The sequence below is a fragment of the Primulina tabacum genome, chromosome 8 (genome assembly GCF_025594145.1).
Source record: "Primulina tabacum isolate GXHZ01 chromosome 8, ASM2559414v2, whole genome shotgun sequence".
Lineage (NCBI taxonomy): Eukaryota > Viridiplantae > Streptophyta > Magnoliopsida > Lamiales > Gesneriaceae > Primulina > Primulina tabacum.
This window is the reverse complement of record NC_134557.1, coordinates 1,830,775-1,940,083: the sequence shown is the minus strand read 5'-3', so window position 1 is coordinate 1,940,083 and position 109,309 is coordinate 1,830,775. Positions and strand designations below refer to the sequence as shown.

The 109,309-nt window shown below is 33.6% G+C and overlaps 13 protein-coding genes and 1 pseudogene across 23 annotated transcripts; 8 read left to right on the top strand and 6 right to left on the bottom strand.

Moving 5' to 3' along the window:
- Positions 1–6,500: 6,500 nt before the first annotated feature.
- On the top strand, positions 6,501–9,613 carry LOC142552814 (laccase-14-like). Its single transcript, XM_075662656.1, has 6 exons — positions 6,501–6,639; positions 6,796–6,947; positions 7,381–7,625; positions 7,711–7,839; positions 8,028–8,957; positions 9,279–9,613. The coding sequence occupies exons 1-6, from the start codon at positions 6,550–6,552 to the stop codon at positions 9,410–9,412; spliced, it is 1,680 nt and encodes a 559-aa protein (XP_075518771.1). The 5' UTR covers positions 6,501–6,549; the 3' UTR covers positions 9,413–9,613.
- Positions 9,614–10,518: 905 nt separating this feature from the next.
- Positions 10,519–13,047, bottom strand: LOC142552812 (laccase-14-like). Its single transcript, XM_075662653.1, has 6 exons — positions 12,846–13,047; positions 12,589–12,740; positions 12,224–12,468; positions 12,001–12,129; positions 10,976–11,914; positions 10,519–10,879 (listed from the first exon to the last, which is right to left on the bottom strand). The coding sequence occupies exons 1-6, from the start codon at positions 12,936–12,938 to the stop codon at positions 10,749–10,751; spliced, it is 1,689 nt and encodes a 562-aa protein (XP_075518768.1). The 5' UTR covers positions 12,939–13,047; the 3' UTR covers positions 10,519–10,748.
- Positions 13,048–17,263: 4,216 nt separating this feature from the next.
- LOC142552813 (laccase-14-like) lies at positions 17,264–20,833 on the top strand. The gene is made up of 6 exons (XM_075662654.1): positions 17,264–17,457; positions 18,555–18,706; positions 18,798–19,042; positions 19,148–19,276; positions 19,404–20,345; positions 20,458–20,833. Exons 1-6 carry the CDS (start codon positions 17,368–17,370, stop codon positions 20,586–20,588), a joined length of 1,689 nt encoding a protein of 562 aa, XP_075518769.1. The 5' UTR covers positions 17,264–17,367; the 3' UTR covers positions 20,589–20,833.
- A 1,061-nt stretch (positions 20,834–21,894) lies between these two features.
- Positions 21,895–24,821, bottom strand: LOC142552811 (NAC domain-containing protein 17-like; annotated as a pseudogene).
- Positions 24,822–27,433: 2,612 nt separating this feature from the next.
- Positions 27,434–31,261, top strand: LOC142552809 (ras-related protein Rab7-like). Of its 4 annotated transcripts, none has more exons than XM_075662649.1 (7): positions 27,444–27,633; positions 27,753–27,854; positions 27,971–28,070; positions 28,182–28,328; positions 28,488–28,568; positions 28,789–28,934; positions 30,570–31,178. In XM_075662649.1, the coding sequence occupies exons 1-7, from the start codon at positions 27,581–27,583 to the stop codon at positions 30,631–30,633; spliced, it is 693 nt and encodes a 230-aa protein (XP_075518764.1). In that variant the 5' UTR covers positions 27,444–27,580; the 3' UTR covers positions 30,634–31,178. The 4 variants fall into 4 exon arrangements, with proteins under 4 accessions (XP_075518766.1, XP_075518764.1, XP_075518767.1 ...); XM_075662650.1 differs by having other exon boundaries at positions 27,448–27,633; positions 27,753–27,779; positions 30,570–31,174; XM_075662651.1 differs by lacking the exon at positions 28,488–28,568 and having other exon boundaries at positions 27,434–27,633; positions 30,570–31,261.
- Positions 31,262–31,926: 665 nt separating this feature from the next.
- Positions 31,927–35,933, top strand: LOC142552808 (putative ATP synthase 24 kDa subunit, mitochondrial). Its single transcript, XM_075662648.1, is given in 8 exon segments — positions 31,927–32,109; positions 32,249–32,351; positions 33,579–33,723; positions 34,173–34,224; positions 34,226–34,284; positions 35,092–35,238; positions 35,444–35,566; positions 35,705–35,933. Coding segments are annotated over 8 exon segments (735 nt in total). The 5' UTR covers positions 31,927–32,067; the 3' UTR covers positions 35,769–35,933.
- Positions 35,934–41,862: 5,929 nt separating this feature from the next.
- On the top strand, positions 41,863–48,890 carry LOC142552807 (type IV inositol polyphosphate 5-phosphatase 3-like). Its single transcript, XM_075662647.1, is given in 12 exon segments — positions 41,863–42,138; positions 42,259–42,358; positions 42,435–42,506; positions 43,619–43,691; positions 43,825–43,929; positions 44,126–44,963; positions 44,965–44,985; positions 45,678–45,807; positions 45,810–45,861; positions 47,099–47,207; positions 47,871–48,013; positions 48,374–48,890. Coding segments are annotated over 12 exon segments (1,929 nt in total). The 5' UTR covers positions 41,863–42,096; the 3' UTR covers positions 48,618–48,890.
- A 1,316-nt stretch (positions 48,891–50,206) lies between these two features.
- LOC142552806 (uncharacterized) lies at positions 50,207–53,330 on the top strand. Its single transcript, XM_075662646.1, has 10 exons — positions 50,207–50,251; positions 50,343–50,404; positions 50,866–50,985; positions 51,078–51,177; positions 51,266–51,346; positions 51,677–51,726; positions 51,816–51,966; positions 52,043–52,099; positions 52,639–52,760; positions 52,885–53,330. Exons 1-10 carry the CDS (start codon positions 50,237–50,239, stop codon positions 53,096–53,098), a joined length of 972 nt encoding a protein of 323 aa, XP_075518761.1. The 5' UTR covers positions 50,207–50,236; the 3' UTR covers positions 53,099–53,330.
- Positions 53,331–54,067: 737 nt separating this feature from the next.
- On the bottom strand, positions 54,068–64,360 carry LOC142552803 (carboxypeptidase SOL1). Of its 4 annotated transcripts, none has more exons than XM_075662635.1 (15): positions 64,159–64,360; positions 63,443–63,536; positions 63,234–63,329; positions 62,902–62,932; positions 62,730–62,786; positions 62,352–62,447; positions 61,710–61,832; positions 60,939–61,043; positions 59,578–59,624; positions 58,421–58,546; positions 58,181–58,283; positions 57,419–57,481; positions 56,929–57,012; positions 55,886–55,949; positions 54,068–54,897 (listed from the first exon to the last, which is right to left on the bottom strand). In XM_075662635.1, exons 1-15 carry the CDS (start codon positions 64,253–64,255, stop codon positions 54,596–54,598), a joined length of 1,488 nt encoding a protein of 495 aa, XP_075518750.1. In that variant the 5' UTR covers positions 64,256–64,360; the 3' UTR covers positions 54,068–54,595. The 4 variants fall into 4 exon arrangements, with proteins under 4 accessions (XP_075518750.1, XP_075518752.1, XP_075518751.1 ...); XM_075662637.1 differs by having other exon boundaries at positions 54,068–54,879; XM_075662636.1 differs by having other exon boundaries at positions 63,443–63,533.
- Positions 64,361–67,546: 3,186 nt separating this feature from the next.
- On the bottom strand, positions 67,547–71,298 carry LOC142552805 (UDP-rhamnose/UDP-galactose transporter 6-like). Its single transcript, XM_075662645.1, is given in 7 exon segments — positions 67,547–68,109; positions 68,336–68,478; positions 68,481–68,496; positions 68,772–68,972; positions 69,099–69,283; positions 70,281–70,527; positions 71,132–71,298. Coding segments are annotated over 6 exon segments (1,005 nt in total). The 5' UTR covers positions 70,411–70,527; positions 71,132–71,298; the 3' UTR covers positions 67,547–67,779.
- Positions 71,299–72,999: 1,701 nt separating this feature from the next.
- LOC142552804 (putative serine/threonine-protein kinase PBL21) lies at positions 73,000–75,712 on the bottom strand. Of its 4 annotated transcripts, none has more exons than XM_075662640.1 (6): positions 75,595–75,712; positions 74,944–75,099; positions 74,373–74,560; positions 74,034–74,223; positions 73,382–73,773; positions 73,000–73,265 (listed from the first exon to the last, which is right to left on the bottom strand). In XM_075662640.1, the coding sequence occupies exons 2-6, from the start codon at positions 75,029–75,031 to the stop codon at positions 73,008–73,010; spliced, it is 1,116 nt and encodes a 371-aa protein (XP_075518755.1). In that variant the 5' UTR covers positions 75,032–75,099; positions 75,595–75,712; the 3' UTR covers positions 73,000–73,007. The 4 variants fall into 4 exon arrangements, with proteins under 4 accessions (XP_075518755.1, XP_075518754.1, XP_075518757.1 ...); XM_075662639.1 differs by lacking the exon at positions 75,595–75,712 and adding an exon at positions 75,393–75,588; XM_075662642.1 differs by lacking the exon at positions 74,373–74,560.
- Positions 75,713–78,079: 2,367 nt separating this feature from the next.
- LOC142552802 (uncharacterized) lies at positions 78,080–83,223 on the bottom strand. The gene is made up of 9 exons (XM_075662634.1): positions 82,750–83,223; positions 81,871–81,907; positions 81,663–81,741; positions 81,489–81,534; positions 81,315–81,413; positions 80,360–80,428; positions 79,937–80,282; positions 79,690–79,844; positions 78,080–79,066 (listed from the first exon to the last, which is right to left on the bottom strand). The coding sequence occupies exons 1-9, from the start codon at positions 83,131–83,133 to the stop codon at positions 78,326–78,328; spliced, it is 1,956 nt and encodes a 651-aa protein (XP_075518749.1). The 5' UTR covers positions 83,134–83,223; the 3' UTR covers positions 78,080–78,325.
- A 3,536-nt stretch (positions 83,224–86,759) lies between these two features.
- LOC142554388 (uncharacterized) lies at positions 86,760–88,652 on the top strand. Of its 2 annotated transcripts, none has more exons than XM_075665059.1 (5): positions 86,760–86,894; positions 86,971–87,154; positions 87,441–87,647; positions 87,772–87,963; positions 88,405–88,652. In XM_075665059.1, the coding sequence occupies exons 1-5, from the start codon at positions 86,812–86,814 to the stop codon at positions 88,540–88,542; spliced, it is 804 nt and encodes a 267-aa protein (XP_075521174.1). In that variant the 5' UTR covers positions 86,760–86,811; the 3' UTR covers positions 88,543–88,652. The 2 variants fall into 2 exon arrangements, with proteins under 2 accessions (XP_075521174.1, XP_075521175.1); XM_075665060.1 differs by having other exon boundaries at positions 88,385–88,574.
- Positions 88,653–90,302: 1,650 nt separating this feature from the next.
- Positions 90,303–103,830, top strand: LOC142552798 (uncharacterized). The gene is made up of 13 exons (XM_075662627.1): positions 90,303–90,615; positions 91,465–92,782; positions 93,855–94,070; positions 94,145–94,368; positions 99,714–99,788; positions 99,970–100,041; positions 100,145–100,243; positions 101,342–101,413; positions 101,497–101,611; positions 102,231–102,299; positions 102,440–102,731; positions 102,858–102,930; positions 103,059–103,830. The coding sequence occupies exons 1-13, from the start codon at positions 90,466–90,468 to the stop codon at positions 103,485–103,487; spliced, it is 3,204 nt and encodes a 1,067-aa protein (XP_075518742.1). The 5' UTR covers positions 90,303–90,465; the 3' UTR covers positions 103,488–103,830.
- Positions 103,831–109,309: the final 5,479 nt, after the last annotated feature.

Here is a 109,309-nt window from a genome sequence, read left to right as displayed (position 1 = left end):
AAATTTTTTGGCTCCAACCGGAACCCTGAAACCTCGCCCATAATGCCACCGTCAAAAAATAAAAAAATAAATAAAATTTTGTTGCATGGTTTATGTGAGGCCCGAGATTTTATTACTGTAATCTGAGATTAATCTGAAATGATTTATTTATTAATTGAGATGATTATAAACGGAACGGATCAGACCGGGAGAGCCGAAAGAAGATTTGACATGAGGTGCAAGAAGAGTCCCCGCGCACATGCGCGACATGTATGGGCGCACATGCGCGAGGAAGACAGAACCATGCGCGCATATGCGCGGCTTGAATGCGCGCACATGCGCGGAACGTCCAGAACCTTGGGCGCATATGCGCGGCTGGAGGCGCGCATATACGCGAGTGAAGGGATGTGCGAGACAGAACATCTCACGCATATGCGCGTGATATGTCGCGAATATGCGCGAGAAGATAAATGCGGAAGGTGCCGGGCAGAACCTCCGGCGCATATGCGCGGCTTTGTGCGCGCGGCATGCAGAGTGGAAAAATGCCACTTGGTCTCTTGAATGCAACGTGTATATATATGTATATATAAGGAACAAACTCAGTCTCCTCTGAAGGAAAAAGAAAGAAGGAAAACGAGGGAAGAAGCTCCAAGTTCCTTACGTGTGAAATTTGAGTGTTACGCAAAATCCGTACGTCTGATTCGTAATCTTAGTACGGCACCGAGTTCCTATCAACGCAGGCTACAACTGGACGTAAGTTTTGTTACGTTTAGACATGATTTGAAATTATGATATTGTCAGAATTGAATATGAATCAGATATAGTGTTTCTGCTACAATAGACGTTGTATAATTGAAGTTAGATTAAAGAATAGACTGTTTATACAATTGTTATGATTTTCGAAAGATATTGATTGGGATTTGATATCAGAGTTGTGTTATTACTGATCTTAAGTGTACAAATATTGAGATTATGAATTGTACTGATACTGATTATGAATTCTGATATTATATCTATGATGTTGAGATTGACGGGGATATCGAAACTGTATTGTTATGCCGTCGAAACATCAGTTGATTTAGAGTGATCAGATTCAGTGATGATTTCGATGATATCGTTCATATGAATTAGATTGTACCTTGTTCAGATATGGATCAGATTATATACTGATTTGAGTATTGATCAGAACAGGTTTTGAATCGAATTATATACTGATATTGTATTTATGTGATTGTCATTGCCATACTGGGTATGGACAGATTGGAATACAAGACTTCGTCTTCGTCAGACCGGGAAGACAAAGGTATAATTCATGTTTTGTTTGGGGAAGACACAACTCAAATGAGATTCAATTTGAGTTTCCCAACAAAATCACATACTAGAATTGTTGTTTATCTTTTTATACGATTATGCTTTGTTTATAGATTTATATTCAAGCATTTGAGATAGGAAAGTCATTTGGTAAATTCGCCAAATTACTAGATGTTCGGTGGTATCGACGCTTCGGATCAGAGTCACTCCGATTGTAGATATTCGATACAGACAGGGCCGAAGTCTAGGAATAAGACGTACAGTCACCCCGATTGGGAGGGTAGGTGACAGACAGTGACGTCTTATTCACACCGGGATCCCTAGAGTTAGAGTTGAGTTGAGTCAAGATATGAATTGAATTGAGTTGCATGCTTATGTTATTTTGGTTTCAGAGATTATGGAACCCATTGTTACTGCATGCTTATTTTGATTTAATTTCATAGACTATGAAACCTATTGCTATTGATTTTATGCATGATAGTATGCTTTATGATTTATATTGTGTACATGCATGTCTACCATGTTTTATACTGGGATTTATTCTCACCGGAGTATCCGGCTGTTGTCTTGTTTTGTATGTGTGCATGACAACAGGTGGGACAGGATCGGGGTCAAGAAGATGATGAGAGAAGACGAGTTTAGAGTGGTGATTCCGGACTTATTGTAGACTTGGTTTAATACTTGAAATTTAGTAGTTGAACCTTAGACTAGTTTGAATAATTGTTGTACATTATTGTACTTGTATACTGAGATGTATATTAGTTACATTCCATTACGCTCCGCACTTGTGATTAAAAGAAAAATTTTTAGACCCTATTTAGTTTAATTGATAATTAAATCCCAAAGATGATTAAGAAGATGATTAGCGTCCGGGTCCCCACAGTTTAGGTACCGTGGCGTCACCATTTAGTGACAGTAAAAAATACACACGTATTGTATATGTTATTATTATTTTTAATTTGATTAAATAATACTAAAAAATTAATACAAAATTATTTTCAATTTAAAAGAGTTTTTCGATTTAAAAAGTAAGTTTTGTTTAGATTTTTTTCTATGTAAATATGAAGTGACTTAAAAAGGTTTTTAGTAGTAGTAAGAAAGAAAATTATGAAATTAAATATTTTGGTGTCCTTTAAAATAGTTACTCTAAGGGTCTCACACTTCATTATATACTATAGATTATCTAAAAAATTTAAAAAAATATTTTTACTAAATTATAAAGGTCGAACCATAATCATAAACGTAAATGAAACCGTTATCAAATGTTACAGTTAGAGATTGGGATATTTTGAACCGAAAAATCGGCAATTCCAAACCATCTAGCTGGCGATGTCTAAACTTCTTACTTAATTATTATATGAAATAAGTTGATTTTTTCCTTTCAAAAAATTATAACAAGATGATTTCAACTTTGGTCCCTCCAATATATTTTTATTTATTTTTCATTTTGTATTTGATACAAACTTTTTCACGTGGAATTAAGAAACATTGAATAATTTATGATGAGATAGCAGTGATTGTGAGATGTCTTGACGATGATACAAATATTAGTTCTACGATTTGATATGTATAATCGTTAAAGCATGCGCATCTATATGCCATTAAAAAAAAATACAAGTGTAATCAAGAACTTGTAATTTCTTTAACATTTAATTTTTTTGAGTATAGTAATCGTAATGTACTTCGTTATCACTTACTATAACTTTTGGTAAAGTGACAAACGCTCGGTTCTACAAGGTATCAGAGTCAAGATCACGAGTTCGATTATCATTTATTGTAAGAATTGCAATTATTGAGATGGAGATTGTTCAGTACAATAATTATCTCTGATGAGTAGAACAATTGAAACATGTTACTTAAGCTGATGTATAGTTTAAAAGATTTGATTCGCACTGTTACAATCAACTATAATTTTTGGTGAAACGACAAATACTCATTACAACACACATATATATATATATATGATTTTGATATGTTGTCTAGCTATCGGTAGAAATCTCATGGGCTTCACAATAGAATCACAAAAACATCTTGTGGAACATCACATCGATTGTCCTTTTATACACCGTTGCATTTAATGTTTCGACTATCCACGAGAACATCTTGCGGTGGCCACCACCAAGAAGTGATCAGAAGTAAATCAAGATTATTGAAATTAACGAAATTAACAGGAAATTAAATGTGCATGAGCTCTATGCCATGACGTTGAAAGTTGAAACGATAAACTTGCATAATTATCCGAGGGAATAAATATTAAATATTTTTATAGTAGCGTGATTATATTTTCTGCACCAAAGATTAGAGGGACAAATAAATACTTCTGTTTCTTTGATTTACTAAAATGAAACGTTTTAAATTGTACTTAGATTGATGGCAAAAACTTGTGTGAGACGATCTTACGAATCGTATTTTGTGAGACAGATATTTTATTTGGGTCATCCATGAAAAATATTATTTTTTATGCTAAGAATATTATTTTTATGCTAAGAATATTATTTTTATTGTGAATATCGGTAGGGTTGACCCCTTTCACAGATAAAGATTCGTGAGATCGTCTCACCTACTCTAGATTGATCTATCTGATCTGGATGAATTTTTTTTATTTGAATTACACTTGCGTTAAGTATATTTGAAATCCATGACAATTATTATTTACATAACTTCACATGCATCATAATTTTATTAATTCAAACAAATCAAGAAATTGAAAATCAATGGATTTGAAATTCATCCATTCAAACACAACCGTGAGTTCAATATGTATATGCACTTTGGGATTATTAACGCAAATAACCTTGTGAAATTAATTAAGAAAAAAGTTTTGGAGCCAAAAAATCAATTTTTCGATTTTACTAGGATAGAGGAAAGATTGGCAGAATCACCAAAAAATAATGTAGGCGTGTCAAGTGATCATGACAAAATATTATATGAAGTATAAATTTTTCTTCTAAATATTAATTAATATAGAATGCGTCATTGTGGTTTGATTATTATTAATGATTCCAAGTTGGCCGTATTTTTATATATTATTAATATTAATTTTATTTTTTCTTTAACCTAAGCTCGTGAGGCATGTGTTGTGAAACTTTTCTCTCATTCTTAATTACTTTGTAGTTTAGTATGTTTTTATCAATTAAATAATCTTCACGGCCTTTCAGAATATCGACCGTCACGCAAATACAAATATATAGTACGTTGATTTCGTTTCTAATTTATTTTTATAATTTCATGAAAAGCATTTTATTCGTAATTAAAGATCATGTCATTTTATTTCTTCTATTTTGTATGAATAATTATCGTTTTCACATTACAGCTCATCAAAATAATTTTATATATATATATATATATATATTTTAATTTCATTACAAGGACAGAGTGATTCTTCCATGATTAATTGCGTATGAGTTATAGGACAAACCATAAATTATTTTAAACTGCCATATGTTTAGATATTGTTTGACCCGTGAGATGAAATAAGTAAAATGATTTATATTAAATATATAATAAATTGAAATATGTAGATAACAAAATTATTTTTAACTTCGATTATATTAAAACTCGAGTGAAACAATTATTTTTCACTTATGTTCAGTCCTGTACATTAAATTTTATTGTAATTAATTTAGAGGAAGAGGGACTCCAATGGTGGCTTTCGTTTCAGATATCTCCAATACTAGACGACTTTATTTAATTTAGTGTAAATTTTACACGCTAAATTTAAAATTCAACTTAAATGCGTCTAGTTTTAAATTTACTTTGAAAGGAATGTCCATATAATAAACTAATATTTTATATATCAAATTTACATTTTGAAGATTTATCCCATTAATATCGTTTTAATTAATTTGCTGGTACATATATATATATATATATATATATATACTCCTCTATAAATATTGACTTTTCATTTGTTGTTTGACTAAAAGATATTCACGATAAAATACGTTATTATCGTGGGGTATTAAAGGAAAAAATAGCAGCACTGATTATGAGAGAAGAAGATGATCCGACGATCATAATATATGATATTATTTTTTTTATCCATTTAATCGTTATAAAATAATATAATATATGAGCAAAATGGAATTAATATATATATATATACACATTTTAGTTTTCTCAAGATGTTAATATTTCAGTAGTGATATATACGAAATCATAAGAATATGATAAAGGGGAGTACAATTTTACTGGGGCAAAACCTTTCAGTTATTTTTCGAGATATATACGGAAGAAAAAAATATTTTTCATCTTAAAATTTTGCCTAAATCAGATTTAGCCTTCTAATTAGTCAAATATATATAATAATATAATAACTTCACTTTTACAGGTTTAATCATTTTTTCTTATATTTTAATTTTTGAGAAAAAAACAATCGATTCAGTTAATCATTATTCACAATTGGTGAAAAATAAATTTACTCTATTAGGAAAGAAAATTAGGCTTAAAAGCTGCTACAAATATAAATATAGGAAAATTACAATTTATATAATGTATATTTGTTTCTTATGATTTATGTCCTTTTTTTTACCAAATTTTAATCTGCTATAATCTTTTTTTGGGAAACTTTGGTCGTTTTTACGATGAGACACTAACTTGACACTAATAAGATGCGTAACTAGTGTGACATCAACGCTCTCAAAAAAAAAAAATGAAAAAAATATCAAAAATTCGAAAGACATGTGATTAAGACCTAATTTTGATAGTATAAAAGACCAAAATTTTAAAAAGACAAACTAAACATTCAGAGCAAAAATTTCAATTTTCAAAATACTGAAAATTATTCTGCCTTCAATTACTTACTAGCATGCATGTTTTTTTCTAAATATCTTGACAAGTTTTCAGATATGTGAAGTACTTTTTAGGCTCAAATTAAGCATGCAAAGCCTATTCCGAAATAAAAATCCACCAATATTTCTTGTAAATAATTATCGTTTTCATTTTTACAGGTCGGCAACTCCATTTTTTTATATTATCAAATTGTATTTTCTGAAGATAATATATTATATAGAGCGATTCTTCCATGTTTGTTTGTGTATACATCGTAGGACAAATTAAACTACGAATTATTAATTTGAAAATAAAAGAAACGTGAAAAACACAGCTAAATTTTTTAATTAAATTAAAATTAAAGTGCTGAAGGATAACCTCCGTCTACCTATTATAAATACTGGAATGTTTACTCTGAGCTGAACACCAAAATACTGAGCTAAAAAAAAAAGTCTACCAAAGTATTCGATTATTAAAAAATAAAAAAATATGAAAGTTTTTGTTTGGCCTCTCGCAAGTGTTGTTCTTCTTTGTAGTGTAATTGCGAGCGATGCTGCAATTCGAAACTACACTTTTGTGGTATGTTATAATTTTGTTAGAATATAAAATTATTATTAAACTATTTTTCATCTGATGAATATAAATTTAAACAAGTATTTTGCAAAAAAAAAATTATTATAATATATTAATTACGTGAAATTTATTATATTTTCATGCATGCTATTTGATTTGCAGCTTCAAGATACGGTGTACACCAAGCTTTGCGAGAGCATAACAATTTTGACTATAAATGGACAATCTCCAGGACCAACCATTTATGCAAGAAAAGGAGATTTAGTCATTGTTGATCTTATAAATCGTGCTAACCATAATATAACCATCCACTGGTATTAACTTTTTTTCACTTATTATATTAAGATCGATCTTTGTTAACTATAAAATAGTGAAAAACCCTAACTCGTCCAGTTGATCCGTTCGACGATCGATACGTGCGGTAGACGAAGGTTTATAAGTACTTACTAAAACATTTAAAAACTTATGAGATTCAAACAAAATCAAATGTTATTTTTTTCCATTTTAATTATCATAAGAAAGCTCATATTTTCAAAATATCGTGCTCTTTTTAGCTTAAATTCTAGCAATTCTTTCATTCGATTTGTGAAGATCATGCGTTCTCACTTCGAGCGGGAAATTTGACCCATCTCTCTACTTGTTTTGATTTGTACAAAAAAAAATTTTAAACCTGTCCACCATTCAAACCAATTCTTTTTTATATATCTCCTATCCGATATAAAAAGTAATGTGTTGATTTTTTTGAAGGCATGGAGTGAAAATGCCAAGATATCCTTGGTGGGATGGCCCCGAATACGTTGCCCAATGCCCCATTAAACCCGGCGAAAGATTTAAGTATAATATCGTGCTCTCCGACGAGGAAGGAACCTTGTGGTGGCACGCACACAACGACTGGTCGCGCGCAACCGTCTACGGCGCACTCATAATCTTACCGGAGGAGGGAGACAGCTATCCCTTCCCTAAACCTGCTGCGGAATTCCCTGTTATAATCGGTACATACTAATTTTTCGAAACAACTTCGAAATCAAGCCTATACGTCCCTGTAATCGCTAAAAACGTAAGTTTTTACGTTTGCAGGAGAGTGGTGGAAAGCTGATGTGCAGGAAGTTATGGAGGAATTTCTAGCAAATGGAGGTGACCCAAATAATTCTGATGCGTTCCTTCTAAATGGTCAACCCGGCGATAAATATCCGTGCTCAAAACAAGGTTTGTGAGTCACCCAAAAATAACTTACGAACATGATGGATCCATGAAAGCAAATCTACTGTAGAAATGATTGACTCCATCATTCTGATAGTGATCTTAAAATTAGACAAATAAGTGGGTTTGTAAACATTATCGTACATACACAGAATTACTCGATCACTTATAATGTTCCACGTAAATATACGCAGATACATTCAGGGTGACGGTGGAATTCGGCAAAACTTACTTGTTCCGTCTGGTGAATTCAATAATGAACAACATCATGTTCTTCAAAATTGCAAACCATAATATCACAGTCGTCGGATCAGACGCAAGCTACACAAAACACTTAAACAGTGATTACATCGCCATCTCTCCTGGCCAAACCATAGATTTCTTGCTACATGCCAATCAAAAACCTAGTCACTATTACATGGCTGCCCGAGTCTACGCCAGCTCTGGAATATTTGACAATAGCACCACCACAGGAATCATAGAGTATGCCGGAAACTACCCCCCGCCAACGAATATGGTCGTTCCAAAGTTTTTCGACTTCAACGACACTGGTGCATCGGTGAGATTCACAAACCAGCTCAAAAGCTTGGCCGATAAGAAACACCCCGTTGATGTTCCTTTAAAGGTCGATAAAACTTTATTCTTTACCCTTTCGGTGAACAAACGTAATTGCAGCAACTGCGTCGGGCCGGATGGAGACAGACTTTTGGCGAGTGTGAATAATATAACGTTGTTGCTGCCGAGCATATCGATTCTTGACGCTTATTACTACAATATACCAAGAGTTTACACACCAAACTTCCCTGATTCCCCGTTGTATAAGTTCAATTATACCGGACCTATTACCCCTAATCTGGAGGATCCTCAAAATGGAACTCGTGTGCTTGTTCTTGAATATAATACTGATGTGGAACTTGTGTTCCAAGGGACTAATATTGTCGGTGGGGTTGATCATCCGATGCACTTACATGGGCATAGTTTCTATGTTGTCGGGTCCGATCTAGGAAACTTTAACCCAACCGAAGATCCTCAGAATTACAACCTCAAAGACCCTCCTTTAATGGAGACAATTGCGGTTCCAAGGAACGGTTGGACCGCCATACGATTCAAGGCAAATAATCCAGGTACTATTGAGAGAGTATTTAATTTACATGAAAAATAATTTTTTGCTCCATTAACTTATCCAATTTTTGCCCATGATTCATTAAATATTCAAAGTTTGGTTTTGGTATACTAAATTTTAGCAATTGGACCAAATAGCCTAAAATTAAAAGTTATTGTACTAAAACTTGAAACTTAATGAACCAAAATCCAAAATTGGACAATTGAATTAGCTAAAAAAATCGTTTTGCCTCGTAATTTATATTACAACATTAGATTGTTTATTCATTTTTGAGGTGTGTGTGTGTGTGTGTATATATATATATATATATATATAATTGCAGGAGTTTGGTTCATGCACTGCCATTTTGAGAGGCATGTAAGCTGGGGAATGGGAATGACATTCATAACTAAAAACGGGAAAGGCAGAAATGCTCGTTTGGCTCCACCACCTGATGATATGCCTAAGTGCACATAAGGGAAACTTTTGAAATCATTCAAACTCGAATGTTTCTGGTTTGTTTTCATTTTGTTCATGTTTTGTCTGAAAATCAATTGTAATATAAAATGTTGTGATGAATAAAAGATTATCGTTTCGTGAATTTCTCTTCAATAAGTGATAACTTGTAAGTCACCACCTTTGTTTTTGCACCAATTAGAAACACTTGCTTACAAGAGATTTTGTACTTATATTTTAGGAGAATCAATCTCTTTCCAACCTTGAGTCTGTTTTTAACTATATTTTTTTATCCACATGCATATATATATATAAAGAAAACTTGAGGGGACCAAAAAATTCTAGTAAAATATATTTCATCAATTATTGGTGTTGACTTAGGATAAACCAAGTAAAATTGCGAGCTAGTAGATTCAAAATCATGAACTATATATTAGTAAGCTCAATGGTTAATGGATAAGTAAATTAATTTCCATATAATATATATGTAAGAATTAATAGATGTAAAGTTTTCTTGATAATAAACTATAAAAACACCAAACTAAGCAGGAATTAAAAACAAAAAGAAAAGAAAAGGCTTGTTATGTGTGGGGGCATTTCAGACCTTGTATATCATATACAGCTAAAAGTGGCGGTTTCTTGGAAATAATTGATAAAATCTTGTACAGTCAAACACTGTATTTGTTGTGTTCCTCCTATATGGCCCAGCCATAGAAATTGGATTTCGATCGTGGCGGCGACCGAGTGTATCCAGGAATTTTGTTTAGGACAAAATTCATATAAAATCACAAAAATATAATTTATATGAAGAATATAATTAAATTCTTGTTATGTTCTTTTCAAGAGCTAACGGAACATGAGAAGATGGTGAAAAGGATTTAAGGGAAAAGGATTTTGTGGCTCTCTAATGTTTGTTTGGTGGACATGTTTAAAATATTATTTAGTTTTTATTAATTAAATTAATAAGGAGATATTATTAATTTCACAGAAAAAAGAGAGGGCCATAACCCGTTCTTATATGAGCTAGTCCGGCACTGACTGCAACTTCAATTTCTGGGGAATTCGATCGATTCATATTCAAGATATCTTGGAAAATTACTTGTACTAAAATATTTAGGAGCATAGAATAGAATAGAAGCAAAACCTCTTTTATTATTTCTTTGCATTTATATCACATTTAATTGACGGGTGAAATCTTGAAAAACTCCCAAAAAAAAAACGACACAAACTCGAATACCAAAACTAAAAATATATATCAAAATACAATATTCTCAAATAACTTGAATACAAGCTGGAATCTATAATATATCATTCCGCTGCTGCAGAATTTCTCAGTTTCATCCATGTAGATCGATGATCAACACTTGGGCATATCGGGAGGCGGTGGCAGCATTTTCTCATTTGGGCCTTTCCCATCTTTAACAATGAATGTCATCCCCATTCCCCAGCTGACATGCCGTTCGAAATGGCAGTGCATGAACCAAACTCCTGCAATGATTTTGTTTTAGTCAAGCATATTTTAGGACAAATAAATAGTATGTATGTATATACAATACCATGTATGCATATGTTAAATATGTGTACCTGGATTGTTTGCCCTGAATCGTATCGCCGTCCACCCGTTTATCGGAACCGCGATGGTTTCCATCAATGGAGGGTCCACGAGATTATAATTCAAAGGATCGGTGCTTTTGTTAAAGTTCCCCAATCCCGAGCCAACCACGTAAAAACTGTATCCATGTAAGTGCATCGGGTGATCGACACCCGAAACTGTGTTTGTTCCTTGAAAAACAAGCTCCACAACGGAATCGTATTCAAGAACATTCACGTCTGTTCCATTTTCAGGCGTCCACAAGAGTTGAGGCACAAACTGTTGCGTGTAATTGTACGGGAAAGGTGGATTATCAGGAAAGTCGGTCTCGTAGATGCCACTGATACGATTGTAATAAGCTTGAAGGATGTCCGTTTTCGGCAAAACCAAGGTTACGTTATTCACACTTGCCAAGAACCGATCCCCGTTCGGCCCGGCACACGAATCATTCGGGCAAGATCTTGTATTGATCGAAAGAGTAAAGAACAATATATTCGTGACATTTAAAGGGACATCGACAGGGTATTTTTTATTAGCTAAACTTCTCAGCTGCCTCGTAAAATTAACGGATGCAGATGTGTCGTTGAACTGGAAAAACGTCGGAAGCAACGGTGTCGGTGGTGTGTTATAATTTCCGACGTATTCTATGATTCCAGTGGTGGTGGTGTTGTCGTAAAATCCGGCGCTAGCGTAAACTCGAGAGGCCATGTAATAGTGACTAGGTTTTTGATTGGCATGTAGCAAGAAATCAATGGTTTGGCCCGGGGAGATTGTGATGTAATCGCTGTTTATCGGCTTTGTATAGCTTGCATCCGATCCGACAACCGTGATATTATGGTTTGCGATTTTGAAGAACATGATGTTGTTCATTACAGCGTTTATCAGACGTACTAAATATGTTTTGCCGTATTCCACTTTCAACTTGAAGGTATCTACATTTACATAAATTGAACATTATAGTTAATAGTTATATACATTCAATTTGTAAGACAATGTTTGCGGTTATTGAAGCACAAACCTTGTCTTGAGCACGGGTATAGGTCGCCCGGCTGTCCGTTTATAAGGAATGCATCGGATACATTTGGGTCGCCTCCGGTTAGTAGGAATTCCTCCATAACTTCTTGCACATCACTCTTCCACCAGTCTCCTGTACGTATCCACAATCTTAAGACGTTCAGTGATCACTCGCAACCGATAAAAACACCGAAAAATTAACATTTAAGAGATTATTCCGAACGTGCCTAGTAAAATGGGGACCTCAGCATGAGGCTTTGGGAACGGATATTGGTCTGTCTTCTTTGGTAATATCACGAGTGCACCGTATACTGTCGCACGTGACCACTCACTGTGTGCGTGCCACCATAGAGTACCTTCCTCGTCGGAAAGCACGACGTTTTGCCTGAACCCTGTGCCTGGAGTAATAGGACACTGAGTCACATACTCTGGACCATCCGCCCAGGGATATCTTGGCATTTTCACCCCATGCCTGAGACAATTAAAATAATATGTAATCATTTTAATTTATTATCTGTACCACGATCGAGCAATTAGTGTAGTGGACATACACAGACATAAGTATAAATCAGCGGAATTAGTTATTTCGTACCAGTGAATGGTTATATTATGATTAGCTCGATTATATACGTCAACAATGACTAAATCTCCTTTCCTTGCGTAAATGGTTGGCCCTGGAAATTGTCCATTTATTGTCAAAATGGTCTTGTTGCTGCAAAGCCGGGAGTACGATGCGTCTTGAAGCTGCAAAATCACGTACATTTTCAAGAATTCGCACTTAATTAGCTTCAAAAACATTTTCTTGATCATGAAGATTAATCTCGTCGAATTTTATCAACTTCTAATTACCTTGAACTTGTAACGTCGAACCAGTGCATCGCCCTGTCGTATGCTACAAAGAAGAAGAATGACGACATTGAAATACAAGAAAAAGATCCTCATTTCCAAAAAAAAATTCTTTTCCGGAGTAAATGTATGTTTATTTTTCAATCAAGTAATTACTTTGTTCTTCAAGTTGGTGTTACTGATTTAGTTTTTATAAGGATATATATATATATATATATGGTACTTGATAATATATTGATCAACCATGGCTGCCGTTTGTTCATTTTTTATTTCAAAACATCTTAAACGTGACCAACCTTGAATGACAAATATAAAAATAAAAATATAATGTTCAAAACAAAAGCCATCGTACCTAAAAAAAAAACGAAACTTACATGTGATATAAGGGAGACAAGTGGGGTGGTCCGGAAACTTTATCATATAACAATAATAATTAATCGAAGGCTATATAGCTAGGTTATCGATTGGACATGATTACCCAATATACAATTGTTTATATATTCACTAGACCGACAGATAGACGTGTTTGTAAAACTTTTTGTATAAATATTTTAATTTATATTTAAATATGGGTAAAATTATAATTATAAAAATTAATTAGGGTTATACTGCAAATTTTAATGATAAAATAAAAATATATATAGTTAAGTTATATTCGCATATTTTTCTATTGATTTAAAGACAAAGGAAAAAGAAGCTTTATTCTCATAAATATTGTCTTAATTAATTAATGTGCTCGCCATATTTTATTCTAGCTTTACTTTTCGTAGAAAACTGTAATTTGTTTTATAAAAAGTTGCATCGAGGTTAGGTGAAGGCAATCAAGTGTTGGCTAAGATTTCAATCGTTAAAACTTGCAATTATTCCGAAATTATATATGATTCCAGCTCTTAGCAGCCTCAATATAATATACATTTAATCTTTTGGCCGTAGGTTACCTTAATCTGGCCATGTTCTTTGATGTATTAATAATAATTCAGTTAATTATAATTAATCCATTCATCATTTGTATGTTACACTTATGGGTCGTGTCTGATACGTGTTGAGTTATAAATCATGATCACACATCCATATATCACGGTTGAATGAGTGAAAATGATTTATCCACTCAGTACACGCAAAACTCCGTAAAATATATTGATCGGAATACCCGCTTTCAATTATGATCGTTCGTGCATTATGAGGTAATATTCCAACACTGATAAAGAAACGTCGTACTTAATTATTAATTCGGTAAAATGCATATAAAGCCAACAACATAAATTCGGAAAGCAACACGGAATCCTCCAAGGCTGCTAAAGACTTTTCTTACACTGCAATGTTTCAAGTCAAAGTCCTCGGTCTCACAATTAATTCATGCGCATATTATATTCATCCATATTTCAAAAAAAAAAATTCTTACTCGTCAACTTTATCCATTACATTATATCATGCATTTTGCATATGATTTAAATAAATTATATATGTTGAATTTTTATTACGAAAAATAACTTTCAGCTGGAAAACGTAAGAACATATGAGAAAAAGTGGAGTTTATAATATGAAGATTAAATGGTTAGGTACACATCCACCTTCATATTATAACTTTTATATATTAAAAGAAATCTAATCAACACAAGTTACTACATTATTATATTGTTAGAATAGGTGCCGGCAAGCTAACTTGTGGCTTGGGCTTTATTGACTTTAATGTAAAATAATCTTTATTTTAATAATATTTTACGATTTATTCGATTATGGCATTATACTTTATCTGTATACTCATGCACTGAACAATCCTCACTCGGACTATCCAAGTGGTTCTCACTTATCGAATGGAATAGTCTGCAGTTATGGTCGTACATCATTAGTCCTTTGACCCAGGACAATGTAAAGGCTATACGTATCAGCATGCACTTTGATTTGTTTACCGACTCCATTGAGGATAATCAGGTGACGAGGTTAGGTGTAGTTTCGAAATATGTAGGAGCAAATGCATTGTAGTCGGGGATTCACCTTTCGCCTAGGGGTGAAGATGTCCTATGTGATCTGATGAGTTAATAGTGCAATGAGTCTTTGGACAGAACAAGAAATGTGCTCTAGGGAAATGTGTTTTCCTAGTTACACATATCATGCCACTATTAGTACTCAAAGATAAATCACATCGTTATCGAATTCATATACGACTCTCGATATACCAATGGTTGCAGATTCAATCGGGTTATATGTGTTGAAGGGACCGTACTGTATGCTAACCATGAATAATGTTCTTGCAGTCATTATCAGTGATACCTGGGGGATCATGGGATGATGCTACTAGACGCTTTTATCATGATCTGATGGGTGCAATCAGAAATGAGATCTGACATTCTTGATCAAGTTGTTGATGAAAAGAATTGGGTTAACTAGGGTAAGCCCGAATAAAAATAAATGTTATTTTGAATAACATGGAGATGTGAACCCACGGCTAGCTGTATCCCTGAAACATTGAGGATCATACAACTATCGAATTATGTGTTTCCGTTGAGATAATCAAATTTCAAGGGTTTGGAATTTGGCGAATATAGTTTGATGGAGATCAAACAGAATAAAGAAGTTTATGAGTTGATTCCATAAGATACAATATATGTTAAAGTTCTAAATTTGATAAGTGAAAAGTTTGATCTTCGAAATTTTCAATTTTCATTATATGAACAAGATTTGTATCATTGGTACATCGACGCTCTCGGATCGTCGATTGATGTTATAATGAGTTCGAAATCATTTTTTAGTGAATTTGGAACTTACTAATTAAATGATTGTGCTAGTAGTAGGTGACTAATAACATGCACAAATTCCCATAAATATTCTACATGAGTCTAGAATTAAATTAACCAAGTAGTTAGTTTATAAATTAAATAACAATTATTTAATTCAATATACATATACATGTATATATTTTATATGGTGATATAAAATATGTGTATATGATATTATTATATCATGTATTATTAAAGGTTAATAAAAATATTATATATTAATTATATGTGAGTTTAAATATAATGAAATTATTAGAGTACTTGTGGGAGATATACTCCTAATTAGATTAGGAGTCTCACTCTAAATATACACCATTAGGGCTCATTATTTGATGATGAAGAATTGCACACAAAACACATCAAAGCTTCCTCTTTCCCTTTAATCAAGGGCTCGGCCACCTTGAGAATTTTGAGAAAAAAATTTGTCCACCGTGTTCTTCCGCCGCCACCGTCCGTCGCCGCACCATCTCCGGATTTTAGAAATTCGGATGCTACAGTCTCAACGCATAAATTGTTTGGATTTTCTAGTGCAAACCAAACGAGGAAAACAGTCTTCGATCGTGGACCTTATTAGATGATCAAAGAGGAGAGCCATTCGTAGGGATTTACAAGAAGAACTATCTCCACGTAAAAACCGGAATAGTTAGGAGTCCAAGCGTTAAGAATGCAAGGATACTAATTTTAAACGCCCTATGAATGTTTCTAAATACACGACGTCCAAGAACAAAAATTTTAAACTTCCGCTGCGTCTTGAGTGCGAGAATACGATGTCCCAACATATATATAATGTTATTATTTTACTTGATTACTAAAATAATTATTCGGTAGTTCTATTCATACCTAATGCATGTTCTAATTATTTTAATGACTCTATCAGTGCGTTAATGTGCATTTAAAAATTTTCAAACAATTTTCTAAACTTTTATAAAGATTTTTTTCCCATTGTTTGTTGAGCTCTCAACCTTACTTAACAGTATTAAATCTTACAAAAATTAAAAATGATATATATATGATTATATATATGGAATTTTAAAAGAGCTTAAAATTAGAGTAATTTTATGCGTTTTTACTTCGATTTCGATTTCAATCTTACAAAAATTAAAAATGATTTGTAACTACCGCAGCCAAATTAACATAAAACTTATTCAAATTTCGTTTTAGGAAAAAAAATCTTTAAAAAATTAATTATTATTTTCCTATCCAAAATCATCATATATGTATATGATCAGTCTTCAAAAATAATAAACATTAGTCAGTCGTCCTTGTCCGTAGGAATTAATAACACACTAATTAATGAGGTTTCGACATATATCGATTGTCTTCGAGGTTTTTTTTTAAAAGAAATAATTGCCTTTAAATAGAAATGGTGGTCATTTTCACACCGTAACCAAATGAATGAACATTAGGGGGAAAAAAATCTTGAAAACAGGAAAAGTTTTCCAGTGTGTACCAGTGATGGTCCAAACCAACAAAATTGATACGAATGGAAAGCCATTGGTTTTGATTTTTCAAGAAATATAAAAGAGAGACAATATTATAGCCGCCGTCTATCTACTGTTAGTGCAGATTATTCAAACCAGGCCAGGACTTGTTTATAAATACTAGCCAAAGTATGTAATTAAATCATAACAATAGCTTAATACAAATAATTTAGCTTAAGTAGCAGAATTGATTTAAGAAACATAGCCAAAACAAGTATTCTTTTTTCCCCTTTTTTGGAAGCAAAAAATTGGAAGTTGGTAGCTAAGATGAAAGCTTTGATATTTCCTTTTATATGTGTGATTCTTCTTTGTGGCGTATTGCCTAGCCATGCCGAAGTCCGTCGCTATAAGTTCGAGGTAATTTTTTTTTTTCATTTTAAAAATATTTCGTATGGTGAAAACAAATAATATTTATAATATATGGTTTACATTTTTAGTATATCATTTCATATGATGCAAAAAAATAGAATATGTAGATGGTTTATATTTTTGTATTAATTCAAGCTCAAAGTTCGAATTTTATGATATCTGCCTGAAACATTGAAGATAGTTTTATGGTTGAGTTATGATTTAAACTTAAGCTCCATCAATAATTAGTTCTTAATAATTATCAAATTCTTTTAATAAATACTTCAATGATAGGGAAAACTACATTGTTGGTCCGATATATAAAGTGCACTTTTTTCGTTTTTTTGTCTCTTTATCACTCAATTCACAGTTTTGTACATAACTTACATTTTTTTTCAAATTTTGATCTTTTTCATCGGAATGCTAATGTGGTATCAGAAAATAGTCAAGTGGCATCAGAAAATATTGACGTGACACCGAACATTGCTGACATGACAGATGTAACGTCAGCACTCTAGTGAAAAATGAATAAAGTTGAAAAAAAAATTAATAGACTAAAATCATGAGTTGATAACATGACCAAAAATAGAAAATGTGTGAGTTATGTTACCAAAATTTAATTTCCCTTCGAAAATGGGTTCAACTTGAAAAATCATGAGTAAGTCTCTTATGAAATGGTCTCACGAATCTTTATCTGTGAGACGGGTCAATCTTACCGATATTCACAATAAAAAGTAATATTCTTAACATAAAAAGTAATAATTTTTCATGGATGATCCAAATAAGAGATCTGTCTCACAAAATACGACCCGTGTGAGACCGTTTCAGACAAGTTTTTGTCAAAAATTATTTACTTTCACAATATTTTCCATAAATATACTTTCTGGTTTATTCCGAAATTGTTTGGCCTTAATTTTGCTGGTATTAAGTCCGTTGGAGTTCGATAATTTTAAATCTAAATCGACCAATTAAAGAACCTTTCTGACTGTAATTTTCTAGTTTTCCTCAAATATTCTTAATTTCGTTCAACTTCACGTGAAAGTTTTACGAATACGGAGATTAATACTGATATACAATTTTGTTTTCCATTTTTAACTCTTTTACAGCTGAGGAATACTTCATACTCCAGGCTTTGCAGCAACAAGACCATCCTCACGATAAATGGACAATTTCCGGGGCCAACTATCTATGCGAGAAAAGGAGATTTGGTCATTGTCGATGTTTATAATCTAGCAGATCACAATATAACCATTCACTGGTATACATGAATTTTCTCTGCCAAACATGTTATATGGTTGCAGTAATCTAATCCAATGGAATATCTAAAACTGTGTTTATGTTCGTTTCAGGCATGGAGTGAAGCTGCCAAGGTATCCATGGTCAGACGGGCCCGAATACGTAACACAGTGCCCCATCAGGCCCGGTACTAAATTTACGCAACGGGTCGTTCTCTCTGACGAGGAAGGAACCCTGTGGTGGCATGCACACAGCGAATGGTCGAGGGCCACCGTGCTAGGTGCTCTCGTTGTTTTACCACAGAAGAGAGACGACTATCCATTCCCCAAACCTCATGCTGAAGTTCCCATCATATTAGGTACGTAACGTACATACCAAAGAAATATAACCTCGTTATATAAATTCCAAAAAGGAGACAAAGAAATGGGTAATTAGTAATGGTTTTTAATGTTGGGGAATATAGGAGAGTGGTGGAAAAGTGATGTGCAGCAAGTTATGGAGGAATTCCTACGAACCGGAGGCGACCCAAATGTTTCCGATGCTTTCCTTATAAACGGCCAGCCGGGTGACCTATACCCGTGCTCTAGACAAGGTTTGTCATCTCGCACAAAATGATTTTTTAGTGAGAAGCTTAGAAAGGTTAATTATGAGGGTTATATATATATATATATAGTAATGCATGTTGATTACTAGATAATCACAATATATGTTAAATGCAGATACATTCAAGGTGACAGTGGAATATGGCAAAACATATTTGTTTCGAATGGTTAATGCAGTGATGAACAACATTATGTTCTTCGAGATCGCAAACCATAACCTCACAGTGGTTGGATCCGACGGAAGCTACACAAAGCCGATAAACAGCAATTACATCACCATCTCCCCGGGGCAAACCATCGATTTCTTGCTGGAAGCTAATCAAAACCCGAGTCAGTATTACATAGCTGCTAAGGTTTATGCCCGTGCCGGGTTTGTTGACAACACAACCACCACAGGAATCATAGAATACGCCGGGAATTACACTCCACCTTCCTCGTTGATTCTTCCAACTTTCCCCAGAGTCAACGACACGCTGGCATCCGTCACATTCACCAACCAGCTCAGAAGTTTAGCCAACAAAAGATACCCTGTTGATGTCCCTTTAAATATCACAGATAAATTGCTGTTTGCTATTTCAATCAACACACGGCCATGTCCAACTGAAAGCCCGTGTGCTGGACCGAGTGACAACCGGTTACTTGCAAGTGTCAATAACATAACCTTGGTACTGCCGAAAGAAGCCATTCTTCAAGCGTACTACAAGCATATCGGCGGAGTTTATGAGGCTGATTTTCCTGATAATCCGCCTTTTCGGTATAATTATACAGAAGATACAGTCCCTGGTCTCCTGTGGACGCCTGAAAATGGAACCGACGTAAATGTTCTGGAGTATAATTCTACTGTGGAGCTTGTTTTCCAGGGAACAAACATAGCCGGAGGCGTGGATCATCCAATGCACTTACATGGATACAGTTTCTACGTCGTTGGATCGGGCTTTGGGAACTTTAACAGAAGCAGGGATCCTTTGAACTATAATCTCGTAGATCCTCCATTGATGGAAACTATTGCGGTTCCAAGAAACGGATGGACGGCTATACGATTCCGGGCAGATAATCCAGGTACATTTTCGGCACAAAAACCACACACAAACTTGTGCATATATATGCATATACACGACGACATTATGCATATATCATTCATCATCAAATTTGCATGATATTTTCATCACAGGAGTTTGGTTCATGCATTGCCATTTCGAACGACATGTAAGCTGGGGAATGGGGATGACATTTATTGTTAAAAATGGAAAAGGCCCAAACGCGAAAATGCTGCCGCCGCCTCCGGATATGCCCAAGTGTTGATGATATATAGTGCTGATGATCCACGAGAAGCTAGCTGCGAAATTACATAGCCATGGAATCTTTATATAATTATGTTCTGAATTAGATTTAAGTTTATTTAACTCAAAAACTTGCTGAAGAATCCATTTATATATATTGTTTACTGAATGCATTTATATTTTCAATAGTGTCGTATATTTGGTGGATTTATGAAATATTGTTCAACAGCTGATATGAACAAGTAAATAAAATTAAAGTTTTAAATATTTTTACTATTAAACTTAATAGTAGTTATTCTTCAATGTTTTACTTCATATAATTTTTTTTGAATATTAAAGAATCTCTTAAATATTTGTAACAAGTTTTAATGTAAAACATGAGCAGATGATCCTTTAAAAAATGAAAGAGGCAGTATTAGTGAAAACTGATGGTTTCATGATATTCTAGTTTCATAGCACAAGCATGATTAATATAACATTCAAGTCAGACCAATAAGATCATAGAGTACAACATTGTTTCAAAATTATATATATTGATTTATATAATTTAATAAAATATAAGTTTTTCAAGTTATTTTTTAAAACGAATAAATATATACTGTATCATATTTGAAATTGGCACGCACTTAACTTTTTTAAGCATAAAAAAGATTAAAATAATTTAATCCATCGTGTTGTTATCCGACTTATACTTATTTTGAGTAGGTCTCTTATGATGTTATCCGACTTATACTTATTTTGAGTAGATCTCTTGTGAGAGATCTCACGAATCTTTATCTGTAAAACGAATCAACCTTACCGATATTCACAATAAAAAATAATATTGTTAGCATAAAAAATAATAATTTTTCATGATAACACAAATAAGAAATCTGTCTCACAAAATACAACATCGTGAGATCATTTCACATAAATTTTTGCCACTATATTACATAGAAATTTCGATGATTAATAAATTTTCGAACTTTCATCAAATATAATAAAATGATTAGTTGCGTAACAAACCAACGGATGGCTTTTTATGACTTGGTCCAATTTGTCAGACAGCGGATGGGAAATTTTTAGGCTGCCAACTAACATTTCCACGTACTGTGCAATAATTAGAAGCGAAACTATTTTTAAAATTTTAAAATACAGAATACTTGCGAAATTCGTGGGTGAAAGGCAAACGAATTCGGACCCAGAGTTTCATATTTATTTTATTTGGTGACGAGCTCGGATTCCTTATTCAAAATAATATTTTAATTTTTATCTTGCACATTAAAATACATTACCATAACCTCAAAAAATACATGTAATTTTGTTAACATCCAGGGAGTCGCTGGAGCAAATATTTCTATTCAGACGTTATTTATTTAATCAGTAATGTCTCAACCCGACACTCTTACAGAGGTTCCAAACATCATCCACAAGATGGCACACAATACTCCAACTAAAGAAAAACATATAAAACCATTTATAGATTTGCCAGAAATCCTTGAGCTTGCTGAGGTGTTACCTGTCGCAACGTTCATGTTCCTGGTGTTTAGACGTATCCTACTGAAGCTAGACATTCGTTCGAAAAGCTCTATTTACCAAAGCATTCTCAGAAGCCGAAGCAGGAGTAGTTGGTATGGACTCCACAAAAGCCCACAGAGCTGACGAGAACCGAGAGTCTGTACCATCATTCTGTTTGTTGTTTTGGTTTTGATATGCTCCAGTGGTAAAGTTTATAATATCGCCATGGTTATGGTTACGAATCAGATTTTGATGGATCGAACCTAAAAGTTTAAAACTAACAAAATTAGCATACAGTTTGATACTAGTACATTGGAAGAAGAGCTCTTCAAGGTGGGCTCAAACTCCCCCGTTTCCACTTGGGCACGAGAGTTTTTGCCGTTTGGAAGATGACATGGTCTTCCCATACCATCCATCTGAGCAAGTGCTCAATGAGATTAGTAAATATATATGACAAACGTAGTGTATCTTGTAAAGTTGGAGTAAATCACATATACACATGCAGCTTCTCGAACTTTGCAATAGTTTTGGTACCTGATGTTGAGGAACTAACGAACATTTGATTTTCTTCTGTTGTAGTGAAATTATCGCATCTTTGCTCATCTGTCCACTGGTAATTCACTGTTCCATTCTCGAGGTTGTTGGAAAACGAGCTTGAGACCGGGTCCATCGCAACATTTCCATAATAATTCCCTTGTAGTTGTGAATTCTGACCAGACTCAACATGCCCCATTTCATCAAAGAACAATGCCGCATCTTGGTACTGGTCAATCTCGCCCCAACAATCAAACTCGTCAAACGGCAGATTCTCCAGATTATCAACTGGTCCAACAAGATTTCGCAAAGTTGGTTCCGAACCAATCAGATCATTCATCTCAAGAAAGTCCTCTTCAGTCAAACAACGCTCTTGCCCACTAAGACTTTGAGAAGTGACCTCAGGCGCCTCATTTAGTAATTGAGTAATGTCAGACTGTGCAAAGTCAAAGCTAGCTTTTGCGTTAGGTTGCTGGGTACATGGTTGGAGAAATGGAGAAGCCATATCTTTTGAAGGATGCTCCACTGAGGAACTCTGATTTTCCAACTCACCAAGAAACTGATCAAGAGAAAATCCAAAATCAGCTGAATGAGGTGGAACTAGCACAGAATCATTTGCCACTTGATTCAAGATTTCCTCAAGCTCATCTAGTGGTGAACAGGGTTGACGATTAACAGTTTTTGGATCATCAACTAGCACGGTGTCACTAGGTCGCTTCATCGAGTTGTCCCCGTCAATTTGGTAATGAACATCAAGATCATCTTCAACCCAGTCCTCTTCCCTGAAAGGTGCACCATATTGCTCACCATTTTTGGGACCAGGTCCACTTTTCTTGTACAACTTATATAGTGCATAGTAATCCTGCACATTCTCGCATCTTCCCAGCTCCTTTTCGTCCATGGTATATTCATGCATCACCCAATCAGTCCGTTTTCCACTAGGTGCACGACCTCCATAGAAGACCAGAGTCTTCTTTATCCCCACGGAACGAGATTTATACATGATAACACGGTCTTTCCCTGTGGCTTTCCAATAACCATGCCTCGTCGCTCGGTTCGACCTCGCTCCATTTGGATATTTCCTATCTCTAGGACTAAAGAAAAACCACAGCCTGTCACCAGTTTTCAGCTTTGATAACCCTGTATATCAGATACATGAAATGTCAGTAAATCAAGCTACAAAAATTAATGACTAAATCAAAATTCCTAACATAATTAAAGGGCGTAGAATTAAAATTCAACCCTCAAAAACATCTACTCCCACACATAAAAGTGTGGAAAAATTACTGAAACTGAGATTTCGGACTGAATTAAGCACTTGGTGCCACATATCATACTTCTGCGTATTTCTAAAAAGGGAGGTATAATCAAAGCGACTTCTCAGTGTAACAAAATATGCAGGATCAAGAACTTGTGACTAAATCATTCAAAATGTGTTAAGTAACATCACCAATTAGTTTTTTTTAAAAAAAAAACTCAACCCATTAAATTAACCCTACTGCCATCGAAATTTCATCCGAATTTCATATTTTTATTGGCTATATTAAAATGTCGGATCACATTCAAGAGAAACGTATTGTTAGAACAGAAACACAGTTACAGCTATCTCCCAACAAAACAGAAATTTCAAACTAAATATTCTCGACTTCAACAAAAATCAGCACCACAAAAATCGCATTTTGATCTGTCAACAAACAAAACCGCAAAACCCCAATCGGTTAGGATTATCATCAAGTAATCTGCCCAATAATCATAAAATCGAAAGACCCGGAAGACAAATCAAGTCAACGATTTTCAGCAATCAAGAAAAAGAATCGTACCCGGCAACTCCTCGGGGTCCCACTTGTAAACATCGGTTTCTCCGATTACATCATCACGGTATCGTTTCCGGCAGATCTTCCCTTTGAGATAGAAAACCACCAACTCTTCATCTGTGGGGTGGAATCTGAATCCCGGAGGAAACATACTCCCTTTCCCAAAACAATCCATATTCACTTTAATCTTTGTATCAAAATTATACGAATAAATAAAAATCGAAAGGGTTTTTGATCGGTGTGAACAGGGAAAACCTAGCGGTCGATGTTGGGGGAGAAGGGCGAGAAATGGGGGTGGATTTGGGAAAACAGAATTCTTAAAAATACATATCGTAGTTGAAATTTCTTGGAAATTTGGCTTTATCATAGAGAGTCGGGATATAATTTTGGTGTGAGTGAAGTCCACTGAGCCTGCAGTGGGCTTTTTTGCTTGGGATGTTCTATCTATATTAGGTGGCACGAACGAATTGAATCGAACTGAATATTAATAAAAATTCAAAATTTGAATTCGATTTGAATTAAATATATTCAAGTTTGAGCTCGATTCGAATCTCAAAAATTTTAAATTTTTTTCTCGAGTTCGTCTCGAAATGAAGTTCGAGTTCATAATCGACTCGAAATGTTTGACCTATTTGTGAGTTATTCGAACTACTACTCAAATATTAAGATTCGAGAATAGAGGCTCAAAAGACCTGGAAAATGTATATATATTTCATATATAATAATTTTATATTTAAAAAATATTAAGTCTTGCGAGCTGCTCGTAAACTATCGAACAAAATACTTTAACTCGAATTCGACTCGAAAAATGTTCGAGTTCGACAAGTTCAAATACGAATCAAATATTTATCAAAACAACTCAAAAATCTCGTGAATCAGGTTCGATTCTTTTACAATCCCGTACTATATCGTTTACAACCAAACTAGCATTATTCACCATTCAAATATGTGTACACATGTGTGTGTGTATATGTGTGTATATATTATATCTATATATTTATATGAATATATGTGTAGGGTTTTTATCATGTGCCAAAAAAATTTGAGCCATTTGTAATCATATAAAAAAATTAATAAATCGACGTTATAAATATATTATTAACTGAACTCATACAGTGACATTTATAATAATAAAAACATTATATTCTACATTATTAATTATTAATAACATTACACAATAGAAAAAGAAAAGATCTTCTATTAACCATGAAAAACCTATATTCTCGCATTTTTATTTACAAAGTCATTGATCAATATTTCAGCATTAAGCTTTTTTATAAACTTACTCTCAATCCAAATCATAACTAATGCATTAGATCTTGTTTGGACCATGACTGATCTCAAACAAGATACAACAACTTCAAACATTTTTATGCAAATAAAATAGTCGTCAGAATAGTTAATAATATATTATATATATGTAATAAATGGATTCGAGAAACAATTCATTCTTTGCAAGAAAAGACATTATTTCACTTGTTTTTACTTATCTTGATAGAATACACGGTATGATTTACAGCTTAGGAATACTCATATTTACCCCAACTAAAACATACCCTCACTTAAAAGAAAAGAGCCATGTGCGGCGGCACCACTTTGACCAGTACCCGAGGGTCGCCCCTAACATTTAAAAAAAATAAATACATGCAACCAAGAGTCGCGGTTTGCAAATGAGCTTATAAATAAAGAACAAAAATATTTGTAGTACTTACTTAGTTTGTCTCCTATAATATTTGACCTGGAAACTCGAAGACTGCATACAGAAGTAAAACGTACACGATATGAATGCTTCCGCGACAATTTTTGACGATCGAAATTCCTTCATGGTCAGTTATTTCTCCGTCACATGTGCGGTGATAACATTTTCAATGCTTGTCGCCCGAGCCATTAAGATCATTCGCTGATGATTACGGACAACCACACTCACCCCAAATCATTAGACCTGAAGCATCGATTGGTTTATAGAAGAGATGATTAATCATACGTAGTATAAAGATAATAAATCAATATATTTAGAAAAAATAATGATGTATGTCGCTCATCATTTGTAGAATTTGAGTCAAACATTGAATGAAGTAATGACGAGTAATTAATCAATATCTTGTTCTCTGCACCAAGTCGTGTCTAAAAATATGGTGTTTGCTTCAAAACAGTTGGTCGAAGAACCTATTGGTCTCGTTAAATATAACATATACCCCAATTTTTTTGGGGGTTAAATCTAGTACTGTATTTTCATACGTACTATTTATTCAATCATATCTGTCATACTCTATGTGAATCAAAGACATTTCTCTTTGGCCCCAATCTTCTCCGGATGAAAGAGTTTCAATTTTGTTTGATTGAGAAAAAAACTCAGTTTCAATTAAAGCCTCGTGTTATTAAATTGGATATTAGAAATGTAAAATCCTTGAATTGAAGTTGTTTATTCTGCATGCTAAATTTAAGTTAAAGACAGACCTTTATACTTTTACGATATGATTTTTCAAACAGAGTATATATATATATTAATATTTGTTATTGAGGTTTCCTAAGATCATCTCTAGAACTGCACCAAAATGGTGTAAGATTTGTAATATAAATAAATTAATTCTTTTAATTAAGAATAGAAGGGTATTTTTGATCGTAGTAAGCTGTTTTTCTTTTATTACATAATATAACACAGTTACCATAACTATCTAATTTGTGTTATTTTCATATTAATGGTTTGCATATTTTTTTTAAAAAAAATTAGAAATTGTATAAAAAATTAAGTAACTATTTTATAGATTTTTAAAAAATTAAAGGGTGGATAAAAATAACAATTAAAATTGCACAAACACTGAAACCGTCTTACGAGTGAATTTTGTGAGACAAATCTATGATAGTTCATAAAAAATATTATTTTTACGGTGGACGTGTTAACCTGATATCATAAATTCAGTTCCGTGAAATCGTACGAGAATTGTTATAAAATTGATAATAAATAACCATTGACGAATGTTAGATAAAAAAATTTATGAATTTTATCCGACTGTCGTTGGAATATTAAAATGAAAAATTCCGAGAGAGATCTAAATTGGCGCCCCTTTCTCCATGCTCTTTCCCTTCTTCACAATTCTCACTTCTTTTTTCTTTCAAAAATCCATTTTAGGGAAAACATAAATTAGGAAAACTCGCCTTAATCAAGAAAATGTCCATGCGTAGGCGCACGTTGCTCAAAGTCATCGTCCTCGGGGACAGCGGGTATTTTTTCCTTATTTTTTGATGCCATTTTGCGCACACGCACACATATTTTTTTGATATTATGGTTTTTAGGTTTTTGTTCTTTTATTATTTTTCCTAATTTTGTTTATCTTGTCCAGGGTAGGCAAAACCTCGTTGATGAACCAGTATCTTAGTGTGTTTTGTTTCGTTTACTCTTTGATCTGGATAGTTTCGTCTTCGTATGTTTATTTGCAGTTTTTGTACGTAACTTATGTGTACAAGATTGGAAGTTGGATGATTTCGGTTTCTACAGTGTTTATACCTATTGTTTGTGCGTGTTGTTGTATCATGATAATTCTTTGACTGATTAAAATAGATACGTGCACAAGAAATTCAGTCAGCAGTACAAAGCGACAATTGGGGCTGATTTTGTCACCAAGGAACTTCAGATAGACGATCGACCCGTCACTCTGCAAGTGGGTTTCATATTAGTGTCTGGGTATTGTGTTCGAAGGTTTTTGTTGAAAATTTTAAATGTCGAAATTCGTGTTTGCTTTCAAGGAATGTAAGTGGATTTGGGTTGGCAGATTTGGGACACTGCTGGCCAGGAGAGATTTCAAAGTCTCGGAGTTGCGTTTTATAGAGGGGCCGATTGTTGTGTTCTTGTGTATGATGTGAACGTGATGAGGTCCTTTGATACGCTGGACAATTGGTATGAAGAATTTCTTAAGCAGGTTGGTGGCTTCTTTGTCTTACCTCTATATAACTCCCAATTTCAATACGTTTTCAGTATTACTCGTGTACCTATGTATTCTCGTTGATTGTGATGTCGCAAAGTGAGAAAAATGGACATTAGTTTGTAGTGAATTAATAAATTTGGGTTTATGGTGCAGGCTAATCCGGCTAACCCAAGGACATTTCCATTTATATTACTCGGAAACAAGATTGATATAGATGGTGGTAATAGCAGAGTGGTAAGTTGGGGAAAATTTGGAGATCGGCTCTCCCTCGAAGTGTGTTCTATTTTTTGAAAAAAACAACCTTTCTTATATATATATTTTTAGTTTTAAGAAGGTCATAAATATAAAAGAAATATGTTTAAAGGTTAGATTTCAGTCTATTCCATGGTAAGTTCAGTTGTGCTTCTAAAATTCCATTATTATTGTTTATTGGCTCTAATTTGGTTAAATACAGGTTTCAGAGAAGAAAGTCAAGGAATGGTGTGCATCAAAAGGTAACATACCTTACTTTGAGACATCAGCTAAGGAGGATTACGATGTCGATACCGCATTCTCGAGTATTGCAAAAACTGCGCTAGCGATTGAGAAGGATCAGGACAAGTAAGTGAAACTTAAATACTCTATTTGTCATCACATTTGAACGCTGAATCACCTCACTCTATTTTCTATATATACATGTGTAGAGCACTGGCAATCAATTTTCGGGTTTAATTTTATCCTTATCAAACCGATGTATAATTGATTAGCATTGACCAAAATGTCTGACAAAAATTTAATTCATTTTTGGAATGTGTTCCATTCGTCTAAAATTACTCATATTTAACATTCTTTGCTGCCCAAATAAAAATGAGACCCTTGTTCACCAGGAAAAAAAATCCAAGTGCTTATGAAATCCATGGTAGTGCACGGTATGTGTTGGGGTGTTGTTTTTGGTGGCAATATATTGGTTTTATCTATGTATTTTTATTTTTGTATGCTGTCAAATTTTTAAATGGTAGTCAGATGTATAATTTTAATGGGATCTTAGTAAATCCATTTCGGATCTAGATCCAAACCATTTAAAGTGGGATTCTGCTTCCAACACCAAATTCGATCCAACCGTGAATCAGATTATCTCCACCAATTTTTTGTAGACATTGTTTTCCTCCTGCTACTTTTAGCTCATGTAGATGTATTAACTCGTCAATATAAACTGAGGGAGAAGAAAAACTTAGTTTCCTTACGTTTGTTTGGTTGGTTTCAACCAGTGCATCATTTATTTCGTAGCAATAGAAGGTATTCATAAATGGCAGAAACTACCACAACTATCAGTGAGAGAAAAATCAAGATATCATTATTTTGTGTTATTAATTTTTCCAGTAGTTAATTGTAACTATTAATGTCTACTTTTTACCAAGGCAAAAAACTTACGTACAATATTGTAGAACAACAAACTACTAACATGCTTGATAGCTATTTATTATGAGCCGTAGGAGTGCGAGCGACTTTTCTCCGTGGTTGATGTCGTGATAATAACATGGTATCATTAAAATGAGTGTCAAATCCAAGTAACATATTTATGGTATGTTTGTTCCCTATGGTGATTATTTCCTGTGGTGAAAAATGGCAAGTGACAATACATTGAAAGATCCATCTAAGGCTGACAAAAAAAAGTTCCAAAGCTTTGTTCATACCCTGTTTCGATTGAGCTTTGGGCTAGCCTGATTCTGTTGAGCCATTGTTTAAGAATTTTACTATCTCCATTGAAGCTTTGCAGAATTTCAATGTGAGAGGATGTTGTAGGGTTTTAAGATGTGGAAATTGTGTATTTGATTAATGCATGTGGGGTTCCGAGATTTGTGGAATTTGTTTAGATATAGATCTGTGTCCTTCCATCTACGTATGAGTGGGGTTTTAGATTGCTCGTTGCTCCAAGGATTTTGTATGAACATTTCTTCCTCTCCAAACTTCAGGTAACCCAAACAAGTTATTCGGGTGGAATATTTCTGCACGAGACCTGACCCTAAGTAATGCAAAGATATCGGGTTTTAAGTAACCCGATATGACATTGGCTAATTTTGAACAAGAACTACCAGATGTTTTCCTATATTTTCAATTTACCTGAGATTTGTTTAATTATCCCATCCCTGTCTCTCTAAATAATTTGTTGTTCTCTTACATTTAATTTACCTAACTTCTACAAGTTCATCTAAGCAACGTTGCTCCCTTTTTGCCTTTTAAATTTTCTACACACAGATACTTTCATGGCATAACAGAAGCTGTTTCTGAGACAGAGCAACGTGGTGGTTGTGCCTGCTGATGCAGATATACCACTTGATGAACTCATCGTTAATTTTGTCCTTATGTAAGTCTTTTCCCTGAGGCTGACACTTCATAGCTATTATTTCTATTAGACATGTACATTTCTTTGAAGTTTGTGACGTCCCTTTTCATTAGAACCACTAATCATGCTCATTTTAATCCGATTCAAACTGATTGTAATCTTGTTTTCACACTCTTCTTTCAAGGTTTGAACATCTTATGTTTCCTTGTCCCTAAATGTTGTGGAGTTGAGCTTTCACTTGCGAAGTTGATATCTTAGCTGAGTTCCTTGTTTGTATGCCACGATCTTATCATCTTTTAAATCTACATTGATTGCTGGGAAATTTTAAATGCATTGGACATTCTTCTATGGGGATGTGGATTGCAAGCATAGGAATACGAACAATTTGTGTCTTCTCAATAGCTTCTGATTTGGTTGGAGATATATTTGAAATTATCTAACCCAATTTAAACTCGAATATAATTTTTTTATTATCCAAATACTATCTTATTATAGTCGTCATAGCTTGTCGTTAAGTTGGAACTCAAAATTTATCCAAATGTGCTTGTTGGATATATACATAAATTCGGGGGTTAATGTCCTCTTTTGTGTCAAATTTATCAATATTATATGATATAGAAACGATTTTACGCTGTCAAAAATTTATTGCTTTTACAATGCAATTTTATATTATATATTTGAAGTTTTCCAGTGTTATTCAACGAAAATGGTACCGGTTTCACAGGGCCCAACAAGTGTTTCTGCCCATTAAATAATTCAACTTCTATTTATAAAGGTTCCACATTTACTCGATAATTCCAGAAAATCAAGTTTGCTTTTTCTTCTGACCTCTTATTTCTATGTATTCTTCTCATTCCTACTAATTTATATAATTCGTTGAAGAATACATGACTTTTACAACAAAATAATACTAAGTGTGACAAGCACTGTGGCAATAGGCAGTATACGTCGAGAGTTTAGATACTTTTCAAATGATTTTCAACATTTAATATCATTATTATGTCGAAATCAGGACTTAGAATTATTTCCAATATTGTTAAAATATTATAAAATGAATTAAATTAATGATTCGTGATTAAATCTTAAAAAAATATAAGCAACGAACTGTTTGAATTTGATCGTAACGATATTGCCCGGCCCGGACTGGACCGGACCGCTTGCACCATATCTGCTAATCAACAAGAACACACATATATATAAAGCCCGGACATCCGTGGCCCATAAAGAGCAGGCGTTGCACATTGATACGACGACAGTTTTTCAGTTTTTTTTTTTTTTTTTTAAAAAAACAATTCTGTATTTTTATTTTCGTTCCTCCCTTTCCATGAAATCATAGGACGAAGAAATTTAACTAGGTCAGTGGAAAACCCCAAAGACTGAAACTCGGGCATTTGCTCTTTCCAACCCGAAATGGCTTTCTCCACTCGCCTCCTCTTCAGATCTATTCGCCAGGTTTCGTTTTTATTGTTTTTTTCTGAATTCATAGATCTATTTATATAATGAGCAAAAATTTCATTAAATTATTGCGTTTGCTTTTGATTATTGCTGTATTACAGATATGTGTGAATTGGATTTTTAATTTTTTTCCCAGGTGTATAGTGGACAAAGTTTTCTTGTACGATCGGAGTATGCTATTCCTGCTCGTGGCCTTGCGAAAGGAGCTGGCTCGAATCCCCCCGCATTAAAGGGTGATGGTGAGTTCTAAATCTATTTTTTCCACTGTTATTACTGTTGATGTTAGGTTTTTCCTTGTGGAATCGTTGATTTTTCTTGTCAGTAATTGTGTTTAAAATTTAGTCTGTGACATTGAATAAATGTGTATCAAAATTTTCATAATTTTTGTAGGAAAGAGGCTGAGGAAATCGAATAAGTTGCATTTTGAAGTTCTCTGCTAAAAAAATAGCTCAGCAATTTTAACTCCATCGTTCTTCTCTTTTGAGTTTCTCATATTAACCGTGATCTGTATTGTCTGATGTCATTCAAAACTAGTAGGGGACTGAATTTGGGCTTCTAGTGGTGATTGGATGAGGGATGTTCAAAAATCTTGTGCAGCTTTTGGATTCCCCTTGTCTCTTTAATTTTATCATACAGTGTCTAGGTTTCATTTCATACAAATTGTCTAATGTCATGCAAAACAAGTAGGGGACTGAATTTGGGCTTCGAGTGGTGATTGGATAAGGGATGTTCAAATTCTGGTGCAGCGTTTTGATTCCCTTTGTCTCTTTAATTTATTTTACAGTGTCTAGGTTTCATTTCATACAATATTATCCTGCTGAAAACATGTATATTTCAGTTAATTTCACTTTTTGTATTATTTGGTAGAGAATTCAATGTTTGATACGAACCATGTTTGATATTCAATCATACAGAAGATAATTACTTTGGAATTCACACTCCATTTGTTTAATGAAAACTTAAATAAGTAGTTGCATCAATACCGCTGGTGGAAGGGGCTGGTGGAAGGGAAAGAGACAGCAGAGATCAGCATGGAGTGAATTTGGATGTTCTGAACGAAGATTTGTTACGGAAAAATGAGTTAGTTATCAGTGGTGCTGATACGGAGTGTTGTCTGTTCAATCATGAATGCATTTAGCAAAATTTTCTCTTGATTTTGTTTTTAGTATTATCTGAGGGTATATTTTTGTTGCTGGTTTCCGAGCATCATTTCTTAACTTCAGGTGTTACATTAATAGCAGCATAGATGTATGTTTCCTCGTGCTTCTTGAAAACTTTGCTTTGTTGGTTGGTCGTGGTAGGTTTTCAAGTTTTTTTCTTTTAATTGTTGTCTGAGATGAATTGTTTTTCAATAAGTATATTTTAGTGAATGTGATATTTAAGGTTTTCTGACTCAGAATGTTAAAGCTTTTTGATGTTTTTAAATTTAAACTATGAGCTGCTTACTGTCGCACATTTTTATGAAGAAATGTTGAAGGGCATTTTTCTTGAGGTTAAGAAGAAATTCGATACAGCCATAGGGATTCTTCGAAAAGAGAAGATTACTATAGATCCTGATGATCCAGCTGCAGTGGCTGATTATGCCAAGGTTATGAAGACTGTTAGGGAAAAGTAAGATGATGTTACTGTTATTTTATCGAATCTTGACTGTAATGCCATTTTTAAATCTCCTTCCCTCTTGTCTGACTCATACAAATAAACCATACTGTTCAACATAAAAACTTAATTACAATAATTGATTTTTCTTTCCATGGTGACCGAGGGTTGGGTCGTAGTTTACCTTCTATCCTTGGGTATATTCTTATTGTAGACCCGAGTTATTTTCACCATTCTATTGAAATTATTTTTCGCTAATTGTTCGATGAAGTATTACAAGATTAAAACGTTATAGAAACAAATATCTGGTTACCATGTATAAATCTATTCTCTATATATGGCATTTCTCTTGTGTTTGTAAAATACTCCTTGTTCTATCCTCTAGTAAAAATTTGTTGGGCATCCTGATGATGTTTGATTTATTCCTAGTCTTCATTTGTTCTCTGGTGTGATTTATCCTGCAGGGCTGATCTTTTTTCTGAGTCACAGAGGATCAAATACACCATTGAAACACGGGACACAATGTATCCCTGATGCTCGATCCTATTTGCTGGCATTGAAGGACATAAGAGTCAAGTATGTTCTTGCATTAAACCTTTGATTATATTTTCTTCATGGAGTTTATTTTTCTGTTTGACGTTTGTCTTTTTTTTTTTTCTTTTCTGTGGTCCATGTTTATCTCCCGGAAATGAACAAAATACCCAAATTTTAGATTTCCTAGGCTGAAGTCATGTGATTATATTAAGCTTGTTGCCGAAAAATATAGCTATTCGTTGTTGATGTCTGAATTTTCTAAACGAAATTTTGACGTGACAGCTTAATATGATTTTTGCTGTTCTTTAGAACCCTTCGTACGAATTATAACCACACTCTTTCATCTAATCTTGATGACAATCCCAAAACTTACTATTTTTAACCAAACCACTTGAACATGCTTCGGCTCTAATCCTCGAAGATTCTAAATCTGATTTGGCTATATCTGAACCTATTCTACCGAATTTTGTTATTTGAATTTTAGCGGTCGAGAAAAAATAGTGTTGCATCTCCTAAGGTTGCGAAACTAATTAAATTTAATTATTCACTAATTATATTTCAAAAACTAAGAATATTTCATTTTCTATTTTAATTTATAGAAATCAGGTAGTTTAAATAAGATGAATTAAGTTGAGGTATATTCCTCACGTTAAAACTCGAGGACTTTTAGGTTCCACGTGACTCCTGTTTCAGTTTGAGTTTCTATTTCCTGTTACTGGAACTGAGATGTAACATATCAATTTGGGTTCCGGTTTTTTTAATGTGGTTCTGGTTTTATTTTATGTTTGGAAAGGAGCCATAATCAGGTCTACTTTCGTTTGTTGTTCATTTTATAATAATCTTTTGCAGGCGTGGCCTTGTTGATGAACTGGGTGCAGAAGCTATGATGATGGATGCACTGGACAAAGTTGAGAAAGAACTGAAGAAGCCCCTTATGAGAAATGACAAGAAGGGAATGGCCCTCCTTGCGGCAGAATTTGATAAGATCAACCAAAAGTAAGTGTAAGAATTAAAATTCAAAATTCTTCAAATATGTAAATATGAAAGTTACAGAAAATCTGAGGGACGATGGTCTGGAATGTTTGGTTGGCCTTTGTTGTTTAAGATCTGGCACTGTGTTTGGCCGGCAGCAAGTATAGTACAACTTTCTAGTCTTACGTGCATGATATAATGATTTTACTCATGAACGTCGATAACGAAGGCTTGGCATCCGTAAAGAAGAGTTACCCAAATACGAGGAACAGTTGGAACAGAAACTTGCTAAAGCTCAGCTGGAAGAACTGAAGAAGGACGCTATTGAGGCCATGGAAACTCAAAAGAAGCGGTATCCTCTAATTCAAATTCTTTTCTCTTTATGAAGATTTAGAGAGTTATTTATTTGCAAATTGCATGTCAAGCTTCTGGAAATTTAGTTTTTACTTTTGTTCGCCCAAACCTTTTTTTTGACACCAAACTCTTACAGGGAAGAATTCAAGGATGAGGAAGTGCCCGATGCAAAATCGTTGGACATACGAAATTTTCTTTAGAACTGAAATATTTTTCTATCTTGTTTGCTTTTTTGTTATGCATTCTGTTTCTCTGGAAATCTCCTAGGTTTGGGAGGCGATATTATTCTGTTGACGAAGTAAAGAGTAAACTAGAACCTTTTCGAATAATATAATAATAGCATGTCGAAATTTACTCGACTTACAGATCGAAACTTGGTCATCCGTTGAGCACCTTTCCTTTAACGTTTGTTCTCTCTTGAAACAGGCATCAAATATGCTGTGTACTTAGTGTAATATATACTCCATCGTCTCGTACCCTCGTACATAGGTACGAGATATCTTGTTTGCGTGTTCTGTTTGGTGTCTGGACTCCCACGCACCCACCTCTACCCATTGTTGGTCGTTTAATCTCTTTAATGAAGATTGCTATAATAATATATTATTATTATTATTATTATTATTATTATTATTATTCACACTATAAAAACTGTTGTGGTGTTGCGATAGCACAACTCTAATTCTTTCCAAGTTTATCCCAGTATCGTATTTGTTATGTACATTGTGCTTCCTTGACAATGTAATTTGATTATTTATACGTTAAAATTTTTAATTCTTTCCTCATCTATTGCCTTACGGCTTATGTATTTACTTTCTTTCTGTACGTATTCACGTTTCCTTGTCCTTCTATAATTATTTTTTTATTTTTTATGTAAAAATTTTAATAATAAACTAAAACTATTACAAATAATAAGATAATAATGAAAAAATAAAAATGGCATTAATAATAGGTAAAAACTTGTGTGAGGCGGTCTCACGGGTCGTATTTTGTGAAATGGATCTTTTATTTGTGTTATTCATGAAAAAATATTACTTTTTATGCTAAGAGTATTATTTTTTATTGTGAATATCGGTAGAGTTGATCCGTCTCACAGATAAAGATTCGTGAGATCGTCTCAAAAGAGACCTACTCTTAATAATAATATATCAACGACGAGTAAACAAATTTCTATTAAATAGTAATAACAGACTCCACAGATTTAACTTAATATCTATCTTATTTCACTAAATTCATGTTTAATATTAAATAAATTAAAATAAAAATCATGGGAACTCTCGAAATGTAAATCACATACCAAATATATAATTGTAGGATAGGGTGGGCAAAAGCTTTATCCTAATTAGTTCCTTCCACCGATGCACCTTAATAGCATCTCTACTTTTGAATAAGAAATGTTGATATGGAATGTTTATAACTTGTTGGCCTTTTGCGAGTGCTTAAGCACAGTACGTCACAACTAAATTTGTTGAAATGAGTTGGTTATATCGGATTAGTTTGTCCACCATATAAAATAGATATATCGAATTTATAATTTATCAACTCGTCTATTACACATAAAATTTATTAAGTCTGTCATCAGCTTAATATGTGGATTGAGTTAAAAAACCAGATCAGGCCATCCCGATAGCCATTTTTGACATCTCTAGTTTCAGCCTCCACGTGCGTGAAGAAAATCGAATTATATACTTATACATTTGAAATATGAGTTTTATCCATCCAAATTAAATATATTTTCCATATTACAGAAATCGAATAAGTTTCTTAACATATTTTTTTTTTAGTTGGGATAAGATAATGTGATAATTGTATCTCGAACATAAGATTTCGTTAAAAAAAATGATCTTGATGTCAGATGAGCTACAAGTTATCGACTATAATTTTAATATTATGTCAGTCACATGCGACTCAAAACTCGGAATAAGGTGCTCTAAAAAATATGTATATTTTGAAATGGGAAATTGAAAAAAAAATAAAGAAAGAATCTAAATATATGTAGACAATAAACTCGCCCACCCTACATAAATAAATCACATTCTTGAAATGTCAAAACATAGGTAAGGTATATTAAAGATGCAAATTGGTGTCACCTTCTAATTATACACAATTCCAATCTGTATATATTTTTTGAGCTGGCATTGGTCCAATTTTTAGCAATCTACATTTTAAATCGGGATGTGTATTATTGGTAAATGATTAGTCTTAATTATGTATTATTGGTAAATGATTAGTCTTAATTATAATTCCATCTTATGTATGTCATCGTTAAAGCTTAAATTAATATTTATTTTGTGAAATCATGATATTATTAAATTGTAAAAAAAAGTATTTTGTTAGGAGACAATTATGTCATATCAACTTAATCTTCGTTGATGCACAGGACAATAAATATAAAATGTAAATAAGTCTAAGCAAAATATATAAAAAAAAAAAAAAACTTAATCTTCATTGATGCACAGGATAATAAAATATAAATGTAAAATATTTTTTTTATATAATGAAAACGAGAAAATTTATAATCTGATCCATGCAGTAACATTATTTTCACCTTGAATTGATATTTTTTACATCTTAATTTTTGTCAAACAATACTTAATCTTCATCATTGTCTTTATGGAACAGGGACACAAAGCGAGATCTGTTCCAAATTCCAATAATGGATGATCAGTAGGGACGTCAACCTATACACGCGAAAACATTTTAATTTTTTCATTAATTTTTTTTAATTTTTTTATTTTACTTTTTTTTTTTAAATATAAACTCTATCTCGTAGATACAGAATTACACTTTGCAATTTTTTTCTTTAAAATTGTAGTATGTAGTTTTTAAATTTCACAAAAAAAAAAAAAAAAAACATTTTGCATTAAGCACAAGGTCATAACCCCAAATTCGAGGTTCCAATCTTAACACCATTAGTTCCGGGTCAATTGAAAGATGAAATCCGAGAAAATGGATTGGTTTTGGACATGATAAATTTTCATTTCGTGCTTATACTGCTAATTGATTTAACAAAAGGATAGTTGGTGAATTATGTAAATACGAAGACAAATAAACATGAGTTTGATTTCATTTAACAATATTTTCTTGATTGAAACTCCTCACATAATGCTTTTTTAGTGATTTATTTGATTGATATGATTTATATGATATTCGACAGTTTATCTGAATACAGCAAAAAGATAGGGGTGACGATTTTTCTTAAAAAAAAAAAAAACTAAAGCTTGAAATAAAATTATATAAATCAAGTTATTTAAATATTATATATATTTATAAATATAAATCAATTAAGTTTCATAATTAACATCTTTCTATTTTTATTCTTAGAACCAGTATTTTCAAAGCGGCCTGATCGGTCGGTTCAATCGGTTCGACTGATAACAAGTTACGGATTCGATTCACGCAACTTAAAAAAATTGTTATATAATATATTTATATATAGAAAGAGTTGATACTAAAATTACAAAAAGTGAAAATGAAAATATAAGGCTTATTATTTAATTCGAGTACGTACGATATGATATTGTGATACAAAACAAATTTATTAAATTAGTCACGAATCATTGAATTTATCGAGCTAATTTTGTCTTCATGTGCATTCGACCTTTGAGTAATATTCTCTAATTATATATTAGATGGAAACTAAAAAATATTTAATTTCTAGAGTCACTAATTAATAACCTTTACTTATGATATCATTAACAAAATATATTCATAATGTTTTCTGAAAGCAACGTTGCGTACGTACGTAGTCTTCGTAAACATTTAATTAATAAATCTTTTACAATTAACAACTAATTATAATAATTAAAATCCCATTCACATGCAATCTATACGTAAACAATATCGATAAAAATAAAATCATATATATCCCAGAAATCGGACGAGCCATCAACGACCACTTGTCGTAATCGCGTGGGATGAGGTTCACTATAAAATCACAATGGCACACACATAGACAAGAAGGAAAATATCAGTTTAATTAATCAAACTGCATTATATATATACCTGAGAATTAATGAGCTGAGACACAACAAAGGTTGCAGAGATATTCAAGAAAACAAACTTCAAAGGTATGTTTTTCAACTTTTTATTATCTGTAGTAAAATTTTAATTCTTTGAGTTGAAAAAAAAAAAAGACAAAAACTTGTGTGAGATGGTCTCACGGGTTGTATTTGTGAGACGAATCTCTTATTTGGATCATCCATGAAAAAATATTACTTTTTATGCTAAAAGTATTATTTTTTATTGTGAATATCACATGTCTCACAGATAAAAATTCGTGAGACCGTATCACAAAAAACCTAGCTATTCAAAAAAAAAAAAAAAAGCATACATTGGTACGTGTGTGTGTGTGTCATCAGAGTTCTCACAGTGTTTAGATCCACGTACGTATTACGGGTTTGTTTTTATTTGTTTGTTTTTTAAGTAATATGCATGATATGAAATATTTTACAAACTATATCATAAAGAGAGCCTCAAATTCAATGCCATTTTATTAAAATAAAATATATTTCTCCTTAGCTAAGTTTTGATACATAAATTTAAAATCGAAACATTTAGCACGAAATCTTGAGCAACAAGCTTGTCTATTATGACAAGGCCAACTCAATTCGAGTTAATTTTAAACAGAATTCCATGTGGAACAAATATGAAATATCCAACATGTCACGTGGTCAAATAGAAAGTTCCCATAAGCCATAAATATATTTCTTTAATATATAATATGCTCCACATAACTTCTTCCATGCTTGCATTCATTGCATAATAAAGGCTGAAAAAACTTTGTATTAAAAGGGATAAAATTATTTAATTCCAAAGGTATAAAAGTCGGTGGTTCCACCATTGCTGATAAAGAATTCTCGGGATTGATTGGCAAATTTTTTTTATTGTATAAATAAATTCAGTATCTAAGAAAAGTTTCATTTCAAGAGAAAGGCAATAAAAGTGGAAATGATTTATTGGAATCGTTAAATTCTTCGTTTAATATACAAAAAAAAAAAATGGTTCCGAGTTCTTTTATATTTTTTGAAGACTATAAAATATTTCATACTCACATTTTTGTTCTCCGAATTTATTAACTTTATGTCTTTATCCAAATTTAGTTAGTGGGTATAATTTGTTCAATGATGCATCTAAAATAAATGTTTTTTTTTTTTTCAAAAAAATAATATTATTATATTGTAAATAATATTGTATCCCATTTCAAGGGTGGACTTGGATGTCATAATTGAGGGGCCATTAGGGAGTTTTTATATATCGAAAATAGGAAAGTATTTAAGTTGGTGACATCATGAATCGTCCGAGGAAGCAGAAAGGGATGGGGCTTGTTTGGCTTCGGTGCTTTTCTCGAATTTCTTTTAGTGGAAAATAACGTAATTCAGACAAATTTATTATCATTATTCGAACCACACGTTAACAACTTGGACTACTATTGATAGGCCAAGTCAATAAATATTAAATCCACTTACTAATGCACATCGAAATCATACCGAATTAAATAATAAATTCATATGCTAAAATTCACACATATATATTATTTAATTAGACACGAAGGAGTGATAAATATAATAGAAAAATTTAGATAATATGTCATCATATTATTAATTTTTCATGGTATCAACATTAGTTATGTTATAAACAATTTATAATTAATTGTTTAGAAAAATTTTGGTAAATTAAATCAAAAGACATATATGGTATATGACTTGGTCAGTACAGTTTACATGATAGTGTTTTTTTTACAAATTATTATGTTATCATGATAGTTTATCTCGATTCTCGTATATATCGAAAACATATAAAAGTGCGCGTATACACACACACACATATATATACTAGCGGCTGAGGCACACGCGTTGTGTGTAACATAGTATTAGATATTTGAAATATTGTTCAATCAATTTATAGAATGAATATTGGACATTTGTAATTTGATATGAATATTATAATTAGTTGTGTATGACAAAAAATCTATTTTTCTATTAAACTTAATTACAATAAAAAAATATAATAGTATTATGGTAGAAAAACAAAGGTTTTTTGCGTTAAAAATACTAACAGTAAGGTTTTTTAAAATTGAGAAGTTTTCAAATGTGTTGGTACGGTCAGAACTTTCATTTTTGGGGAATATTTCAGACATAGGATTGACGTGATTGGAATTATTATATGTACTGTTGAAGAGGGAGGTAAAAAAGAAAGATATTTTGGTGCCTGCTCAAACAGTTTTTCTAATTCACTCATAGTTAATAATATAGTGTATATATATATATATGTATGTGTGTGTGTATGTGTGTGTAATGTTCGTTCACTAAAACAGATTTAGCTGTGCCGCTAGACGAAGCACCTAACTTGTAAAACTAATTTGATTTTAAAAAGTACAACGACCGTATATGGAGGTGTAGCATGTCGTTGTAACAGCCATCGTGGTTCTCTTCACGCGCCGCCGCCAAAATTCACACTCTCATTTGCTGCAAATTATTCTATTACCAGTTGTAATTGCTTACACTTTGCCTTTAGAAACATTGTTTTATCATGAAGAAACTCAAAACGAGAAACCACCACCAGCAACCCGAGGTAATGTTGCCTCCCTTCTGGAAATGTTTCAATTACTATTTTCTATTTCTTGGGATGACCTACGAGAGATTGCAGAGGAATTGGGCTGAAATATTGTGTTTGGGTTGCACGTGCCTGCAGCTTTCATGGCGGCGCGTGGTCATGCGCAAGTGGTTCAACATCTCTGCTAGCGACTCCGATTACTCGGCTGATGCTGAAACCGAATCTGATTCCGATGAAGGTCCTTTGTCCATCATACGACGTCGACTTACTATTGCGTTATACATATTTTCGTCAACTTCTTACGGGTTTTACAGAATGTTTAGATTGGCCAAAAGAATCGAGATTCAAGAATGATAAATCCGATGGAGTTCAGCTCGATGTTGATGGTACGTGTTTTCTCTTTTTATTTCCTATCGAAGTTTCTCAAAAAGGTTCTCTTTTGCTAGTCAACTAATTTGATCAAAGATTTTTTGGATAAGAACTATTTATGAAGCGTCTTGCATTGTTGAATGGAGTATGGTTGCTTAATCTGATTAAAAAATCTCAACTTTTTCGGCTATGATATGCTGGACTTGCTCACTTAAGAATTTGGTAATAAGTGGAAATTGTTAAATCACCTCTTGGATTTCAATAATTTATATTTCTGCCAATATTTAAAGATTCTGGTTATATATTTTTTCGAATTTACTCTTGAAATATCTGGATTTTCATAATTTATTGCTCTTCGCAACTAATTTTGCTTTTTCGGGATATCGATGAAAGTATCAACTATCAAGAATCTGGCATTTATAGCGATCAAATGTCCTATTTGACGATGTGCTGAATAGAAAGAGCAATTCGAGTTATCGCATTGTAATGAAGAGCAAAGGCTTGGTGGATCAATGTGGTTAAATGAACTGCTTTTTGTTCATCTTATAGAAGAATCTCGAGCTTATTAAATTTGCCCCATTTTCATGCAGAGCTTGAGAATCTGGACATGCGTAGGCTTCGCCCTTAAGAAAATAGTTCTTGACTGATATTTAGTTTCCGAAGTTAAGTGCTGAGGATGTACGCTTTTGACGCAGTATTTGAAAGATGCTTTATGTATTTATTGAGAGCTCAGGGTTATTAGTGCCAAGTTTGAGGCTAGAGTGTATTTTAATATCTTCGTTACATAGTCGGTTTGCTCTCTTTATAAGTAAATATATCTGTACGTTACATTTTAAAAAAAACAACACTCTCAGCTAGCTGTTTTTTCATACCGATATAGCTTTTCTACTAACCTATTACGAATGGATTGTGTCGAAATAAACAACTGCTTAGCATAAGACGATATTTCATCTGTCTTTGCTGATGCAAGCACATACAATTTTGACTCTCACCCACAGTACCCATTTATCTCTCTAAGTTCAGTTTTCTTATCCTGCTACGTAGTGTAGTTTAGTGTTTATTTATCTCTAACTTTCAAAGTTGAACTCTAGTTGTTATTTATGTTGCTTATACAATCACTCAATTTCAGAGGCTCTTCCCATCTTAAGAAGACGAAAATCAGAGACATTTAGAGCTCAATATATTAACACAAAGGAAATCAGGTATTCTTTCTGTGCATCTTTTATATCAGATCACAAACTAGTATTACATTCATATGCAAGCTTCTCAAATGTATAAAGATGGCGACGGTCAAGAAACATTTTAATTTCCACGATCTTGTCTTCAACTAAGTAGGGTATGCGCTGGCACGTGGAATGTTGGGGGAAATGTTCCTTCTGATAATCTGGATCTTGATGGCTGGTTAGATATTGATGAGCCTGCTGATATTTATGTAATTGGGTGAGTTCGTTATTGTTTCATAAATTCCCATGATTTGATATCTACAGTACTTTCAGTCAATCCTATCGATATTGTTCTTGATCTCATTTCTAATGCGCTTCCATTTTTATGTTAGTTTGGTTTTTGCTGTAAAATATTGCCGTTGGTTCTAATACAAGATGTTTTTTCCGTGTCACCACACTTTATAAACCTTCAGTTTTCAGGAGATAATACCATTAAATGCTGGTAATATATTTGGTGCTGAAGATAGTCGTCCAGTTTCAACATGGGAAAACATTATTCGTGAAACTCTGAGAGTTCCACCAGCGACTAAGTTTAAATGCTACAGTGATCCTCCTTCTCCTTCAAAATTTAGGCCACACGATGATGCCCCAATTATTGAAGATGAAATAGCTCTCGAGTCTGACAGTGACATTGAGGAGGAAATTTATCCTGTGGATGAAGAATCAAGCGAATTTGATGAAATGAAGGATAAAATGGTCAGAGAGAAGTTGCTTAACTTTGAGTCCTGTATCTCAAATGACAATGATAGCTTTGGAAATTCAGTTGAAAAGGAGTTGCATCTAAAATCTTCTTTTTCAAAGAGGTTGGACAGATTGAACTGCTTAAACATGGAGAATTCCGAGGAAAAAGTGGAAGCCCCGAGTACCCAGTATACCAAGAAATTAACCCAAACACTTGGTGGGACAGAAAGGATAGGCTTAAGCTGGCCTGAGCGACCTCTACATCTTTTAGCACCACATATTTATGAGAGATCAAGTTCCATGAAATCTCATCTATCTTTCAAAGCCTCCAAATCATTCAGAAAATGCAAGTCTTTTAAATCAAACATGATGCCAGGAAATACAATGCGATCTGATATGGCTTCTCTTGTGGAACTTGACCTTGAACTTTTATTAAATCGAAAGAGACGTCCCCCGTATGTCAGGGTATTAAGCAAGCAAATGGTTGGGGTTTTTATTACTATATGGGTCCGTCAGAGCTTGAGAAGGCATATACAAAATGTGAGTGTGTCAACTGTTGGAGTTGGTGTTCATGGGCTACATTGGTAACAAGGTTTGTTTGTTTTTCCAATACTTGGTTTCACTTTGGTAGATACGTTGTTCTTTAATTGTCTTTATTCTGTCAAAGAACATAATTTGAAATTGTCCCTGTTCTAGCAGCTGATTGTCATTGTTTGCCTTAAAACCCATAAGACGCGTCATCCATTGTCTGTTTATGTTTGAGTGGTCCTCAGATTTGCCCTTTATCGAACACAGAGTAAATAATCTGGCATGAGGATCCCTTCCCCTTGCACTTTTGGGAAAATGAAGTGATAATGTTTGATTTCTTTAGGAATGAGAAATAGATTTGGAGAAATTTAAAATAATAATGGCATATGATTTTGTTTTTGGAAGGAAAATTCACTTAAACATAGCATTTCCTCGAGGATTATAATTCTCGTGTGGAAGTTTTGTAATATTAACAACCAAATCATTTATTTATTTGAAGACCTTTCTATTCAATGTCCATAAACTAACAAGAATGGCAAATCACACAAAATGAATACCTAAATAAATCAGTCTATAATAATGTTTATAGAGTTGGTCTGATGGAATAGTTAATTATGAGATCCCTCAATGTATTCTTTGAAGATCAGGGAAAATTAATGATACTGAAATCGTGACATATTTTGTCTGTGCTACTTTATCCAACGCTAAATCCATTCTCGGTTTTGTAAATATGATGAATGTTCTTGTTTCTTTCAGGGATCCATATCAGTTAGAATGTCTATATATCAGACACTCTTCTGTTTTATCTGCAGTCATTTGACATCAGGCGAGAGAGAGGTTGATGCAGTCAAAAGAAATGCTGATGTTCAGGAGATACATAGACGTACAAGATTAGTTCAATCTCTTCAGTTGGCTTTCATAAAAGCATCTACGACCATGAGTTAGTTCACCAGTTCCTATATCAGTTGCTTTTCTCCCCTTCTTACTGTTTAGTTGGTAATTTATATTCGACAATGAACATCTGCTCATTTTTCTTCGAATGACATATGATGTATATAAGTATTCTTGCTCGTCCCGCTTCTCTTTGGTGCAACAATTATTCTTCAATATAAGTAGACTTGTGTTGATTTTTGATAGGATTCTTTGAATAGATTCCTACAAAATAGTCTTTCATTAGGAATCAAATTCTTTTAAATATTAAAGATCAAATCTAGTTTAAGAAACTCAATATTCTAGAAAGACAAAATTCTTATGCAAAATCTTATAAAAAAGGAATATAATTAGGAGATAAAATTGTGTTTCAAGACACGTTTCCTTTGAGTGGAGACTGGAGAGATAACACAACATAACAGAGGATTTACATGTCTGATGGTTCAATAATGAATGACTATAAACTCCATATGGTTCAAACTCTAATAATGTCTCTTACAATCATCACCCCGTTGTATATGTGAAAATAACTTGGGATAAATATGGTTGGAAATTTTTCTTTTACCTAAACAATAAATGTTCCCTTTAACTAAACCACGATATTTTACTACTTGAGTTCCTGGGCATTCCTTTAATGAGTGAGTTCCCATCTAGTTCATGATCTACTTGAAATCACTGAATTTGTTTCTAACTTGTATCTTTTGCTGTTGATTAATTAAAGGGTGCACTAAGCGTGCATTTTATATTTAATTATCTAATCGAATGGTTTGATGTTGTCCAGGGAGAAATCCTTGGTTGGCTCATCATAAACACATTTGGGCTGTTTGGAGGTGTTAAACTTTGGTCAGGTTATTTAACCTTACCATTGTTATCAAAATCCTCCACCAGTACTTTGGGTTGAACTATCTGCTATTAATATATATGTTATTTAGTGAGAAATCTCCTTCATTTGCTGGTTCCTTCTATAAGGTTATATAGAGATATTCATGTTTTAGGTTCTAACCGGTTCATTTGATCTAACAGTAAAATGATAGCTGTGCAAAATCTTATCTCACTGTTATGAAAGTGGATTTACTTGTACGAATGCCTGCTTAAGATTTTCCTTTTACATATGTATTGTTCCTCTCAAAGTATTCATATCTGAAACAGAAAAAAGTTGGAGAATTTTCGCATTTTCTTCCGTAGTTTTTAGCTGTGTTGTAGCATTTTAAATCTGAATGGTGCTGGCAAATTTCATCTGCTTTCAGGAGAGTAATCTGGCTTGGTGACCTAAACTACCGCATCAATTTGTCTTATGATCAAACAAGAAAGCTAATATCTCAAAAGGACTGGTCTAAATTAACTGAGTCGGATCAGGTGAATGTAGATGTGTTGTTTCTTTGCCACCTGTTCAATTTTGTTTTTTTTAATATACAACATCCGTTGCTTTAAATATTTTCCCTTCTTGTCAATTTGAAAGACTTTGCATATCCTAGTTGGGGTGATACCATGTACCTACATGTATATGCATAAAGGTAATAAAGAATCGCATGCCATGCTCCTGTAGATAAGTTACAAAAACTAATGGGAAAAAATTGGAATCTAGAAAAATTACCATCATACAGAAGTCACCGAATAGCAATTTATGCGGCTACATATCTTATCAGCATCTAGATCAAAATTCCTGATCATTGTGCATAAATGAGCCTCAGTATCTAACGATGGATGAATAAGTTGAACTGGACCCCCTTGATTGAAGCCTCTGAAACTTTTTGACATTCCCAAAGAAATGTTTCAATTGTAAGCACAAGCACTAATTCATTTAAATCACGCCTAATTTAGCACAAGAATTCTGAATAAGAATGAATGTGATAGTGTTGAGAATGTCAGCCGAAACGTGTTGATTAGGGACATACTTTGATCAATATCGACCACTCTGGCATGTTTTAGGTCCATTTTTTGGTTGTCTTCTGACATTGATTTGTTGCATCGACTTTGGGATGTTTCTCCTGATATACCGGCAATCTCTTTCGTTTGCAGCTTTGCAAAGAATTTAGAAAAGGTCGTGCATTTGATGGATGGTCTGAAGGTACTTTGAACTTTGCGCCAACTTACAAATATGTATCGAATTCTGAATCTTACTGCGGAGAGGATCCTAGGTCTGGGAGGCGAACTCCAGCATGGTATGTTTTTATTTTTTCCATTCTAAATAAAACATCCAAGAAATTATTTACGGGTCTCATGGGCTTTAACCTATAGAATTAGCTTGAACCATATGAAAAATTCCCTGTTTCTCCGACTTTTTTTCATTAACCACGTGCATTATTTTTTGTTATCTTTTATCAAGAACTTTCTTGCTATGGAAATGTAATTCTTCCCTGGGTTCTCTCTCTCTCTTTCTTTTCTTTCACTGTCTCTGTATGTGTTCTAGAAATTATTTCTGGTAACTAGAATATCTCAAAGCTTAAACTTTGTTGCTTTCCAAAAAATTGTTTTAAAAAATCTACTTCTTAAATTTTGTCTTGTGTGTCCATTTTGTCCAGGTGTGATCGCATCCTAACTTTTGGAACAGGAATCAAGCAACTAAGCTATAAGAGATCTGAACTAAAACTATCTGACCACCGTCCTGTGAGTGCCACTTTCTTGGTTGAGGTGGAAGTATTCTCCACAAGGAAATTGCAGCGAGCACTCACTTTTACTGATGCGGAAATTAAAGAACGTGATATTGTCACGGACATTGGACCCAGCAGCACAATGAGACGGCCACAATCAGAAGAGGTAGGATAGCTGTAATTCTGAAGAAAACTAGGAAATCCCGATTTTCATCTATTTACACTAGTTAGTAGTTCAAGTCATTGGTGAAAAACTTTACTGATAAAGAAACATGTCGAAGTTTTCATGAATTGTAAGCTAATCATGTTAAGGTTGTCGTTTGAGCTCGGTTATGATCAAACCACAGTTACTCTTGAGACGTTTACTCGGTACTGGGCATACAGCAGCAAGAGAACTCTTGCTTTAAAACTAGAGACTCTAACTCAATATTTGATTCGTCTCTCATTATTTGCTTCTGTTGTTGCAATGATCAATTTGTGTCAAGTTTTTTAGAGAACTTGATGGTTATTGGAGCCCTGTTTGCTGCTACACGCGCACACTTTTTACTCTCTATGCATCTGCAGCCGAGGTTTTATCTTAGTTAGCCTCTCGGCAAATTGCTTTCAAAATTGTCAGCACTCTTTTCTTTTATTTGGCAAGTGTTATTTAAGAATTGGATTTGACACTTAAAATTAACATTATTTGATATTTAAAAAAATTTGTTTTACTCGTTATATTTTAGGTCTCTTTTTTATTAATGATAATAAAAAATTATTGAAAAAACAAATTTCTGGAATAAATTTTGCATTTTATTGATTTGGATAGAGAACTTATAAAAATAGCAAATATTATACTAAATTTAGACACTATATTTAATATTTTAGACGAATAAAAAAATATGATATGATATGGAAAATCAATCAAAACGAAGGATAGAGCACAGCAATAAATATTGGTGGGGGCAACATAGAAATATAGAGTACGTGGAATATTTTGAGCTCCACCCTACGATTGATGTAGGAGAACACGGCGTAGATCGTAACAAACTGCGGATTTTTTTTTTATATTCATACTAATATTTATAAATTTCAAAAATTAATATATATAAAAAATTTATATTATTTGAGATTATGTTTAAATAATAATAACAATATTTTGTCGTTAAATTGATTTATTTGTCTTGAATGAAATTATTACTATTAAAAAAATATCTAAGTATTAAATAATATATTATTTTATCTATCAAAATTTCAAACAATTATATTTTTAAAAATCACAATTTTTTTATTTATTAGATGAATAAATTTTGATTAAAAATTTTTCATTATTTTTTAAAACATACTAAAAATATTTATATTGAAACTATAATTAAGATTAATAATAATAGTGATACCAAAATTCATGAAAATATATTTTTAAAAAGTTGAAAAAAATAATATCATAAAAAAAAACTTTATACTTTATTTAATATAATATAGATTAATAATAATTAAATGTACAAAATTAACATAAAGCTCAAATATATAACCAAAATTAATTGAAATAATATAATTAATATATAAACTTAAATTTAATTTATATTTTAAAAAAATATCAAATTCAGTTTGAATTTTATATAAAAAATTTCATATTTAATTATACATTTATTTTTATAATATTTAATATTATAAAAATGAATTATTATTAATAATTATTTTTTTACAGTAATTTTTTGGCAAACTTAAGTATGGTAAAAACTATTATTTATGTGTGTGTGTGTGTGTATATATATAGATATAAAGATATTTCTCTCCATTTTTCATCATCACTCCGATATGTTTCTTGTCAAGGTAAGAAAATAAGCTAGCATGGCGACCGCCGACTTTTCGAATTTTCCTGTGTTGTTTCTGATATATTGGTGTTCTTGTTGCTTGATTACAGCCGTGGAGAGCTTTAGCCTTTGGGGTTTATGGATACAAGAATTTCACTAAATCTGGTTTTGTGTAAGTCCCCGAATTGGTAACATCTACGCTTGTTGTGCTGTTTTAATTTTGTTTTCTGTTCTTGGTCATATTCCAGAGTAGGTTGCATTTCAGCGTTTTTCTCGTGGCCCCATCTTATGAAATTTTCTGGAAATTGATGGAACAATACTGAGAGTGCGCTTTTTATTCTCCAGTTATTGGCTGTGTCTTTAATAGATACTAGACTGTCCAACACCTTACAATTGTAGTCATTTATTTTCATCTGACTCATCCTCAATACATCGGTTTACAAAAAAAAACGATCAGTTTTATGCAAGCAAAAAAAAAAAGATTTATCTTTTTGTAGGCTGTATGCTTAATGTATGTGATATTCCATACAATTTTCTTGTTCGGAGTCAGACTGTTGAGTATTAGGAGTTCTTTTTGGATCATTCACTCTATGCGCTCAGCGATTAGTAATTTAGAATACTTTTCAATGTTAGGGAGCATTCAAAAAAATTTCGACCAGAAGATATGGAAGTGCGAATAGAAGGGAAAAACTGTATTGTCACTGGAGCTAATTCTGGCATCGGTTATGCAACTGCTGAGGGTCTTGCATCACGGTGCAGATTCTCATTTTGATTTCTTTTTATATTATATTCCCAGCCAAACTTTCATTTATTGAATGGTTTGAATTTGATTTAATTTTATGCAGGGGGGCAACTGTATATATGGTGTGCCGAAACAAGGATCGGGGCGAAGCAGCTCTTTCAAAGATTCAGGCTGCAACAGGCAATAAGAACGTTTTCTTGGAGGTTCTTCGGTTACTTCTTGTCAATCTAATAGGCATGTTTTAATATTTCAATTCGAATAACCGATTTTTCCGTGTACTTCACCTCACAGGTTTGTGATATTTCTTTGACTAGCGATGTGAAGTCGTTTGCCTCTAATTTTTCATCAAAAGATAAACCCGTTCATATCCTGGTAAGTTAGACTTACTATAGTATTCCATCATCAGAAAATTCTTATGACATTAGGCAAATAAATGTATAAGAAATGAGCTAACTAAAATTTTTAAAATCAACCCCTTACTTTGGTTTAAGTTGCTTTGTGGTGGAGAAAAAACTAGTTTTAGAAAATTTAACGTAGAATATTAACAGTGTTTTCATTCAAGGGGTAATTTAATCCCTCACCCCACTACTAGATTCACCCGTCGTTGACTCCCTTACTCCAATCTTAGTGCTTTATAATTAGTTTAAGATGCATCAGTTATAAAACAGCAACTTGATAACATTAAATTTTGATGTGTTTAAGGTTAACAACGCTGGTTTGCTTGAGAATAATCGTCTTGTTACCTCGGAAGGGTAAGCAGCTTTTCTTCGCTTTATAAACCCTGCAGTCTGCCACAGCCAATCCATTGGAAGTTGATTTAGTGATTTTTAAATGACGTCAGGTTTGAGATGAATTTTGCTGTAAATGTTCTGGGCACTTACACCATGACCGAGCTGATGTTGCCATTCCTGGAGAAAGCTGCACCTGATGCTCGAGTAATAAATGTTGCATCTGGCGGAATGTACACTTCTCCCTTGACGGACGATTTACAGGCGAGTTTTGCACATTTTCATTGTTGGCTTCCATTTTATTCATAACTGAGTTTATTTCTGAAATTTACCTTTTCAGTTTAGTGGTGACAAGTTTGATGGAGTGGAACAGTATGCCAGAAACAAGCGGGTGCAGGTAAGTTTATTAACATCTGAAAGCTAAGCATAAAAGAATGAAACACACGTTTTTTTTCTCTAAACTTGCGATTAGAATGATTCTGTTAAATATATTCCACCATGCGCCAGTTAAGGGCAATGCCGGTTTTAGTAGCTTCACGGAGCAACATATACGTTTTCTTACGTAAGATCGAATCTAAGAATTCAGTTGAATGTACATAAGATTAGTACCATGCATGAAGTCTCATTGCTCAGTTCTTGATGTGGGGGACGCGTAAATTTTTCCCGCTACCCACGTAGTATATTTATTATCTCTGAACAGCAGAACAGCACAAGTATTGCTCCGCTCTGTATGTTCCCATCATCTTTTTCTATTCAAACACATGTTTTTCTTTATCGTTGCCTTTTAAATGCTGCAATGTTTGGATGGATGGAAATAAGTTACGATGCTTAATAAAAAGCAGTCACTTAAAAATATTTGTGAGATGGTACAGAAGCAGCAGAAAAGATGGATGATGTTTCAGGACAGAGTGCACAAGCTGACACATTTAATTTTAGGTGTCATTGACTGAAAAATGGGCTGATAAATACGAGGATAAAGGTATCGGCTTCTACTCAATGCACCCTGGCTGGGCAGAGACGCCTGGAGTTGCCACAAGTTTGCCTCGTTTCTCAAAAACGTAATATTTTTCTCATCATTTGCCCGTTTGGAGTGCATTTCTTTGTCACCTGAAACAACGAGTTATTGCATAAAATATGCAGTTGCCCGAGTATAATTAAATGACATGCCAACTTGTTTTCCAGGTTATCAGGAAACCTCAGAACAATTGAGGAAGGTGCAGATACGATAATCTGGTTAGCTTTACAGCCAAAAGAGAAGCTAGTAGCTGGTGGATTTTATTTCGACAGGGCAGAGGCACCAAAACACTTGCCATTTGCAGCTACAAAAGGCTCCCGTGTTTCTATAGACTCCATTGTTGATCGACTTCACTCATTTTCCAATATATCGCCGAGTTAAATGTGGTGGTTGTATTCCAGAAACGAAATTTCATTCGAAATTACAGATATTGTTCAGTTGAAACTGTAGTAAGGTATCTGCTGTGTGTATGCTCTATCTTGGTTAGGCTTTATGTACAAGAGGTGTCAGTGTTCCCAGTCGAATTATACTTCTGTTATGTTTGTAATAATTCAGGTGCTGAGATTTGAGCTTAAAATCTCAAGTAAAGAAATCAGAGAAATTTTTTCATTAATCGTTTCGGTAAAGAAATGACTATTTGGAGGATGTGATCGTATGTCATGTTTGTTTCATTTTCTGACTTAGATATTATTTTCTTGATTCAGATCCTTTGGTACTTATTTGATATTAAGCAACACCCATCATGGATTAATTTCTCTTAATACCCGTCTTACTCATTTACAAGATTCAAATGTGGAATCTTGCACAAAAAAAGGAATCAAAATCTTTATCACCTCAAATATCTCTTGGTTGATAAATTTTTTTATTATAATGATAATATATTGAATAATTTAATTTTTAATCCTAGATATAAAATTTAAAATCATATAATTTTTTGCATTCGATTTCCCCACACTCACCGTCTTTATTAAATGTAAAACTGATAACATCAAAAATATCTTTCTAAATATTCCTCGATATCCGACTATCACAGAACCTGAGAATCAGATCATCTGCTTCCGGGAAAAAATAAAAGAATTTATTGAGAATCTTACATAATATTTTAGTTTTTTTCTAATTGAGTTTTTGTCTCCGTTAGATGATCAGAACTTACGATTGCCAAAAAAAGAAAAAAAACGTCAGTTTATTATTACGACTACTATTATGGTGGTTAGTTGAGGCGCTCGCTTCAGACTGCATGCAGCTGCAAATGATATCTAACCAACTTTTTTATTTATTTTTTATTTTTTTATTTATTTTTTTTTTTTATTTTATTCCATACCAACTTTGAAGCCAAATACCAAGAGCAAGTGCAGTAAAGAGCGATTAAATTCTGATTCTGAAATCCAATTATTATCATCATGGTCAAGAATTGGATATCCAATTACATAAACTTGTCATATTTTCAAGAATCGCCTCCACATATCTAATCTGATGATTCTGATCCATGCATTATCTCAGGAAAATGTACAAGTTCTTTATTCTACTTGTATGCAAAGAGTTGGAAAGAAAAGTATCTAGAGTAAATTATCAAATTTTGTCCCAAAGGAAGCAAAATTTTACCTCAAGATTTATCAATGTCCAACATGGAAAATCAGGAGCGAAGGACTAATCCTTTGCCATGCAACGAAATATTGATTTGTTCAAGATGGGTTTTCTCGATCTTCTGGACATGGGTTGTTAAACCCGACCTATTCCCTCCTATGGCTCGGGAATAGTCAGTTCGTTTGGCTCCTAGCTCATAGCAGCTGGCTCGTTAGCTGCAGAACTACTAGCTTAAATTAGATTGCGATTCAAAAAGAAAAAATAAATACCAGAAAAATTTACACGACTGCACGTTTAGGCCCTAATCATCTGTCTATGGTTTCTGTTATTCAATTTCGATCTAACCCTCCTCTTCATCAAGAAGCAGAGAAATATCAGAATCAAAATCAGTGGCGTTGAAATTTGCAATTGCTGCCATGGCAAAAACTCCATTACTTCAGCAGCGATCTTGTTCACAAAGAAACAGCTAGAATCGAGTTGAAGTAGATCACCATCATGAGTGGTATCAGGATCAAGAACAAAATCTAGCTTCACAGCTGCTTCTCCCAGTACAACACAAGCCATCTTCGATCTGTATCCTGGCATCGATGCAATAACTGCAAGAGTTTTATTTTTTGAATGATAAGGAGATTGACACGAGAAAGAAACAATACAATTAAATTAAGTATAGTTCATCTCGCAGAAAGAAGCCCGATCGAAGTCTGCACTAAAGACATAATTTTCCAGATAATTTATCACCTCCAAAAGGTGATTATTTGCCACATTAAATTACCACCTCCACCCCCAAATAAAATGGAATAAGATACACAAATACCATATTTTCCCAAAAGCTTCTCCTATAAAAAATAAACAGCTGGCGATAAAAAAACTGAGCAGATAACAGAAAAAATAATGAATTAAAGTCAGACAATCAATGGAGATCTCGGAGATGATTCAAGCAAGGGTAAGTGTGTAGGATAAAAAAATATGCACTTACTGCATGGATAAAACATGTTTTTGTTGCCATTAAAGTAACAAGGATTAACACTTTTCTGTTGGAGCTAAAAAATTTGAGACTCGGTATTTTTAGTTTGGTATTTGTAACGTGTAAGATCTGTTTGGAGAAATATATGATAAAAAAGAGGAAAAAGATGAAGGGATCTAGATACTGAATGCTGTAAGTTGTATAAAAAATTTAAATCATCATTTAATTGATCGGAAAAAACAAACATTTGAACAATCCTCACGTACCACAACTTATGCTCACATCATACTTTTTACACTTCAATTATAAATCACATCAGCACAACAAAACGCATTGCAACGAAATGGACAACTCCTTTTCTTTTTAATTTGGCTAGTCCAAGTCATAAAATTCATAAACTTACAAGAAACACAAGCATATAATCTTCCTAATTAAAATTGCGTTATGGGTAAGGTTATAAGCTTCCATTCTACTCCTGATGTATCAAAACCAACAATTACAATCATGCTTTTAGAAGCCAGACTCATCCAACCATTAAGTGAAGCTTTTCCCTTAAAGAAAGAACACAAGGTAAGCAACAGACAAACCAACACTTGGAGAGAAATTTTCAAGTCAGTTACCTTCATACTTCTCTCTGGGAGATAACAAGCGATGGTAATCAGCAAATTTTTTGCCAGCTGTAATCTGTAAAAAATATGAAGTCAGCCAGAAGTAAAAAATTGAAACACGACCAAGCTGAGGCACGCTGTCTTATAAAGCAGAAAGGGGAAAAGAAAAGGCAGAATACGACATACATGCACTTTTTCAAAAAAAATCCTGACAAAAATATAAGAGAGATTTTCCACTAAAACATTAGATAAGTGTAAGGCTTGCAACCTCTCACATGTAATACTTCTCACATGTGGTAACATAAGGGAGAGAGAGAGAGAGGAATGGAAAAAGTAATTTTGGTAAATTAATATCGAACAATGCAAGTTTTAAAAATAATTTAAAACAAACAAACAACAATAAATTTAAAAAATGGAAGTCATGTGTATATACTAATAAGTACTTAGCTAGAGACACACAAAATTATAACTAAAACAAAATAAGTTAGATAATACCCAAAATGCATGCAAAATAGTTTATAAATTACAAATATAAAAATATAGGAAAAAAATCTTTGGAAGTAAAAGTTATTAAAATCATAAAAATATCTCACGTGATTAAATTTAATAAGAAAAGAAAACAGCAGTGAAAAAAATAAAATAACGAGAAATAAGTAAAATATTGGTAAAATATGAGATAGAAAAGACATTTTATTTTGTATAACTATAAACAGAACCAACCCAAAAGTTTTTGGGCTACTTCTATTTATCATTTCTCTAGAAACAGATGCTCCCAAGTAACACAATCTACCTATGTATTATTTCTCGAGAAACAAATAAAAGAAAACCTGTTTCTAAGCCTCTCAAGCATGACGATAGACTAATGTTTTTACACATGCATTTGGAAAACAGAGCCAAATGTCTCCTCTCATAGTGATGCTGCAAATTATGCCCCCAAAGAAACGCCTTCTTAATCACTTATTTGCTAACAGAACAGGTATGTAATTCTAAACCTTTTTTCAGAGAGACATAATATTTTTAATCAATTAAATGACAATGCCGGTGAATGATTGTACCGTTTGGTTCATCCCCTGGATAGCAATTGACGCAGGCAAAAGTCTTCCACTATCTGATGAAATAATTCTTCCATGAATTCCTGTCTACATGATAAAGAAGCACGAATCAATAACATAGAGTAAACCCAACTTATAATGTATGAAGTGGCAAAACTGTGAGAAGCTACTCAATAGATGCAAACACATACACCTCCTAAGATCCTAAGAATCATCTCCATTTCATCTGTTCAATATCCCAATGACTAAAATTCCAATTTTCCAAATCCTTTTAAGTGCTAGTCTAATAGAAGTTCAAATGCTTTGCGAACAATCTCGGTGTGCTTTTATAATGAAATACTCATCAAGATACAACTTACTGAATTTTCTAATCATCTAAAGCATGTTCAATAATAAGTAAAAACCACAAAGAGGAGGAAAACATTCCCCCCCAAAAAAAAGAAAATACCGTCGTTGAAAATTCAGGTGTAAAAATTTTCGTGCTTTAACAGACCTTAACTAAGCTTGCCACCATGTTCAGCATGCTCATTCTATTATATTCCCATAGAAGCGGAAGCTGTGATATTAATAAATGCGTTAGGCAGGATATCAAACAAAATTTTGCTACGCAATAACAGCAGAGAGTCGGAATTCCAGTTATTAAATAAAAAAAAGAAGCATAAACCATTTACATTTAAAATGTTGTAAAATGACGCTTAAGTTTTTTATTCCCCTAATAGAATTTAAACCTATCAGGATTAATGTCAGATAGATGTGATCTCATAAAAATAGAACATCCCCTACGAAATAAATTCTCAAGAGGTATTTACAGCACCCATCAATTGTACCACGAGAAACTATATGTGAAAATGCATTGCTCATGAAGTATGAGCCTTCAGAACTCAACTTCCAATTGGATGAACAAGTAAATTAATGAACCAAGTAACATATGTTTTAAAACCACATAATCTGTTGGCCAGAGGATCACACATCCATCTGCATTGGCCTCTTGACATGAACTTTTAGGTTAGTTGTCACAGTCATTTCTGATATTACAGACGTAGGATCATATTATCTCCTGACAGCATAAGCCGATTTCTTTGAGTTGCCTACAAAAATCAAACTGAGTTTTCTAGAGTCCAAGTCATGCCAATTAAGAATGAGAATTGGAAAAAATGCAGGCGATGACAAATAAATTTGTAGTGAGTTTAGACCTTAAAACAAAAATTCAGATAAGATTAAGCGTCATCGAAGAAAATTCAAACAGAAATTTAACCTCGTTAGCGTTAGGCCATTTGTTGTCGCTAATCTCCAAAGTGAGTTCAAAGCATCCAAAGTGAATGTAATTCCAGTCTTGCATTCCACCATATATAGGATACCTACAAAAATAATGAATTTAAATCGCCAATAGTTGGGCTTTCAAAAAAATGCAGGAAATTAGCAATGCTGAAAGCAAAACATTTGATGCACTTTTCAGTTTTCGAACTTCATGATTATGCACCTATGCTAACAATACCAGAATGCTCCATTCGTAATCCCCCCTGGAAATTCCTCACTCTGAGACATATTATAGTGAGATCTACTGTACAAAGTGGCCAAAAATTTGAAAGTTTTGTCGTCTGGGCAGCCATAGTAATTTTTCCTGCAAACGACCAGCGATAAATTAGAAACCAACAGCATACCCATGATGTGATCCAGCCAAAAACTGCCGAGAACCACCAACCAGGAATGATAGTGGGACAACAGCAATCAATAGTGCAAATCATAGTAGGCAACCATAATAACTTGACAATGATAACACAAAAGCCTGGTTTGTATATATTATGATTATTAAATTATTTTCACTTTGATCCATTAAAAACAGAAATAGCTTGATCACAAAATTTGCTGGGATTGTTTGGCGTGGCTGTTGAAACCAGATTCTTCAGAAATTCTTAATCTGGAACAATTATCCCTTGACCTACCTATTAATATGGTGACCTACCTTTTAAAATGGTCCAAGTAAGAAAAATTGATTTTTACTGCATCCATTCCTGACTCAATTATTAGATGATAATTTGTGTCGTGAGGAGTATGGATATTGCAACTACAAATACTATTATAAGAGGTTGCCAACAAATAAAATTAGTGAAAGGAAAATTTTTTAGACAGAACACTTACACACACACACAAATATACATCAAAATATTGCTTACAAAAGTTCACCGTGAAAATTTATTTTGGCATTTTCTAAGCACAAACAAAACTGTAAAAGCTTCTGAAATAAAATATCACATGGTATTACTTTGGGAACAATAAGCCAGTCAATCCGGACCAATAATAGAGAGTTAACGGTCATATGAAAAGTTTGCAACAATAATTTCGTCAATATTGAAGATCTTTAGTCGTATGATATGGACAAATTTTCAGAAGAAGGGGATCTGAACTTATTTTAAAAGTACAATTGTACAAACCAGTTATTATATAGTTAAGGTCAACAAGTGATTCACAATCTTCCTACTGTTTTTACATTGATGGCAATTGAGTACAGATCTACAGGCAATTCAGAATCAACAAAAAATAAGGGCAGTAACTTAGAATTAGAATCATGAGATGAAGACTCAGTAAAACAGATGCTGCATCAAGGGCCATAGTACTTGAGATTTCCAAAGGGATCGCCTTCTAGAAACTTACTTTTTATCTTCTGTTCCATCCCACGGATAATTTGCAACAAGTGCTCCCTATTAGAAAAAGAAAAAACCAAACAAGTTATCAACCTTCTTGAAGGTAACAATAAATCCATGAACATCTCTATCTCTATGCGTTGTGCAGAAGAATATACAATCACGATCAAAGCAAGCTTACATCAGCAGCTTCACGCAAGAGTTGGTTACCATATTTTTTTGTTCTGTTTTGTAGATGACCATGGTATATCCATTTCCTCATCTTTTTTCAATAAAAGCCATCCCTTTTTTTTTTTTTGCATAAAATACAACGTTCATTGCTGTATCTTATTATTCAGTTTCATCGATAACCATGTGCATCAAAATTCCCTATTTTTTAAAGAAACACCGTCTCTTTTTTCACATAAACCATTATCATCCTTAAAAACAGTTGCTATTCATCTGATTCCACGATCTAACTTGTGCTTGCTACTAATCTACCTTTAGCCTACTCATTTTATTCTCTCTAAGTTTAGATAACTACCTCACTTGTGCTGAAAAGTTTATGGGTAAAAACAGAAATATATGGGCAAAACTGTAATATGTCATACATGGCTGTACAATCCAATGATCTATTCCGGACTTGAAATCCCTGAAACACTTAAGGGGGGCAAAATGTTAGGGGTCATACATCCTGCTGCCTTGGGACAACTGCAAATAATCATAAAAGAACGAACAAATAGAGGCAGCAAGTGGCCAGTTGGCAGCCCAAGAACGTGGCATAGAAGAACAGATTAATGGAGTATGTCATTGTTAATTTTGCAAAATACTCAGCTCCCTCAGCAATTCTTTTATATTAATACTCTATTACAAGTAGGGCAGCTCGGTAAACGAATCGAGCAGGTTCGCGAGCTTTTCGAACCGATTCGATAAATATTTGATTCGTATTTGAACTTATCGAACTCGAGCCAAAATTATTTTGTTTGATAATTCGCGAGCAGCTCGCGAACCTCAGTATTTTATTAATATAATTATATATTAAACATATATAAATTTCGAGTCTTTCGGACTTTTCGAACTCTCGAACCTTCATTCTCAAACCTTAATGTCTGGAAAATAGTTCGAATAGCTCGTGAATATATTCGAACATTTCGAGCCGAACTCGAGCCGAAAAAATTAAAATTTTCGAGTTTCGAATCGAGCTCCAACTCGAATATACTTAATTTGAGCCCAACACGAACCTTAAATTTTTACAAATATTCGGCTAGATTCGGTTCGTTTACACCCTAATTACTGGCCAATATCTTGAAAACAAGAGTAATAGCATATTGGAATACTGAACACATTTATGAACTATCAAGCCTCGGAGCAAGAGAAATGAGAAACTATTACCCCATGCAGACTGGCAGATGCTGTAAACCTTATCTCCTCCGACCATTTCATGATTGCTTTAGTTTCAGGTTGTCGCAGTTCCAAATCATCATTCATAGGAAAGAACTATGTCAATCATGTTAGATAATCCTCTATTTAATGAGAGGCTCCGATTAAGAATAAATGAGGTAAATAAAAAAATCACAGTTATTAATTCAATATATATGTATAACGAAAGTTTGCATAAATCCTCAGAATTAAGGTTTTGGATAGCAGAGTATTCTATTATTGAGATTAGGAGTAAAGAAAGCATAAATATTTTTTTAATCATTAACATCTGAGAAAAAAATTGAATTTTTATTCACCCCAGACATTTCGCTAACAATTTCAGGACCCGGAACTTGTTTGATTTGTCAAAATTTTCCAATGTTAAAAAAGTTTGAATGTCACATAAAAATGTTAACCATGCCTAATACTTCTCAATAAATTGTTTGTGCTTGATAGTTCAAACATCAAGCTTTTTGAAGGACTTAAATTTAGTGAGGTTAGCCCTTGACACCATCATTTGGTGTTGATCTTAACAGACACTGTAGTTTGTATAAACATTTTCCGAACTCCTAGTTTTTCAGTATCATCCTCTTATTCCTACAAATTTATTCTAATAATAGAAATAACTTTTTAATCAAGTTCACAACTCAAGTAATCCAACCATAAGGCAAACTTAACGAGAAGAAAAAAATCCTGAAGAATAAACAGCATGAATGACATGTAAGGTTACAATGCAACAAATACCTGGTCCGGAAAATCACGATTTAAATCAATGTTGTTTGCATTGCCTCGACGCCTTAGCGCAAATCCATCAGGATTCATAGATGGAAGCAAATGAAGGTGGACATTCTCCACAATCAAGGTAGCCTGTGTGCAGAACAAACTACAAATAAATCAAACTCTAAGCAATTCCCAAATCATAAATTACATGAAGCTGATGCATGAAATCTAGATCCCAAAGATACTGCATAATAACAAATAAGTAACTAGGCCAATAGCTACTTGGGAAGTTGAAAGCAAGAAAATCGTTAGAAAAGTACGAAATAGCAAAATGAGGATATCAAACCTTACAATTAAACTAATAAATGTCTATTCATATGCAAAATTTCAGGAAGCAACATGTTTATATACTTGCCGAAAAGGTCCATCTAAAAAAGAAATAAGGTTAAAACTGTCAACTGGAACTACTACTTGAGAGAATCTGCCAAAGCCATCAATAAAAATGCTAGCTTCTAGTTCAGGATCGGAAAGTAAAATGGGATTTGAAAGAAATAGCACAAATTTTGCATCAACCTAATAAGATAATGCTATAGGTCAGTGAAAGAAAGGAGTATTTGTTTGTAATAATAATATCAAAGCAAAGACAGCAAAAGAAAAAAACATTACCAATGGGTCATTCATGTAGTTATCACAGATCCAACTACCTAGTCGTAATAGAAGCTCACGACCTACGGGCTCATTTCCATGAACATTTCCAATGAACTGCGAAAACGAGGAAATGAAGGTAATCATTCACAATACAGTAATGCCATCTGTTGCTGCACATAGAAAATTGTTGATCTAATTTGATCGGATTAGGAACAATTAGAGAACACATGGCACCAGCAATAAGATCGACCCTTTATAAGCAAGAAACAAAGACTTTTAACACTCAACTGATCCTTAAGTCACTATAGCACAATTATAACTCTATCACACATAGAATGGTTGATGATACTGCCAGAACTAAACATCATTAAGTAATATAGGGTACAGCATCACTACCTTGAAAGCAGGTTCAGCTTCTCTTTGTCCAGGTCTGTCAGAAAATTCCAAAACCCACTACAGTCCCAAAAAAGGAGATTAGGCTATCGGTATATGCTTACCCACTAAAAAGTATCTTCAGAGTGAACTGGTGCATTATTTATAAATAAATCAGAACCAGCAGAAGCAGTACCAGTGGAACTCCAAGTACACTCTTTCCAACACTGATAATGAATGAACTCAAAAAATCAATCAACAAGAAAAAATGAAGGATAAAAAACAGATCATCCATGCAGAATTTAGATAGCATAAAGCATCTGAATGTACATCATTACATCCATAAAATGTCCAAAAGTGTATATCTTCATCCGGGTTATGCAATAAGAAACAAAATCTACATCTTAATATATAGCAGTATATAAACTTTTTATTTACATTTGTGATAGCAACATTTCTCAAACAAAATCGCTAATTTCAATCATTTTTTTTCTTGGGGCTTTCTGAAGACAATGAATCATATCTCACCTGTAAATTCTTGAAATGTTGCTGCATCGATGGTTTAATTCTTTCATAGCCTTCTCGAGATCAGAATTACTCATATAGCCTAGAGCTAACTCTTCGCTGGTAAAAATCAAAATTTGAAAATCACAGTAGTCCATTAAACAGCTATATAATCCTTTTAACAAATTTAATGATCCAAAGTAAATAAATAAGAAGAAAGTCTATGAAGATACAGCTTCTGTGTGTACTCTTCCTCAGTTACACTCAAGTTGTTTTCGTCCAGTAAACGCCTCGCTGAAGGGCTATACTCCTCGTCAACATAACCTACGGAAAATAAATTAAGACTTCCTAAGATACATTCAACAAATTGTCACATTAATTTTGCCCATAAAAATTTTATAAGAAAAGGCTAAGAAAAAGGAAACTAGCGCAACCAATAAACACTACACACCGTCATGTATGAAGTTTATATGAGGTGATCATGAATATCAGGGAGGAAAACACAATTTCAATTTCAATTTCATCGTCCAGAAATACTAAACTACCCATCAACAAAAGCTCAAATCAGAATATAAGTACAAAATCCCTCACAAGTTGGATAAATAGATCAACACATTAGAATTTATCGAAAAGAAAAGATCTTTATTCTTCAACTTTCAGCATCCAGAAATACTAAACTGCCCATCAACAAAAGCTCAAATCAGAATATAAGTACAAAATTTCCTCACAAGTTGGATGAATAGATCAACACATTAGAGTTTATCGAAAAGAAAAGATCTTTATTCTTCAACTCACAGTCAACCAACCAACACCACCAATATCACTACAAATCAGAATTCATCGGCAGGCACTTGAGCAATAAAATAAAATTCCAAAACAATATTTAAACTCGAAATCAAAAAAAAAAAAAAAAAAAAAAAACATGAGCAGATCAAGAGTGCAGACATACACGAGCAGTTAGAGTGGTGAAGGTCGCGGCGTCTAGCTATGGCGGAGCAACACAGTGAGGATAGAGTTAGAGAGATAAATAAGAGAGAGGATTTCATCGTGGGTGTCCTCTTCGGCTACATAATTCATCACAACGTGAGAAAGCCACCTTAGTTTTTAGATTCAGGCGGAGTTCTACTGTTAAAATTCTCTTCTATTTTTCATTTTTTCCTAACCATTTAATAATAAATACTAATTAATTTTTAATTGATTTTTAGTGAAATTTTATTTAAAATTATAATTATACGCTATTTATTTATATTTTTAAATATAATCCTATCTTTATCTATGTTTTCAAATATTTAGATACTTTTATCATTCTTAATAAAAAAATTAAAAAAATAATAAATTTGAAAATAACAAAAATTATTATATTTAGATAAATATTTTATTTTAACGGTATAAACACACAATGCCTGCAAAGAATCATTAGCTTCAATTAAATATGTATTGTTCCAACTTAATCGAATTATTCGTAATCGAATAAACTAGAACATAATTAAAATCGATTATTTTTACAGAATTAACCGAGTTTTCGGAGGACAAAAAAAAACCTAAAAAACAACATATGCCTACGTTGTGCATCATTTTCCAAAAACACATTATCTCCATCCAAAACTTAAACTTATATACAAAATTAAAACTAAAATATGCATCGATCCATGTATGTAATCATCTGTAATTGGGTGAGATTAGTTCACGTTCATTTCATATCTTTTGTTCTTCTGGCCGATTGCAAGGCCCAATTCGATCTACGGGCCTGTGGTAAATATGCAGCCTGCCAGTTGAAGGCATGCATCTCCAGCCACCCATCTTAATCATGATTTCTTCGTGAATAACTTCAAAGAGACTTAGAATTCCTTGTTGATTGATTGGATTATTTTCGCAGCGAAACAAAAGACTTACTTTTTTCAAGCGAGATTATAAATTAGGTGCTGTATATGGCTCTCCTATTCCTTGTGAGATAACTTTGTTTTCGCCAATACTCAATACCCATTTTTTTTAATTGATTCATTCACTGATACTGACTCGAATAGCTTGTGTTTGAGGTTGATAAAAGACTCGATTCAATATCCATTATTTGGATTTGGTTACTTAACATCATGTAACTTCAATCAAGCTGGCCCGTGATATATCTGTCGATTTTACTGGAGTCCGACTGCTGGCATGCAGATGAAAATAATGTCCTTGCAATAAAACTTGTGGACATGGGGCTTATAGGTCAGTTTCCTCGAGGAATCGAGTATTGTAATGTTTCAAGAAACAACTTATTTGGGCCAATTCCCTCAGATATATCGCAGAAGTTGAAGTATGTTACATATCTTGATCTATCATTCAATCAGTTTCTGGTACAATCCCACCGGAGATTGCAAGATGCCAGTATTTCAATGTTCTAAAAGCTAGACAACAATCAGCTCTGGGGTTAGATTCCAAGCCAGACTAGCCTCATAAGTCGTGTTTCGGTATTTGATGTCTCTCACACTGGACTGACAGACTGACAGGGTCCAATTCCAAATTTCTCGAATACAGATTTGATTCTTTTGATGACAATCCAGGACTTTGTGGGAATCCATTGAGTCCGTGTAAGGGTAGAGTTATGATGATCCATTTGTCGAGGTATACTTTAAAGGTTTCGGGATTGGTTGGACAATTTCTTTCACTTTGGTTACAGCATTTTGTTCATTCTTTGGCATTCCTAAGATGCCTATGGTGATTAGCATTTGAAGAAGGAGCAAGGGAACAAAGAAGGACGCTATTGGGGATCTAAAGCAATAGAACCGAACATGGTAAGTAAACGTGTAAAGGTACTAGTATTTTGTGATCGGTTCTATATTTCGTGTCGTGTAATTTTGACCTTGCCTAATGTTTTCCTTTTACAGAGCAGATATTAAAGCTAGAGAAGTACGTTACAAGAATTAGCTTTCAAGAACTGGCCAACTTAACTTCAAACTTTTACGATGAAAGTGTTGTTGGTTTTGGCAAGAAAGGAATAACGTACAGAGCAATTACTTCAAATGGATGTTCCCTTGCCATCAAAAAGTTTTATGCTTCAAGAAAGACAACAAATTTGTCTCCGATGTATTGTCTCTTGGCACACAACTGCGTCCCAATTTGTTACCCCTGATAGGCTTCTGCATTGAAAAAGAAGAAAGATTTTTGGTTTACATGTATATGCAAAACAGAACTCTCTACAATTGCCTACATCATAGCAGAAGTAGGCGAAGGATCATTGATTGGCCATTGAGAATGAGGATTTTGATCGGTGTAGCTAATGGCCTAACATGACTTCATCATAGTCGTCGAGTTAGAATCCACCATTGCAACATAAACTCGCATTGAATCTTGCTAGACCATAACTTCGAGCCTAGGATTTCCAATTTCTGGGAAGCAAAGTTCATGAACCAAGCAGGTGTTGGTTCGAGCAGCAGTTTGATATCGAGTTTCGGGTCCTTGTTACTGCTCGACTGTTATAATGCGAAGGATGTGTATTGCTTTGGACTTCTAGTACTAGAGTTCATGACGGGAAGGAATGGCACAATGCAGATTTGGACGAGAAAGAGATTCCTAATGGTTTGCTCGGGCGAGGATTTGATTAAATGATTTTGCAATTTTATGGAGTGGCAAAAGATTGCGTGAACCCAGAAGCAGAGCAAAGGCCAACAATGCTGGAGGTGTACAAAAGGCTGGAAGAAATCAATTTGGGATTTGAAAATGCATGGAACGGTTAGATATCAATTCTAAACGGAGTAAACAAATGTCATGTCTTCGACTTAACCGGAAGTTCGTGGGTGCAGGTTCAGTAGTTTTAAGTGGAGTTTTGAATCTGTCTTTCCTAGATCATGTAATATTCCTAGATCATATTTTGATTTTGCTTGGTTAAACTAATTTTGGCATTCTTCTTCTCCATATCACGTATGATGAGAATCTTCAAAGACATCGTCGGTGACTATGATAATCAAAATTGTTTCCAAGTCTATGAATAACCTTGAATAAGAAATTAATTTATAATATTTTGAGACTGATATCTTACTATGCATGTGATGTGTTGTATTTTATTGGCATCGGTGTTTCACCATTGGATCTGGCACAGAGGAAGCAATCTGGGGCGATAGAAGTATAATCGAGTCCAGTTCGATTAGTAGAATATATAGGAAAATTTATTAATCCTCAGTTCCTGGGGGAATAGAAAATCGAACTCCACAGCTAGGTTGACAACTGCAGACTCGATTCAAATTCGTTAGAATTCCGTCCGGTAAAGTAACAGTAAAATTGGGTATCCATACTCAAATGTCTAGAAGTTTCAGAACTGATCGTGCATCAACACTATTATTCATTAATATTCAACTGCATATAAAACAAGATTGTAATAGAAAAATATATTAAAGATACATAATCCCATACATAATCAAAGAATTTTCACTATAAATTACTATCAAGGAGCTAATGCAAAGCAGTGATCAAATCCTTTCCGAGCACCGATGCTCTGTTAACATATAATCTCATTTCTGAAATCGAAAAGAATCGAAGATGTAGCAACTATCTATGTCCTTTGTGTGTGATGCATCAACTGCAGAAGAAATGCTTATACCTTGTCATCTTGTTCAGATGACTCTAATAGACCTCCCTGTTTTTGCTGACTGCTTCTTGAAATTGAAATGCTGCGTCGTTCTTTACCCCCAGGTTTAGATGAGGCATTGCCATACCAGATCATTCCAACAACCGCAATGATCATGCCAAAAACAACATGTAAATTAAGACCCTCTTTTCCAAAAAATAAGAATCCTAGGATCAAAACAAGAATGGTTTTCATATGGCCAAGGACTTGGAAGGAAACAGCTGTGAATCTGCCAATGCAGATGAATTGACTGAGATTTGTTCCAACCGCAATGGTACACGATGCAATTAGAAATGCCTGCATAATAAAGAACGAGGGGATCACGAGTGGCCCAGTTCCAGAACATTTGACAACTTTTAAGTGAAGCCAAGGACGACCTCTTTTAATGATATGTAAGAAAATTCTACAGCACTGAGCAATTAGCACTAATGAAAATAAATTCTGTTGCTATAAAGCCAAAACTTCACCACGCGATAAAATATAAAGGAAAAAAATTAACGAGAATAACTTCTGGAGAACTTACCGAAGACGGTAAAGTAAAGTTGAAGGCATCAATTCTTTTGTTTGTCAACCAATAATCCAAAAAGGGGCCGAACAGCAGTAGAGTCGCAGCCTGTGCTGGAGCTGTGTGCCCCAGCAGATTGAAAGAACTGAGGGAATACTTCTTTGAAGGAAGTGAACATACTGAAAAAATTTATCGATAATCATGTTGTTGCCATGAAAAACATCAGATGAAAGTACACATGCCACTAAAATAAGAAAAGATACAATCAGAAACAAACGCTTTGGTATAAAAACTGGAGGGTCATAAATAAGTTTTAGAACCCAGAAATTCTACACTGCCACGTGGTATTTGTCATCAATCACACATTTTTAGTTTAACCAATTTCATGCCCATGTCGAGATGATTAACTAATCTCTTCTACAATTGAACGGAAATTTCACACTGGAGAACTTACATATTGTTGCAGTGATGTACTCCAGACTGCAATAAATGCGGCAACAAACCCTTTGGTATTAACACTCACATCTGTGACTGTGCAGACAGCAACACCAAGAAGAACAATCGTGATGCTAAGTTTTGTGTCTCTCGAATATCGTATCTTGTCGAATACAACTTCCAGTAAACATGAAACAGGGATCATACTCAGTTTTGCAATCTGGCATTGACACAAGATAAATTATTACCATTGGCATTACAGAGAAAAAAAGTGAAGACGTGGACAAAATTGTCTCCACTTTCTTTATTCGTTCATTTGAAAAAAGGAAAGTGCATCTAAAATTACCTGGTAGAAACCCACAGAATTCCACATTAAACTAACATTCATCCCGACAATAGAGAAATTTGCAAACAGAATGAATTTCAGGAGCTCTGGATATGGTAGATGAGAAGCTTGGATGTAACCCAGCCATCTAAGAACCAACGTCATGAAAGTTGTTGTAGCAAAATGTAAGCCGGTTAAAGTTGTAGCTGCATTGATGTTAATCAAATGGTTAAACTCATATTACAAGAAATGTTCCAAAGTAAAACAATAGAAAATAAAAAACATTTAACATGACCTCTAATAGACTAGTAGTCTACCAAAACATATAATAAATTTGTCATTACATTTCTTATTTCGAGCACAGATTTTTGACATAACAGAGTATAAGTTGTCTTTTATTTTATCAGGATCAAACTATTCTCACTTCAAATTTAATTTGTTAGTATCATTATATGATTTCCTCGATCCTTCAGCAATTCTCTGGCACCAATAATTATAATCAATTGTTTATGATATTGATTATGTTTTTTATTTGCTCTGAATTTCTCTATAACCAAGTTCAATCTAATCCTAGCACAATCGAGTAGCATTTTTAGCTAGCATTTCATCAAGCCAGATGATCTTTCAAAGAAATGTGTGAGCATAATTCTAGCCGAAGATCAGTCTAAGTATGTGTCTCCATTGAAACATTCAAACCAAGAAGTTGAACCTTCAGCTTAAATTGCTTTAAAATTCTCACCAAGAGATTAGTTCACAAAAGATGTCTTGACAAAATAAACAAATCAAAAAATTCCTAGGAGGTTTTTTCCCAGGCTAGTAGTTCTACTATTTAGAGATCAGGTCATCATCATGGACCATAATTCCAGCATTCAAGTTAGAAAATAATTTAAATTCCACAAAAATGGAAAATATAAGGGGAAACAATGGACACAATTCCATCCATCAAATCCATTATGGAACATTGCCACGAAAAAGAAATCATAAGTATCCAGTATACCATTTAACAATCATTCTTGCTGGGTGAACACGGTAAAATCTAAGTCTAATCTAAAAATCCCACTCAAATTAATAAAAAAAATTATCAAGGGATTTCAAACTATACCATGTAAAAGTGCAACTCTGGTCATATATAAATTAATCAGCTATCCAATTTATCATCAACAGCAAGCAGAGATTCTCTCTGAGTCAAACTAAGAAAATTACCAAAGCTGAAGCCATAAGTAGCCATTAACGCCTTGTTGACCATGATAATACCTACTGAAGTGACTACATTAAACATCCATGCAGCCACATCAACGGAAGCCTTCTTATCAGCTTTGCTTGCGGGTGCCATCTGATAAATTTCCCTTTCGTATATGCAATTATTAATATAAGATTACCCTGCCCAGGGCCATAAAGCTACATATTACAATACATCTGCGTACAATCTAAGATTCTCCTACAAAATTCCAGCACAAAGAAACCATTAGAATCAACAAAAAGCCAGCTATTAGATTCTTCATCAACTTAATCTAAAAGAAAATATTCATAAGAAAAATCCCTCATGAATTAAAACAGTTTATGATGAAATAGACATTAATAAAGAGTAAGGGAAAAGTAAACATCATTTGATAACAACCCAATCTTCGGTTATCAAACAAATCTATAGTTCTTTGTTTTAAAAGAAATCTAATTGGACCTAGTTTTCGACATCAATAAAACAGTAAGAATAACCACATAAATCACATCAATTAATTAATAAACCGACAGAAGAAACACTGATTGATTCCATAATTAACCTAAAATTAAGCGAGACAACTACATGAAGAAAATAACGAGATTCCAAACTCAGTTAAAATGCTGTCAAAATCCAATCTAAAATCCTCAAAACCCCACTTTAATCTTCCCCAGATCGCATTCAATTCAGTAAAAAAATAATTAAGTACTTACCAAATTAGAGATCCAATCACGATTGAACCAAAAATCAGGTTCACACAATTTCGTTTATTATATTTATAAAAAAACATCGTGAAGGTTAAATCTGAACGAATACCCCAAGAGAAGAAAAGCGTACCGTTTATAAGCTTGGGAAAGAAAGCAACTTTTTGAAAACTCACTGATTTGCATACATTGTGTGAATGAAATTTGTATGTTGGCGTTTGATCTGATGTTGAGCAGAATGATAATGGAATGAAAAGTCTTAGTTGGCAAAAAATAATATTTTTCTTTTTCTTTGGAATTGTAAAATAATAACATATTGATGGGGCCATTAGGATTAGCTCATTAACATGGGTGTCATTTAGAAATCTTTAAAAATCGTCTCATAAGTTAGTTGAGTACGTATGTTGTAACATAGTTTTACGAATCTTTATCTGTGTGACATATCAATTTTATCGATATTCACAATAAAAAATAATACTCTTAGCATACGTGGATAACTCAAATAAGATATATATGTCTCACAAAATACGACACGTGTTACACAATTTTTTGTCAAGTTAATTTTATTAGATGGATTTATGATCCGACTTAATTCATAAAAAAAAAATTTTTTTGCCAAAAATATTATTCTTTCTTGTATATTTAGATGAAGTCGACTCGTTTCACATATGAGACCGTATCACAAGTTGTCTACTATTTTTAAAAAGTTTTTTTTAAAAAAAATCATCCTTTATTTTTAAAAAATGTTAAAAAATAAAAAAAATTAGCTACTGCATAAAATATAATATAAAAAAAAAAAGAAAATCAAATTAAATGTGATATTTATTAAAACAAATTTTTTATATATATATAATTTCGCCTTAAAGTGGATTCCCGCTTCCGAGCTTCCTCCATTTATGAGAAATACATATTAAATGTTGTCGTTATTGCTGATTACACACGGAAATTTGGTGGATGGGAGCAATCTCACGTTCCCTTTCCTGTTAAATATTATAATATGATTATACAAAGAATAAATTTATCCATTACAATTATTTTCATTAATTTGTACTCATGTAGATCTCTTGTGAGACGGTCTCACGAATTTTTATATGTGAGACGGGTCAACCTTACCGATATTCATAATAAAAAGTAATACTCTTAGCATAAAAAGTAATATTTTTTCATTGATGACCCAAATTAGAGACTCGTCTCACAAAATATGACCCGTGAGACCGTCTCACACAAATTTTTGCCTTTGTACTCTAATAAATTAAAGAAAAATTTATTTTTGTTAATATAAAAATATTATGTATCAAAATTTCCTCAACTAGAACTTGTTCTGATGTTAAAAAATATTGTAAAAATAATCTTATGCATCAAAACATGTCTAAAAATAACATTTTGCATTATCTTAATATTTGTAATTCTCGTGAAATATCGATTGCTTGTTGACCCGCTAATCGTGTGAAAAGTAAGATACTCTTATGTAATTTATCCTAGACAATCCTTACCCGCCTTGGAAAAGCAAGAGATCTTCACAAGTTAACCTCCTAGTCATTTTTTTCCTGCCAAGGACCGTATATCACAGATTTATGGGGGGCTTATTCTGACATACCACAAATACAAACACATACACAAAACAGCCCCAGTAACCAACAAATACAGCTCAAACAAATTCTTCTGCACCTAGAAGTAGAAGACAAATTTCCACCAAGAAAATGAAAAAATTCAACAAAATCACAAGCTTATATATACTAGAAGCATTTGGAAAAAAAAAATTGATAAAAAGGGAATCAAGAACTGAAGAAGAAGAAGAAAAGCAGCAACTCTGTGATATAACTCCCTCCATATCTGCATTTGGAAACAAGTTCAAATATGTAATCACTCACCAGATTCATACACAGAGCCTACACAACTCCTTTCATCCTATACCCCGTCGTTCAGGAAAATGAAAGATTACCTCATGCTTCTCTATCTATGGAAGGGAGTGGTTGATTCTGTTCTGAATGAGGATACACTATCGTGATTTTATCTTCTTGAATGGGGATTAACATCCAGATGAGTTGGGGATGATGATGTCCTATTGTGAAATCTTCCTGCGCGGGAAGCCAAGTACTCCAGTGCCATGACAATGTCGCTGATAAGGGGGCGGAAACTTGCTTGTTCCTGGAGACACATTGAAGTAATTGCAACAGCATGGTGCAGGCTCCGGACAGAGAATCTTCCTTCGAGTAGAGGGTCCACCATCTCGACAAACTTCCTCCGGTCCTTCAGATATTGTCGTGACTGTACAGATCATAGGAGTGAGTGGTAATATGTCTATAAGAGTTGAGATAGAATTATGCCAGAATAGGCAGAAATTTTGTGCCCATTATATTATACACAGTAAAATGCAAACTCACCCACACAACCAGATTTTGCTCTCCTGGCTTCCTGCTGCAGTCAATAGCCTTGCGTCCAGTTATAAGCTCCAACAGAACAACACCAAAGCTGTAGATATCAGATTTTAGAGTCAATTTGCCACTCATTGCGTACTCGGGGGCACAATATCCATAGGTTCCCATTACTCGAGTTGAAACATGAGTGTTGTCGCCAACAGGACCAAGTTTCGCAAGTCCAAAATCAGACAGTTTAACGTTAAAGTCATTGTCCAAAAGTATGTTCGAAGATTTAAGGTCACGGTAGATTACGGGTGGATTTGCTTTGCAATGAAGATATTCAAGGCCTCGAGCTGCACCAACAGCAATCCTCAAACGTTTGCTCCAACTCAGAGGCTCTTGGCCAGGCTCGAGATCTGATAACGAAATGGAAATATACATTACTAACATATCTATGGATAAGCAAGACAGGACAGGAGGACAGCCCTGAGAATAGTCTAAAGCCATGTTAATTAACTTCAACCGCACATTCATAACCAAGCTATAACTTAAATATTTCTTTGTCTCGATAGACATGAAACAGGTTTATCATCCCAAAAAACAGAGAACCAGAGCCAAGAACCAGAACTTAAATGATTCTGGAGAAAATTTAAATGAAAAGTATATCATAGATTACCAAATAGATGATTTTCCAGGCTACCCATTGGCATGTATTCATAAACCAGGAGCCTCTGATCGCCATCGGCACAATACCCAATCAAATTCACGAGGTTCGAATGGTGCAGCAAACTTAACATAAGAACCTCCACGATGAATTCTTGATTCCCTTGAAGGCCATCGAGGTTAAGTTGCTTCACTGCAACAATCTGACCATAAATTCAAAGATAATGAGTACAGTTTCAGTGTAATTCAAGTGCCGCAAGGTAAAAGGAAAAACTCCTTCCAACAACTCCCGAGGATTGATTTATCATTATATGTCATACACATTCAGGATCAGAAGAAAACAAGAGCTTGCCGTGCTAGATTCTAGGCAGCCTTTATATACGCTTCCAAAACCACCTTCACCAATCAAGTTCGCTTCCCTGAAATTTTGAGTCGCCACCGCAAGTTCCTTAAACGCAAAGCTTCTCGCCACACTGTCTGGTGGCTCATTGCTCTCCTTGCCTTTAGGCGTAATCACAGAGTTTCCCTTCTTCCCTTTCTCTAAAGAAAGAGAAAACCAAAAAACGAAAGAAAAAAGACACGAAGAAGATCATTATAAATGACAGCGTCACCGAAGGCGAATCAGATTTTTGTTCAAAGACGCAGAGAAGGGGGTCTCGGGATTTATCCAATGAATATGTGGGACTACACTTGTATTTTCAAAAAATTACGCAATCTGTATTTCTTTCCTATCAAGATGCCAAATTCAAATTTTAAATGCTGTAACTATCATACATGTATCATACACATTTTCCTTTTCCTTCCCATAAACTGTTTTCCCAAGCGTTCATTAGAGACGAAAAACTCATTGCATGAAAGCAATAGAAGCATTGAATATCAGGAAAAAAAATAGTTTGGGAAAACAAATAAACAAAATTAATTACCAGAATCATCATTGGATCTTGGAGTCATATCTGCATCATAATACCTCACATCCTTTCTTCGAAGGCTCGTGCAAGAAAAGCAGCTCATCTCTTTCCCCACCAATCTCTCCTTCTCCTTAAAATTTATCTCCCCTCGCCAAGTTTGAGTCTTTCAAACTAAATGAAGAATATAAAGTCAACAGATACACGTTTCACCTCCATTATCCCAAATCAAACTCCACAGTCCATATTGATCGACAAAATCAACAAGCCATCATCGCAATGAAAAAATAAAGATAAAACAGGAAAACAAATATAAAATTTTATTCAGGAGAGAGAATCATAAAATGCTCCCCACCCCTTGCATACAATTCAAGAAACGCAAATCCAGATGAACGATTCCTATAACACAGATTACTCCCCTCAAATTTAAAACCAAATGACAGTTAACATTCCAAAACAAAACCCACCTTATACAAGAAAAGTCTTCAAAAGATCGCAAATTTGAGGTAAAAAATACTCCAAACTGCGACATTAACAAAATGTTACGGAAAACCCATGATTTTTCAGTTCATGGGTCTTCTTAAAAAAACCGAAAACAAGACCTTTTTCCTATATTTAGCTCAGAATTCCATTACATCCACCCATCTCACCCCCTCTTTTTGCGCTCACCTTAACGGTAATAATGCCTTCTTTTTTCTTTATTTTCTCGGAGTCAAGAAACGAGATACGGTCCTGAAGGAACAGTCGGCAGGTCATACACATCAGCATCTGCAGGTGGGCTTTCGGCTTTCCTGTGACATGTGAATGCTACGATAATATAATGTATACGTGGCATGTGAATGCTACGATTTTTGAGGAGGTGGTTGTATTATAATGCGGTGCTCTTACCAAACCTCCAGCGCGGCAGATGCCGTCTTATTCAGGTGACACTTGGATTCTACTGATTGGCAGAGACTATTCCCAATCAAAACACAAGCAAAATATTTCGATTCATTAGTGGAAAATTCAAAGTGATTGTTGGGGGTCGCTCTCACGCACAGCTAGCATTTAAACGCTTTGGTGAGGCCTGAGAATGGATTTTTCCTCAACATTATTAGATTTAAACTATTTATATGCACCATTGATGTGACAATCTGTCAGGATTTAATGAAGATGGTGCTCATTTACGATGCCAATAATTTAATCAATGCATAGATTGGAGGTATGCTGGAGGAAAAAAGTTTTGTAAAGAAAATAAGATATTTTATTTGTAATAATTGATAGAAGAGAGTAGTAGATAATAAAATAATCTCTCCATAATACAAAGACCAAGTCATTCATCATAATCCATCCTAACACCGATCGGATCATTTTACAATCTCTCAGCCACATTCACTCTACCCTTAACTTATAAATCACTACTTATTAAATATTTTTAAAATAATTCAAGTTTTTTTTATTGTTCACTGTGCATGCATACAGTTGAAAGAGCAAAATGATACAATACAATGTAATAGAAAGTGCATGAAGTCAGGGACTTGATCTATGAATTCAGGGGATTATGGAATTGATACATGCATTAATTAAATATACATTTTGAATTGATTAAAAGATGGAAATTATTCTTTATGTTTTTTTCCCCAAAAGAAACATTTTATTGACAAACTAACAAGATTTTTCAGCAATGTTGGTCAACTTAGACATTAATGTATGGATAGGGTAGGGTAGTATTCGGTTTTTCCCCCTTTTTTTGAAAGTATATTATGAGATTGAATTGGAAATGTTAACTAAAAATTTACTTTTTAGTTTCGAAGAAAACATTTTTACTGTAAATTTCATATAATATGAGATTGTGTCTGATGAAAATAAGAAAAGGGTGGTCTTTTCAAATCCTACCTTGTGTGTGTTTTTTTAACTTTCCACCTCGTGACTTTTTAACAACAAAACACATAATGAATCGGATCCATCGAATATAATTTCTCTGTAATAAAAAAAATTTAAACTCGGAGATGGGAAAACACCTCCATCAAAGTCTGTTGTTTTCAAGATGAGTGTGAAGTTGTGTGAACTAAGAAACACTTGGGGTCCAAATGCAGTTTAGTTAGATATTTGACAATTTGATTGATGATGATTGAAAATGCAGTCCTAAATTAAAACTAGTATTGACTCTTAAGTAGGAAATTGGGACAATCAATTTTTACATTTTCAAATATACACAGAAACATATCTAATCTAGAATCTGAGAATATGGAGGGCATGGTTTAAAACAATTTATTAAAAAAAAAATAATTCTATATGTACATTGAACTTTTCATGCATGCAACTGAAATTATGATACATCCATTATTATTAACATTTTATGGTATTTCAGATCATCTTCTATCGTGGAAGATTTCTCAAAAATAGTGGACGGATTTGGCTCCAACACATCTCCAAATACGATCTTCATTTTGGAGATTGCTGCAATGATCATCTATATTTGGAGGATCATTATAGCAATGAAGTATGGGTTTGGAGATGATATAAAGTCATAAATTATGAAAATGCCATCCTCCAAAATATCATGATGATTTTTTATTATTATTATTCATGTTTTGATCTTTTTTTATTTTTTTATCTCTTTAATTAATTTAGTGTTATTTTTTCATTTTTAATTTATATCAAATGTTCTTTAAACCATACGTGTTATTTATGATTGTGTTGCTTTTTTATGTATATATATGATTAATGTTGTGTATTTTTTGCAATTTGATGACAAAATAAATGTACTATTTGTAAATGAGTCAATTACAAGTTTAGTTGTGTTCGATTTAATAATAAATTACGTGTTTATTTAATACATTATACATTTTATTATAAATACTTATCGAATTCACTTCAGATTAATGATATTACGTAATTATTATTTAATTATATATACTTATATATATTGTTGAGAATGAAAATTTAGAAAAATGAAGGATTTGGTAACGTTTAAAGGACATGTGTTAAAAAAATATTTTGGAAAATAAATGATTTAAAATAGATGATTTGGATTGCAGAAGGTCTTAGAAACCAAAACATATACAAAAAAATTAATGAAACTGACCATATTATATAATGAAAATTTATAAAAAGTTTGACCGGAAACAAATAATCTGTCATCACAAAAGCATGGTACAGGTAGGTCACAAAACATGGGAAATTTTAACTCTGATAAAGCAGGTGCTTCACTTGGTTTTGTTCGATCAATCGATCTATTATCGGTATCAAAGTTTCCCATGTTTAATAAACTAAATATTTTTTCGTTTTGACTAAGAAAAATTTTATACATGATCTGTACAATGTGTCACCTAAACTATATCAATCTGCAGATCCAAATAGAAAATCTAAATTCAGCTCCAAATGTCAAGATTCCTTCAAAATGGAAAATCAATAGCACTCAAAGCTGTAATGCCAAGTCGTCTGGCTGCTGCTTTGGGGAACCAATTTGTAAGCTAGAACTCGGAGAAACAGCTGGAACTCTTAAATTCAGGTCCGGAGGAACTGAAAGATTATGCCTCTGTTGCATCGGCAGTTCCGGCCAAGATGGTTTACCAGAATTCCATGATTCAGTTTCCGCGTGTGATACGGGGATTATACCTCGTTCTTTGGGATATTCAGCCGGTAGGGTACCCCAACTCTCCGGTAACTTATCCTCCTCGTTTACAGGCACAGTTTCGACCATTTGAGGAGGGAATGAGACCCCTGCAGCAGATAAATGGTATCCAAGCACACCAGTAAAGCCGTTTCTTTGAGGATGATGATCGGGTTTCTGTTGAGCCGGAAATTGCATTCTCCAAGAAGAAACATCGCCGTGAACAGATTGCTCATTCTGACTGTTCATTTTCCGAACAGCTTCGGCGATTCCTTTAGAAGCAAACCCAGAATTTAAGTCGGAAGTCGAGGGTGGTGCTGCAGGTTTTCTTGAGCCACCAGCAGTATTATTTGACGGTCTCCAATTCTCAGATGAAAAAGGCGATGGGTGTGAAGGTGCTTCACCGACCCAACCAGGGCCATATTGTACCCCATCAGGTAACACAGAATCGATTTTTTCCGAGGCAATTTTCCAGGCTACAGGCCCAAGATTTACAGCAAACCTAGCAAGACTTCTTGCATAAGCGAGGGGATCATGAAGACCGACCTGTAAGTTCAAAACGGGTGTTACTGGAAAATATCCTGGCAGTTGGCAAAATATTTAATAACAGAAAAGTTTAACCAGAATACGGGGATGGCAAGCTCATTATCTGATGGAATGAGCGAAATTTACCATGACAACAATAAGTGAAATTCTGAAAATTAATTAGTCCCACTCGTTGCAAATTTCGTGACATTAAATTCAGTAAAAGAATAATTCCAAGAATCAAGAGAGCTTATCTTCCCACTTGTGAGAAACGAAAAAAAAACTCTACGAGGCCAATTTAAATATTTAAAAGACTTCCACCCTTGTAAAAAACTCTATATCTATGATGAGATACCACTAATTAATGAGATATTTAGGAAAATGGACCTGGTCAAGCTTTAGAAAAAAAAAACCTCTCCAAGTGTATTTGAAATACACTGCAGAAGATCAATTTTTCAAAATAATGGCTAACTAAGGTTAGATAAGAAAATACCCCCTAATTTAATACATTATGCAACATAATACAGTATGTATAGTTAAAAATGTCTCATTCAAAAAAACAAAAGCCTAGTAATTTATCATACTTTGCCAAAAACAAAACCAATTTACAGTCGTGGTAATTTCAAGTTTGTCCATATACATACCGGCACCAACCGCTTCGCATCTCCAATAGAAGACGACAAAACATGTGGTTCATTGCCGTATGATAAGGGGTGAAATTGCCCGTAAGTATCTCGCCTATTCTCATCCATGGTGAAATGTTTCTTTCCATATTTCATGTCAGCCCTTAAAATGGATGCTGCAAGTAGGAAAAGCGAAGGGTAAAAAATCAAAAGGAAACACACCAAAAGTGTTGGTACTTGATAATCAATCCCATTTATACAAACCAACCTGGAAATTCACCATTCCAATCAGTGGACAATTCATAGCAGTTTTCACCATTTCTTGACCGAAGGGTTGACACAAAAGGGTCCATGGAACGAAAAGTGTATGATGGAGGTGCTTTTCTTAGGTTGTATGGATTAGATCCAGTTGCTTTACCTTCTCCACTGGCAAGAGTTGCACCTGAAGAAATCTCAGGACCAACACGATCTATTGGAGATGTTTCAACAGGTTTCTTTGGGTTCTTTCCTGGGGGTCTACCTCTTCGCACAACCTTGGGCTGTGGTCGACCATCATCACCCTCATGCCTCAGATTTTCAAAGTCTCTCATAGCAAGATCTTGGATGGATCGCGCCTAGCATGACAAATTACTCAGATACAGAGCTGGATGAGGCGAACAAAGTGAATCAAAGCATGTGAGGATTCACAAACCTGCCGATGATAGATGCTGTCTGGAGGGTTGTACGTCATGGCATTTGAACATATCAAAAGCACATCTTCCTGGAATCACAAAATCATGCTTATCATAGTGTTTGCTCTATTAAAGAAAACATCATTGTTAGCATACTAGGAACATATCTCAAAGGTAAAAAGACATTAACCTAAAGGAAAAATCTTCAACAATTCCCCAAGTTTATCGGCAAGAACAAAAGGAAATGGTCGCAATTCCAGAAAATATATGAAATAAAAAATGCTCATCAGTCAATAATAGCATTGGTCCAGTCATATTGTTTACGTTGTTTTAGTTCTGCGTGATACTTTATAAACAAATAATTTCAGGATATCATCCATGGAGAACCGCAAGTAATTCTCTTTTTGTTATATCTTGTGAGGCAAACAAACATAATACATATTACAAAATAATGGTCGCAAACAGGCAAACGTTTTCTGTCTTTAAGCCCAAAGCAGAACATATAAGTGATCCAGCTTATTCCCCTAAATACCTCATGATAACAGATGTCAATCAACCTAAGAATAGTAGTTAGACTTGAACTACCTTCAGATTTTTTTTTCTTTGAAAAAACTCCGACAAATGAAATAAATCATAATACTTCTCAGAATTACCAAAAAAATCCCAAAGCTCAATGCCAAATACTGCGTTAGGCTATCTCTTCAACCTATTATCAAGCAATATAGGGAAGAGGTTATTGTCTTAAGTAAAAATAGTTCAGGGTCATGTTTAGGTATAATAGTAATACCCTTAGAGGAACAGAAGGAGAAATATGAGATGTAAACTAAGTGCACAGGCATCATTGGAAAATCTCAATACTTTCCCCCTTTTCTCAAAATTGCAAACCAGCAAAACAAAGTAAGAATCATCTTTCAAAAAGAAAACCATTGCAAGCTGAAATAATTCAGCTTGGAGAATTAGATCTCGAAATCCAACCTCCAGTTCCTCCAAGGTTTTATAAGCTCCGCTATCAAGTTTCTTGTTCACAGTCCCAAAATCCATAGGCTGCTTTATTATCTCATGGTAGTCAGGTAGCTGCAACAAAATTAAATCGGCATTAGCTGCACATAATATACGATTATGTCCCACCAGCAAAGAAAATACCATCACCTCATCGGGATCCACAGGCTCAGAGAATGCCCCACGAGTGTCCTTCCTACATTACAATAATCCAATAACGACAACACTGAGGAACGAGGAATGGAATACCCAAAATTGAACAGTAGGATATTGACAAATATAAATAATAATTATCTAAAGAAGAATAATACAAGAAAAACATACTTTTGAAGCCTTTGAAGAATAAAGACCAACAACTTTTTGTCTGGCAAAGGTGTTGCGGAAACACATTCCAACGGCCACCCTGTCCCCAAAAAATTAAATGCAATTATAACAATCAAATCAAAAAACAAAATCCCGATTCTCCGTTCTAATATTTAGAGCTTAAAAAAATTGTTTAAATTCCAAAATCAAGAAGGGCAATATAAGTAACCATTTGGATTGTCAGTCGCTTTCACAAACTTTTTTTCCTGCAAAAATTAACGGAACAATCGTTATTTGATCACAGCAGATATGCACTTAAATTAAGCGAAATTTAAAAAATTCACTGAGAGCGAAAAAGAGGCACAATGAATAAAGTCAGTAAATACGCAGTTAATGTAACAGCAGCATCAGCAAGCAAAAAAGAAAAAACAAATCCTCCACGTACAATCACAGTAAGGACAAATCTGAACTTTTTATCAGGTACGAATAGATAATAATTATTTCAATTGAAGGATGGTCTACATAAAATAAGGTCAACTAGATTAAATACAAAAAATATCTATGATACATAAAGGAAAAAAATGAACAAACCCATGTACAAAAGAATTAATATATGTATATATAGAAACAAGAAAGAGTTGAAATAATTCATGGAAATCCCAGATGTCATAAAAAAAGGTAAATCAAATAAAAAAATTATATTGAGCAAAAGCGAAGATAATTTGACTGGTCAAAATAAATAGTATTTCTATTGCAGATCTTTGGAAGACAGTGTAGCCACCACCCGAAAAAATCCTTAAAAGAAATGTTAATAATTTTTTTCGCGCGAAATCCCAAAAGGCACTTCAAATCTCATCCACTAGTTCAAAAAACTCAACGATTTTATTCTGCGTTCCAAATCCCAAAAATAGAAAATTTATAATTTCCAAAAAAGTATAAAAGGCTGAGGAACTGATGAAGAAAAAATTGAACTTTTGGAGTAGAACAAAAAAATCTAAGCTTTCAAGTACTCACCAAAACAAGAGGAGTTTTTAGAAAATCTCAAAAAACCGAATTCGAAATCAAACTCGACTACCATAATTTTTCCAATAAAGCCAAATTTACTCACATGATCAGAAACTGCAACGGTAGATCCACCATCAACGGCATTGATCCTGCGTTTCTTCCCATTTCCCTCTGGCTCCTCCGATTCCGGGTCCGAATCAGAACCGTGACCCGATCCCGAGCCGGATCCGGAATCGCACTCGGTAGAATCCCGTTGGTTTTTCCGCCCAATATTGTCACCAGATTGAGGCAGACGAACGACAAGCTTCACCTTCTTCTCCTTCCTCTCATCTTCTTCGCCCGATTCATCGAAATTGCTCAAATTAGGGTTATGGCGCGTGGATCGACGGTTGTGCGCGGCGGCGGAATCGTTAATAATGGGTTTTGGAGGGGGAGAGAGATGAGGGGTTTTGGAGGGGCGGCCCTTCTTCCTACGCTTCACCTCCATTGTGGCTGGCTGGATTGCTGTTGCTACCTTACCCGTTGCTTTCGCCTTGGGACTGGGTGCTCTCTTTTTTCCAACTTTTAATTTATTTATTTTTATATTTTTGTGGAGAAATTATAAAACGTGCGAGAGTTTCGTAAGTGAGTAGTATTCACGCGTGAGCTTCGCACGGGCTCCACGCCTTTCGTTAGTCTTGTTTAAAAATTGTCATTTTTATGTTAAGGAACTCAATCCCAATAATTGATTCAAAAGAGAATATTGTTCAAGTTCATATATGTAAATCTCAAAAATTATATTTGTCTAACTAATTTGGGACATATTAACATAAGGCAAAAATTTAGGTGAGACGGTATCATGTGTCATATTTTGTGATATGGATCTCTTATTTGAGTTATCCATGAAAAAATATTAATTTTTATACTAAAAGTATTACTTTTTATTATGAATATCGGTTATTTGGGTTATCCATGAAAATTATTACTTTTTATGCTAAGAGTATTATTTTTTTATGCTAAGAGTATTATTTTTATTGTGAATATCAGTATGGTTGACCCGTCTCACAAAGTCTCACAGATAATGATTTGTGAGACCGTCTCACAAGAGACCTACTCTTAACATAATCTCTCACACCCATTAATGAACAACTGGTGGACCACTATCTTAAAACACGTGTGGAGATATCAACGGGTGTCTCAGATATGAGCAATCTAACAGATATTAAGTTGAGATTGAGATTTGGACCTAACTCAACCCCAAAAACTAGCTCAAGGGGAGTATTGTCTGCATATGTATATGTAAATCCAATAGATTTTATTCAACATATGTGGGACAACTAACACACACTCCTCACGTCCATGAATGAATATTTGAAGCATGAAATTTACAAATAACCAGACCATGTGCATAACGAATGGCCAAGTCGAACACATAATGATGGAATCTGAGCTCTGATATCATGTTAAGATTGACTTTGGACTTAACACAACTTCAACTTCAAAAGCTAGCTAAATGGAGATGATTGTCAAAGTCTATATATACAACTCCCAATAACTTTATCGAACCGACGTGAGACATCTTAACACACCATCTCACGCATATGAATGAACAATTGGAGCATTAAGACATTAACGGTTGACCCAAATATGGGCAATCAAATAGATAACGATGGGTCTGTGTTCGGGTACCATGTTAAGATTGACACTTGAATCTAACGCAACCTCATAAACTAGTTCAAGAGAAAGATTGTCCATGTCCATATATACAACTTTCAAAAACTCTATTCAACTCATGTGTAAAACACCTTATCAGTTTAATCTCATTTTGGCTTCTCTCTTTTTTTAATAACATTAATTCACAAACTTTTATTTATGTTTTTATCTGTGAGACGAGTCAATCATACCGATATTCACAATAAAAATTAATACTCTTACTATAAAAAATAATATTTTTTCATGGATGACACAAATAAGATATCCGTTTCACAAAATACGACCCGTGAGACTGTCTTACACAAGTTTTTGCCATATTTTATTTAAAAATATAACAAGCTAACTGGAGTTCTTTTTATCACGGTAGAATTTTGTATATTAATCAGAAACTATTAAGCGTTTATCAATTATTCTGGTGTTTTTATTATCGTGTTTATTTTTTTATTACATTTAAACTCGTACTAAACTCTTTTATGTTTTTAAAGTTTAAAACTTGATCTTTCACACTTTTTAACATATTGTTATGTTAATAATATATATATTATGATAATTAATATTTCAGAATTTTTTAAAAATATATATATATTATGATAATTAATACTTCAGAATTTTTTTTAAAAAATGTTTCATATATAAACACGTAAATACATATTTAGAAATATAATGCTAATTGAGAATTAATTTTTAAAACTTGAAGAGGATTTGATTCGATTGTTTGGACATGAAAAAAAGCAAGGCACGTGAGAGGAGCAAGTGAGATTATAATTATTTTTTAATCATTTATTTTTCTTGTAAGCTTGAGAAAATTTTTGAGATTCCCATTAATACTGATGTCTAGTTTTTTATTTTATAATTCGTTATGCCATCTCCACCGTTGCGCTAAAATAGCGTGAAATAAATTTTTTATGAAAATTATATATTTAAATAATTTATTTTTTAGTTTTCTCCAAATGTGTTTGAGGTGTCTTCTATGGTACATTAATTAGTTAAGATATCATAAAAAGATTTTATTATTATTATTATTGTTGTTGTTATTATTATTATTATCTGATCTGATATTGTTTTATTATTGAAAATTATATTTCGTTTAGTTTTTGAATGTGCACACGCAGATAGGGACGATATTGAATATTTGAGTGCAAATGTTTTTGTGAAAATCCATACAAAAAATTTTATCTTTCACTTTTTATTAGATTAGATTAGATTAGATTAGATGATCGTACCTCCCCACTCTTGACTCGTCCGTGGTCCATCCCCGCCCAATAAAACACAATTAGGAGTAAAATGTTAGTTAAAAAGTAATTAAACATTGATGTTATGTTTCAATTATTAAAGTAGTGTGCAGCTTAATCACTTGGTAGCTGCGAAAATCTGGTGACATTAATCTTGATCACATGTCAATTAAACATTATTTTTTCTGTGACCACTATATTTCGACACATACTGATTAAACTTCGTACTAACGTAATAACTCGAAAACCACATTAGTCGAGTAAACCACACTGAACAACTCATGTGTGACAAACTCGTCTAAGAAAATGTTATTAAGAAGAGTTGAACTACTTATCATTAATTAAACGTTCATTTATTTTATCAACTCAAACACTCTAATGCTAATAGATATTAAATTCTATTATTAATCTATCTCGCCCCACCTGGAGAACCAAACTTCCAATAATGTTGTACATATTTTAATAAAGAGTGCAGTGTAAATTGAATTATTTTTAACTTTTATTTTTAAGAATAAATATGATCCCATTTGTTATTCGTATCAAGGGTAATTAGAATTAAGTTGACTCGAGTTCGAATATTAGTTTTAATGACTATTTATCCTTATTATTAAAATAATTAAAATAATGTTACAAGTCTCTTTATTTAATATACATAGAATAATGTTTCTTCTCAAACAAATGGACACATGAAAATAAAAAGGGTATAATAAACAAGTCACATTTTTTTACTCTTAAATTGAGATAATTGTCAAGAAACGATATATGCATCAAAGTAGTCGCAATTAAATCTTGATTAGTTAATTTACTTCCATTTTGAAACAAATTCGTCCTTGTATAAATCTACGCTAAAGATTGGGGAAATTGTAATTTTTTGCTTTATATGTTTGTTTCTTTTAGATTTTGCAAAATCTTGTTATCAAACTTCGGTCGCAGTCAAGTATTTTTTAATTTTTGACAATTTTAATTATTTTTCATTAGAAAGATTGACGTAACACTATACATATCAGCATCATGTCAGAAAAATAAAGACAGTAGACTAAGATTGAAATTTTACAACATTTATTGTACACTCTGTTCATCCAACTTGAGTGTTACATTATTGTGAACGACCATTTATTATCATGCATTAAATATATAAATCAGATATCTTGAAAAAATCGAATAGTTCTGCTATTTAGCATAACAAATAGGTTTAAATAATCCTCTCCAGTGATATTACATTACAACAGAAAAAAGAGAAAATGTGCATTGCTTTGTTCATGTGGCAAGCTCATCCTCTGTATCCTTTTCTCCTTTTGCTCAACAGAGATGAATATCATAACAGGTAAGTTCCAGTAATTAAACGTGAAACCTTCGAATGTACATGTTAAAACTAATACGTAGATCGTTGCGTTTACTAGGCCGACGACCCCCGCGGGGTGGTGGGAATGTGGACAAATATTGGGAGGCAAAGACGAAGTGGCGGGCGGGACATGGCTGGCTTGCTCGCGAGAAGGGAGGGTCGCGTTTCTAACAAATGTGCTGGAGCTACATACCCTCCCCGAGGCTAAAACTCGAGGGCACCTCCCCCTTCGGTTTCTCCAGGTGAACATATATGTATATATGTTTGCCCGAATTATTACATGTCTAGTGGGACATATACATGAATATTTGGTGTTTCAAGTTTCGACCAAAGGAATAACATCAGTTCAATGTCAATAATAACAGGGCTAAGCTCCTCTCCCTATTTATTCGTCGTATAAACAAAATTTCTTGGATTAATGATGTTTATATATGCTTTAAAGTTGAACTTCGATATATAGAGAATCGGGTTTGAATTTTTTGATCAGTTAATGAATATTATGCGATTGTTTGTTGTTGTTGGAGGAAGAGCAAGAAGAGCCCAGAGGCATTTGCAGAAGAATTGGTGGAAGAAGCCAATCAGTACAACGGCTTCAATCTGATATTGGCAGATGTTTGCTCCAAATCCATGATTTACGTATCAAACAGGCCTAAAGGGGAGCCCATTTTGATTCAACAAGTTCTTCCCGGAATCCATGTTCTTTCCAATTCAAACCTCAGCTCTCCTTGGCCAAAGGTCGTTCATCGTGCAAACTTTTATTAGAAACCCGTAATAGAGCTGTATCAAAGTTTTGTTTCTTTTTTCAAATATTTTTGCCTCAAAAACAAAATCCATCTTCATTTTCATGACTTTCCCACAGGCACGACGTCTGGAACAGAATTTCAGATCGCATATTGATCCATACAATGAAGGCGAAATCCCCGTTACCGATATCGTAAAGAAACTGATGAATGACACGATCAAAGCCGATGAGAGTAAATTGCCTCGCATTTGTTCCCTCGAGTGGGAATTGAACTTGAGTTCCATTTTTGTTGAGATAGACACCCCTTTGGTAAGTAACGTTATATCTGTTATAATTAGTAGCAATCGTCCATTAAAAAAAATAAAAAGATCCCTGGTATAATTGCATTATTACTACCATAAATTTCATTTCGAGATTGCTAAAAATCACAAATAAAGATTTACTAAATCTCGTTTTCAAATCTTAATTATATATATCCCATTGTACACTTTTTCAGAAATATGTGTGCTCGATATTTTAAAACATGAAAATTAATTAATCGTCTTGTCTGCATGTGTTTTCAAGAAGTATATGTGTTCAAGATTTTAAAACACCGAGAGTTATATCATTTTTTATGAGAAAAATCTCGATATTTCTAAGATTAGTGTATGGAATAAACCCAACGTATGTCTTCAATATCTAAATTTTCTGAAATTATCCGTTCATCAAATTTTGGGCTGATCTTTGTCAGGGTTATGTATTTATTGTTAGGGCAAATATGGCACCAGAAGCACTGCTGCTTTGACTGTGAAAGCAAATGGAGAAGCCAGCTTTTATGAGATTTATTTAGAGAGGAATATTTGGAAAGAGCATACGTTGAATTATTTTATTGAAAAAATCGTGATTTAGTTTTCTGGAATTTAGTTAGACGCCAACTAAACTGAAACCATATCGGGTATAATTTATTTTAATCTTAATTAATGAAGTGAAATAAATTTCTCAGCACGATTTATGTAAAAACCAAATAGCCACAACTGGTTCGCATATATAGATACATACATAGGTAATGTCGTAATGTTTTAACATTTGATCCAATGGTAACAAGAGAAGACAAATATTTTTTCATGTGAGACAACATATTGGTCAAAGTGAAAAAATACTTATAGTTTTTATACAACAATTGGATTAACTGGTATTATTCTCTCATTCCACATTTACAAAAAAATTAAGATTGCGAGGCATTTTCATTTCAATCTCAAACATATAAACTGTAGTTTCTACATTTAGTAGTATTTCTTTTTGTTTTTTATGGATAGAGTAGGTATCTTGTGAGACGGTTTCACGAATCTTTATCTGTGAGACGGGTCAATTCTAGTGATATTCACAATAAAAAGTAATAATCTTAGGCATAGTTTGGTACACATGATAGGATAAACATGTGACATATAATATAAGGATAAGTTAATGATAAATAAGATGTGGGATATTATATTTAATATTTGGTATGATTTTACTAAGAGTGATTAAATTTATATATTAGATTGTAATGACAAAATTAACATTATCATAATAAATTTTATAATTTCAAAGTTGTTGCTTGAATTCATATTTCTTATCTTTTCATGCGCCCACGGTAATTGCATGATTTATTTATTTTTACATAATTTTATATATTATATAATATGATAATCGATCCCTTAATTTTGTGAGTCAAGTTAAATATCAATTTTTAATGTTAATCGAGTGATACTAATAATTTTATTGAGATTTATAAAAATCATTTATATAATTATCTCGAGTTCATTTATATAATTATCATATTATATAATATATAAAAATACATAAAAATATTTATTTGATTTTAATTTCTACCTACTAGCAGAGATTTATAAAATCATTTATATAATTATCATATAGTGATACTAATTTAAAACTTGATCATATATAAGATTTCAGATTTTTATATATTGAGGACAATTAAGTCATTTGTGGTGTTTTTTATCATTAAATTAAAAATTATCACATCTCATAAAAGGGATAATTTATCATTGTATAAAATTATTTATCACGGGCCCATAATATTATCATAGGCATTCTAAAAAGGTACCAAACGTGAGATAATGATGATTATTTATCAATCCCTCTTTTATCCAGTGTACCAAACTATATATTAGTATAAACCCAAATAAGATATCCGTATCACAAAATACGATCCCGTGAGACCGTCTCACACAAGTTTTTGCTTTATGAATATACTCAAATAAATTAAATCTTAAAAATATGCACAGTCATTTATTGAACTAATTAAATAAGGATAAGATAAATGTAAATTTTTTCCCAATAATATTCTTACTCTTGTGAAAATTAAAAAAAAAAAAACATAATATTTTGAATGTGAGAGATAAAATCAATATTGCAAATTCTCAATAGCTTTGATGCACACTATCAAATATACGTGATTCGTAAAAATATATGTTTTCTTTATCTAATTAATTTATTTTGATTTTAGTTTGGTATGTTTGCTAGTAATTTTGATTAAACATGTTTCTAGAAATAAAAATTAGTAAGGTCACTTAAATAGAGGGGCATATTTAATTGCCGAAAAAAAACAGGGGAATAGTTAACTACATAAGCCAATGGGGCCAATTCATAATTTGACAAAAGCGGAGGATCGAGTTGCCATACCAGAATTATTTATTTTTCCGTTGTGTTTATCGATCGGAAAAGTTATTGCGTTTTCATCATCACTAGTTGAAAAGCAACAGGATTTTAAGCAGTTTCTTGTTCGATTTAATTGGAAATGCTAATGGGGTGATCCAAAGGATCGAAAAAATGGCAGGTTCAGGTGCAGGTGGAGTTAATATGGAACAATTCGAGGCGTATTTCCAGAGGGCAGATTTGGATCGGGATGGAAGAATCAGCGGAGCTGAAGCTGTTACTTTCTTCCAGGGATCCAATTTACCTAAAGAAGTCCTTGCTCAGGTTTGTTATTATGAGAACTTTTATTTGATTCCTGGATTGTTTTTGGTACTCTGTATCGGGTCATTAGATTGGTTGTTATGCGTGATTTTTCGAGTCGATTTTTTGCTGTGTAGAGATGAAAAATGTCGTATTGGGCCAAATTAATTGTTTGTTTTGGTGTTTGAATTAGAAAGAGTTGAACAAGTAGTGACCCGATCTAGCTGATTTTTGGATTCAAGTGGGCTAAAAATCTTCAACCTGCCTAATTCTTGAGAAATTATTCCTCGAATTTTACTAGGTCTCTTCTAATTGGGAAATAAGATTTGGATTATGAAAATCCTATAGATTTTGTAAACTGTAGAGATGATGCTCGTCAATATATTTTTATCTAAACGAGCTTCAATGATGGTGCTGATCTCCTTCAAAATGAACGATCATTTATTAACAAAAGCTTGTAAATGTTGAACTGAGTGTGTTGACATTGAGGTTACTCCGAGGGTTTGAATTTCATCACCTACCTCTTTACTTGCCTTTTATTTCAAAGGAAGGGAAGAAAAAGTAATCTGTCGAGTATACTTTGTGATTTGTGACAATAGCTAACATCAATCATTGAAACTTCTGCACTATTACTCTTGTTTTCTGGTCACTCCGTCTAAGGGCACAGCCTGCTTTAGACTAATTTTCTCGTGGGATGGATTGAGACCAATGGTTTTGGTAATCTTCTTCATGTGTTGACCTCTGTTAATTGATGACAGAAATTGTATGGTGAGATCATCACAAGCTATTTATTAATTATTTGCATCAGAATCTGATTTTGTCTACAAAAATTCCTCCTTAGATATACATCTGATAGTTTATTTTTTGCTGCAGATATGGATGCATGCAGACCAAAATCACATTGGTTACCTCAGCCGACCTGAGTTTTATAACGCACTTAAACTTGTAACAGTGGCTCAAAGCAAGCGGGAATTGACCCCAGAGATTGTGAAAGCGGCATTGTTTGGCCCTGCTTCGGCCAAAATCCCAGCTCCGCGGATAAACCTTGCAGCCACACCTGTGCCACTGTCAAAATCGGTGGCTTCTGTACCTTCTCCACAGGTGGGTGCACCTCCACTACAATCATCTCAAAACTTTGGATTCAGAGGGCAAGATCCTTCTAGTACCAGTGTCAACCAGCAGTTTGGACAGGCACCTTTAACTGCAGGCATGGACCCGCAGTTTGGACTGGCACCTTCAATTCATGGCATGAACCCGCAGTTTGGTCCGGCACCTTCAAGTCATGGTATGAACCAGCAGTCTTGGCAGGTAAAACCAGGTATGAGCATGCCGTTGGGGCCTGCTCAACCTTCAAGCACAAGTATGAACCAACAGGGTGGACAGTTACAACCTTCAAGTACAGGAAACCAACAGTTTGGACCGGCACTTTCTAGTACAAATATGAACCAGCAGTTTTTCCCTGCTCAAGGTAACCAGTCAATGCGACCACCTTTATCAATGCCTACTGCTGCTATGGCACATTCACCACAAGGTGCTTCTGGTTTTCCAAACTCAAACAATGATTGGCTAGGTGGTAAAACTGGAGCAGCTTCCAGTGGACCAGTATCACAGGTCTTGAACAGAGGAACCAGTCTATCCATTCCTCCAGTTGCTCCAAATTTGACGTCTACATTTTCCTCGACATCTGCTAAAGATCCTAAAATGATAGTTGGTTCAGGAAATGGATCTATGATGGACCCAATGTTTGGAGGGGATGTGTTCTCTAGCAAACAATCTTCATCTCCGCTGGTTTCTTCCACACCACAACGTTTTGTGAGTAGTATTCCTACCTCATCTGCAATTGTTCCTGCAAGTTCCATCTCTCAGCCTTCGATGAAAATGGATCCATTTGAAGCCATACAGAGCACTCTCACTAAACGATCTACTGGCAGTCAGGCTCCGCAGACACCTTCTCTGCCAAAATCTAATCAACAGGTTCCCACTGGAGTAACTTCCTCAGTCTTGTCGTCTGGAGTCCCAGCTGGTGTGGGGACTTCTACATCAGAGCTGTCTCAGGTCTCTTGGCCGAAAATGACACGTGCTAACATTCAAAAGTATGTAAAAGTATTTTTGGACGTAGACACTGACAGAGATGGGAGAGTCACTGGTGAGCAGGCGCGCAACCTGTTCTTTAGTTGGAGACTACCAAGAGGTATGAAACACCACTCTTTATTTCACTCTTTTATTTATTCTTATTATGATCTAAATACTGGTCTTCATTAACGAGAATGGAAGGCTCCCTAAAGGATCAGAGCATTACTTTTTATTACGCTTCTTGCATTTTTTCTACGATTTAAAATTTTGGTGTCTCGCCTCTGTATGATAATTTTGGCCTTTCATCTGTTTTTTGGATCCTTCTTGAGTTGAAGAAGGTCCACGCCATACGTGCCCTCTGTTTTTGGATCCTTCTCATTTCTCTATTAACTTCCTCTCTTGTAATGAAAGCTCTTACGCATTCCCTTCCCTTTTCTGCTTCATGAATACTCCTGAATTTATTGACCACCATGGCTTTATGTATCATCTGGACTACCTGTTTGCTGATCATTTAGTTGTACATATTCCCGACCAGTCACTATTTGAAACTTAAGACAAGGACCTATATTCTAGTTAATATGCTTGAGACTCGAACTTGAGATAATGGCCTTGAGAGAAATTTTGTTCCGACATATTGCTCGTATGGAGTTTCTTGAAGACTGTATGTTCATACTCGCAGTACCTGACAAACTCTTGCTATTGGGTTAGGAAGAGTAGTTTGCCTGATCCTTGTTGGTTATATTTTGTTTGCCAAAATAATCAGATCTGATAAAATTTGGCCTTTATATGGATCTAGTTTATCCAGTGAAAAGGGTGGAAATAACAGGGAACCCTGTCATTTAATATGATTGAATGGTATTGTTTTTTTACTTTTATAAAATTACACCTTCAGTGTTACCTTTTGATATCGTGATGTCAATGTCATATGAGTCTGTAGCTTCTTTTAGTACAGGCACACATTTTTTTGGTTCAGCTTGGCCAAACCATGGTTTAATTAGAGCAGAATATATAAACCTATAATGTAGTCTGGTCCAGATCCTTAAGTTTCCAAGCAGATCCTAGTCATCTGCTTTCAAGAAGCTGTCACCACACAACGATCTACACTTAAATAGTATCAGTTGTTTTAATCTCCAACTGATCGAAGTTTACATGACTTCATTCTTATTTATGTTATCGGTGACCTTTTCCAGAGGTTTTAAAGCAGGTTTGGGATTTATCGGATCAAGATAATGATAGCGCACTTTCTTTGAGGGAGTTCTGCATTGCTCTCTATTTAATGGAGCGACACAGAGAAGGCCGCACGCTTCCACCTATGCTTCCGAACAGTGTCATGCTTGACGAAAATCTGTTGTCTTTGGCTGGTCCACCCACCGGTTTAGGAGGCACTGGGTGGGGACCTTCTGCTGGTACTGGTTTGGTTTGCACTTCATTTGAATTTCATTTCTCACATTCTTTTAATTCTTGTGTTATTTGGTTTTAGGCTTAAGGCTGCCGCAGGGCTTACCTGGTGCCCAACCTGTTGTGCCTGTTGGTGTAAGACCTCCAGTTCAGCCAATGTATTCTCATGTTGGTGGATCAATACAAACCAATCAGCAAAATGCACTAGGTCCTGTGATAGATAATTTCCCTGCTCACGAACCCAGTAATGGGGAGGAGAATTCCTTTCATTCTAAGGATCAGGAGCCTAAGGAAAACAATGAAAAGGTACCTTTTCCTTCATCTTCTAACTTTCTTTCCCATAGCAAAGTGGAATAATGCACAGGATTAAGTTTTGGCTTTGCTGCTTTGAACGAACGATCATGACCTGAATAGCTTTCATATTATCCTTTCAATTGAATGAAGTTTAAGCATGCTGCGAGATTTATATTCTGGATTCTGGAACTTGGATCATCATCTTTCTTAGAAAATCATTTTCTATGGAGATAGGATGATGCTTTAACATATTTTGCTACTTTACTCATATTTCCAAAAAATAAGCCATTCAAATGATTAAATGACAATTTGGATTTTCTTAAATGTATAACTAATCTTTGACGACTCGGTGAAAAACGTGAAGTACTTCTCCAAATCCCCAGAAATTTAAGTGAAACTTACAAATATTTAAGCTGACTCATCTTGTCGCAATAAAACATAATAATATCTATGTAATCCAAGGACAAAGGAGATAATGAGAAAGTTAAATCATTGCTCCATGTTGAAAGGCTGCTCAAGGTGGCAGTGAAAAAAAGGATCATGCTAACATCAATTATTGATCAACTGGTCAAGTCACACTTTCTCTAAAAAGAATAGTAAGATACCCTGCTGGATACGCTGAAGGGTTGACTTACCAAAAAAAAAAAGAAAGAAAGAAAGGGAAACACTTCCATTTGCTATGAAAGGGAGACAAAATCAAATGCTTTGGGTGTTATTCGGGAAGGGGTCAGTAGATCAGAGGGTGCAATTGAATTAGGCAGATCACCGGGTAAGATGAGTAGAGAGCTTGCTAGGTTGAAATGTGGGATCAACTACGAGAAAGGATCATCTTCGAAGGGATCCGTACGTTGTCTATGAAGATTTGCTCTTGGAATATTAGGGTGGGGTCGGCGAGAAGGCGGGAGTTAGTGCGTACGGTTATTCGAAAGGAAAATCCGGATATTGCGGTGGTGTTAGAAACTAAGAAAATTGGAGTGGACCGTCGATTTGTTTCAAGTCTATGGAAATCCAGATTTGTTGATTGGGTTAGTCTACCATCGGAGGGACGATCAGGAGGAATTCTAGTTATGTGGGATCCAAGAATGGTACAGGTCAGTGACAATCTGATTGGGAACTTTTCTGTATCTATTCTATTACAGTGGAAAGAGGGTAGTAAGTGGTGGTTTTCAGCCGTTTACAGTCCTTGCAATCCAAGGAATAGAGATCTGTTTTGGGAAGAATTAGCAGACTTGCACACAATTTGTGGGAACAATTGGTGTGTAGGAGGAGACTTTAACGTTGTCAGGAATTTGAGCGAAAAACTGAACAGCAATACTAACACAATAAGTATGCAATGCTTTGACACTTTGATTGAGGAGTTGGGTTTGCTAGATCCTCCCCTACTCAATGCGAGGTTCACTTGGACAAATTTCAGGGATAACCCAATATGTTCCAGATTGGATAGGTTCTTTATTACAACGGGGTGGAAGGAAACCTTCCCAACTTTCCGGCAAACAGTGCTGCCGAGAATAACTTCAGATCACCACCCATTAGTATTAGACACCACGAAGTTTAAATGGGGACCATCTCCTTTCAGATTTGAAAATGTTTGGTTGACACACAGCAATTTCCAAAAGTCTCTGTCAGAATGGTGGGGCAGTGGGAATCCTCAAGGTTGGCAAGGTTACAAGTTCATGTTGAAGCTTAAAGACACAAAAAATAAGGTTCTGAATTGGAATAAAGAGGTCTTCGGAGACATTAATGAGAAAATTTCAGAGCTTCGAAATAAAGTCACCCGGTTAGATGACCGAGAGGACGAGGGAAGGTGGTCTGAATCTTTAAATGAGCAGCGGCGAGAGGTCAGATGTGAGTTGGAGACTATGATTATTCGAAAATTACCATTGGACTATCAGAAGGCCAAGGTTAAATGGTTAAAAGATGGAGACCAAAACTCAAAATTCTTCCACTCACTTTTGCATAACAGGAGGAACAAAGCGACTTTAGACAAGCTAGAGTTGGACGACGGGTCATTGCTCACGGATGAGTTACAGATTGAAAATGAGATCATTACATACTACAAACATTTATACAGGAAATCTGAAGGGGATGTATCGGGTTTAGATGGAGTGGAATGGATGCCAATTAACATGATGGAGGCCGAGCAGCTGGAACAGCCTTTTTCAGAGGATGAAATCAGAAGGAGCAGTGTTTGATTGCGACGGTACAAAAGCTCCGGGGCCGGATGGGTTTACTTTAGCATTTTATCAGAAAAGTTGGGATACGATTAAAAATGATCTTATAAGAGTGTTTGCTGATTTTTACAATGATGGGATTGTTAATGGAAAAACAAACGAGACTTACATTTGCTTGATTCCGAAGAAAAATGGTGCAACGAAGGTTAAAGACTTTAGACCCATCAGTCTAATTACGAGCTTGTACAAAATTTTGGCCAAGGTATTGACAAATAGATTGAAGAAAGTCTTGAGCAAAACAGTGGCGGAGAATCAATGCGCTTTTATTCAAGGAAGACAAATAACAGATTGTTGTCTCATTGCCAACGAAGTCGTCGAGGAGTACAGAAGAAAAAAGAAAAAATGGTGGATATTGAAGGTTGACTTGGAAAAGGCATATGATAATGTGGATTGGAGATTTTTAGATTACGTGCTTAGAATGAAGGGGTTTGGGAGTAAGTGGAGGAAATGGATCAAGGGCTGCGTTTCGAGTGTCTCATATTCAGTTTTCATTAACGGTAGACCAAGAGCGAAGTTCAAGGGGGAAAGGGGCCTCAGGCAAGGTGACCCCCTATCCCCATTTCTTTTTAACTTAGTTATCGATGGGTTAGGTAGATTGGTTGATAATGCTAAATCAACAAACGCTGTGAGAGGACTTGAGGTTGGGAAAGATAAAGTAGAAATTTCACACTTACAATTTGCGGATGATACTCTATTCCTCGTCCAAAACGAAGATCACTTGATCTCCGTCGTCGAATTACTACAAACTTTCTGCTCAAAATCAGGACTGAAAATAAATTTTGATAAAAGTTCCTTGCTCAGGACTGAACCATTCTGATGAAGAGATCGATGAGCTAGCTGAAACGGTGGGGTGCAAGAAAGAACAGTGGCCTATCAAATACCTCGGGGCACCATTGGGAGGTGACCCCAAGAAGCCAGAATTTTGGGCACCGATAGTTTCCAAGATGTCAACGAAGTTGGCAAGCTGGAAAAAGGCTTATCTTTCTAGGGGGGGCCGATTAACTTTGATTTCTTCGGTGCTAAACGCTCAACCTACATACTTCATGTCACTTTTTATGGTGCCTCAACGAGTAGCGAAGCAAATGGAAACTTTAATGAGGAATTTTCTTTGGGATGGTGCGGGTGGGGAGGCTCATTGTCATGTTGTTAACTGGACTCAAGTGTGCAAACCGAAAGAATTGGGAGGTTTAGGATTGGGCAGCATACGACTGAGGAATAAAGCGCTGTTAGGGAAGTGGTGGTGGCGATGTGCGGTTGAACATGATTCTATGTGGAAAAGAGTTGTGGGAAGCATATACGGTTTCGAAGATAATGGAAGGGATATCAGGGATGCTAGGACTTCGACTTTCAGAAGCCCTTGGAAGTTTATTACTCGGTCCCATTCTTCCTGTCAACACTTGATTGGTACCGTGCTTAAGGGAGGGAATGTTTTGAGATTCTGGGAGGATAGATGGGTGGGTGGGATGTCTTTCAAATATCAATTTCCCAACCTTTTTCTTTTGTCTACGTCTACTAAAAAACCTATTGCTCAGTTTTACTCGGTCTTTGATAGTCAGGGTGCTTCGGTCTACCATTTGGATGTAAGGTTCAGAAGAGGGTTGAATGATGTCGAGTTGGGTGAGTTTACTACCCTTTTAGGAATTTTAGAGACAGTTTCTTTGACTGTAGCTTCGTCTGATTCCACGGTGTGGTTAGGGGACTCGTCGGGCGTTTTTTCTGTCAGATCTCTTTACTATTCCTTCTTCCAAGAATCAAATAATCAATTTTCACCCTTCTACGCTAACATCTGGAAAGTACCGGTTCCACAAAAGGTAAAGGTTTTTTCTTGGATAGTCGCTTTGGGAAAATTGCAAACTTGTGACAATTTACAGAAGAGACAACCAAATCAGGTCCTTTTTCCACAATGGTGCATTTTGTGCAAGAAAAATGAGGAGAATCAAGATCATCTTCTGCTACATTGTTCTTTTACAAGACAAATTTGGATCAGGGTGATGCAAGACATGGGATTCGAGTGGGTTTTCCCTAAATATTCGAGAGAGATGTTGGTCATGGAAAACGGAATTCTCAAAAACAGGGATGGTCGGCTGTTCTGGTATATCATTGTGCACTGCATTTTTTGGTCGACATGGACGGAGCGCAATAACAGAATTTTCAGCGACAAAGAAGAGTCGACGGAGGGTTTATGGGAGAAGATTAGATTCAAAGTGGCGACATGGACTACTACAGTGCCATCGTTTCATCATCTACTTGTATCTGATCTAGTTAGGGACTGGCGTTTCATTTTCTATTGAGAATCCTACGTTTATTTTAGTTGTACGAGTTCGGTGGATTACTCATCCACTTCCCTTGTAAACAAAAATTTTATGAGTTTAAATAAATTGTTAGTTTCCTATAAAAAAAAAAAGTATTGGTGAAAATGTAATACATAAGATTTATAATAAATTCGGATTTGTGTGTGAAACTTATTCTCAATTGTCCAAAATAAACTTTTTCTAGCGATTATACGAATAGATATTCCAAAATGAGTAACACTGAATTAAGTTCACTTTGGTAACTTTTGGATTACAGAGAAAATTCTAGACAACCTGTAAATTGAATGAGAGAGAAATTTGATTTGAGGAAGGGTTTGAGTGATGAATCTCAAATGACATGGATCTTGTGTGAATTTAAAATCATAATTACTAAATTACGGACTTGAGGTGGGCTGGATTTGAAATCCACTTTAATTTTGTCCTTTTAAACAAGTCAATGTATTTGAAATTCGTTATCTCAAATCCATCATTTCAATCACAGCATAAAAGTTGTCAAGACTTCTCATCTAAGTTTTTTTTTTGAAAATGCTTCTTATCTAAGTTTTGAGTGAACTAACTAGTTTGAAATCCATTTATTATGTTATAATTTCACGTTCTAAAAAATATTCGTTTGTTAGAATTTGGATTAATGAACCATACAATGACCCATGTTATTTTCCTCTTTTTCCGTGCAGACTTTTGCAAGGATTTGATATCTCCTTTCCTTCTTACTGCTTTTCATAGCTAAATCAAGTTTTTCTTAACATATTGTGGAATACGATTTATTTATGTCCATTCTCATAATAGCTTACTGATTGTTTTTTAATATTGGTAGGTTGAAAACAAGGAAGACGTGCTTTTGGATTCCAAAGAGAAGCTTATATTCTACCGAACTAAAATGCAAGACCTTGTGAGTTACTGTACTGGAACACTTCCTTTAGTTTTATCATTGTAGAGTCACTATTTTATTTGGGTTAACTTTCTATTTACCCTGGAAAGAGAAAAATCTACTATTTAGAAAACAAAATACACTGAAGGACACAGTCTCTTTTCTAAACTTTTTTCCCTTGTTTATCCAAAATTACTCTCAGGTTTTGTACAAAAGTAGATGTGATAATCGCCTCAATGAAATTACAGAAAGGGCTAGAGCAGACAAGGGCGAGGTATACTTTGAAATTGAAGAAATGTGCTTCTGCATTGAACTTGCATCTTTTTTTCTTATTTACTTTGTCTTTACATATTTTAATATATGAGTGAAATTTTCAGTCAGAGTTGCTGGAAAAGAAATATCAAGAGAAGTACAAGCAAGTAGCTGAAATTCATTCCAAATTAACTATTGAAGAAGCTTCATTTCGTGAAACTCAGGTATCGCACATGTGTCCTTCTTTAAGTTGCACAATGTTTTTCCATTTTTCTTCTTGTTTAGTTGTTTTCTGAGCCAGCATGCTATTCAATATAGATATATATAAATCAGTGGAAGAATTTCATTAAGCTGGATTTTGTTGGAAGGTTTTGGTTGATATCAGCTACATAACAATATTTTCTATAATTGACCCCAAGAAACAAATTTTCATTTTAAACTACACTCTATCCATTACTTTACTTCCGGCACCACACTTTCTCCGAGCTAACCCACTACATCTGCGATCAATACTACCCCTGAAAGCCGATAACTACTTTTGACTACTTTCTTGTTTCCTGTCCTACTCTCCTCCCAAACCACGGCCTCTGAAATCTCCTATGTCCAGCCTCTACCCTGGTCCCAGCTACTTCACAATTCCCTTCCTCATACCATCCATGATCAGCCCCCCTACCCTGTCAGCCACCATGCTGTCATGTTCATGCAATGATTTGAGTATCCGTGAAAAGACTGGCGTATAATTTGCACTTATGCCATCGGGTTTGTTTTGGGATTCTTGGGCAAAGATTTTTGGGAAAATGTTTGAAGGAAATAATATGTACTTGGTTTGGTTTTAGGAAAACAAAATTGCTAGTGTGGATGTTATCAGAAATTGTTTGATAAAATTATTTAAAACATTGAATAATTATGTTTTTAGTTATAATAATATGACATAATGATAAATGGGAAATTATGAAAAGTTGAGTTCAAAGTAATGATTATATTGAAGATGTAAAAATGGGAGAAATTTTTTTTTGGAGTAAGAAAATGAAAATTAATGATAGATTTGTGAAAATGTGTTATTGAACAAGGATTTGTTTGTCAATTTACCTTTATTCTTATCATAAGATTTTGAAATGATTATGGTTATGTTTTTAGAAAGAAAAGAACCAAAATTTGGTGGATGTGATTTGATTGCCAACTTTGAATTGGTCATATCAAACACACAATCTTACTCGACAATTATTGTCTTTATTCATAACAATTGCATCACATTACTGCCTGAACCCATCCCTGCACTCCCAGAATCATTTGACATCAAGTACCATGTATTGCATGTCTAGGCAAGGAAGATGGAGTTACAGCAGGCACTCATTAAAATGGAACAGGGTGGAAGTGCAGATGGTATCCTTCAGGTGAATATTGCATCTTTGTTAGGATGCATATTTGGGTTTTACAATCTGTGTACATTCTTTGATGAATCTTTTGGTTTGCCTAGGTGCGTGCTGATCGTATTCAATCAGATCTTGAGGAACTATTGAAGGCATTGGCTGATCGTATCAAGAAATTTGATGTACAAATAAAATCATCTGCATTAATTGAGCTCCCCCCTGGTAATCCTTTCACTTTTTCTTATGTTTTCCCATGGTTTTATCTTCATGCTATCACTTTACTCGTTTTTTCTGTCTTTTTTGTTAGCCAAATAATTAATATTTTGTTGCATCTCCTTGTATTGACTCGATAATTTATATAGTTGAACTCTTTGTTCTGAAGATTGTCTTATCGGTTTTCCTATGCATTGATGTAAGTGAATGAATGTCAAACTTAGAACTAGTACATTATAAAGTTGTAAAATTCGATGCCTCCGTGCTTTCAGAACTCACCCAAAAGAATAAATAACATTTTATGCTCTCTATCGTTGTTATATGAACTTGAGAGAAGCCCTTTCCTTATAGGTAATCATTATGAATATAAATTGGAAAGATGCACTATACATCTCTTCCATCTGTATGCAGTTTCTAGGGGCATAACAATGCAGACATTCTTCATAGAAAAACGCAGTGTGACCTTTCTAAGCTGGTTGGAGGGTTTCTGGTTGATCACATTAGTAAATAATGACCACCAATTTTACATTCAATCTCGAAAATTTACTATTAGGCAAACTGCCGTATTTTTGAGGGATTGAACATGGTTCTTCCTTTTTTATGACTGTCGTACTGGTTATTTCTTAAGGTTGGCAACCTGGGATCCCAGAGGTAGCAGAAATTTGGGATGAAGACTGGGACAAATTTGAAGATGAAGGTTTGACATCTTTTGCTTTTTTCCTTAGATTTTGCTCTTCTCATTAGCACTAGTTTTTATAAACCACTCCGTTCTTTGTCCATCTGTACAACATTAAATGCTCCTTATTGTGTGGGACATGGCTCATTTGTTGCTGTCAGGATTTTCATTCGATGTTACTGCTCCTGCAAATGAAAAGCCAGAATCCATTCAAAGAGAAAATTCTTCCCCAACCCCTACGTTATCCCCTGAATCAGTGCCAAATGCTGATGCAACACCTGAAAAAGTCTTCAGTGTGGGGGCTAGTGCCTTTGAGACAGGATCAGTATTCAGTGCAGAAGAATCAAAGAGCCCCCAAGGAAGTCCAGGGAGGCAAGCATATGATAGTCCATCTCAAGAATCTTCGGAGAACCATTTCCAGAAAAGCTCTGATGGAGATGCTGAAACTCACAGGTATTTTGTGTTTCGTGTCTATATGTCTATATGGTCACATTAAATCAGCTTTTTATATTTTTCCAGTAATGTGAAGTTCTTAGTGCTAAGTTTTTCTTTGCCTTTTGTTCTTGATTGGCTCCTCAGAAGCTTTGAAGAAATTTGGGGTAATTTTGACAATAATGACGATATTGATTCGGTCTGGGGCTTCAATGCTAAGGCAAGTGTCCTTGGGTGTGCATTGTCATATGACGTGTGTGTGACCAAAAAGATTATTCTCGATCAAGAATGACTGCATGGAATTGAGTTGTGTATACAAATGTTTCATAATTCCAAATTTCCTGGCAGGAATCGGATCATGGGAGGCACGAAGGGAAGTATTTCTTTGGTTCTAATGATTTTGGTGCTAGTCCAGACAAAACTGATTCCCCACAAGCCAGTAGTTCGTTTCAGCATAATAGCCTCTATACCTTTGAAGATTCGGTTCCTGGGACTCCAGTATCAAGGACTGGCAATTCCCCTTCAAGATACAGCATTGAATCAAAAGATCCTTTCTTTGACAATTTTTCAAGGTACGACTCCTTCGGTATGCAAGATCCAGAGCCTTCTCCCCAACGGAAAAACCTCACTAGGTTTGACTCTGTAAGCAGCACGGGTGGTTTTGATCACAGCCGTGACTTTTCCTTTGACGAATCTGATCCATTTGCCTCGAGTGGTCCATTTAAGGTTTCCTCTGGAACAAACAAAAAAGATTCTGAAAAATGGGGTGGTTTCTAGCTTTTATGTTCATTATAATCTTGGATACGTACACGAGCCTTGGCACAGGGATTTCATTCTTCGGTGTTTGACCGGGCGGACACATTATATTTAATACCCAGTGGCTTCTGTAGGTGCCATTTCATCTTTTGATATGGAATATCGCTCATACAAGTTTTTGACTCAAAAGTTCCATCATGCCTTTAGGACGAACTATCATTTTTGTCCGAGTATATTTGTTTTAAATTATTTTTCATGTCGTCTCTGTGGATGTCTGTGAAAGAATCATCTACGAAATACATCTGTTTGTATATTTCATTCGATCTATATGTTGCAATGTTTGTATGTTTTTTTCAACTTTCTATATCTTCGCCTGTCAATTTTTACCTTTTTGTTTCCTGTGTCTCAATAACCACTTGATCAACTAGTCTATGGGTGTCAATTTGGGTGGATTTGGTCGGATTGATCAACAGTACTATTTAAAAATCGCTCAACTCGAATCCAAGTCAACCCGAAAACTCTCAACCCGAACCTTAACCCGATCAACTCATACAACTTGATTTTGAATTTTTTATAAATTTTTTTTAAAGAAAATTAAATAAAATTCAAAAATAATATTAATATTTTAATTTAAACATATAATAATATAATCTCTCTCATATATATGATTTATATTTGAAAATCTAATTGTAGAAAAATAAAATATATTGACTAAATTAAATAAACAATTATTTAAAAAATAAAAAATGTTCAAAATAAATAATAAATTATAAAAATATATGATATAAATATACAATAATTTTTTTTTCGAATATACAATATATAAAAATAAAGGTAATATTTATTAATTATATTTTTAAAAAAAATTAAAATTTTCAGGTCACCCTCCAACCCGATCATTTTTTTCGGGTCAGCTATCGGGTCCAACCTGAACCTGAAAACCCAAACTCAAATCTGATTTTTTTCGGATTGAACCGTGTCGGATTGATGGATCGTATCTGATTTTGACATCCCTATACCAGTCGGCTGGCTAACTTCAAAGAAACTGGTTAAAAAAGCAGTCGGCCGAGCACATATGGCTGATTATATCAATCAATTTAATTAAAAACTGTATAAATAAATTTAAAATACAAATGATTGCAATGTTCAGTATCACTCATGAGATAAATTATTCAAAAATAAAATTTTCTATTTTAAGTAATTTCATGTCCAAATTACTTGCTAAAAAAAATACAATATTTTATTAGTTTATTTAATTTTTTTAAAAATAAAATTGGTTGAGTGTAAAAGTTATCATCACAACAAAGTTTTCCAATGAACGTTAATTTATCATTTAATAATCATAAATTTTTTATCTCAAATACATATTATTTCGAAATTACCTTAATTTGAAAGAATTAATGCGTTGTAGTTTTCTTCCAAAACTATATGTATATTGTATATCTTGAATTGTCATTTTAAAAATTCAAATAAGAGAGCACAAAAAATTAAAAGAGATATATTCAAAAGAGTTTCAAATGAACATTAAATTAGTATCAATAAACATATATATTACCCTCAATAATCAGAAATATTTGACACTCAATGCATGCAATTCGAGATTTTCATAATTTAAAAAGGTTAATGTATGGTATAATTTTGTCAAAAGCATACAATGTATAATTTTTGTCTCTTGAGATGTCTTATTTTAATTTTAAATTATAAATAATGCAATATTGCATATTATATTAGAAGTTAATTTTATTCTATTTATCTTACTAAATTTATCTACTCCAAAATTGAATTCTGAAATGACTATTCTTTTAAGCACCTTATATGAGTTGAATCATTCCAATATGTAATGTTCGTTTAAATTTAGATTAGTTCGTTGTTATGAACTACGTACATATGAAAACAACGAGACAATAAGTTTGAAATCTGTCTTTCATGCTCGAGAGTAAAAAATATTATTCATTTATTTGTACAAAATTTTAATTATTACGTATTACTAATGCGATAATTTTCTTCTGTATTACAGAGTTCATGGATACATGATAATATAAAATTTCCCGTAATGGAAATTATTAAACCAATTCTAAATAAAGTAAGCATCTTATTAGAAGACACCTTATAAAATTTATTGATATTGTTTTGGAATACATAATAAATGTGAATTAAATAACTTTTCTGATTTATGCATAATTTATTTAGAATCACATGTTTCATTTTTCTTTAAGAATAATAGGCTGTTGTGTATATTATGAAGAGATTTTGTAAATAAAATCACAACTCATTTGGATAGAGATGTTGATGAAACAATTATTGTTATCATTCAAATGTGTCGAACACGTGTCATGTCACAAAATTGTTTATGAATGTTGATTTAGACGAAATTACTGAATTTTTAAAAAATTATTTCTCATTAATTTTATTGAATGTGATTAAAATTTTTTTTAATCACATGTTAAAAATAATAATATATAACTTCTCGAAAATTAAAAAATTAAATATGTATTAAGGTTGGTAGCCGACATAAATACACTAAACACGATAAGCATCATGTCATTGCCTTATGCTAACACAATCTAAAATTTTGAGATATGATAGTGATTATTAGTCAAAAAAATTAATCGACATGTATTTAAGAATTTTTTTTAAAATAAGCGAAAAAATAGTTTTTTTTTATAATTATATTTTTCAATTTAAATATCTATTCATTTTTCACTAATTTTTAATAATATCATCCCGTGCATCGCACGGGTTAAGTACTAGTATATATAAAAGCAGAGTTTTTGCCAAAAATAGTAATTTTCCCGCCAAAATATCATTTATAAAAAAGGAAAGATTTACATGAATATTGACACATGTGTACTGCAATAAATGATCACTTCAATTATTGTTTGCATTGATTACATCAATTCATTTAATTCAAATTTGAATTCAATTAATTTTTATATTAATTCAAATGTAATTTATGTATTAAATGTTTTTTTTTTCTCAAATTAAAAGTAAACTCTATTAAAAACATAAACTATATTAAAAATTTTGCATTGATTATATCAATCAATTTAATTAAAAACTGTATAAATAAATTTAAAATACAAATGATTACAATGTTCAGTATCACTTATTAGATAAATCATTCAAAAATAAATTTTTCTATTTTAAGTAATTTAATGCCCAAATTACTTGCTAAAAAAGAAATACAATATTTTATTAGTTTATTTAATTTTTTTAAAAATAAAATTGATTTAGTGTAAAAGTTATCACTACAACAAAGTTTTCCAATGAACATTAATTTACCATTTAATAATCATAAATTTTTTTTATCCCAAATACATATTATTTCGAAATTACCTTAATTTGAAAGAACTAATGCGTTGTAATTTTCTTCCAAAACTATATGTATATTGTATATCTTGAATTGTCATTTTAAAAATTCAAATAAGAGAGCACAAAAAATTAAAAGAGATATATTCAAAAGAGTTTCAAATGAACATTAAATTAGTATCAATAAACATATATATTACCCTCAATAATCAGAAATATTTGACACTCAATGCATGCAATTCGAGATTTTCATAATTTGAAAATGTTAATGTATGGTATAATTTTGTCAAAAGCATACAATGTATAATTTTTGTCCCTTGAGATGTCTTATTTGAATTTTAAATTATAAATAATTCAATATTGCATATTATATTAGAAGTCAATTTTACTATATTTATCTTACTAAATTTATATACTCCAAAATTGAGTTCTGAAATGACTCCTCTTTTCAGCACCATATATGAGTTGAATCCTTCCAATATGTAATGTTCGTTTAAATTTAGATTTGTTCGTTGTTATGAACTACCTACATATGGAAACAACGAGAACAACGAGACATTAAGTTTGAAATCTGTCTTTCATGGTCGATAAATAAAAAATATTATTCATCTATTTGTACAAAATTTTAGTTATTACGTATTACTAATGTGACAATTTTCTTCTATATTACAAAGTTCACGGATACATGATATTATAAAATTTTCCGTAATGGAAGTGATTAAACCAATTCTAAAGAAAGTAAGCATCTTATTAGAAGACACGTTATAAATTTTATTGACATTATTTTGGAATACATAATAAATGTGAATTAAATAACTTTTCTGATTTATGCATAATTTACTTAGGATCACATGTTTCATTTTTCTTTCAGAATAATAGGCTGTTGTGTATATTATGAATAGATTTTGTAAATAAAATCACAATCCATTTGGATAAAGATATTGATGAAACAATTATTGTTATCATTCAAATGTGTCGAACACGTGTCATGTCACAAAATTGTTTGTGAATGTGGATTTAGACGAAATTACTGAATGTTTAAAAAATTATTTCTCATTAATTTTATTGAATGTGATTTAAAAATAATTTTTATCACATGTTAAAAATAATAATATATAACTTCTCGAAAAAGTTAAAGAATTAAATATGTATTAAGGTTGGTGGCCAACATCAATACACTAAACATGTTAAGCATCATGTAATTGCCTTAGACTAACACAATCTAAATTTTGATATATGATAGTGATTATTAGCCAAAAAAATTAATCGACATGCGTTATATTTAAGAAATTTTTTTAAAATAAACGAAAAATAGTTTTTATATTTATTTTTTTAATTATATTATTTTTTTCAATTTAAATATCAATTCATTTTTCACTAATTTTTAATAATATCATCCCGTGCATCGCACGGGTTAAATACTAGTTTTATTAAAGTTGATGACATGATAGTAACCACCTATTAATGATATTAACTTTTTTTTCAACTTTTCTCTTATATGATACTAATATTACATTTTTTATTTTTGTTTTGTTTTTTTTAATTTCAATACATATTTTTATTTTTATTTTTTATTTAAAAAATTCAAATATCAATTTATTCTCTCTATAATTTGTCAAATTTAACTTTAGTTCATCGATAATGATAAAAAAAATTGTATAAACACACATCACGTGTGCAAAATAACTAGTACTTATTAAAGCTCCCGAGTTGTGTGTTTTTATATATTAGTGTTTCTTAGCTTATATATATATATATATATATATATATATATATATATATATATATATTTGCAATTTGATAGATATTTCTGATACTTGAAAATGTTATAAAAGACACTAAAAATTATGATCCTAAAAGTCAAGTCTCATGCTTTATAACTTGATGATATATATGTATATGTGTGTGTGTGTGTATATATATATATGTTGGTACAACTTATTGAAGGGAAATAATGATTCCAAATTTAATTGATTTGATTCCTAATATTTAAATGATTTTTCTAATATTAGTTTTTCCTTGTTAATTTGATTTCATATAATATCTTATGATATTTTGTCTTTATAAGATAATGAGATAATTAAACAAATATATTATAGATATGATATTTATGATAATGATTGTATGAGATATGGTATTAAGAATTTATTTCTAGTTAAACTCTTACTTTTCTTGTGAGATATGTTTCCTTGAAGAGAAAAAGTCTACACTTATAAATAAGTTATCAAGGACATTGGTAAAAGACTTCTTCCCTGACAAACATACATATACGCACTTGTGCACGCCGTGAATATAAGAGAAATAAGTCATCAAGGATCGTGCTATTTTGAAGAGCGATGATCGCGTGCTGCCTTGAATGTTGGGGACATCTGCAGACAATATCCGTAACGAAGTTGGCTGAAGATCGTTTTCGCGGCTCCTCTTTTGGCACCACTTTTTTTCTTTCTTAGTTGATGTTTTATTATTGTTGGTTGTTTTAGAAAGCTTTTATGTTCTCAACGTGTTGAGAAAATTGCTTTTATTCTCAATCACTA

Excerpts from the sequence above, each read along its gene's own strand:
- LOC142552806 (XM_075662646.1), top strand. Across the intron at positions 50,986-51,077 it reads GCTGAGGGTCTTGCATCACG|GGGGGCAACTGTATATATGG; the intron begins GTGCAGATTCTC and ends AATTTTATGCAG. Across the intron at positions 52,761-52,884 it reads TTGCCTCGTTTCTCAAAAAC|GTTATCAGGAAACCTCAGAA; the intron begins GTAATATTTTTC and ends CTTGTTTTCCAG.
- LOC142552798 (XM_075662627.1), top strand. The coding sequence starts at position 90,466 with ATGGCAGGTTCAGGTGCAGGTGGAGTTAATATGGAACAATTCGAGGCG. Across the intron at positions 102,300-102,439 it reads GGACAAATTTGAAGATGAAG|GATTTTCATTCGATGTTACT; the intron begins GTTTGACATCTT and ends TGTTGCTGTCAG. Across the intron at positions 102,931-103,058 it reads TCTGGGGCTTCAATGCTAAG|GAATCGGATCATGGGAGGCA; the intron begins GCAAGTGTCCTT and ends ATTTCCTGGCAG.
- LOC142554388 (XM_075665059.1), top strand. The coding sequence starts at position 86,812 with ATGTGCATTGCTTTGTTCATGTGGCAAGCTCATCCTCTGTATCCTTTT. Across the intron at positions 86,895-86,970 it reads AGAGATGAATATCATAACAG|GCCGACGACCCCCGCGGGGT; the intron begins GTAAGTTCCAGT and ends TGCGTTTACTAG. Across the intron at positions 87,648-87,771 it reads TCAGCTCTCCTTGGCCAAAG|GCACGACGTCTGGAACAGAA; the intron begins GTCGTTCATCGT and ends ACTTTCCCACAG.
- LOC142552802 (XM_075662634.1), bottom strand. The coding sequence starts at position 83,133 with ATGGAGGTGAAGCGTAGGAAGAAGGGCCGCCCCTCCAAAACCCCTCAT. Across the intron at positions 81,535-81,662 it reads ATTCTTCAAAGGCTTCAAAA|GAAGGACACTCGTGGGGCAT; the intron begins GTATGTTTTTCT and ends ATTGTAATGTAG. Across the intron at positions 80,283-80,359 it reads ACAGCATCTATCATCGGCAG|GCGCGATCCATCCAAGATCT; the intron begins GTTTGTGAATCC and ends TTGTCATGCTAG.
- LOC142552803 (XM_075662635.1), bottom strand. The coding sequence starts at position 64,255 with ATGAAATCCTCTCTCTTATTTATCTCTCTAACTCTATCCTCACTGTGT. Across the intron at positions 63,330-63,442 it reads GAAGAGTACACACAGAAGCT|CGAAGAGTTAGCTCTAGGCT; the intron begins GTATCTTCATAG and ends GATTTTTACCAG. Across the intron at positions 62,787-62,901 it reads GTGTACTTGGAGTTCCACTG|TGGGTTTTGGAATTTTCTGA; the intron begins GTACTGCTTCTG and ends TTGGGACTGTAG.
- LOC142552804 (XM_075662640.1), bottom strand. The coding sequence starts at position 75,031 with ATGAGCTGCTTTTCTTGCACGAGCCTTCGAAGAAAGGATGTGAGGTAT. Across the intron at positions 74,561-74,943 it reads AAGATCCAATGATGATTCTG|AGAAAGGGAAGAAGGGAAAC; the intron begins GTAATTAATTTT and ends CTCTTTCTTTAG. Across the intron at positions 73,774-74,033 it reads CCTGGAAAATCATCTATTTG|ATCTCGAGCCTGGCCAAGAG; the intron begins GTAATCTATGAT and ends TTTCGTTATCAG.
- LOC142552813 (XM_075662654.1), top strand. The coding sequence starts at position 17,368 with ATGAAAGCTTTGATATTTCCTTTTATATGTGTGATTCTTCTTTGTGGC. Across the intron at positions 19,043-19,147 it reads TGAAGTTCCCATCATATTAG|GAGAGTGGTGGAAAAGTGAT; the intron begins GTACGTAACGTA and ends TGGGGAATATAG. Across the intron at positions 20,346-20,457 it reads ATTCCGGGCAGATAATCCAG|GAGTTTGGTTCATGCATTGC; the intron begins GTACATTTTCGG and ends TTTTCATCACAG.
- LOC142552812 (XM_075662653.1), bottom strand. The coding sequence starts at position 12,938 with ATGAGGATCTTTTTCTTGTATTTCAATGTCGTCATTCTTCTTCTTTGT. Across the intron at positions 12,741-12,845 it reads TTCGACGTTACAAGTTCAAG|CTTCAAGACGCATCGTACTC; the intron begins GTAATTAGAAGT and ends GTGATTTTGCAG. Across the intron at positions 12,130-12,223 it reads TGAGGTCCCCATTTTACTAG|GAGACTGGTGGAAGAGTGAT; the intron begins GCACGTTCGGAA and ends GGATACGTACAG.
- LOC142552814 (XM_075662656.1), top strand. The coding sequence starts at position 6,550 with ATGAAAGTTTTTGTTTGGCCTCTCGCAAGTGTTGTTCTTCTTTGTAGT. Across the intron at positions 7,626-7,710 it reads GGAATTCCCTGTTATAATCG|GAGAGTGGTGGAAAGCTGAT; the intron begins GTACATACTAAT and ends TTACGTTTGCAG. Across the intron at positions 7,840-8,027 it reads ATATCCGTGCTCAAAACAAG|ATACATTCAGGGTGACGGTG; the intron begins GTTTGTGAGTCA and ends AAATATACGCAG.
- LOC142552809 (XM_075662649.1), top strand. The coding sequence starts at position 27,581 with ATGTCCATGCGTAGGCGCACGTTGCTCAAAGTCATCGTCCTCGGGGAC. Across the intron at positions 27,855-27,970 it reads TATGTTTATTTGCAGTTTTT|ATACGTGCACAAGAAATTCA; the intron begins GTACGTAACTTA and ends TGATTAAAATAG. Across the intron at positions 28,329-28,487 it reads ATGAAGAATTTCTTAAGCAG|GCTAATCCGGCTAACCCAAG; the intron begins GTTGGTGGCTTC and ends TTTATGGTGCAG.